The sequence below is a fragment of the Haliotis cracherodii genome, unplaced genomic scaffold (genome assembly GCF_022045235.1).
Source record: "Haliotis cracherodii isolate W230 unplaced genomic scaffold, xgHalCrac1.p SCAF_4, whole genome shotgun sequence".
Lineage (NCBI taxonomy): Eukaryota > Metazoa > Mollusca > Gastropoda > Lepetellida > Haliotidae > Haliotis > Haliotis cracherodii.
This window is the reverse complement of record NW_027266297.1, coordinates 32,264,926-32,366,050: the sequence shown is the minus strand read 5'-3', so window position 1 is coordinate 32,366,050 and position 101,125 is coordinate 32,264,926. Positions and strand designations below refer to the sequence as shown.

Genomic DNA, 101,125 nt, shown 5'->3' with positions numbered 1-101,125 from the left:
TTTCAAAGTCAAAATAAACATTCCCTTAAAAAGTTTTGTTTGTTGTTATGTAAAGTAAACCCATGCTTGCCGTAAAAAGTCGACTAATGGGATCGGGTGGTCATGCTCGCTTACTTGGTTGATGCATGTCATCGTATCCCAATTGTATGTATCGATGCTCATGATGTCAATCACTGGATTGTCTGGTCCAGACACGATTATTTACAGACTTTTGTCATATAGCTGGAATATTGCTGAGTGTGGCGTTAAAAAACAATGAAACAAACAAACATCCATTGCATCCCTTCCGTGCTGATTCTGGGTAAGAATATAAGTCCCCAGCAATTTATGATTGACGCAAGTGACGACTAAATGAATTGGGTGGCCACGCATATCATTGTATACCATCGTATGCTAGTAATATAAATCACTGGATTTTCTGGTCCAGATTCGATTATTTACAGTCCGCCGTCATATACCTGGAATATTGCCGAGTGCGGCGTTAAACAACAAACAAACAAACAATGGTTTGGGTCTTTGCAAAGGCGATCAACCACTGGTACACCTGGCCATGACATTTTAATATTTTGCATTCTAGTGCACATTAGACCATGATGTTGCTGATTACCGCAAATCCGCTAAGCGAAAATATTAACAGTAAACGCACTTCTTTCTCAAGCCCGACCGAGAGGCATAATCAAATATGTAACTTAATCCATGCAAATTGCAAAATACCATGTTGCGGATTCGTTGTTATTTAAAGTAAGCGTGACAATATATTTCAAACACAATTTCGAAAAACAACATGCATTAGTACATTTAATAACACCAACATAACTATTGCTTCACGTGCTGTGACCTCATGTTTGCTGCGTCACAGTGATGGACGCCCAATTTCTCTTACACTATGACGTCATATATATATATATATATATATATATATAAGCTTTTAGTCGGTCTTTCTCGCCCAGTTAATTATTTTGATTCATATTAAGTATCTGAGTATTCTAACATTCCGAAAATGGTATATAAGCGCTTTCTATACTGGCATGGCTTTTGAAGGAGAAAAAAAAGCGTCACCAGTAGTATCTTACATGTGACTGATACATTATCTGTGTAATGTGTTCCTTGTGTGGGATTGGTACATTGTCTTTGTGTAATTAGTTCCTGGTGTGGGATTGGTACATTGTCTCTCTGTGTAATTAGTTCCTTGTGTGGGATTGGTACATTGTCTCTGTGTAATTAGTTCCTTGTGTGGGATTGGTACATTATCTGTGTAATTAGTTCCTGGTGTGGGATTGGTACATTGTCTCTGTGTAATTAGTTCCTAGTGTGGGATTGGTACATTGTCTTTGTGTAATTAGTTCCTGGTGTGGGATTGGTACATTGTCTCTATGTGTAATTAGTTCCTGGTGTGGGATTGGTACATTGTCTCTGTGTAATTAGTTCCTTGTGTGGGATTGGTACATTGTCTCTGTGTAATTAGTTCCTTGTGTGGGATTGGTACATTGTCTCTGTGTAATTAGTTCCTTGTGTGGGATTGGTACATTGTCTCTGTGTAATAAGTTCCTGGTATGGGATTGGTACATTGTCTTTGTGTAATTAGTTCCTTGTATGAGATTAGTACATTGTCTCTCTGTGTAATTAGTTCCTTGTATGAGATTAGTACATTGTCTTTGTATAATTAGTTCCTGGTATGGGATTGGTACATTGTCTCTGTGTAATTAATTCCTAGTGTGTGATTGGTACATTGTCTCTGTGCAACTCGTTCCATGTGTGGGATTGGTACATTGTCTCTGTGTAATAAGTTCCCTGTGTGGGATTGGCACATTGTCTCTGTGTAATTAGTTCCTTGTATGGGATTGGCACATTGTCTCTGTGTAATTAGTTCCTGGTGTGGGATTGGTACATTGTCTCTGTGTAATTAGTTCCTTGTATGGGATTGGTACATTGTCTCTGTGTAATTAGTTCCTTGTGTGGGATTGGTACATTGTCTCTGTGTAATTAGTTCCTTGTATGGGATTGGTACATTGTCTCTGTGTAATTAGTTCCTTGTGTGGGATTGGTACATTGTCTCTGTGTAATTAGTTCCTTGTGTGGGATTGGTATATTGCCTCTGAGTCTTTATGCAATTCTTTCCTTGTATGAGATTGGTACATTGTCTTTTTGTAACTAGTTTCTTGTATGGGATTGATACATTGTCTTTGTGTGTGATTGGTACATTGTCTCTGTGTAATTAGGTCCTTGTGTGTGATTGGTACATTGGTTTTGTGTAATAAGTTCCTTGTATGGGATCGATACGTTGTTTCTATGTAACTAGGTATTACTAATCACCTCTTGCTGTATTGATCTGTATCTTGAGTAAACAGTCAGAATATAGATGTAAATTAAATAACCCGCCTTTATCTTCCTTTCCAATGGACCCGTGAAACTCGGGTGCAGAATAAGTCTTCAACAATCCATGCTTGCCTTGAAAGGTGAATATGCTTGTCGTAAGGGGATTGGGTGACTTGGTTGATTCATGTCATTAATCCCAATTGCGTGGATCGATCTTCTTGATATTAATCACTGGATTATCTGGTCCAGACTCGATTATTTACAGACCGCCGTCATATAGCTGGAATATAGCTGAGTGCGGCGTTAAACAACAAACGATTTCTAGGGCCAATGATGTTTTGTCGAAGCTCATCCACAAATAGCATACACCAACACGAGTTTCGCAATTCTAACGTCATGTTCACACAATAACAAATACTTATAATTTCATGTTATTCGTGGTCCAATATTAAGTACTCGGTAGCTAGACGTTAACGGAAAAGTCACTTCAGTATCACTCATCGTGCAACGTTGATAAGTTGACGTCAGTTGGGGTGAAGGTCAGGGCAAGAGTGCAACAGAGTCTACAGGTATTAATCCGACATATGAAGCGAGCCCTATATCCTGTGAACACAAGGCTAACCTTAAAACCTCGATTTTACCTTCTAAACCGATTAGCATAGAAGCTGTGAAGTCAGGTTATGAAACCGTATCAATTCTGAGAAATGACACTGCATAAATGTATGTGTTTAATCAACTTGTATAATTTTAAAACGTTTATAGTATTCGGCGTGTGTTTTTGTGTCATTAACTATTTTGAAAATGTAGAATTTGAAGGGTATAAAGATCAAATCTTGTATTTTATACACGATATTTTCAAACCGCACATGCCGTTAACAGTTTCTAGCAACGTATGCATACAACACTTTATTAAATTTGTAATTCCTATAAACATAACTCTATTGATAATGTATTTTGGGCTAATTTTCACTCTCCGATGGCCTGATAATAACTGAGAATTTAGTTTTGGGCTTGCTCAATTTTGGGATCCTGTTGTTTTTTTATAGGGTACAATAATTACTGCAATTTCGACTGTTCTCGAGAAACAACTTGAGACATAAATAACTTTTTGCTTGTTGTATGTGCTTTTTAGCGCTCTCACTTGGGATGAATCTCTGAACAGCGATGTTTCGGTTCATCAATCGGTATCATTATCACTTGCTTGCTTGACGATAGTTAACTTTCACTTTTTGTCGAGCAATATTCCAGCAGCTCTAATCTTTAATGTCTACATTTCACAACTTTTGAGGTACAATCGAGCATGTTCCTTCTACCAATATTTTTTTCAAAGACATTCGACTATGATTAAAGGTTGTTTGATCAAGGTTAAAACATTCAAGGCCTCAGTAAAGTTTTCAAAATGTTTTATGGTAGATATGTCGATGACGTTTCCAAATATAAAGTTAGTTGGTTTGTTTGTTTGTTGTTTAACGCCGCCCTCAGCAATATTCCAGCTATATGACGACAGTCTGTTAATAATCGAGTCTGGACCAGGCAATCCAGTGATTAATTTCATGAGCATCGATCCGCGCAATTGGGATCAATAACATGCATCAACCTAGTCAGCGAGCCTGACCACCCGATCCCGTTAGTCGCCTTTTACGACAAGCATAGTCACCTTTTACGGCAAGCATGGGTTGCTGAAGACCTATTCTGTCCAAACATATAGCATCAGTGACAAAAATTATGTCCGATGCAATTCCTTATTTTGACTTGTACCATATGTTCCCGTGTGTTTTTAGGTGATGGGTACTACCAGTCGGGCATGATAAAATCATTCGATAGTGATTCATAAACATGTTCATAATATAGTCGGAATCATAAAATTTACACTGCTTTTAGCTATTTCGTATGAATATTGAAATGATTTTGTCGCATTTATTTCCTTAAGGTATCAGTATCTATTCTGACATCGCACTGTAACAATGAAAACGTTGAAATTCGTCAGAAACTTCTGTCTTCTGGCGTCAATGATTTACATCGCACCTCGAAAATGGTCAGTTAAAATGTGAGTGAGCGATGTTTTCTGCCGCTTTCAACAATAGTCCTGCCATAATATGAGCCACACACGTGTTACCAATATGGGTAATCGAACCCGGGACAATCACTAAGGCCTCAACAACTTAATTAGATTCCCCTTTTAGGACGATTCGTTGTAAAGCGAATGGGAGTGTGTCACAGTTTACTATTGGTATTCGAAGCAAGATATCGTCTGGACGTTTCACTGCATATGAATACAATAATTGATAACACATGTTTTTTTCTCAGACACAGCATTGAAATAAAGTGGCATTCAACTGCCGACCATCCTCGGTGATCCAGTGTAGCTATTTATTAAAAGAGAAGGATGCGGAGAATCACCGATAATGCCTCCAATTCAGTGAGTCATTTTGGTGAGTCATTAAAGATTGGAAGCCAAAACATCCAGTTCAGAACCGTCAGTGTCAAACGGAGATATGATATTTACAATTTCCATGCATCGAATACTTATTTACACTCACATATGTGACAAAGCACAATATTTATCTACAAATTGGAACCAGGTAACATACTATGCAATATTTAGAGGATGTTTTAAGTTTCCCTTTGAAATAACATGTGCAATTTTCTTAAAGCGGCGTAATACGTCACTCATTCAATAAGTGAAGTGACAAAGTTGATATAGTCACGCGATGAGATAAACGTGTTATTTGACAAGGAAAGACAAATGTTCTATTACCTAGTCTTATTGATAACTTCTTTAAGTGACATTATGGGACAAGTCGTGATGAACAAGGGAGATAGTTCTATAAATATACAACATCTTCCGTTATCAAGCAAGTGATGTACAGAAATGTATGTATTGATCTACCAACGTACGCGACACCAATGCATGCACGCCATAGTGACGCACGTCATACCCCATTAGTCAGACACCCCAGTTGTTGACAGTGGAGTAGACGAGGTTGCTTGTCAAAACACATGAGATTCCTGATAGATTTAATCCTCTATATAATTAAGATTAAGTAAATAAAGTCCTTTGACTTTAATGTTAATAATTGATCTACTCAGATAGAATTGGATTATACACTGTTTTATTTTCTACAGGTATTGATTTAACTAATGAACCATTTCATTCTGAAAATGAAATCCCCCATCCATCCCCCAGCCCGGGTTCGGTTAAAACAAGAATTGCAGTTAGATCCGCTTTCTGTCGTAGATCTCTTAAAGCCAAGAGATGTAATAGCGAAGGCCAAACTAACTCTTTTTCTGAAGCTACTCAAACGTATATAAACATAGCAGCCAAAGATAAAAATGAAATCATATCGATGTACGAAAATAGAAATCATATCAATACCAAAAAAAAAAAATATGAATACTAAAACTCGCAAAAGATGAGTACCCTACTCACACACATGAGTCCCAAAGAGGTCAGCCGAAATTGCTAAGTCAACCTTTCTCTCCAGCTAAAATATCCCTACAGATTTTGAGATGGCCGAATCCGTGAATAGAGGCTAAGGAAACCTGCCCAGAAAAGCCTATTTGTTTATTATGTCTTATATTTTCGTGAGGTGTCTGACAAATGGGGTATGATCGGGACTTATCCATTTTACCACTCGGGTAACATGCATTGGACATTGGGAGAAGCCAAAGGTGACATTTGTGATTTTTGGTTTGTGACAAACGGGATGAGACCATGACGCACCCGAGTGATGAACAAATATAATGACGTCAACAAGAAATGTATGGATCAACATGCGCAATGTCGTAAATGGAATGTTTACATCCTGGTCTGATGTCAATCGTGACTTGAACCAAGGATGTTTGCTGTGTACTTTAATGTTTAAATTAATCATCAATGACTTGCTGGATGTTAGGACTGATCCCCAAACTGATTTATATTGATGATACATATTATTTCTGCCTTAGCGTATGATGATGGTATTATTCTACTGTCAGAATCTAAAGATCTAGATGACTTGAACAATATGCTACATATATTGAATAACTGGTGTGAAACTAATGATACTGTTATTAAGTCTCATGTTGTACATTTAAGAAAACCTAGCGTCCCAAGAACCACATAACATTTTTTCGTTGGTAGGTCGGCTTTTAGTATTGCTATTTGTCACAGCTACCTGATTTCATTTTTGACCGAGCATCTTGATTTTAATCAGAATGGGGTGTTTTGCTTGTCGTGGTTTTATCTTTCTTTTTCTTTTTACCTTGGGTGGGGTGGTGTAGCACCGTTTCATCACAATACCTTGGTTTCAAAACACAAACACGAGATGTATTTGAGATTTAGAATATTTTTATCATTTTTTACATAACAAGTAACACAGGGAATAACGCTGTCCATGCCAAACCGAGTGTTGGTAGGTAGCATCTACCATTTTCCCGCTGGACAGTAACACTTGGGATTTTACCCGAGCCCATGGAGCATGGTTAGGCACGTATTTAGCCCTTTTACGTAATCATTTGAACTAAATCTAACAATTTAATCTATCATGTTTCCGGAGACAATCGTAGTATTTATATACGACACTAGATAACAGATTCAAGTTGCATTTGGTGTAGCGACGAGACGAGAAACTGGTGCTTTGAAGCGTAAGAACAACATACGTACTTCTAACCTGCGCAACTTTGTGTCAATTTGAGCTTTATTTGGCTATTTTAGGATTTGTATCAGTGTAATTTTTAACTATAATCTTTCTGTGATGTATATTTTCCGATATATGTAACAAAACAAAAACTGTACGAGTTGATGGTAGTTGGTTTAACACTGTCTAGGTTGTTTTATGTTTTTATATAAGCTGACTGTCGTGGTAGTTTGCCAAAATCTCATTCATACTTGTCCCTGCATTTCAGATTGTCGACCGGGCAAACGTTACAACATGTAAAGGGTGCTTATTATTCTAGAACTGATAGAATACTGTCATCTGTAATATCAGTAAATTCTTTTCACATGCTGTGATAGACTTGTACGTCTTCAAACATGATTCAAAGATTAAATCATGTTTCTTTGTTACGTGGGTGTTTAAAGCTAAGGGACTGGTGTTAAGTGACACATGTGACTAATCTATTGCCTCGATGTCCGTGGTTCTGAAAGAAAATGAATTATGTCATATTGGTTCTCAAGACGCATGAAAAAAACTTGGTATCAGTGACACATCAAATAATGCCATCTGCTTGGATAAAGTTACTATGTTAACTGAGGAAGAAATCTGAAAAAAAACACGCATCACAGAAAGTGGAATTAATACCATGCGGATTCTCAAAATCTTAAAGGATTTTCTTGAATTTCTTCAATCACAAAAAAAAAACCAAGTTAAATTATGTCAAAAGATTTGATTTTTCTGCTTTCCCACATAAACATCCCACGTGGCTAGCAAAAGGTTTTGGTTTGGTTTGTTGTTTTACGCCGCACTCATCAATATTCCAGGTATATGACGGCGGTCTGTAAATAATCAAGTCTGGACCAGACAATCCAGCGATTTACATCATGAAAAGCTTCATTCATGAGACATGCGTTATACGAAGCGTGGTGACCATTGTTATCTTCATGTGACCAGGATAAATGAAAAATGAAAGTAAATGTCATCCAAAGTTTATTGTGAGAACAATATGTGAAATGCTTGACCTCCTAATGGATAACATCCAATTTAAGGATAAGTAAGGCATATAGGCAAAAATTAAGCACCAATTGTGCTCCCCTTCTGGCCGACCTGTTTCCTTTTGTATATAAATCGGAATTTCGGCTCGAGTTGGCAAAATCAAAACAAGGGAATTTGGAGAAGATGTTTAAATTAAGCTTCAAGTTTGTTTGCTTGTCTGTTTGCTGTTTAGCGCCGCACTCAGCAATATTCTAGCAATATGACAGCGGTTTATAAATAATCGAGTCAGGACCAAACAACAATCCAGTAATTGACATTATGAGTATTGATCTACGCAAATGGGATACGCTGACATGCATCAACCTCGTCAGCGAGCCCGACCACTCGATCATTTTATTCGCCTCTCACGACAAGCATGGGTTGTTGAAGGCCAATTATAACCCGGATCTTAACGGGTTAAGCTTTAAGTGTTTCGATGATGGGATATCGTGCAATAATGGTGAAATAGCCACTGATTTACCCAGCTGAAACAGAAAAAAGAGACCTGTAAAACTGGCTCATCTGTTTCATATTTAGATGATCTATGCATAAAGATTTAGAGGGACAAAACTATCCACAAGACAGTATGACAAGGGGGGTGACTTGAACTTTCCCTCCATGTCGAGCAATATGCGAGCAGTCAGCATTTGGTGTCTACATGTCACAGCTAATGAGGTACAATCGAGCATGCTCTTTTTACGAAGAGGGACATATAACGCTGTCAAAGGTTTGTTCAAGGTTACAACATTCAAGGCCTCAGCAAAGCTTTTACAAAGTTTTATGGTAGAAGTCATTTCTAAATTGGGAGCATCAGTGACAAAATGTCCAATGCAATTTTTTCAGGTGAACACTTGATTTGACTTTGTATGTGTTTGCGACGGGTCATAAACGAAGGCTGATAAAACAGTGGGCTGCCGTTATATAGATGAAATATTTATGATTGTGGCGTTAAACAACAAACAAATATAATATAGGCAGAATCGTACATCGGACATTGCTTTTAGAAGAGATGTTTTATGACTGTAGAAAGTTTTTTTGTCGCATTTTTTCAAAAGAAGAGCGAATATGCGTTATTGTTTAAAGCCACATGAGAACGTTTAAAGCTATTTGCGGCCAAGACAAGGTAGTTAAAATACAATGAGAGAATACATGGCCTGACAAAAAGTCCGAAAATGTTTTCATCAGAACAATTTTCATCAATATTACTACTGTTTTAAATGTGTTCAAATCAATGTAACTTTCTTATGCTAACTACGCCGATAGTATTATTTCAACAACTCTGACAGTAAATTTGTTCACACAGCCAACTACCATCAACTCGTACAGTTTTTTTGTTTTGTTAAATATCTCAGAATTTATTCATCACACAAAGGTTATATATTGATAAAAATTCTATAATAGCCCAATAAAGATAAAATTGACACAAAATTTATAAAGTAATTATGTTTTTTACGTTAAAAAGCACCTAGTTTTCGACTCGTCACTATCGCGCCAGGTGACACCCAAAATAAAGTAAGAAATATTGAACTTAGTATTGAGTGTCGTATTTAAATACTGTAACGATTGTGGTCCGTATGCCCTCTGGTGCATGATGTAAGTTAGATTTATTTTAAATGATTATTAATAAGTAAAAGGGCCCAAACCTTGCCTAAACCATGTTCCATGTACTCGGGTGATATCACATTTTTTACTGTCCAGCCAGAAAATGGAAGTTGCTACCTACCAATTTGCGGTTTGGCATTGACAGCGCTTACCCCATGTGAGTATGCAGAAGCATGTGTAACTGTCGTTGGTCAATGCTTCAAAAGAATATTTATACAAAACAACATCAACAACAACAACAGCTTTAAGAGAAAACAATCTCACTGAAGTTTTAATACGTGAGTGAAGTGAATGTTGATTTTCGCAAAGTCAGCAATATTCCACCTACAGCACGATGGGCTGACAATAATGACGTGTTGGCCAAGCAGTTGGTTGATAGCATTCGCAGTGGCTTGTAATGTTGATATACGATAACGATCATCCAGGTCACACATTATATCCACTTGATCTTTATAATATAAAAACCAGGAATGCCAACCGAGGCCTCACTTCATATCCTAGCACTGAGCAATTATCAATGGTTCCCTCTTGTAAGAACCTGCATATACGTCTTTTAACGTACCCTACTTCATACCAAGCCCACACGTTCAAATATGAGACAGACCATTTCATAGTCCGTTGGGGGATGGGTGGGGGTGTAGAAATATTTTTCGGGTTTCGGTCACAAACGGACATACACTTTTCTTTTTCTCTGAAATGTGGATCAAAATCCAAACACACTTTTGTTTTGAATCTCAGGCCAACTCATTTTCCCGAATGATCCCAGGTCCTGGAATATAAATGCTGTGTTCCTTATTACAGCTCTCTTTTGATATAACGAATTCGGATGTAGCGAATAGTCTTTTACAACAAACCATATTCATATTTTCATTAATACGAGCAGTGAGTGATTATTACAACTTCAGAAGATAATAGAGTCTGGTGCAATTGTTGATATCATTTGCAACGCTGATGGGATAGTTGTCGGCACCTCTTTTCCTCAAAAGCACCCACAGTCTCAAAACGACCCCCTCGAACTGTACCTACTCGTAATGTCGACATTATAAAAATCTCACGAGAATTCATTGCCGGGTACAGTTAAGTGCGCAGGGGTAGTTTTGAAACTCTGGACCCCATCAACATTAGCAACGGTCCATGAAGTTGGCACAATAACATAGCCAGGTGATGCTTAGGAACAACACAGGATAAATTTGAGTGAAATTAATTGCTTTGATGAAAACTGGAGTAAAAAATGAATTTTAAACTACATGACTCCTTCCATGTTTGAAATTTTGTATTTTTGTGCAGTAAAAAGCAAATTGATTGATTTTCAAAGATGTCTACAATTCCCATCAACATTTGTGTGTTATGCGAAATGTTTAGGTATATTTCAACTTAAGATATTTTCAATTGAAAATTAAACATAATCAAATCAACTGAGAGGTGTAGCCTATTTTGCTCGTCAGTGCTTTAATCATGTCGGTTGAACTGAGAAAACCAATCACCTTGATTTTTACTGATAAAAGCTTCTTGTATAAGGACATCAGTTAAAGAATTATGTGCTTTGATTAGTAGCTGTATGATGAAACAATATAAAACAAGACATAGCACCATGACAATGAAATACAGAACTGTGTACTATATCAGTGATGTGACTAGATTAACATATGTCGAACAAATAACCATTAAGAAATTATAAAGTAGTATATTAGTATTAGTAGCATGTTTAACCAATACTTAGCTAGGTAGTCACAAGACATTTACTTACACACATGAGATGATATGTATTTACAGTTGATGTAACTATAGCTTTTATTTTTCTTGTTTTAAGCCGATAATGATGTAATCATTTGAATCAGATTGCAAGGTATTGTCTCTGTCAACCAAACGATGCGGTGTATAGATGAACAGCTCTCCATGATTAGGTAACATCTTCATACACGATCATGAGTTATATCATGATGCGTGACAGATGAGGCAACATAATAGGGTGCGACTTGACAATAGCACGTGGAAACATGTTATCACGTGAAGAATCAAAGTCCACATCGAAGCCTATTGCACTCCGACTTTGATTTGGTTTCCGAGTCTTTATACAGAAATAACTCTGCTTAGCCGGAAGGATGACGTCAAATAGTGCTCCTCCAGCAGTGATAATGCGGAGGACAGAGGTTCGCCTTGCAGGACTCCCAGTTGTTACCGCTGTTCTGTCTGACGAGGCATGGCTGAAAAATGGATGGCGCATTTGGGTTTCAATTTTTTAGCGTAGGAGGACACGTGAAAGTGGGATAATTTATGCGAAACAGTTACATATACCGTATTCGACGTAATAAGCGCCCCGCTCTAATAACCGCCCACGGCGATAATTATTAATATATTGGCTTGTGAACAATCCCAATTAGCACCCCTTCCGATTGATCAATGTACACAAGACTTATTTATTCGTGTATAATACGCACTCGTGTGTTATATGCACCCTTAATTATGGGCAATAAATTCTGGAAAAATATATCTGTCGTATATAAACATTTCAGGCTGTCAGCATAAACCACGAAATTTGTCTTTCAACTCTGTTTTTTTCCACCAAAATAAGAGTCCCTATTTCTAATTTTGAGAGCGCCCTGGGCGCTTATTAAGTCGAATACGGTATGTCTGTCTGCTCTTTTGAGGTTTTACTTAATCAGCTTGAAAACGGTTACATAAAGTATTGTAAACATCATCAGGTATAAACGAAGTTGCCGTGGTAAAGTGCCTTCAGCATGTAGTTAACAGTGAGTGAGTAAGTATGCTTTTTCGTCGCCATACGCTATAATACAGCAATATCAAGGGGCGGCTTCACACATTGTATCCATGTGAGGAATGAAACCCACCGTCCTTAATAGTTGAGTTTGTTTGTTTTTTTGTTTAACGCCGCACTCAGCATTATTCCAGTTATATGACAGCGGTCTGTAATGTATCGAATCTGGACCAGACAATCCAGTGATTGACATCATTAGCATCGATCCACGCAATTGAGATACGATGACATGCATCAACCAAGTCAGCGAGCCTGACCACCTGATCCCGTTAGTCGCCTCTTACAACAAGCATAATCGCCTTAATCGCATGGGTTGCTGAAGACTCTGATGGTTCGTACAAAACAACGTGTTTTCGTTGTGATTAATAATGTACGTACTTACCTGAAATTTTACAAGTATCTATTTTCGGTGGTGTACCCAACACCTATTTCTGAATACAATGTTATGTTTTTCCCAAATACAAATGTAATGATAAAAAGATTAGTTGCTTGTCTTTTGTGACCAATATGAGACATACATTATAATATATATTTGTCAAAACATAATATTTTGGCTATAGAGCTCGATTGATGAAAGGTATCAGTTTAAGGTATCATCAGTTGCAAGGTATGCCATTTTAAATGTTTACATTATCACAAAATACAGAACCAAATATGGCTTCAAGTCAAATGAATTAGTAATGGAAACATTAAAAAGACAGACCTTTGCAAAACAAATAACTGTTTTCAAACTGGGTCAACGACTTCAATATGTTCTAATGCTGCTCCCGACATAGTGGTTTGATTAACATAAACATGAAGTTAAGCTTTCTTGTACTTTTGTTAACCTGGGGTTTTTTACCTTCTCTTTGCGAAATAGCAGCGGTTGGTCACGTGATTGTGACGTCAGCAATCAATATTGCCATCATCGTGTCTGTCCTGGTAACCGGAGTCATTAGATGAACTGTGAATGCTTGTTTTGCGAGTGTGTAAGTCGTCTTTACTAAAATCTGAAATAAAGCAGCGACGGAGAGATGTATTAACATATTACACAACCGTTTTGGATGGGAACTGAATTGTCCCTAAACGGGAAGGTTGACTCGGACTCCACTACATCAAAATCAAATAACACGAGGCTCTGTTGGTCAATCTGCACGGCGAGGTGTGTGTCATCGGATCACAGCATCATGGAATAATGTTCATACTATCAGTCACTGGATTGCCTTGTCTTGCCGGACAGGTTGCCGCCGTCTAGGTCGAATATTGGTCCATGGTCACTGGGTTTCACTCTATGTTAATTTTGGATTTTCATTTAACTACAAAGCTACACCTGCGCGGAAAGCGAAAGGTCTGTGGTTCGATCCCTGGCCGAGTAATACCAAAAGCCGTTAACACATGGTATTTGTTGTTATCCCGCCTGGCGTTCGGCATTGATGGGATAAACCAAGGACTGGTCGTCTCGGTGTCAGTATACTGTGTCTGAGTGGGGTATCCATATTAAACTGCGGCAAAGAATCTCAATGGGCTAGCACTATAAAATCGACACTAGTCTGGCTTAGTACACACACACACGCGCGGGGCAATATAAGTACAATGATCTTGAACGCGACGTTAAACCCAATTTCTTCATCTCACTACACCTTTCTTGTGCACGCAAATACCAGAGAGCAATGATAGCAATGATCGTTATTGTCAACTCCGGTTTTATAAAAACTGCATAAGCAGTTCATAATATCCTGAACTCGTTATTACCCGAATGAATCTTGAACCTGATTGTTCGAGGTCACTACCCTGTAGAGATTCCGGGTTAGACTTGGTCCCTGTTGAGATTCCGGGTTAGACCTGGTCCCATAGATCTAGAGGTTCCAGGTTAGACCTTGTCCCCAGTAACGCGTGCGACAAAATGGATAGGGTAGTTAACCTCAGCGACTTGGAGAATTGCGTGTCATCGTACCCGGATGGCGTGGCGTTTTGCTCATTATAACAATCACTGGACCGTTTGGTCCAGACTCCTTGATTATTTACAGTCGTCCGTCGTATAGCTGGAATATTGCTGTGTGCGGCCTTAAATAACAAGATCACCACATAACCACAGACTATTGATAACACTTCAAGTATTTCCTTATTAATCCAACTATACACAAGTTTAAAGCTTTAATGTCTACTGATAAAACGTGTACGTTCGTAACTTGTCAATGTTTATCCAACAGTTTCTCACAAGCACTTGTCACTGATGACTATTATATACAATATGCTTACGGCCATCCATTATTATGAATAAACAATGACGGAATGACTCCCGTAGTAATACATCTACAGTCATTAATATTTGTAGTAACAAGTGCAGTATAATAATTTGAAACATTAAGATCATATCCTTTTACCTTTTACCAATAGCTTACTATTCGGTTAATTTAAACTTCAGTTGGATGTACACTTATACAAAGGTTCGTGCAAAAGTGAGAAGGAGCATCAAGGAACAGACGCATTCACCCACTCGCTCGTACGCAGACACTCATACACACACGCATGCAAGCACGCACTTACATTTATCCATATACATGTTTCATTAACAAAGGGGGACTGTGTCATGTGACATTGATGCAAAGCAGTATATTTTGTCCGATAGAGGGATGCCTTATAGTATATCAACGCTTTGTCGTTGACATGAGGGGCGGTCGGGTAGCCTAGTGGTTAAGCGTTCGCTCGTCACACCGAAGACCCGGGTTCGATTCCAAACATGGGTACAATGTGTGAAGCCCATTTCTGGTGTCCCCCGCCGTGATATTGCTGGAATATTGCTAGAAGCGACATAAAACCATACTCACTCACTCACTCGTTGACATAAGGAAGAGAATTTATGGATGTCAACTTCTTTATTATGAGGAACACAACGTTTGGGAGTATATTCTTAATCCTTCATCAGGTGAATGAGTGAGTATGGTTTTACGCCGCTTTTTGCAATATTCCAGCAATATCACGGCGGGGGACACCAGAAATGGGCTTCAAACAATGTACCCATGTCGGGAATCGAACCCGGGTCTTCAGCGTGAGGAGCAAATGCTTTAACCGCTAGGCTACCCGACCGCCCCTCAGGTGAATGATCATTCATCATCGTCATCATCATCATCATCATCATCATCATCACCATCATCATCATTATCATTCACCTGTTGAAGGAGTAAGCATATACTCCGAAACGTTGTGTTCCTCATAAAAAAGAAGTTCACATCCATAAATTCTATTCCTAATGTGTATCATGTCTAAATGATTTCAAAAAAACTTTGTCGTTGCCGTTTAACACTGGAAGGGTAAGCACTGCACGTCACGGTAGCATGTGAAGAAGACAACACTGAATACATTAGACCTGTTAGGTGCCTAATTAGTCTGTGTTGATTGCTAGGATCTATATATACAACATACACGTAGAGACATGCGTCAGAGGATATACAGCTGTGTTGACAGATGCGTCACTTACCTGTTATATTTGTTATAGTTGCACGGAGCCTTTAAAACCATGGCAACCCAATTAGTTTATATGCAGATGTCATTGGAATAATGTCAACTTCAGTTTCAACAAATATCGAAAATAATATTATTTTCTGACGTAAATGCACAGACGATACATTGCATGAACATTTGATAAAACAACAACAATTTTTAATCTTACATGTGTCATCTACGGATAAAGAATGTGTTTCAGTCATTTGTGATGAACAAACTTTATTCATTTAAGTAACTAACCATTATGTTAAAGTTATTAGTCTTTATTTCTGTTTGTTGTTTCTTACTATGATGGTACTATTGTGTTATATACAATCACACAAACAAAATATCATACATCGATCCGGGAATTGTATGATTATTGTGTAGTTTATTATGGAAATATTTTAATTTTTGAAAATATTATACAGTGCAGTATAATTATCAAATGAAAGTTCAGTCTATTTAAAAGTACCACCGATGAATTTTTTGGGAAGGTGCAGAACACATTGAAATAACAGAAGAATCATTCGTTGTAGTTACATCATGAACATCTGATTCTGCCAGTGTTCTTCATTATGTAATTAATTATATTTTAAGATTATATACATATTTAAAAGGCGAGGGTATAACCCGTCTTCAGGTGTTTAATGACGTCATCATTCTTATTGTGCGTCATCATTCGCTATTGTGTACCCGATTTAACCTATATTATGTTGTTTCTTTGTTGCTGTTGATGATGATGCTCACCTGGTAATGAAGTATAGGCATCACTCCCCGCCTCCACGTCTTGTAAGGTTACTTCAAGGTTACGAATCTGTGCGTCACCATTGGTCAGTATATGTATGTGTTTCTTAGCCGATAGACTGTCGATCTTGTCCTCGTTGGTCATTATACTGTCATCTCGACCAATCAGCCAATATGTGGTCATCTCTCCTTTGCCCTGCGTGGACATCACATCAAAATGTGTTTCGATAATTAATGATACATTATCAATCACAATGAAAACACGTTGTCTTTTACGAACCATAAGCCTGTATGTTGTTATTTGACCTTTGTCCTGCACGGATATTACGGTGGAAAAAAATATTTAAAAATTCGTTTAATCACAGTTTTAATGTGTTCAAGAGAAATGTCCTTCGTTCAACGTGATATTTTGAATTTATTATCAATGGTTAAAGCAATTTACAGATACAGGTAGATATTTATCAAAGACTTTGAACCGTTGAATTGCAAGTGGTTAGTGGCATTCTAGAATAGCATATCCGTACCAACTGCGTCATGACCAAATTTGACATATCACCAAAATCAACTATATATTTTGATACTTTAAACGGTTGTGTCAATATATTTTAAAACAAAAGATCATCTGATAAGGTACTGTATTACAAATATACATACACGTACACAAAGGACACATTAGTTAATGGGGGGCACGGGTGGCCCAGTCGTCTTAGGCGCCGCGATTCGCTGTGCAGAGTTGCGTCCCTTGGGCACGCCAGAAACCTATGATTGTGGGTTCGAATCCCGGTTCGCCCCGATTACGTTTCTAGGTTTGTTAGCACCATACCCGTGCTCGTGGGTTTCACCGAAGTGGTTAACGTCTGAGACCTGCATCACTTCGGGCTTTCCTCCCACATTAAGCTGACACGCCGTGATATAACTGGAATACTGTTAAAAGCAGCGTTAAACCCAACTCACTCACTCACTCACTCATTAGTTAATGAATGTTGCTCTGACGCCTGAATTGCACTTTCAGCAGTAGTTCTGTAGCTTCTCTCTGGCGATATAGACCACAGGAGCAACAGATTTACCAGTTTTTTCTCGAGGGAACATAAGTCCTGTTTGTAACTTATGATTTTGTCTACGACACTGACTTTGTCTTGTTTCCGTTCAGTCTTCTTGTATAATGTTACCATCATGATTTGTTTTATAGTTTTTGGTGTAAAATAGATCAATGTTTTATTAGAGATGAGCATGTTTCTTGATTTGATACTGATACAAAATCGATGGCTCAATACCACACGCAGCCATGTGGTGCTCAGAAGAAAACAGTGTTCAGTTCATCGCATGAAATGATTTAATCATTGGATATCTAGTTTCTTCAACTACTTCATGACTGTTTATCTTCATTGAAAACAGGGCGAAGGGGTAGCCTAGTGGTTAAAGCGTTCACTCGTCACCCCGAAGACCCGGGTTCGATTCCCCACATGGGTACAATGTGTGGAGCTCATTTCCGGTGTCTTCCGCTGTGATATTTCTGGAATATTGCTAAAAGCGGCGTAAAACCATACTCACTCACTCACACACTCACTCATCGTAAACATAAATAATACATTAATGAATCAAATAACTTTAACTATTGGATGAAAGCCGTGTCATTACCCGCCTGCTGTTGGTCTCTTATCACTTTGAGCTTTCCTCCCAGGCAACGCCGCGACAGAGCGAAAAAACTGATCAAACTAAATAAAAGCGAGAAAACCCTATCCATATTCATAACTTATCTCTAGCTAAAAGAAGAGTTCGTTATACGAAGACGAGTATTTAGTTCACGAATCTCTATCAAACAGTGCTGATGTCAGGTGTAATTTAAAAGGTGAGTGTATCCTGCCCCATCTCTTGCACCCGTCATAAACACATGAAAAAACATGTCGATTGTTCACCAAAAAAGCCCGGACTTATGGTATAAGTTTAATTAGTGACTTGCATTGGACAGTCTGTCACTGCTGCATCAACTTTTGGGATAAACTCAACTCATTCACGCTGTCATTATTTCGACATACCTTGATTGGTATTGATCCTCTCGTGGTGCAAATGTACCCGCCAAACTTCTCCAACTCATCATATGTGAAGCTACTTATATGTATCTTGTAAGCTGGAAGAAGAAATTAAGTATCAATATAAAGTAGAGAGTCTCCAAAGACCAACCATATATATAAAACGTCAAAGCCAGTGAGTAACTCGTCTCAAGTCTGCCGAAACAGATCCCATTGTGAAAGGCAAAGTAGCGGTGAACATTATTTGAAAAGATCACTGAAAATTAGTGTTGACACAAAGGACACCAAAGACAGAAAAGAAAGTGCTCGTGAAAGCAAGGGCATGTCCTGACCTACCGGCAGCACACGCTACTCTCGCAATTTCCATAAAACGTAAGTATTTTTTGTTGCCTGACATCGCATTTTTAACTAACTCAACTCAACGTAAATAACTCAAGTTCGGAGCGATATTTATTCGTTAAACTTTGTTCAAAAGAGAAACAAAGGAACCACAATGCCCACCAGATCCCAAGATCCCGTTAAAACCAGGTTAAACTGTTAAGGGTTCACGGGAGGTGACGTTACTTGTGCTAAAATCCACTCGGGCGTTCAAATACTAGTATCGACTTCTGATGTTACTCCTTGAACCATCATGACGTTATCCGTATCCGCTGGGTTTCAAAGTGGTAAACGTGGGCTTTCTTCCAACATTATCCTGACACGCCGCTATAAAACTGAAATTCTGTCCAAGGCGGCGATAAACCCACCTCACTCACTCACCTTCTCCATTGGACTCCATCCGTGAGGCTGTGTTGACTGTGTCCCCAAACAGACAATAACGGGGCATTTTCAGACCCACCACGCCGGTGCAGACAGACCCTAGGAGGGAATAACAATAATTAACGAACACACCACAATCCGGGTTCATGGTTGGTTGCTATAAATATTATCCATTGTCATGTACAAATGTATAAATGCCTAACAGTTAAATAAACCTACTGGTTCATTGTTTGTTTGTTTGTAAGTTTGATTGTCTAACGCTGCACTCGGCAATATTCCAGCTAAATGACGACAGTCTATAAATGATCGTGTCTGGACCAGACAATCCAGTGATTGACATCATGAACATCGATCTACGTAACATGCATCATGACATGCATCAGCATGATCCCATTAGTCGCCTCTTAAGACAAGCATGGGTTGCTGAAGAACAATTATAACCCGTGTGAATTTGTTGGGTTAGCTTAATATTTGGGTTGGGGGTGTTGAGGGTTGTAGGTGCGGGAGGGTTATTGTTGTCTAAAGAGTGTTGTTTGAAATAGAATATATTTCGCAATCAGCGCTTAAGAACACATAATTTTGCAACTGACTGGAAAATCGCGAGTTTGGAGTTTGTCTTGCAATGATGTGGTGCGATAAGGCATAACCCGAGTCTTGTAATGTGGTAATGTTAGTCTATTCATTCGGAATTTTTTCATGCGTCTTTCAACTTATGCTGTCGACTTAATTTACCTACATCGGTCACTCTTTAATCTAATAACATTTATACCTCGCTCTTGTATGCATGCATTGACTCACCCAGATACTGATACGATCATTCTTTCGATGTTAAGTTGTCTATTTCCCATTAATAGTAAAACATCCAGCTTCATCTGCATATTCATCATGTACCTCCTCGTATTATATTTATACAGGCAAAATAGAAAAAAACAACAGAATATAGAATATACTTTAAGAAAGGTTAACAAATTATCTCAGACTAGTATATGATCCAGAAATTGAATCAAAGTGAAGTCTTTCTGGACTAGACTGCAGTATGTACCAGATACCCTCCGCCACTTTGATGAGCGAGCAACTTCCTCTATAACTTCCTCTATAACTTCCTCTATAACTTCCTCTCTAAGTTGTTCCGCTGCAGTTATCAGTCGTTTCAATAACTTACAAAGGTCTTGGGGAGCATGGTGCCACACAAGTCCTTGTAATTTTGTGCTTTTGTAAGTAAGTCAGCTGCCAAACTTAATGTAAAATACTACTTGTTTGTGAAAACTCGGCGCCGCTGTACGTCACGATGAGGTTACAGCAGGCCCATATAAAACTTCTATGTTCGAGTAACGTTTCGATCTTGCTGTCTAATCAGTGTTTATGATATGCTTTGATATTCAATTTCGTGGGTTAAACAGTTAAACCAAATAATTTACTGCAAATTTGAGCGTTATCCCCCGATTTGTTCATTCTGTCGCATGCCGCTTTATCAGATGCATGAAACAAGTATGGCCGACCGGTATCCGGTAAAATGCATTCGTCTTTCTGTCCGCCCGTTTCTTCAGGCTTCGTTATGTACCCCCTGCTATTTGCTGACTCACCTGAATGAAGCCCTACCCTGATCCTGAGAAGCTCATCAGGCTTGTGGGGGATGATGAAGCTACGACTCGCCTCCACAAGGTCGAGCGCCATGTTGGCAATTTCACATGCATGTTTGTCTGTCTTCTTTGGGACTCCTGACACCACCATGTCTGTGTGAGATATAAAATCAAGCCATACTGACAATAGTCCCGCACCGTAACTTTGGAATACGTGCATTTAATTTAATCAAAACAAACACTAGCTATGTGCACCATAAGAAAAACATGTTTGAGAAGAGACTTTTGTTTCTTAAAACATTTTATAGACTATATTTCATAGTCTATGCTGACATTCCGTGAGGATCCAGATAGAATAAATCATCAGCAACCCATACTTGCCGTAAAAGGCGACTGTTTGTCGTAAGAGGCGGCTAACGGGATCGAGTGGTCAGGTTCGCTGACTTGGTTGATGCATGCTATCGTATCCCCCACTCAGCAATATCCCACCTATATGACGGCGGTCTGTAAAATAATCGAGTCTGGACCAGATAATCCAGTGATTGACATCGTGAACATCGATCCACGCAATTGGGATCGATGACGATCCACGCAATTGGGATCGATGACATGTATCAACCAAGTCAGCGAGCCTGACCACCCGATCCAGTGAGTCGCCTCTTACGACAAGCATAGACGCCTTTTACAGCAAGTATGGGTTGCTGAAGACCTATTCTAGCCCGGAATCTTCACGGGTCTGATGTGGTGAAGTCTTTAGTCGTTAACAACATTGGCGAGAACCACGAGCACGGGTGTGATGATAACGTGCACAGAACCATAATCAGAGTGAACAGAAATTCGAAAAGAAAACGATCCTGTTTCTGGTGCATTTAAGGGACAGAGAATAGCGGAACCTTGGACGAATGGGTCACCTAATGCCCCCTAACGTTCATAAAGATAAGTTGTATAGGTCAAGCAATGCTTGGTAGACTATGGTAAATATACGAAAATGGCAGTTGCAAAAAGAGCCCGAGTCTCCGACGTGTCAAGAAAACGACTACTTTACCATGCCAGCCAAGAATCAGAGTAACAGATGAAATTACTTGCGGGTGTCTACGCGTATGATTGTAGGATGACTGGTAACTAATTGTTAAAGTCTGCCTCTAGAATAAACACAAGGATTACCTGTCTTATACGAATAACATTGTCTTCTATTCCACTGAAGCGAATTATTAAGTAGACATAATGTATGGATAACAACTTCTTTATTTACTGTAAAGGCGACGTTTCGGTAGAGATCTGTTTAGGCTTTGACAACGGTATACAGTAAATAAAGAAGATGTTATCCATAAATTGTGTCTACTTTGTCATCCGTCATCGTCTAAGTAATGCCTATCAAACAATTCATTAATGTCCGTATTTAAGGCAAGAATACACTTACATGCATCGCCAATGGTTTCCACCTTGTAGACATCGTGCATATCTATGATGCCGTCGAACGTCGTGTAGAGTTTATTGAGAAGGGCCACCACCTGTATCGGCGTGCTGCTCCCCGACAACGTTGTGAAACCAACAATGTCGCTGAAGAATATTGTACAAGCGTCAAAGCTTTCTGCTGAAATTGGTTTTCCCTGCCTCAGTACATCCGCCACTGCCCTTGGAAGCATACCTATAACATAAATTGAGTGAACAATGTTTAATGTTGCCATCATTAATTGTACAATTGTTTCACAGCAGTCTGTAAGTCATCCCATTGGACCAGCCAAACAAGTGGTTGACAGCGTAAGCAACGATCGAAGACAACTTGTAATATGTCACACATTCAGCAAGGTCACATATAACAACCATTGAAGCCGGCTCTTGTGGCAAACATCGCACATTCTTCCCCGGAAACCACACTGGATAATCATCAGGAAACCCGACCTGAGAAAAGCAGAGACAAAGGACGTAGTTTCCTTCGGGAGCCTACCCACATCATGAATTAATTCTGTTAAATTTGCTAACCAGTTAAGAAATCCAACGAAAGCCCCGGTACATACTCAGTTCCATTACTGTCATGGTTCTAATTCAGTAAAGAAAAATGATATATCATTCAATGAACTAAAGTTCTTGTTTGAAAACATAACTATTGATGCATTCTTTTAATGAATATTCTTGTTAAATAAGTGGCTGTTGTTTCACATTGCAGTCAGCACTATTCAAGTTCTACCACGGGATCCTCAGAGTACTCGAGTATCGGCCAGGCAATCCAGTTTATCCAAAACATCTGACCACTCGTAATACCCGGCTCAAGTGACAAGCAGGAAAACTGGAGGCATAATCTGTCCGGCATACCATCGTGGTGTTATTGACTAGATACACATGAGGAAGAGAATATATTGATGTCAACTTCTTAATTATGAGGAACACAACGTTCAGGAGATTTATAAACCTATTCATTGGGATTGCTATTAAGTAAGAGACTTCTTTCTATAGGCATTAAAACCTATTGTGAGGTTTTACTTTCCAGTCGGGTTAAATCTCATAAACAGGGACGTTGTAATGTCCCTGGGATTTTATATAATATAACTTCCGTTCAGATTGTAACATGTAATGAAGCGTAAAATCAAATGACAAATGTTTTCTTCATAGTCCCGAGGATCGAACTCGCAACAGTCATATCTGTAGCCCAGTGAGTGTACCACGAGGCTACAGAGGTGTTAATAAGCTTCACTGGTCTTTAAAATGTCCTTTTTAAGATCCGTACGCCAGCAACAGATATTTTACGCGCTTTTCCTAAGGTTCATGGAAAGTATGTTCGAAACATAAAAATGTTGATAAATGTTGTTTTATGTTTCTTTTTGTCGGTTTATAAGCATGGAAAAACACTTTCCCTCGGTTTTGGTAGACAGAGCATGCCCTGGGGGTCGGGAAAAACCGCGGGGGCTTCGCCCCCTTGGTTTTTCCCTCTCCCCAGGGCATGCTCTGTCTACCAAAACCTGGTGAGCGTGTTTTCTCCAATACATAATATATGCTTACTCCTTCATCAGGTGAATGAATGCTATGAAGCAGAGAGAAGTGTCCGCTTCCATATTGTCCATTGCTAATCACCTATCAGCGCCATCCATCTGTTGGCTTCCTTTGTTAGCTTATACCCTTTGTTATTTTCCACCTTTGGCTTTCTTATCAATTTTGTTGTCCTTACATGTACATATATATGCTCTCTGCCTCATGGCATTCATTCACCTGATGAAGGAGTAAGCATATACTCCGAAACGTTGTGTCCCTCATAGTAAAGAAGTTGACATCCATATATTCTCTTCCTTGTATGTATCACTTCTAATTGCCTTTCATTGTTGGTTGGTTTGTTGTTTAACGCCACACTCAGCAATATTCCACCTATATGACGGTGATCTGTAAATAATCAAGTCTGGACCAGACAATCCAATGATTGATATCATGAGCATCGATCCATGCAATTGGGATCGATGACATGCATCAACCAAGTCAGCGAGCCTGACCACCCGATCCCGTTAGTCGCTTTTTACGACAAGCATCGTCACCTTTTTGCTGAAGACCCATTCTACCCCGGAATCTTCACGGGTCTAAATGCCTTTCAAAGACCTAGATACACATGATCATGTTCACTTTCAACATAGACTGTCTTTTGTTGCAAAGATGCTTAAAGCATATTTAACACCGAAATAGACGGTTTATAGCACTTTGTATTTTAACTATCCAAGTAAACATGCATTGAAGGAAGAATGTAATTGTTTGAAGCGTGTATAAAATATGCTAGGGACTTTGCCGTTAGTTTCACACCAAACCAGGTAAGAAACAGAAAAGAATCTTACTGTATAAAAGTCGGTCTGTTTTCTGTTTTTCTGCAAAAAGATCTTGTGTTCTCTCTGCTACTGTGGCTTCCAAATGTTTAGAATATTTCTCCATCTAAATTAAAACAATCATTGTAGAAAACATATGGTAACTTATTAAACATCATGAGCTCAATGGCACTGATTATAGATGGTGAACTGAAGTGAATTGGGGTTTAACGTCGCGTCCAAGATTATTGCACTTATATAGTGACGTGTGTGTGTGTGTGTGTGTGTGTGTGTGTGTGTGTGTGTGTGTGTGTGTGTGTGTGTGTGTGTGTGTGTGTGTGTGCTAGCCACTGAGATACCATGCCGCAGTTTAACATGAATACCCCACTCAGACACAGTTTACTGACTCCGAGCCGACCAGTCCATGTTTTAGTCTCTTAATACCGAGCGCGAGACAGGGTAACAACAAGTACCATAACGTCCTTTGGTATGACGAACCCCGAACCTTCCGTTCTCCGGGCGGACGCTCTACAACTCGACCAGGGAGGCGGTCACTGATTATAGAAATTAAGTCACTGTCATCATCGTACCCTCTTACCATATTCATCATCAGGTCGACGGCGCTTAGTTTGTTGGGGTTTATTCTATGTAGTGTCTTTTTTGCGGACTCAAAGGACGGTCGAAAGTCGGGTTTTGGGTGCCAACAATATTCAATTAACTGAAACAAAAAATGATTCAAATATACCTTGCATATCACGAACTAGTGTAATATATATCTACAGAAGTGCGGTTGGCTCTGACGTCACTCAGGATCGAATCCCTAAATTGTGTGAGAAGCCCATTTTTCCTGCATTCGCTGTGAAATTGATAGAATACAGTGTGCAGAGTTGAATGGCACCTTTCACCTTTACAAACTATGCCGGTCCCTAGTGAAGTGTTTACGAAGCAACCATTCACATCTTCAGCAACAGTGATAAACATTTATAAAAGCGTAAAGCAAATATAATCTTATGAACTCTATTCAAGAGAGATAGGTTATAGAATACCTTTCAAACATCATATTGATATTGAAGCCATCATGGACTAACGAGGCATACGCTAAACAATCCTTATAACATACCGGAATATACTGATCATATACTGGAATATAGTGATCCAGTCGATAATACTGCGTGACTTAATCACATAAACGTCTCTATAATTGGAGTATCTACACTATATTACTCAGCAGATGTTTTTTAGGTGTACATAAAGCATCTGATTACTTTATATTTACCTTATCAAAAGAGCAAGACATACAAAAACCTCATCACCACCCTGCGGAAACGCACACACGTACTGTCGGCACCCTCTACACCTTATCCACCCCATACCTTACCTCTGAGTAATCCTGCGGAAAGGCACATACGTACATTCATCCACTCTCTATACCTTATCTCTGGGTAATCCTGTTGAAAGGCACATGCGTACACTAATCCACTCTCTATACCTTACCTCTGTGTAATCCTGCGGAAAGGCACATACGTACATTCATCCACTCTCTATACCTTATCTCTGTGTAATCCTGCGGAATGCACACACATACTGTAATATCTACCCCATACTTTACCTCTGTGTAATCCTGCGGAAAGGCACATACGTACACTCATCCACTCTCTATACCTTATCTCTGTGTAATCCTGTTGAAAGGCACATGCGTACACTAATCCACTCTCTATACCTTACCTCTGTGTAATCCTGCGGAAAGGCACATACGTACATTCATCCACTCTCTATACCTTATCTCTGTGTAATCCTGCGGAATGCACACACATACTGTAATATCTACCCCATACTTTACCTCTGTGTAATCCTGCGGAAAGGCACATACGTACACTCATCCACTCTCTATACCTTACCTCTGTGTAATCCTGCGGAAAGGCACATACGTACACTCAACCACTCTCTACACCTTACCTCTGTGTAATCCTGCGGAATGCACACACATACTGTAATATCCACCCCACACTTTACCTCTGTGTAATCCTGAGGGCAGGGACAAACATTGTCAGGGTCCATCTTTCCCCGTATGTCTGGAAGCGGGGGTTTCCAGTTGGTTGGTACATTGAACGGATCAGCATCCTGAAACGAGGAACATTCAAGCTTGAAGGAAGTACATATACATGGGTTAGTTATGGATGGGTCATGCAACTATAAATCTAGACTGAACCTAATGGCATCACATTTATGAAGATAACGGTGACAGACCTGATAGGGATCATTCCTTGTAGCTATCTCGAGAAGAATGATAGCAAAGGGATAGACGTCTGAGGAATAGGATGGTTTAGCAGTGTGCTGCTTTATTTCGGGGGCAATGTACACCGTGTCCCTCTTCTCTTGGTACTCCCGCTCATCTTGGTCTTCCTTGGTCAGATCCTCCATCCTGTAGGAAGCCAGTCCGTAGTCTGGTGGAAATAATAGACGTCAGTGGCCGTGCATTATACTATAACACTGAAAGTGTGTTTAAAGTGTTCGCTCATAACGCCGATGTTCTGGAATCGATTCCCTACATAGGTCGCTGCGATTAAAATATCACCGATGCATTTTGATTGCAACTCACTCACTCAATCAATCACTCACTCACACGAAGTGTATTTGTGACGATCTACATGTAAAATGAGTATTGTGACGTCAGCATATGTTTCACAATATTTATAAGTTTCACAATCGCCCTGAAATAAATCTCGTAAGTGCTCATTTTAGACTGTGGCCAATATGACTGACCATAGACCTATAACAAGGCCAATATGACTGACCATGGACCTGTAACAAGGCCAATATGACTGACCATAGACCTATAACAAGGCCAATATGACTGACAATAGACCTATAACAAGGCCAGTATGACTGACCATAGACCTAAAACAAGGCCAATATGACTGACCATGGGCCCGTAACAAGGCCAATATGACTGACCATAGACCTATAACAAGGCCAATATGACTGACCATAGACCTATAACAAGGCCAATATGACTGACCATAGACCTATAACAAGGCCAATATGACTGACCATAGACCTATAACAAGGCCAATATGACTGACCATGGACCTATAACAAGGCCAATATGACTGACCATAGACCTATAACAAGGCCAATATGACTGACCATAGACCTATAACAAGGCCAGTATGACTGACCATAGACCTATAACAAGGCCAATATGACTGACCATGGGCCCGTAACAAGGCCAATATGACTGACCATAGACCTATAACAAGGCCAATATGACTGACCATAGACCTATAACAAGGCCAATATGACTGACCATGGACCTATAACAAGGCCAATATGACTGACCATAGACCTATAACAAGGTCAATATGACTGACCATAGAACTATAACAAGCCCAATATGGCTGACCATGGACCTATAACAAGGTCAATATGACTGACCATAGACCTATAACAAGGCCAATATGACTGACCATGGACCTATAACAAGGCCAATATGACTGACCATAGACCTATAACAAGGTCAATATGACTGACCATAGAACTATAACAAGCCCAATATGGCTGACCATGGACCTATAACAAGGCCAATATGACTGACCATAGACCTATAACAAGGCCAATATGACTGACCATAGACCTATAACAAGGCCAGTATGACTGACCATAGACCTATAACAAGGCCAATATGACTGACCATGGGCCCGTAACAAGGCCAATATGACTGACCATAGACCTATAACAAGGCCAATATGACTGACCATAGACCTATAACAAGGCCAATATGACTGACCATGGACCTATAACAAGGCCAATATGACTGACCATAGACCTATAACAAGGTCAATATGACTGACCATAGAACTATAACAAGCCCAATATGGCTGACCATGGACCTATAACAAGGTCAATGTGACTGACCATAGACCTATAACAAGGTCAATATGACTGACCATAGACCTATAACAAGGTCAATATGACTGTCAATGGGCTAAAGCAAGGCAATAAGAAAACACCCGTATATTAACGTAAAAACATACGAGGGGCTTTCAATACGTTTTGCAACTTGGGCATTTGTGTTTACACAAACAATGTTAACTTGTGGCAGGTGTGGCACTAGTCATAACATCAGGTTGACACGTGTCATAACAAGTTCCAGACAACAGTAAGCTAGATGTGATGGCATTATTCACCTGAGGGTGGTTGGTCACAATCATGCATTCTCTCAAACATGAACAACGCGCTGTTCCTTACCAAGGAGGGATGCAAAGCAAACGAAATCCATGGTCGCATGTGTAAAGTGACGGGTAAGGATGTTCCTGACTTTTCCACAGTTTACCGTTGGTCTCTACAGTTTAAAAGGGGTAGGGAGTCCATAGACGCTGACCCAAGGTCAGGCAGGGCTTCAGATTCCACCCAACCAGAAACCATTGCTGCTATAGAGAGAAGAATTTTGTCTGACCGACGAGTGAAAGTATCTGAACTTTCCAAATATCAGTTGGAACTGTTGGAACCATAATCCATGAGCATGTTGGTATGGCCAAGGTATCTGCAAGAGTGGTACCTAGAAACCTCAGAACTCAAGATCGCCATCAGAGAACTGAAAGTTGTCGAGACCTCCTGGATCTCTATACTGCTGATGAAGCCGGATTTCTTTCTCGTCTAGTGACAGGTGATGAAACATGGATTCACCACTGGGACCCAGAAACTAAATTGGAATCCATGCAATGGAAGCACCCCAATTCTTCGCCTCCGAGGAAGTTTCGCACTTTACCATCGGCTGGCAAGGTAATTGCCACCATATTTTGGGATACAAGAGGCATATTACTGATTGATTACATGCAACCAAAAACTACAATCAATGGACAGTATTATGCAAATGGAATGACAGAATTGCGAAAATCTATTCGCCAGAAACGCCGTTGGATGTTAACACGGGGAATTCTACTTTTGCATGACAACGCTCCGGTTCACAAGTCGAGAATTGCACTTTCCGCCATATGTGAATGTGGATTCGAACAGTTAAATCACCCACCCTACAGCCCAGACTTAGCCCCCTGTTCCGGCAAATGAAATCTGCCCTACCTGGAAGACGCTTCCAGGATGACGTGGACATAAAGACTGCCACAGAGGCGTGGTTAGAGGGCCAATCTGCGGATGTCTATAAAATTGGTATTAAAAGCTTGAAGGACAAATGTATTGAGGTGAATGGAGATTATATTGAAAAATAAAAGTGCAAAAGATATTCTGCGACTTGGTCTTAAATTGAAGTTGCAAAACTTATTGAACGCCCCTCGTACGTTCCAACCATATGGCTCAGAAAGCCGGAGGTTCCGGATCTTCGGTATTCTGACTAAACAGCTTAATATATTAGTTATGATTGTCAGATTTCACTTGGACAGAAAGTATTGAATTTCCCTTCATGCGATAGTGTTACCTGTTTGTGATGTTGAATATTGCGTGGCTTATATCAATCAACTGGAATATGTCGCTCTTATTAATCAACTGGATTCTGTCACACTTATTAATCAACTTCTTCTTTCAAGTTATGAATCTGGACGTGGAATACAAGACTTCGAACTTCAAGTATCCTCTCAGGGATAGCATACACAACAATAGGCCTGATATTATACAACGTCACACGCTAATACTGAATACTCAATGAACTGCACTGACACGCACCTGTTATTTTAACAGTCCATCGATCGTCCACCACACAATTGCCCGCCTTCAGACGCCCATGCAGGATCCGGTGACTGTGTAGGTAGCACATGCCTCGAGCAATGTCAGTAGCGAAAGAGAACCTGAAAAAAAATTAATCTATCTTGCAATCTATATGATAGTCATAAACGTCACATTTATATAGATTTCAAGTTTTTAATTCATTGTAAATGTAATTGACCACAACACGGATATATCTCAGTTTAACAGTTCAATGTACTCTTTGTGCCGTAATGTAGTTGGGTGCATTATATTTTCGGCATGTATAACTATGTTAAATTAAGAAATTGTATAGCAAATTGTCAAAGGATATCTTGAAGAGACAGGCATTGAGGGTCTTTTTAAAGTTTTTTTTCTGTTTCTCTGATTGTTCCATAGCAATGAGTCGGTATGTTGAAATGACCTATCGCCATGTTTTGGTACGTGACTTTGGCACCACTAGCAGATGTTAGGTAATTTTAATATTAATTTAGGTACTTTTTGCAACAATAACAAAAGAACAGCCTCCCTCATTACAAACGTTTTGCATAGTTTTTCTTATATCTTATCTTTCGACTTCAAAGACACCTCACCATATCAAGCACGCCAGCCCAAAAAAATTGTATTGCGTACTTCAGGCCACATGGCCCAAAGTTGAAATGATGAAAGATAATGTTGAAAGATAAATGCCCTTCTCCAGGTATCGGGGACACGTGTGGCCCAGTCGTTTGACGCGTCACGGATCGTTAAGCAGAGTTGCGTCCCTTGGGGACGCCAGAAATCCGAATCCCGGTTCGCCCTGATTATATTTCTAGGTTTATCAGCACGTAAATGTCTGAGACCTGCCTCCTTTCGGGCTTTCCTCCAACATTAAGCTGAATAGTCGTGGTAAAACTAGAATACTGTTTAAAGCGTCAAACGCAACTCACTCACTATATTATATGTAATAACGACAAAAAATTCAGGTTATTTTATTAGAGTTTTTACATTAATTATGCAGAACTCATCTAAAACATCTATCTGGTATTTCGGCTGACACCGTCTGTAGGTTTGGGTGATTACCCCAATGGTAATTACAGTGAATGTGTGAGTGTTTTGTTTGTTGTTTAACGCCGCTCTTAGCAATATTAGAGCTGTATGACGGCGGTCTGTAAATAATCGAGTCTGGACCACACAGTCTAGTGTTTGACATCATGAGCATCAATCCACGCAATTGGGATACGATAACATGCATCAGCCATGTCAGCTAGCCTGACCACCCGATCCCATTAGTCGTCTCTTACGACAAGGATAATGGGGCAGGTACCTTCCCTTTTTCGCGAACACCTGGTATCATCACTATTTGATAGTGATTCAAAAACTCATGGTATATTTGCAATAGTACAATGGACTCTGCTTTTAGCACAGATTACTTATGAATATGGAAAGGGTTTGTCGCTTATAGTACATTAAGTAACGTCGGTTGCACTCCAGCCATATTGTGACATGAACATTCAGTGACTTTATAACATATAAAACGTGCCAAAAAAAGATAGTAAAAAATCGGTAACATATCACAGACTTACATTTAAAACATTTTGGCGAAAACTAAAACTGTTGAAGTATTAAACAACGACACTATATAACACTTGGACTATAGATCGCCAGCAACAAAAGTTAGACCCCCAGACTAGTGACTATAGGGACTAACGGTACATCTGGGCCCACTTGCACAAAGCAATCTTAGCACTACGACTATTGTAAGCCTATGTTAAAGTATGGGAGTTACGATCATCTTTACGCTAAGATCGCTTTGTGCAAGTGGGCCCTGTTGTCATTCCGTGTGGATTCAGCATCCCTTAATCACTGGCGACTGTTGGCAAGTGTAACCTCAATTAACATTTACAATATGGTCATGGTGCTAAGGTATGATATAATCTACGTCTTGTAGATATCACATATCATATTTGTGGAGATGATATAACATATCATTTTTGTGGTGTAGATGTAGCATATATATTCGTGATGCCAACATGAGGTGTTATATTTGCGATGTTGATGTATCATATTCATTTTGTGGTTTTGAATAAGGTATTATATTTGTAGTGATATAAAAATAATGTTAGGACGTGGCGTGTTTGGAGTAGTACTGCTTACAATGCACTTTTCCTACAGTGTTATCAAAACAACCTCGTGGTTTAGGGCACACTATGTACTGAAGACGGTGGGCACTGTTGGCGAAGATGTGGAATCCAACACTATTCCTGCAGCTACAGCCCTTGGTGTCTCTTTTTCACAAGTTTTGAGACACAATCGAGCATGTTTGTTTCCAATTTTTTATTTTTTTTAAAGAGAGCATTGTGCCATTCTATGCTATCCGAAATATGTTTTTTGACGGAATACCGGATTAATCTTCAACTCTGGGAACAATAATAAAGTTTTTTTAAACAAATGATTTGAAAGAGCGTCATACACCTCTTGCTCAGAAGTTGTTTGATCAAAGTTACAACATTCAAGACCTCAGTGAAGCTTTCAAAATGTTTATGGTGTTTGACACATCAGTGACAAAACTGATGTTCGATGCAATTCCCTATTTTATCTTGTACCATGTTCCCGTGGTTTATTTCTGGTGGATAATTGACTTGCCTATGCATGTGTTTGTGACGTGTTCCACCGGTGGGGCAGGTTACGCTCACCTGTTCGCGAACACCTTGTATCATCACTATGTTACAGTGATTCATGAACACATGTTCATGATATAGTCGTAATCGTACAATCGACTCTGATTTGGGCAGAGAATCCCTACGAATAAGGAAATGATTTTGTCGCTTGTATTTACAAACACATACTGTATTTTGCAAATTGTGAGTGGCGAGCGGTACCGGGGGAGCAGGATGTGCTTATCATTTTCGCGAACACCTAGTGTCGTCACTGATTCTTAGTGGTCCATTCATGTAATTTTCACCACTATGTTTCTTCGGATAATCGTAAATTCCTATTTATCTTGCGTTGACGTTTAATATTTTTTTGTAATTACAGGGATGTTAATACCAATGATTCGAAAATCCAGAAATGTATGACTCAATTAATCAATTAAATACAATGGGTGTCGTGAATGGTGGCTTTGTCGCTAGCGGGTCATCATACCCATATTATCTGATAACAATCACTGGTTTGATCGTGCTAGATCATTTACTAAATGATTACATTTACTAGCCGTTACATTGCTAGAATACCACGGTGTCGTATAACAAAAAAACATTTATTGCCATCTTGCCTCCCGTGCTTTTATTCTTTCATAAACTCAGCGCAACGATCACTCTGTGACTTAAACAGCAAAGAAAACAATCCTAATTGACATCTCTTGACTCCAGATGGGTCTGCCCACGAAGTTACCGATCGATATCACAGTCATCCACGAGTCAACAACTGCAGGTCATCGATTAAGTTTAATCTGCAAGTTGTTCAATAATTTGACACTGACATGACTTGTTGCGAGCTAGTTTTTCTTGTATTGACAGTGTAATGAACCATCTGACAAATTATTGTCGTTTAGATTACCGTAAAGAATCTTTATACGATCCCAAACTACTCTTGTTTGTCAGTTTCAGTAAAACTGAACCAATTTGGCAAATATACTAAATACAACCGTACATGTGATGGCGCCAATTACACCTTGAAGCAAGCTCTTTGCTCTTTCTTATGTCTATATCCTTTCCTATTTTTTGAATTACCGTCTTTGGAAATGTAATATATAGTCTTAATAATGTCTTCGTCTTTCTTGCTTTGTAACAGAGGCCTATGTAAGGACTTGGATGCAGATGTACCAGATCTTAAATAATACACCTCGACATGGCATAGTATAGTTCGAAGTTGTATCTTTTAACACTATAATTATGTTGTTGTTTACATATACAGACAGACAGACAGACAGACAGACAGACAGACACAGTTACTTCATTTTTCAATATATACATATATAAAATAGAATTCACAGGATAAAAAATGACCCTATCAATAAGAGACAGTTGTATAAGAATATACTGCGATAACAATACATATCGTATACAGGAGACAGAAATAAAATGAATATCAATGCAACGAAGAAAAACTCTAGCTTTGATGCAGGAATTGTAGTCGTTTATCGAAAATAAGTTTGCAGGATTTGGGACATATATTTACAAGTAAAGGGCTTAATAAATAAAACCAGTTTTAACCAAATCATCTGTCTGGTTAATATTAGGTCATACATCATTACATTTCCGCAGCAACACGTGTCCTACATCACCATGTAATGGACAGCACAAGATAACATGATGCTCGTCCCCTACACAGTCAACAAAGCTAAAACATACTCTATCATTAACAGGAAGCTTAAGATAACGCCCAGTTTCATTGTGAATAGGAGCCACCCATGCCACGGCTCCCCCATGGGGTGTTCATATTGCAGTACGAATAAACGTTTCCACATTATCTTCAGATTTGAAGGTGCTATACAGGTGCATCTTGTTTCCATCGTTGCCCCTATTGCTAAGAACCCATTTTACTGCTGTGAAACAGTCGTGTGGATATTTCGTGAAGGTACTATCTCCTACTATGGATAATATATATGTTTTACACTGATATTATTGTCAGGTGCAATAAAATGTTTAATAAAAGACTTCTGTAGTTTGTATGGGTTCTGAAGTTCCAATTTCTTTTGTAATCCCCTGCTTCCCGATTAGCCCAGCTAAAAACACCTTCCATGTCACTTTCTATTGACGTACTGTTAGCTGGAGCTATTGTATGTCACCGCTAACTGCGCTATTTGGTGTATTTTCTCAGTCCCATGCAAACCCTCATTGCTCGGTTTTGAACTGCGTTTGTTGCGGATAGGGTATATTTACCCCCATGTCACCGATCCGTATTGTCTTGTCGACCATACGTATAAGTATTGTACTGCATACCACCAAGTTGTTTGAATTTGGAGATCAGCAGACCAAGGGCTCTACTACGGATGGTACCATACGGTCATATTCCAAGTGTTCCGTTAGGATCATCCCGAGGTAGCTGTAGCTGGTCACAATATCTATAGCCGTGGTTCCACACTAGAAAACACCTTCTTCTACTTGATGGCTTTCGGATAATGGATGATCTTGGACCCTAGCGTTCAAACTGTCCAGCAGCAGGTTCATGTTATCATCTTTGTCGGCGAAAATGACTGTATCGTCCGCTTAAGAATGTATGCTGACACACCTCTTTATGACATGGGATCCCTCGAATGTTCTGTCAAGCTTTTTGCTACAGGATTAATGACGTCTTTTATCACATTTTGGAAAGGTGAGGTGTGGTGAAATGGGGTTTAACGTCACGTCCAAGATTATTGCACTTATGTAGCGACGTGCATGCACGTGTGTGTGGCTGCTTGTACTAGTCCGGACTCATGCCGATTTATAGTGCTAGCACACTGAGATTCCATGCCGCAGTTTTAACATGAATAACCCACTCAGACACAGTATACTGACTCCGAGCCGACCAGTCCTTGTTTTACCCTTAATGCAGAGCGCCAGACATCTTTTAACGTCTTTTGGTATGACGCGGCCGGGGATCGAACCCCGGACCTTCAGCTCTCCGGGCGGACGCTCTACCACTTGACCACGGAGGCGGTCATTTTTTAAAAGTGTATGTAAGAAGGAGTGGTAGTATTCCACCTGCCGGACACGCCGTGTGTGGTGACACGCCAATATCCTACCGCGAATTGATGTTACCACGTATCTTTCTATTTTAAAATGTCTCCATAATACCATTACGGAATCCATCTAAATCAGGGTATTTATCTCAAATTATGATAGTATTAATGGATTACCTTGGACCCATTCACAAACAAACAAAGAGACGACACCACAACATGGTTCCCTTGGTATGCTGCGCTGGCGCTACTCTACCGATTCTTCAGTTGCGAATGAGTGGGATGTAATTATCACAATCGAATGGAAAATCACTGGGAAAAGAAATACTTGCATACAACTGAGTGCTAACATGTACACTAATTAAAAGGATCAATCTATCATATTCCGACAAAAGGACAACCCCTGTGTGGCGCTCCCATGTAACCTAACAATTAGCTATATAATACAATACAATCATTCCGACTCTTTCAATACATCGTGACAATGGCTATCATGATTGCAAATGATGGTGATGCCCCTTGTTGTCCCTCTCATTAGATCTGATTCGTTGTATTTGTACAGTAAATGACAGTGGACTTCATACAGACGCACGTAAATATCATTGTCTAAGTACTGAATAATGCCCTTACCACCGTCATGTATATTGATGCAAAAAAGGTTGTACGTTTCGATGAGCTGTTATGAAAACCCTACAAAGAGTAATGTCCTGAAAGAATCTGGACAAATGTCCTTGGTATGAGCAAAAAACCTCCATAAAGCAGTGGAGTGCAAATAGTAAAACCATCGATCGCTGTTCTGTTCCCAATCTACGGTATGAGCGTAAAATATTGTATCATATTGATTTATCATGATATACCTTGCACTTATCTGAACACGGAGGAAGACCAAATGACCTAATGAACCTTGTATCATCATTATTTGATGATAATAAAATGTATTTATTCTGTTGACTTGGTTGATTTTGTTGTGTGTACAATTTATCATACATATGTCTAGATTAATTTGTCACGGTATAAATCTATCGGGAGGATGGCCCGAACAATTTCGTACATTCACAATATCAAAAAGTGGTGATACCGGGTGCATTTAACTAGTTTGACGAAAAACAAAACTTTTGCTTTTTGGGGGCTTCATATCCCACAAAGGTTCGTGTCTTACTAGCCAAAACAAGTTTCCGTAAACTCTGTTATAGCTATGGGTGATAATACAAACGTAATATATCTAAATGGTTGGGACAACAATGGTAAACAAAAGCAGGCAAATGTTTTTATTGTTAAAAACACGAACCATGATTTACTGTCTGGAAGACGCACACGTTACTGGAGAAATGGAACAAGTAATTCGAGAAGAAGGGGGAAATAAGCACTGCTTCTTCAGTTCGTACGGGGGCATGGGTAGCCCAGTCTTCTAAGGCGCCGCGATTCGCTGTGCAGAGTTGCGTCCCTTGGGCACGCCAGAAACCCATGATTGTGGGTTCGAATCCCGGTTCGCCCCGATTATGTTTCTAGGTTTGTCAGCACCATACCCGTGCTCGTTGGTCTCACCAAAGTGGCTAACTTCTGAGACCTGCATCACTTCGAGCTTTCCTCCCACATTAAGCTGACACGCCGCGATATAACTGGAATAATGTTAACAGCGGCGTTAAACCCAATTCACTCACTCACTTCAGTTCGGACCGAAGTAACTCTTGAGGTGTTGCAATATTTTTACACAACAGATTCAACTGTACCGTCAGTAAAAGATGTTTCAAGCTAATGGTAACCTACTTATACTCTAAAACTGACTATTACTGAATATAAACTTGAAATAGTCACAATATATGGTTAAAATAAGGATAACCACGAATTTGTACGAAAGCTTGATGCAATCCCTTACTAGTGACCAGATAGTTCTATGCGGTGAATGTCATACAAAACCATACTTTTGATACATACCACAACAAAAGCGTTAAAAATCATAACCCAAGAGAACGAATCCTAAAGATGATCTCGACCTCGCTGACCCTTGGAGAGAAAGAAATACCATTTGAAAAAAAAATCACTTGGCCACAACCAAACCCTTTTAACAATCACGTCTTGTTTATTTTCCAGTTTCTCAAAACATGATTCATCAAATGTTACAGCAGAAATTGAAACCAGAATAAATCAAATTTCCCAAATATCAATAACTGGGAAATTTAATGATCCGTTTTTAAGAGATTCTGAATACGTAAATCTTGTGAGAAGTGTTATAAAAGAAACAACAGATCAAATTCGAAACAATATTAAAGAATGTATTGATGATTTACTATTAGCGAGAAACTTCTCTTGGAAACTATCGTTCAAATGATTAGTAGGAAAACCATTCCATATTCATCACATAAAAAGAAAGAACGTGAATAAAACAGAAAAAGATTATACAAAATAACCTCAATAAATTGTCCATCAAGTTACATGAAGAAGACCGAGTAGAAAGCAGAAAAGAAATGCTAATGGAAGTTGATATTACACATGAAGAGGTGCACATAAATGGGAGAGAAACCGAGTAAGAACTTCCAGAAACTTCCTTAATAAACGGATAAGTCGAATAGAATATTATATGTGAAGGATAATTCATAAACAGGATGACTTACTAGAAGAAATTCAAAGATATTATAAATCGCTGTATACCAAACATGAAACTGGTGCAATAACCTTAGATGTGTTATTAGGTAAATACGACTTTCCAACAGTTCAATCTGAAATTACGCAAGAATTGAAAGGTGAGTAAACGAGTTAATGGTAAAGTTTTAATGGCGGTCAAAAAGCTAAAGAATGATAAAAGTCCAGGCCCAGATGGATTAACAGTTGAATACATTCCTTTCTTTCAGTATGATGTTGGAAAGTACATTACTGCATCATTAAACTATGCCAATAGGACAGGCCAACTTTCAATATCTCAAAAACAAGGCTCAATTACTACATCTCCAAGGGTAAAAATCCACAGAGAGAGGAGAGAGAGAGAGTGTGTGAGAGAGAGAGAGAGAGAGAGAGAGAGAGAGAGAGAGAGAGAAGAGAGAGAGAGAGAGAACTGCGAATTTGGTACTCTTCCACAAGGAATTTGGTACAACGATAACATTACAATAGGTAAAAAATGTATTCTGTATAAGGATTGGAAAGGAAAAGGCGTAAATTATGTAAATGGTCTAGTTGACGAAATGAGATATTTTCCTTCGTATATAAACTTTTCAAATTAAAACACACTTTCTAAAATACACGAGAATAGCGAATTCTGTAAATCAATACTGCCGCACAATATGAAAGACATTTTCCAAAAGAAAACGGAATACCCTTTTTGACTTTTTAACGTATTTCACTTACTTAAATCATCAAAGGGGTGTCATCATTACAACTCAACCTTAATCAATTGGAAAGTCTACTAGAAATGAAAATAACAGATAAAGATAAGCTTATCAGCAACACGTAATACCTTTTATATGTGCAAGACCAAATATTGCATCTTCTTCTTTTTTTAAAATAAATTGTTCAAGATGGGATACGTACATTATAAGTTGTAGCAGGATCACTCGGGGTACATGGGGTTTGATGCGTCCCGCGCGAGGTTTAATACCACGAGCCGGAGGCGAGGCGAATGGTATAAAACGTAACGCGGGACGCACAAAACTCCATGTACCCCGTGTGATCCTGCTATAACGAATTTATCTTACCTACATGTTTTAATATGACATTGTCAAATAATTCAAACATTACTACACGACTAAGACACTGCATATGCTAACAAGAACGGCTTGTTGTCAAATTTTGTCAAATTGTCTCTCATTGTTTAGTTCAAAACTGTTTTGTGTAGCTTGTATACATATCACTGTTTACTGTTTTTAGTTTTATATATATATATAAATGTAATGTCCAACAAACAAAATAAAAAAGTTTTAAAACAATTACTGATAGTGATAGTGATTAATACACATGCTCATTATATATACTATTCTGAACTGTACAATCGATTCTGATTTCAGCAGAGATTTCTTATGAATATGGTAAGGGTTTGTCGTTTATATTATTTAAATAATGCAGAATATAAAATATCCATATCCTACCATCTTTGTATACATCACGCCATCATGATATTGTTGTCAACCAAGTAGCTAATTCTGTTAATCGCATCTTTTGTGTATGTATATTAAAAATGTTGGCAATAGACTTTGTCATTTGTAATTGTCACGAATTAACTTCATCGCTTACATATAGATAAAGTGAATGGACGAGTGAGTGTTCTTTTACACCACAGTAGATGCGTTGTTAAAAAAAATGTGAGTACATGAGTGACAGACTTTAATAATACGAGATAAACGAAGTAAATATACAAGTAAGAACAAGTATTTCAAGAAACCATTTCATTGAGTGTTACATCGCATCTCATATATAATTGTTTATAATAGTACGCACGGAGAAATAGGTGTTAGAATAGGTACCTAGTAACCTGTGTTTGTCACAGCCTCATAATATTAACCATTGGTTTGTCCGACCCAGGTTCGATTATTTACATGCCACACTGGTTAGCAGTGATTAGCAGCCCTGTAGGATGAGGTAGTAATGTGACAGCAAGGCCAGAACCTTCAAAATATAATCCTCTGGAGATTGCAACATCAACGTTGATTGTAAATTGATCCGTTAGATGGAATAATGGCATGTGCTTTGGGTAGCTTTTCAGTCGTTCATGTTTTTATTATTCTTGTTATTGGTATTTGGGGCATCGCTGTAGAGTGCCAGGTTCGATGGTCGTGGGTTCGAATCCTCGATTTGCCCATATTATGATTCCTGGGTTGTCGACATCATACCGTAGTCATGGGGTTCAAAAAGTGGAAAAAGTCTAAAACCTGAGCTTTTTTGGGCTTTCCTCCCACATTAGGTTGACATATCGTGATATGATTAAAAATGTTTAAAGCAGCGTTAGATCCAATTTATTGCTATCAATATTGTTAATCTTGTTATTGTTGTTAGTGTCATGATGATTTCTGGGCAAATAGTTCATATACATGGAGACAATGATGTACCTGAATGCCCAGTTGAGCGGCACGTCTTCATTCTGGAGAACGTCATTGAGACTTCCCTTGGGGCAGTACTCACTGAGCAGGCACACGTCAGGCACTTCAACACACCCGCCGACGAACTTACACAAATTAGGGTGGTCCAGCTCTCTGCAACAAACGCAGAAAAAATCAATGGTTGACATGCTATCTATCAGTTTTGAAACTGATTCATATATTTAAAAATCCACTGAATCAGTCATTTTACTCTGGTTTTAAATGTTACAGATGTGCATTGTATCCAAATCACTCAACGTCACTCATTGTAGGGTCACGGTTGACTGGTGGCAGAGCTGCGAACTCCGCTAGTTGTGGATTCGCATTCTAGGTTCTTCCCAAAAAAGATCGTTTTTTGTCTGCTCCTTGCCCATTCTTCTGCGTTTCTCCAAAGCGGTAAAAGTCTAATACCCCCGAGGAGATATTGGATTCCGGATCAAGGTGTAAGTTTGAAGCTGTATTTAATAATCTAACTCTTCGCCGAGTGATAAGTATTTGAGTCCAACGTGACAATTTCAAAACCAAATGGCACACTTTCCTATACCAGATACTCACACCCGTATATGTAGATGATCCGTGTCGTATTTCAACAATGTTGAGGCTATTTTGGTGAATGAAACAATATTTATTGTAATGCAATCGGCCATGCGTTTCATTTCTTGGGGAGTATATTTGATAGCCAGTGACATTTATATGTGTTCGTTTTAATATTCAACTGTATATATGCTGTTGCACATTTGTGTATGCCGCAGGTGCGCGCACAACCTTAACTTTCAATCAGTACTGTATTCCGCATGACGGGTATATGGCCATTTAATTAGTCTATAAACCTCTAGTGATGACAATACTAAAATATATATCATAACTTTTCAATGATTTGACAAATTCAAATTAACTAGATTTCGAAAGCTATGAATATTTACGCAAAAGAAAAGTTAAATGTACTTACTTCCGTGTTATTTAATGCTGTCCATAAACACAACACGTATTTAGCCCCTCTGTTAAACTGAGAAAATGTCTCTATGTACTATGTCATCATTAGGGGAAGGCTGATACACACAACAGCATTTAGCTGTTAGCTGACAGAATTGGGGAATTGTGAATGATTTGCCAGGGCTACCTCCTGAACCAAGCTTAAACCTTTTAACCGCCTTGACGTATTTACATCTCTAGTTTAACGTGTCTTGTAGAGCAGGTTAAAATCTGTTTCGGCAGATAATAGAGACTGATTTTTCTCTGGCGTTATCGTTTCAAATGTAGAGGTCATCACGCGAGTGTGTTTGGCGATTGTAAATAACCTCTTTGTAAAAAAAATTTCATTTTTCAATTCTGTGCACGAAAAATCCCTTCCCATCTCTTTCAAATATTACCCAGAAATTGCAAGTTTCCCTGAAATGTGCACATTAATATATATTATGTTCAAGGGTAAGTGATGTGTCACTCGGACAGTGACAACAGTCAGTATAGTTCCGGCTGAAACCTGTTTATCATAAAGTGGCGAAACTAAATATATGCAAAAACCAATTGACTACACAAGTTCTTTCCACTTGCCTTTCACTGCAATCCATCCGCGTGACTGATGGAGTAAGTGCCCTTTGACAAAGGGAAGCTACTCTTACCATAGCCTTTGAGACGTCAGTTTATTGACAGTCTGTCTGTTCTGTCATTTCGTTAAGAAGTCCAGTCAGTACACACAGCAACAAAACGAAACAAGGTAACTATTCGGACATATTTCAGACAAATCCAACTGTTTTAATTTGGGGGAAAGGTTCCAAGGCACAAAGGTCTACAAGCACAATATGGAAACTGATCCCCCTAGTATAGTGTCCTCGCTAACTTATTTCGCAATTAATATCTCCAAAGATGTCAAAACTTGTAAAATGCCGTAGCTTGTCACAGTTAGACACTGAGTTTCTCCAGAAACATAGAACGGCGACGCCATGTTTGTCTGTAAACAGTGAAAGTAGTCCCTACTTGACCTTTGATATTTGCATCTATATCTTCATATGACCCCAACGGATATCGTTTTTTACCCTTTGGCTTTATCCTGTCGAGAAACCTATCCATTATGTGATAATCATTTTTATATTGTTTTATATTATTGAGCCTTCAGGATGTTTCTAGGTATGATACTAGATTAAGTTTATTCATATTTCCTTGAATTTGAAGCTATTCGCACCTCATTCCAAAGCATGTTTTCTAACCTGCGTAACTTGTTTTTTATATTGATTTCCATTTTGACATACCACTACATGTCTAGACCTAGTATCCACTGTCATGTCCTAAGCTATGTCCTAAGATCTCTGTTGGGGAAAAAGGGGCGGTCGGGTAGCCTTGTGGTTAAAGCGTTCGCTCGTCACGCCGTGATATTGACCGGAATAGCGGCGTAAAAACATACTCCTGTTGGGGAAAACCACGAAATCAATATCCACTTACGCATATTTAGCACTAAGGACAAAACTTAACACAGTAAAGTAGATAGCCATTGTTGAGATTGTTTTGTTTTAAAGGTAATTTTACATAGTCGATGGAGTATGATTACATGCTGTACTTGACTATTTGTTATTATCAGCGATTCGTCGAGGATCTTCAAACTGCCTGTGTGTACATAGCTATTCTGTCTGGAAAATAACGCATGCTTTTAAGAAAATGTTTCGTCCGCTGTATGGATTTGGCTTACTTCCTGCCTACTCATGGTGATTAGCGCATGTCTAAAATAAAATTATTGATAATAGTGATTAAGTAGAATAAATGATTAAAGGGTTCAGGTTTTCGTATCTCGTGGTTATCATGTAACGTTTAAAAGAAAACCAGGTGATCATTCTCCTTCCAGAAAGACATGTAGAAGCCAATACAATGCAACTTCAGACCAAAGCTCATAAAGCGGATGTCTTTACAACAGGGAAATAGACTACTGGGTTAGTCGAAATACCGTGATATTAAATAAAAATATCTAATCATGTGCACTATCTACAACCGTGAATATAAAACATAATTCCATCAATGCACAAAATGAACTTTTAAAAGTCTCTCATCACACACAAAATGGCCATCTGTGAATATCAAATACAAATGTCTAATCATGTACAAAATCGACAAATCGGAATATCAAATAGAAGTAATATGTTTTAATATGCAAAATCTACTACTGTGAATATGAAAGAGACATCTCTATAACATATGATTCTGTGAATATGAAACACAATTATCTTATCATGTACACCATCGACAAATCTGAATACCTAATGCAATAATAATGTTAAATCAAGTTCCAAATCTACAACTGTGAATATCAAAGAGACAGTTCAAATTATGAACAAAATGTAGAACTGTGAATATCGAATAGAGATATGTTTAATCGTGTACAAAGTCGCCTTACGTAAATATCAAAGACACATATCTCTTATATGCAATTGCTTTGCTAATATACAAACGTGAATACCTGGAAAAGGTTTGGTTGCTTTTTAATTATTTATTCTTAAAAAAATCATTGTATTGCGTTGTTTTGTATTGTATTGTATTGTATTGCATACAAAATGTATGGATAACAAATGAGTGTGATCATGTATGAATAACAAATGAGTGTGATCACCTAATCATATAAACAGTAATAAAAAAAACTATGATTTCCTACTGTTCCCATTGTGGCCAGCACAGGTAAACATGCGAGAGTTGATAGTGTCAGTTAGGTCACACTTTGATATGTCATGGTTAAAGAATGTGCGAACCAAGTAACTTGAGTCGATCGAAATAAAGACATATTAAACCCGTTTAGCTCAATATGTTTTATTTCGCACGAGTGAGCTTTTAGCAATATTCCAGCAACATCAAGGGACACCAGAAACTGGCTTCACACATTGTACCCACGTGGTGAATCGAACCCGGGTTTTGGCGTGATGAGCGAACGCTATAACCACTAGGCTACCACACCGCCCCTATTTGGCATGACGTTCGTTAGATCGATCTGTTTAATCGGGAAATGTGTTGATACTGTTTAAGGTGCAGAATGTTAAATACGTTAATGTATCAAAATAACATGAATATACGTTAACACCTGAGAAGGCTTTGTGCTTAGTGGTAAAAGCGTTAGCTCGTTCGATTCTCACGTGGGAAAATGTGGGAACCCCCTGCCGTGATATTGTTGGAATATTGCTGAAAGTGGCGTGAAATCTCACTCACTAATGCCGACAGGGTACCATAGGGCTGTCTCCGGCGAGCACACGGTGTGTATTGTATAGAGTTAAGAATCAACTTTCTATCTCTCCTACCCTAGACGTATTGGCATCATAAATTACACCTTTTAATCTATAGATTGTCTTTTTTTATACACATTGTCTATTTCTATACACAAACTCAATTAAATCTACTGGGCGTGTTGAATGGTGAGGAGGAGGATAATTGATTTAAAATAATTGCTGAAACAAGCACCCCATTCAGGGATATTCTACAACGTGAACATCAATAAAAAAGACCTTGGGTTTGTTTCAGGGAATAATAATTAATGATTAATAATTATATTGCTTTATGAACCCAGTGCAATTCGATAACGTCAACTTGTATGTTATGCAATAGCACCCGGGTTCGATTTCCACATGGGTACAATGTGTGAAGCCCCTGCAGTGATATTGTTAGAATATTGCTTAAAGTGGCGAGATACCTCTGACTCACTGATGCAGACAGGGTAACATACGGCTGTCTCCGGCGAGCACACGGTGAGTATTGTATAGAGTTAAAAAGAGTTATATAGAGTTATCTCTTCTACCCATTGGCATCATAAATTACACCTTTTTATCTATAGATTGTTTTTTCTATACACATTGTCAAATTCTATACATAAACTCAATTAAATCCACTGTGCTGGTTGAATGTTGAGGAGAGATGATAATTGATTTTATGATATAATTGCTTAAACAAGCACCCAATAAAGGGATATTCTACAACATCATCATCAATAACAAAACCTTGGGTTTATTTCAGGGAATAATGATCAATGATTCATAATTATATTGCTTTATAAACCCAGTGTAATTCGACAACGCTGTATGTTATGCAATAGATACGATAATTTAGTGTAGATGTCGATCTACATCCCCGAGTATCAACACACTAAAAGATAAAATCCTTACCTGACTGTCTTTACTTCGACTCGGATGGTTTTCGTGAGAGAAAAGTTGTTCTTCCGTATCTTCCTAACGGCAATCGTTCGTCCATCGCTGAAATGACAATCAATAAAAGTGGGTGTAAGTGTGCGGTAAGAGCCGGAACACATTCTCGTACACACGCTAAGTTTGAGGGACAACCTTCGTCAGTGATGAACCACAAAAGCAGGGAAACAAAATAGAAATCTTACAGATAGGAATACATGAACAAATTCCACTTACGTACGCACGTACTCACTCAAACACGCACCCACGCTAAATTTGATATTTGGGAGTAACACTCCTCTTAGCGTTCCCGGGATCAGTAAGGGCTCAGACACGGTTCATTGACACGGTATTTGGCGCTCCCGTTACCAGGCAAATAAAACGAGGACAGAGGAGTACCGCTCATCAATTTCATTCCCGTATTTATGCATTAACATTAACTGTTTAAAATGTATATATCCATATCAATATTCAGTCCCGGTTAAGAAGTTCCGAGAAGTTAATGTTTAATTAATGCATATAAGTTAAAATGTTAAAAATGTACATATATCAATATATAACCATCAATGTTCGATCATGGTGAAGACGTTAAACCAAGGGCTTTATCTTTAGGTGAGGTGAAATGGAGTTTAACGTCGCGTCCAAGATTATTGCACTTATATAGCGTGTGTGTGTGTGTGTGTGTGTGTGTGTGTGTGTGTGTGTGTGTGTGTGTGTGTGTGTGTGTGTGTGTGTGTGTGTGTGTGTGTGTGTGTGTGTGTGTGTGTGTGTGTGTGTGTGTGTGTGTGTGTTTGTGGCTGCTTGTACTAATCCGGACTCCGATTTATAGTGCTAGCACACTGAGATACCATGCCGCAGTTTAACGTGAATACCCCACTCATACACAGTATACTGACTCCGAGCCGACCAGTCCTTGTTTTAGCCCCTTAATGCCGAGCGCCAGACAGGGTAACAACAAGTACCATCTTTTAACGTCTTTTGGTATGACGCGGCCCGGGATCGGACCCCGAACCTTCCGCTCTCCGGGCGGACGCTCTACCACTAGACCACGGAGGCGGTCCGCTTTATCTTTAACCCACGGAAGAGACGAAGTTGTTGGCTTGTTAGCGTAAAGTAATGAACATACTGATTTAAAGCTCGATCAATAGCATGCACACAAGTAGCATGCACGCATGGAAGCAAACGTGCGTACATACAAATGGAAAGTTTGGAGGTTTTGAAGGTGAGCTACAACTACCTAGTTGAAGACATTGTTCTGTGGTCTAGAGGATAGAGTTTGGAGCGTCTCCCCTGTTCGAAAATTCGATTCCCGGCAGTGTCATACCAAAATACGGTACTTGTTGTTACCCTGCCTAACGCTAGGCATTAAGGGAATAAAAGAAGGTCTGGTATTTCAGTGAGGGCTAGACCGATGAAACCTGCATTAGTCTGGGCTAGTATAAAGGGCAAGTACAGTGGGAAAATGCGATTTTGTTGCGAATATCAATTTCCAAGATATATTAAGTCAGAGAAAACTCCCCGTAATTGAATTCCAAAACAAGACCTTTTGGGGGCGTGAGCTAAAGCTACCGGCGCAACGGTGCAGCGATGGGTGACAATTGTGTTTATTGGCTGATATGTTGCCTGACTTGTGGTGCTTGGCAGCTGAACGGATACGTCAGAAAGCGGTCGATCTAAAAGTCTTGCTATTTTTGTTAATCCTACAAAATTAACATTTCATACATTGCTGAGTGTGTGAAACGACCTTTGATCTTGATATTGGGGATAATTAAAATTCATGTCTGGAAGAGCTTTTTACGACTAACACACCGTTTGGATACCATAAAAAAGTATTTCCTACTTGTCCAGCAGCTGGCCAAGGGATAATTCCAATCGCTTTTGTTTAAGCAATATGCATTTGTACATTCAGCATTCGTCTACTTCAAAACTTGTATCCATAACAATAGGTGATAGACAAGAAGGAAGCCCCATAATAAACCTTCTGGCAAATTTGGCGCTGGCCCGATCGTTGAAATTGCACAACACGTCAAATAACCCGTTTAAACCCCAAAGAAGATTATTCCCCTCCGTGGAGGAACTTTTCGTTTAGGGAACGATTTTGCGTGTCATTTGTATCGGCCGTTTTACGGTATTTGCCTTTTTCAAATTTAATTTGTTCCAACCATTTGTGAATAGGTATACCCTAAAGTATTAAATTCTGCAAAGTTGCTATGTTGACTATACTTGCCCTTTAGGCATGTAAATAGCATGCAGTTCGATAATGCAGACAAGAAATCGCGTTGTATGCTGTAAACGATCAGACGATGTATGATTCGTCTTCGTGTGCAGCTTAGAGGCTAATAGTGTACTCACTAGAGCGCGATGTTTGCAAATACTTGTCTCCGATTGGCTGCCTGAGTCATCCCTTGCGAATTCTCGGTCTGGACACTGATCACACTGCCAAAGTTACCCCGGAGACCACTCTCTGCAAGAGAAATATGACTTGGGTTATGCTACATTGCAATGAACAATAACACTCTTTACTCTTTACTTACATATACCAATAAGAAGACACACGTATTACCGATTGACGATTGCATATTATTCCATTTAACCATTTATTTATTCAGAGGTGATGAAAAGTTATATGGCACTGTTGTTTTATTATCCGATGTTAACTATATGCTGCCTATACCTGTATATCGTATATACGACTCATTCCCACCATGAACACCAGAGAGTCCAATAAGCTTGGACATCGCAGTCATTATTTGAGCGTTTTCGAATACATTAACACAGTACTCCCAATCCGTATATATAACGTTCCAGTGTAGACTAATATCTAGTCTCTGAAATGAACTTCTTTACAGATCAAAATGGATAAATTTAAGTTAAAAAATGTAATGAAAAGGAACCCAGAGACTTTCATCATTTTCAGATACTGCAGTTATCTAGACTTGCCAAATCTAACAGACTTGCATGGGTTGTATTGGATATATTTGTTTCAGGGTGTGTATGACAGACTTTATTCCAGCAGTACAGCTGTTATTTCGAGCTGTATGAGCATGCCCAGGAAATGCAGAGAAACTCCATCAGTTCGGACGGTGCCGTTCACAGTGACGTCTTCCGGATTAACGCATTTCCAGCTTAACGAATAATGAGCAGTTTCTCTTGAATATATTTGAGAGTTTCTCAAAAATGATCCTGTAGACTGTAGGGAGTCTACGAAGTTTTACTGTGGCAGCAAATACTACAACAGGTGTTGAATAATGTGTAATTGTGTACTAACTGGATGATCACATTCTTATAATGCGTGGTACATCTTACTTACCATACCTTACACACATGTTCCTGTGATGAGATGAGGCCATTTCCGTGTCGGTATGTATCTATCCTATCTTTTATCTCGTTTCTAGCATGGCGAGTTCCGGAGCAGTGATAAATAATACAGATTCGGAAATTGTTAATGTTCATGTTGTTATCGAGTAGTTACCTAATCTCGGTGTAGATACAGTGCATGTGTGAGTCAACATCTTCGTACACACACTTTGTCTCATAGCTTGATCGTTTCGTTCAAGGATATCAATGACTTGAAAAGGTGCAATGCGGTGCGTTGCTGTGCGGTGCGTTGCTGTGCGGTGCGGTGCGGTGCGGTGCGGTGCGGTGCGGTGCGGTGCGGTGCGGTGTATATGAAGTATAATATTTCACGTATACCTTCAACAATCTGCTCGTATGATATGATCCAACTTTCATCCCACAGTAGTTTCCTCTGCATGTACTGAAAATACTGAAATGAAAATCAAAATATATTATTAATCTAAACGATACAACTCGTTTGATTTTGATATAGGTCTTATCAACTCTCAATTGTGCCGGCTCCAGTTCTCGATAAATGAGTTTTGAGAATATTGTTCATCAATAGAAGGATTACCGTAAACGATTAAGTAATCGGGATGAAGTAAGCTCAGACATTCTTGCAAATGAAATAAAATGAACGTAAAGAATAAATAAGTTATAGCTTACCCCAACAATACTCAGGATGACGACGAGGATGACTACGGCAATCACAGCAATGATGGCAATCTGCCAGCCTTCTAGAGGACAAACGCCACAATCCTTCGGACATGTTGTACAGTCCTCCCCCTCTTGACCCTCACATCGGGTGTCGCCGCACACTGAAGTACACGATAGACAAACGCATTGAAATCACTTAGCCTCATCTCGCAATCATGTGCTGCTTATACAAAATACCTCGAAGTAAAACACTGGCTAGAGCTAAATGTTTAGATTGAACGCACGCTACGAAGAACCAGTTGTTTTTTTTATCCGAAGGTTGTTATTTACTTGCACAAGTAGCGTTACCACTCCCCATTGTTAGACTTCGGTGCATTATTCAAGAAAGAAACAGCGACCACGAGTCGTCTATTTCATATCTGAGATATTAAAATGATGTACAGCCTCTTTAGGGTGTTCATAAAATATACAAGCCTTAAACATATTTACCCTTATTTAAGAAATGATGACTTCCTGAACACAATCAGACCTCGGACAAGTCTATTTTATGAACAGAGGGGTAATGTTGGTATTTTCCGGATATTCTCACAATTTTCACATCGAGTCCAATTTACGGCGTCATCAAGTTGCAAGCACATGTTCTAAATCTCAAGAAATGACGTCATGATAGAAGAATGTTTTATCGTGAAATAAACCACGCTTCGTTCGCAGATATTTCGGGCTACTGGTAACAGCATGAATTGCTTGACCGAGTATAACATTTGTTTGTACAATTAACTAACATAACTGGACCAGACCATTTTAGTGCCACTGATGCGTCAAATTGGAAATGTCCTTCACATGCTTATGATATCGTCGCAATCGTGCAAGGACTCGCCCGTTAGCAAATATTTCTTATGATTACGGAAAATGCGTTGTTTTTATGTACATAAAAGGTATTTTTCATTGTCAGTTACAAATAATAATATCAATACACAATAAATATTAAGGAAGACAATAATTCTCCTCAATTAGGAGATGAACAATCGTTTACGTTACCTGTAAATTTAACAGCGCTAAATTGAACTACGAACCGAATTTGGTGGAATTTCCTTTTTATGTTTATCATTACTGCTGCTAAGCGCCTTCGAGAGATGTTAAACTACAACTTTGTAATCGAACCAGTTTCTTTGGATTCGTGCTTATCGTTATGGGTCAATCAATGTATCAATGAATTTATATAAGGTATCAAAATAGAGATAACGTGACGTTGAACATGAACAAATATTATCGTTCTTGAAGTGTTTAGAAAAATACGTTAATGAGTAACTACGATGATAATTCAATATCCTTTGATTAATTATTCATCATAAGGCTATTAAGAAATGTCCAAGGTATGTATTTGCAAAATGAAGATCAATGCTGCAACTGAGACCTGAAAAGTGTTTAGAAAATAGTAAAATGCATTGTGATTGCCACGCCTAACTTCATTCTACTCTTTAACGTTTAACTGTTTGTCGATTTACTTCCACAAGTACATGTATAATAGACGAGCGATTACAATACTGTGATGCAAGTAGGTACAAAATACCTCAGATATATTGATGTCGTAAATGATTTACAAAAATAACATCCTTGCTATTAATGAAAATCAAGTATGGGTCATTTGTATTAAAAAGTTACGAAATTGATGACGACCAAGGTCTTTCTTGAAAACCGTTGTTTGCAATGTAATTGGAATAGATTGAGGAATGTATAAGAGTTATTAGTACGAAGCATTTGCGTTTTCTTGCATACCAGGCATGGCTTAAGACACGGCTATATTTCCGCACAAGTGTTCCCTGGGACAAACTAAGTAAGTTAAAGTATATGACCGTTAACTGATGGTGATACCTGTTCTTGGTAGGACTTTGAGTGTTTGTTCCACAGCAACATGCATTTTGGCCACTTTAAAATGTGCGATGACCGATGTGTCTCCCTGTGAATATAAACCTTCAACCGTGGTCGTCCAGTTCCCGACATCCACGGGGCCGACCATGACGACGCTGTGTGTGAAGATGTCCCCTGAAGCAGGAATCCAAGGACCACAGAGGCCATTGCTGACGATGTCCTTTCGGTCAAGAGGGCAGGAGTGGACATTAACGTGGTGGATGCAGCAGTTTTCAGTGTTGGCAGCGGATGGCTCTGGACATACTGCCGTCTTGCACCACGTCTCGGCGTCACTGGCATTGCTGAAGGTGAAACAGAAGGATGTCGTTGACGTGAAGTGAGTGAGTGAGTATGGTTTTACGTCCCTTTTAGCATTATACCAGCAATATCCCGGCGGGGAACATTGGCTTCAAGCATTGTACCCATGTGGGGAATCGAACCCGGGTCTTCGGCGTGACGAGCCAATGCTTTAACCACTAGGCTACCCAAACGCACTCGTTGACGTGACGTAGCAAGAGTAAGAGAGTGCACAGTTTCGTTATAAAGAATTATCTGAATTCATTTGAAATATAAATATCAACGCCAGAGATCTATTATCTGCTGAAATAGATTCCATAGGACGTAAAAGGCAAAATAGTGGTAAACATTATTCGGGACTGATTATTCTCTGGCTTTGATGTTTTATATGTGGATGTAAGTGCTCAATGATGAAGAGAACGAAAGAATTGCGAACAGCAATTCTAAAATGATGTGAAAAAGTTACAATCTAACGTGGCATTGTGAGTCGGTCATTTATTATATTTTGGCATGTAAACTAATTATACTGATAATAAGTTGAAAAAATCCAAGTAGACTTTACTGCTCGGTTCTTTCTTTGTTGCATTCTTTTGTGTCATTCTTCGTAATTCGTTCGTCGTCAATGAGCTCGTTTTACGAGGGGATATTAATTTCCTCAGATTACCTAAGCCAGAGGTCTGGCTTGAGTGAAAGGGATTCCTTTTGCTGTCTCATAGTGGTAAGGCCACATAAATACGATTTTAGACAAACACAGACCCGTCATTTCTAAATATTGAATACAGGTGCATTTTAATTAAACTCCCACAAAACCTTTTTTGAGACGGTACATTATGTATTAACAGAATTCAAAAGATTGGTATTATCCGCCAAATGTGTAACATCAAATAAACCAGGAAACATTTTCTATTGTTTAAAGGTTACGGACTTTGAATTTACAAACAGCCCTAGGCTTTCGTCCCTAGAAAACTAGACAATATGGCCATTAAGCTCACCTGAACCCGGAGCCGTTAGCCTGGTCAAATATGTTGTTTGTAACTGCCCAGGGGTAAAATGACGAAGCAATCAGTAGCTCGTACGTAACATTAAAAGGTTCCTGCGCTTTTATCTTGGCTGGCGGGGGAATAATCCATCTTATGTTTACACCTGAAACATACAAACAAACCATTTATATAACACTCATAACAAAGATTTCCGTTTTCGGAAAATAATTAACTAAAGTATGAAGCAATGATTTATCAAGGCACAAAACACTTTCCCGGGGGAAGCCCCGTGAGCGAGTGTGTTTTGTGTTTTGCATTTTGTTTTAAGCCGCTTTTAGCAATATTCCAGCAATATCACGACCGGGGATACCCGAAGAGGACACACAGAGCGAAAAACTTAACCACTTTTTAAACTAAGACATTCAACAAGAAACCGTTTGTCGGTGACCATACATCTGCAAATATGAAAACAATTGTTTATCAAACCTTGATATCTGGTTCTTTAGTTTGAACTACCAACGACGAAAAAGTAACTGTGTTGCTCTACTTCTACATAGACAAGCAACGCAGGCCAAGGTTCCGTTTGATACAACATGTCACATCCACGTACGTTGATGTCCGTTGTTTGAGTATTGGACTTTAAACATATAACGCTTGTGAAATGGCTATGGCAATATGCTTAATATACCCTGTACTTCCATGTTAGCTTATCTTATGATGGTCATTTATATAAATTATTTAATTCGTGAGATGTTAAGTGGCAATTGCATCAGGCCATCCATGTAAGTATGGAGGACACGTTTCTGTATAACTTTTTCTATGCATATTCATCGGAGTTTCTTTTCGGATTGGGGGGCACGGCTGGCCCAGTTGCGTCCCTTGGACACGCCAAAAACCTATGATTGTGGGTTCGAATCTAGGTTCGCCCTGATTATTTTTCTAGGTTTGTCAGCACCATACCCGTGCTCGTGGTTCGTTTCACCGAAGTGGTAAACGTCTGAGACCTGCATCACTTTGGGCTTTCCTCCCATATTAAGCTGACACGCCGTGATGTAACTGGAATACTGTTAAAAGCGGCTTTTAATCCAACTCACTCACTCACCCTTTTCGGATTGGCAAAATCAAAACGCATGAAATTTGCCAGGATGTTGATCCGATATCTTTCAATAATTATCAAATAGCCCGTCCAATGATTTCCTCACCTGAACAAGAAATTAAAGAGGCCAGTGAAACCACCTCATCTATCCAAAAAACTATTCATATAACTAATGCTAAAAAGTCTTTTGATCAGGGCTCTGGTGTTAACGTTTTACATATACATTATTCAAGGTCTCAGTAAAGTTTCCAAAACGTTTTATGGCAGGGATGTTGAGGACAATTCAGGTTTGTTTAGGTGAACGCTTGTCTTGTCTTTGCATGTATTTGCGACGTGTGTCACGGTGGGGCGGGATACGCTTACCTTTCCGCGAACACCTGTATAGTCGGAATCGTACAATGGACTCTGCTTTTAGCAGCGGTTTCGTATGATTATGGCTTTTAATTATACTAACAGAACGTGAACATATGCTCATTTATTTATTTGAATACAAATTATTGTGCATCAGATGAAAATATAAAGATATTCTGTGTTGTAATACGGTGATGTCACAATATTTTTATGATTATATGATAATTCTTTCCATAATTTATTTTTACTTCTGATTATCACATCCAGACTGGTTAATAAAACACAAGTGTTATTTGTTTATTGTAAAAGAGCATCAAACGTCTTGTCCATTGGTTACTTGAGTGTATTAAGAACAATGCAATTATTTCTATATCAGTGACTGTCCATAGTGTTTTAATTTCTTTTGAACATGACTCCTCAGATAAAATGATAAAGATATTCGGGCCAAAGATAATATGTACATCGCACAAAGAACCTAATATAATCTTTGATTATTGCATTTATGTGAAACTATTTACTTTTATTTCTATACTGAGACATGTTCATCACCACGATTAAAATTGTGTCACAACGTATATTCCAGATATAACAATTTGCAACCAAGCAACACCCCGGCTTAATGACTCTTGGGTACATATAAACACACTTTAGGTCAAATACTAGTATTCACGAGGTATATACATGTCGAAATGGCGCTGTTGTCAATGGTACAATCTGGTCATAGCAGAATCAAATCACGATTAATGCCATATAACTTGTAGATCTGCGTCAACTGTATGCCAGAGGACGCAGCATTGTTCTCGCAGTTTCATAATCAGCCTCTGTTGGCTAGTTCTTCGTTGACACAATGTTCAACCGCTGCACAATTGGCTTTAAATCACAGTCATTATAATTATCCCCCAGAACACCATGGTAATAACCAGCGATCAATAACATGAAATAGCCCAAGCTTTCTCTGCAGCATATATGTATATGGCAAGGCAATACAGCGTTGATTGTAATCACTTCATATTTTTACGAATCCTGCAAAATCGCATCTTTTGTGTATGTATATTAGACATGCTTATCGACATGCTGTTATTGGTTTTAATTATAAATAATTGTAATTATATAAGTCACTGTACTATATATAAAGTCAAAGGGGCAATTGGTTTGATTGGAGTCGAGTTTCCTTTTGTAACATCATACAAGGATGTGTGGCTGTATTGTCCGGTGATGTCTGTTGCGTGGAAACATGTGGATGCTGTGTGCAGGTGACCGCACAGATAATGTACACCCGGGTTCTTTTGCTAAGAATGAACATAGCCGATAATCATAATAAGTCATCTACTTTAATCGAAATAATGCATCCGTGTTCTTTGGCCCTGGTAACTTGTAATAGTTGCGTGGAAACACAGATACACACGTACCAAGTGAGCTCACACGATGCATGAAAAAACGACTTCTTAATATTCCTTTGTTGCTTATCGAGCTTTTCAAGCCATGTGAGTGTAATACTATGTTGGCAATCTTTGTACGACTCTCTCATCTGTCAGTCAATAGGATGTTTTCTCACTGCTAAATGGATTGATCTACCACAAAGCCTTATGTTTTAACACAAATGCAGATTGTTTACAAAACAATACAGATACAATATAATACAAAATGATTGCTTCGTGATCTTTCTGAAGGAAATAATACAAATGAAGTGATAATGGTGGAAAACATTTAATTCTGCTAGATATTTCAGCAGTAACAGATACTTTCAAATACATGTCAGAATTGAGAAAAACAATTAATCCAGGAAGTTCTGTAGTAAAAGATTCAGCCATAATTTTCTGGAGAAATTTTTAAGACATTTGCATTTTTAAGCCCAATTTAGGTAAATGGTCATGAATACATATTGGGACATAAACCAGATCAATGCATCTCATCCAGACCATTCCAATGTATTCTTGTTGCTAGATCTCTTCTGTATTTGCATATGTTCATTGTATTTAACGGTACCGTCATTTAACATGGAAACATGTTTAGGTTATTCAGGATTATAATGGTTGCAGTAGAAGAACAGGTCTTCTAAAGTTTTTTCAGCTTTACATATTGTTCATCCTGAATCCAAATTGGTTTATTCAATTCGAGTAATCAAACAAGAAGAATACCATAGAACATTTTAGCTCTGTAAATAAACAAAAGCTGAAAAGTGCCATGCCATGCCAACAATGAAAGGAACAATAAATCGAAACTATCTTCACAAACAAACGATACTAATGGCATCAAGCGTTCCTGTCGGTGGTGAGTCAGGTCAAGGTCACCTTTTACGTAAATACTATTGCACGAATGGCTCCCTGTCATTAAAGGCAAAACAATAAATGGTATCCAGTAAAATGAAAATGACGACTCTTGGTAATGGGATTGGCAATTGCAAATATTATTCAGAAATACTCAGCCATAAACATTGTCTTTCATCATTACTCTGCCCTATTCTCCATGCTGTCCACAGCCACATCATGGACAATTATCTGAAATAGAAGACCCTAAGTACTCCAGTGTTATTATTCAAACCAACTGGTTCCATCATTTTTCATTAAATGTGCATTGATTATGTTTCTATTGTGTGAGTCATTTAACCTTAAACACGTCGGTAGTGGCACGACTATACGTACACAGTATAACCCAAGTCAATAATGTATTTATGCAGCTAACACTCGTTCAATACAGGAATTAATCTCAATATTTAGTTTGCTTTCAGGGGATATATGTCATTGATAATGTACACAAAGGAGAGAACATTGCTCTTTCAAACACATATTTTTTATAAAAAACTGTCAAAATAAAAGATATTGGAGACTGATTATTCTCTTGCGTTGATGCTGATCCCCTGATCATTAGTGTACCGTACACAGCGTCATTATTATTTGATGATCATTTGATGTTCAATTGTATTCTACTCGGTAACCTGTTACTAACACACACCAGCGTGTGTCAAGGGCAATGGCGATATCTTTCAAACCTTCATCTTATACACAGTAATATGATCAATAGTCAATAATGATCAATCCGTGGCCCTGAACATTTAATTGATCGTGTTGTGTTGCTTCCAACTTTGTATTGGGTCTGACAAAGCTTTCATACAAATGACGGCATTTGTGGACAAATTGCAATTGTGTCGTCTGCTACGCGTATCATATGAGAGCAGACGACAATTGATGAGGATAGGTCACAACGAGGTCAAATGGTCGTAATATATAATTATATATATATGCGTCGATACTTGATTTTCTCATACGACTCAAAATGGCACGTGATTGCCATGTTGATAGCATATAAGCTAGCATGTTAGTAGAACATTGTAAACCTCGGAAATAACTGCATGGACATATGAATTTGATGTTTAATTAAATTGAATATAGTTGTAAAGGCAGTTGTAAAGTATTTAGTGGTTGACTCTACTACTGCTACTAATACTACTAATACTACTAATACTCCTACTACCCGCCGGGATGGTGGGGCAGCCTAGTGGTTAAAGCATTCACGTGTCAAATTGCCTATAGGGTACGATGTGTGAAGCCTTTGTGGTGTCTCTCCGCTTATATATTGCTGGAATATTGTTAAAAACGGCGTAAGACCTCACTCACTCGCTACTACCACCCCTGTGGCATCTGGGTAAAAATATAGGTTCCTAGTAAACTATGCTGGTCTAAGTAAACTAAGAGTCGACAACATACATTGGGTGGTCTGGCTAGGTGGCTTGGTTGACTGCCTGTCATTGTATCTCATGAGATAATTGTCTGGATCGATGTTCATGATGACAATCACGCAATTATTTACAGACCGCCTTCATATAGCTACAATATTGTTCAACGACAAAAAAAGGCTAACTACACGTGCCCCTATACTTCGGCGTGCATCACGAGCAGTATAATTCAGATTAGCATACGTATGATTGGTTGGTTGGTTGGTTTGTTCTTTTACGCCGCACTCAGCAATATTCCAGCTATATGACGGCGGTCTGTAAATAATCGAGTTTGGACCAGACAATCCAATGATTGATACCATGAGCATCGATCCACGCACTTGGGATCGACGACATGCATCAACCAAGTCAGCGAGCCTGACCACCCGATCCCGTTAGTCGCCTTTTATGACAAGCATAGTCGCCTTTTACGGCACGCATGGGTTGCTGAAGACATATTCTACCCCAGATCTTCACGGGTAGCATACGTATGACCCTTTACTGCGTAGACTTGTTCCTAATAATAATTAATATGCTGATATCGCGAAGTCTGATAAAGCTAAACAAATATTGTGTTTTGTGGGCGAGTGAGTGGTTTTACCGCCGCTTTGAGCAGTTTTCCATGTTGTATAACAGCGTGTCAGCTTAATGTGACAGAAAAGCCCGAAAAGATGCAGACCTTTACCGCTTTAATGAAACCATTGACTACAGTATATGGTGCTGACAGCGCCGCAGCATTACGGTGGCATCTCCATTTGACGCGATGGGGTCGCCTAGGACAACCCGGGCTACTCCTTGCGTATATGCATGTCCAGCAGCTCCAAGGCGTAGGAGGCTCTGGGTACGGCAGTGGCTAGTCGTCGACAGAAGGTTGCAGTATGGTCACCATCATCGGCTCATGTCTGAGCTGTGGTATGAAGACCCTGCCAGTTACTTCAATTTCTCAATACGAACGTTTTGGGCACGCCGTGGACGCGCAGTAACAACTCCTTGCACGCCGTGAGCACTCTGTGAGAGCACAGTCGAGAATTCCGTGGTAACGCGGTAGCATGCCATGGGCGCTCCGTAGAAACGCCTCAGCCACCGTAAGGATGCCGTGACATCGCCATCTTGTGAAAAATTTAAATAAAAGGGCAACGTTATTCAGAATATCCTGCGATCCCACGGCGCCCTGAGAAATTTCACAACGCCGTGCCAACTCCATAGAAACGTGGTAGTGTGTGACAGAGGTTAAATTAATGTTGGTGGCAACAGAACATTGCACCATCCAAACCAGTCTGTCTGCATGATTAGTGTCAGCAGTGCCATTATTGGGAAATATGTTTAACCAATATCAGTATAGATAGGACAAATGATTGCAAAGTGAATTTCATGTTCTATCTCAGATACATTACATAGGAAACGAAACGTTTGTTTTTTCCCCCCATGTTCTCCGTAAATTCTTGTTCACCAATCTTTATCAAAGTAAGCATACGCCTATGATCCTTAGATATGTAATACGTAATGCCCCAATACCAACGATACCTTAAGCATATAGCAGTATTCCAATTTTGGATAACTTGACACCTCAGAAACCATTATACCATGTCTGTGTGTAACGATCTCTGATTGTAAGCTGATTCGATTTACTTTCCGACCTGGCAATGCATCCTGTCAGGTATTCCCAGTAATAGCATTGCGTCAATTTAAGTGTCAAAAGTAAAAACTAAAGGACGTGACAGGACCAAGGCCGTAGTTAACTTTTTTTGACGCGGGGGGACAGCAAATAAGATTATTCATTTCTTATTCAAGTTCACTTTCACAAGGAAAATGTTTTTCTATAAAAAAATCCACGTGAAAATGAATGTTCCTGGGGCCAGCGTCCTTATGAGTTCTAAAAATTCACTGTCAGTATATTCCGTGTAATAGAATGTCTTTGTCCCGATATTGACTAGTATTTGTTCCTCAACCTGCATCCATATTCGGTGCTGTAGTGAACTTCCCTGTGCTTTCATGTAACTGGGAAACATGTTAACGTTATTCAGGATAACAACCGTTGCAACAATTCAGGTAATCCATAGTTTGTTTATTAATACACATTGTTTATCCTGAATCAAATAAAGTTTATTGAATTCGGGTAATCAAGCAAGTAGAATGCAATATTTTGCTTTGAGATTAATGATAACAATAAAAAAACTGTGAAAGGAACAGTACTTTTTTTAAACAAAACCATCATATTAAAGATTTTCTGACGGGTTGAATCATAGTTCACACCCATAGCACAATAACACATACGTGGCCCGCACCCCACACAATCATATATTACATTATATTCAATATGTACAACATATAATACTAACTATGCATGCACAAATTATATATACATACAAGGATACATTCACATGCAAATATCACAAACAAAGCATCTAGTGGTACATAGGAATCTTGTGGTTTCAGATTTATTTACACAACGATGCGTGAAAGAATAATTACAATGGTTAAGTGGTAGTTTCTAACATATTTAATCTTACGGATTATTTAATGTAAGTATGCACTGATGGAAAATGCTAAAATTTCGTTCATAATATAGATGACATTCACAATAAATAATGGGGACGGGTGTGCCAGTCGTCTAAGGCGCCGCGATTTGCTGTTCAGAGTTGCGTCCCTTGGGAAAACCAGAAACCTATGATTGTGGGTTCGAATCTGGGTTCCCCCTGACTGTGTTTCTAGGTTTGTCAGCACCATACCCGTGCTCGTGGGTTTCACCCAAGTGGTAAACGTCTGAGACCTGTATCACTTCGTGCTTTCCTCCCACATTAAGCTGACACGCCGTGATATAACTGGAATACTGCTAAAAGCGGCGTTATCCCACCTCAATCACTCACTCACTCAGTAAATATGAAGCGACCGAAACCATTTCCATAATAAGAAATCTCATTTGTACGATCCGGACTACATCATAAGCATGTGTCAAAGAATCGCTACCAAAAAATGATATTCCCAGGTGTTCACACAAAGGTGAGCGTATCCGGGCACCACCGCCGTCGCAAACACACGCAAAGGCTCGTCAATTGTTCACATGAAAAAATACGGGAACACAGGGAAATGTGTTTGAGTCAGGTTTTCTGTCTTCATTTAAAGTTGCAGAAAACAAATGTCTGACATTATTACAGTTATTGTGTTCAAGAAATTATGAAAAGTGTTTTCAAAAGGAGTTTTGACTTTCTATATGATCTCACCAGATATGCATTTAAATTGCTAAAAAATATACTCTAGTCTATGTGACATATTAATATTTCTATTTTTGCGTAGTTATAAACGTCTTTTATATAACATGAATGGTTATCTTTGCTTTAAACATTGCGTTGGACGTTTGGCTCCATCATACTCCAATTACTTACCTGGTATTTAGATTACTGAAGGTTGGTAGTTCTAGCAATCGGAAAAAGTTACATGCAAATTATATCTGGCAGTATTAGATACATTTGTAGGAAGCAGTTTCATTGGCGGACCAACATTGTTTGTTATCTCATAAAGTGTTTGCAGTTTTCCATTCGTCCGCCTTAATGACAAGGGTCCAATCCAGTTTCAGAATACAGACTTCCAACTGATGTAAATTTTGTTAAGCCAGGCTTTTTCTTGTTGTATTAGCTCAAGCCTATTTGCATCATATTCAGAGGCTTATTCCAATAAGTCTAAAGATTCTTAAAATAACATTCTGCCTAGATTGTAGCTTCCTTATAAATAACCCAGGTATGAAGTCCTTGAAATATTACTATCGATGTATATTTACCAGTTGGTGTCTTACGAGATGGTAACGCCCATCTGTCTGTGTGACGGTACATTTGAAATGGGGTTGTTAAGATTATGAGATGGTATAGTATAAACGTCAATAATGCTTGGTACACATTTGTTTGCTCATGCAGGTCTTAAATCATATGTGTTTTTCTATGTCAGTAACATTTGGAGGTGACATTCCCAGTTTGTGTCTGTAGCGAATACTGAGTAACATTTGTTTATCTATTTTGTCATTAAAGTATTCCTATACTAAGAACCGAAATGGTCCTAGAACTTAACCTTGCGAAACGCCAGTGTGTATGTATTTTATTTATTTGAGAAAGCTCCATTCACAAATACTTCAACTGTACGACTTCTAAATACTTTACCTCAGAAGGAAATTATCCATATATCACACTGTTTCAGTGGAAACGGGGGACCAAATGCCTTGGGAATGTCACAAAATATTATATTGATTGATTCTGTAGATACCTTATCTCTTATCTCATAGCTCGGACACTATGTCAATACATTGGCAAGCTCTGAATGATATCGTTCTAGTGATAACAAAAGTGTTATTTGTCGCCCGTTTTGAATTGTTAGTGACATTATATGAGCTGCTATCCACTGCGATGGAAATTCTTTGAGCTTTAAAGACAACGGTGCTTATGTACACATATTGTTTAAAGAAGGCAACCATTAAACCATTAATGCGATCTGCCCCATTCATAGGTAAAGCGGCCTTAACAGACCGAAAATGGATAAACTCTTGAAGCTGCAAGCTTTTAAGGTTGCCTCGGTATCGTCTACCTTTGCAATAGATACAGGGTCAGGATTTTGACTATTTTGCATTGCTATGATAATTATACACACTTATTTGACAACTGCTTAAATGACTAAAATCACGGGTTTCACCTCAGCCACATATGGCTACAGACATGAGGCTAATTAGGAGATAAACATGCTGTGTTTTCAATGTAGAGCTAGGTTACCTGTAAATTTAACCGCGCTAAATTGAATTTGGAACCGAACTCTTTGATGCCAACAAATATATTGAGTGAAGCGGCATGGGTTGAGTCCCGTGTTCTGAGTTGGTTGTCGATGTGAATTACGGATTCACCGACAACAGTCTTTAAACATAATATGGCGCTGTATATGCTCAGGCAGTATGTTTACACCGTAGTACATTACTCGAACACGTGACAGGCATTGCCAGCATATAAGCACGGCAACTTGGAAAGCTAACATGAGGTAGGCACCCCTAAAGATAACTAAGCAAGCTTTGCGAAGCTTTCGTTCTACACCGAACGTCACCATTATGACGTCATATTGCTCACTGTGACGCAAACGATATGACGTCACAGTCGTATATAGAAAAGTGCCAAATTCCAAGCTCTTTGTTGTCCCTAAAACTTGAAATACATTCTCTTTGTTGATTTCTATGGCGTTTTCTGCACTGACCAATCGGAATCGAGTAATTTCCAAATGCATCGTAGAATTCCTTCTTATTTTAAATTTATACATATCGTATATTTACCGCGAGATCTATCGGTGATGTACACTCACTTTCTCAAGACTGATAATATCAGCTATCAGATACCGCTTTGACGACACAATTCATCAAATAAACCAATGACGTCGGTATCAACAACGATGAAATGACGTAATTGATTGATGGATTATCCCACATATTTCCGTGAGCTACAAGCGGTACGGTTACGAGGATTTATCGACAAATTCTTTAAATCAACATTGTGTCGTGGAATACAACTGAAATAGAATGCATGTGTATGTAAATGATAAATAAGATATCTCATGAATGAAGAAGTTAAATGTTTTCTTTCGTGGCTGCACCCCAATGCAAATATTAACTTTTCTCTTTCACAAAATGAAAAACACTTATTATTGCTTGAACGCTTATTTTTCATGTACCAGAACACACGAAGTGATAGACTGCTTTAGGCAACGTTCGTCAAACTGCATACATTTCTATCGAAAACAGCAAAGGTGCAGTTACGGCTTTTGTCAAGTGTATCGATACTTTGGTCAATGTGTTGTGAGAAATCAATGACAATGCAAACTGGTATTCTTAAGAATTGACCTTCACTTTGTGTGAGTTCATTGGAGTATGAACCTGCATAGAGTGAGGGCCAAACTGTATGAACGTCGGAGCTTGCTTCAGAAACATCTTAAGCAAAACATGTGTTCATATAATATCCCCATTAGATGAGAAAGGTCTGTAATGAACTACCTCAGTAAGTCAGTCACAATGACAGCGCTTCGTAATACATAAATTACATCAAGTACCAGACGTCAAAATGGCCGACACGATAAACGTGACGGGAGGATTTCCGAAGTTGTTAATGAACCTGTGGCGGTTACATGTGTTAGTCATAATTGATCAACTGACCGATTATTGAAAGGTGATTAAAGATGCGTCAAAGACACCAAGGTAAATTCGAAGATTGCTGGAGACGGTCACTGTCAGCCTAGACACAGATCGAGTCGATACTGACGATAGTTTGGATGTGCATTTTTTCGTTTGTTCATTAGGATGAGCTGTAGCCAGGAAATTCGTGAACAATCATGCAGTCAAGCTCTCTTACGTTTCTCAATGTATACTGAAATACTGAGACCAAGATTAAAGGTTCTAAATGATCAGATATAATGCTAATGTATGTTTTCGTGCTAGGGAATTCCCAGGGGTTTCCCCAGGAATGTGGAAGTAGTCCGACAGTGTTTACGTCATTTCAAGAACACGGTCTCGTGAAAAACGTATGAACGTCAAATTGTGTCGTTCATTCACTTATGAACGTCAACTTCGCGGTCATGTGACTGACCTCTCGCCCAATGGAAAAGCCGTATATCGTGTAAACGTCAAATTAAATAATTATTTATATATAAACATCTTTTGCTTCACATTTACATTATTAATCAAGACTAAGCGATTGTGTTATACTGAATCGTTGACGAAATGCAAAGACGTTTATCTAAGTCACACTAATCATTGTTGAACCTGTTTGCGCCAGTACACGGTACACGGTGATTAAATATACTACTCTTCACTTCGACAAAAAAATAATTGAATTTGTACACAAAAAATACAGAATGAAAATCGTTTCCAACTTTGAGAAATTCAACATGCTTTTATTATACCCTCTAAATACACTTACATGGGGAAATCCACAACATGTCTTTTTTATAATAATATCTGGGGGCTAGGGTGGCCCAGTCATCGAAGGCGCCGCGATTCGCTGTGCAGAGTTGCGTCCCTTGGGCACGCCAGAAACCTATGATTGTGGGTTCGAATCCCGGTTCGCCCCGATTATGTTTCTAGGTTTGTCAGCACCATACCCGTGCACGTGGGTTTCACCGAAGTGGTAAACGTCTGAGACCTGCATCACTTCGGGCTTCCTGTTTTGTCATCCGATCCCAACCTGACTACCACATGAGCTATCGCTTGGGTAAGATTAAGTGATATGTCCGAGGAGATATCTCCGCAAAGTGATTGCATCACAATGCTTTGCAGATCAATGTGATAATCATAATCAAATGACATCATTAATCTCTCCGTCACTGAAGCTGGTTATAGTCGTACCTTTTCACTGAAGATACTGGCTAATTACAAACTGAAAACGTTTGAACAATTATTTTGGGTGATAGATAGAATATCAATCTCGTGACCTTTGGCATTATACATATTTGTACTAATCGATAAAAGGTTTTAAATTCCCGGCAATCCTTCGACAGAAATGCCCTATGCATTGTTGTTATTAAGGTAAACCTCGTGCACAACACTGGAAACTGTCAATATGTCACGTAATATAATTCGATTATGTTCTTTCAAGAGGAAACCATTAAGCTGTTTTGGCTTAAAACCTTACGCGAACAAATTCCAAGATGTATGTACATATTCCGACGTCCTCGGTTAGGTTCAGTTTGTAGAGCTGTCAACAGGATTTGAGATTATTGACTGGCGGTTAATGTAGGTGTGGATACAGAAAACTCACAGATGACTCACTTGAAGTGTGTTTTTCAAGTGAGTGAGTGAGTGAGTTGGGTTTAACGCCGCTTTTAACATTATTCCAGTTATATCACGGCGTGTCAGCTTGATGTTGGAGGAAAGCCCAAAGTGATGCAGGTCTCAGACGTTTACCACTTGGGTGAAACCCACGAGCACGGGTATGGTGCTGACAAACCTAGAAACATAATCGGGGTGAACCGGGATTCGAACCCACAATCATAGGTTTCTGGCATGTCCAGGGGACGCAACTCTGCACAGCGAATCGCGCCGCCTTAGACGACTGGGGAACCCGTGCCCCCGTTTTTCCAGTGATTTGCGTGGGTTTTTGTCAATTTTATATAGTTGGAATGTTACTGAGGTGAAGGTTTTAACACTTTTGCACGTTTGTGCCATTATGACTCACTGGGCAGTGATTAGAGGCGGAAGATCCTATCAGATTTCCAGACGCAATGGTGTTTTATAAATATGTGTCTTCGCAATGTTCCTGTGTTTATTCGTTACAGAGTGCAATGTATGTTTAAGTTAACGCTAGACACACATAAGCTCATTTACTGACGCGTCACGACTTCCGTGCTTCCATCTCGAGTCATCAACATAGAGGTTGTTCGGTAAGTTGTGATATCAAAGCCTGAAGCAGTTGGGATATTGTTCGACAATATTGTTCCAACTATTGGAAAGTTGAAGTCAATGCCGCCCGCTATATCATGTTTAGAAAGTTTTGATGCAAGTAAGGAGAGGTGAAATAGGGTTTAACGTGGAGTATTGCACTTATATAGCGACGTGCATGCACGTGTGTGTATGTGTGTGGCTGCCTGTACTAGTCCGGACTGATGTCGATTTATAGTCCTAGCCCACTGAGATACCATGCCACATTTTAACATGAATACCCACCCAGACACAGCATACTGACTCCGAGCCGACCAGTGCTTGTTTTAGCCCGTTATTGCCGAGCACCAGACAGGGTAACAACAAGTACCATCTTTTAACGTATTTTGGTATGACGCGGCCGGGGATCGAACGCCGGACCTTCCGCTCTCCGGGCGGATGCTCTACCTCTAGACCACGGAAGCGGTCTGATGCAAATACTTTTGTTTCTCTTAGTATACAGACAACGAGTATGTTGACTTGCCACAGCCAAACGTACAAATAGTTTGAGTAGTATAGGTAATGATGGTTCTGGACCACTTCCACTGAAGACGGATTCATATACCTATACCACCACTACAGGGGGAATTTTTTTATGCCAAAATGATTATGCGATTTAACGATAGTCATGAGATTCATCTATATTGGCCCTAGCTCACCACTACCTGGAGTCTATGATATAAATTTTTATAGGTAATGATGGTTCTGGACCACTTCCACTGGAGCTGGATTCATATACCTATACTGCTACTACAGGGGGGATTTTTTATGTGTAAATGACTATGCGATTCAACGATAGTCATTAGTTGTATTAAACGAAACATCAATATTAATTAATAATGAATAAAATTGACTATAGCCCACGAGGATATTGGAAAGGTGTAGGAGCAATAAAAAAACTAGCCACCACGGCTAAGGTATCTAAAGATGTAGCCAAGGATTGGTTAAAGAAACAAGCGTTGTGGCAAATATATTTACCGGCACCGCGTTATATACCGAGGAAGAAGTTTGATATTTCTACGACGAATGAAGTTCATCAGGCTGACCTCTTGTTTCTTCCCCACGATAAGGTAAAACGCAAAACGTATAAATACGCTTTAACAGTAGTGGATGTGGCAAGTCGATACAAAGAGGCAGAGCCATTAACCTCGAAAGATTCAACAGAAATAGCTAATGCACTGAGCCACATATATAAACGTGGACCTCTAAAATGGCCTAAGCTATTTCAAGTAGATCCCGGGCGCGAGTTTATGGGATCGGTAACTAAACTGTTAACAAAGCGAAATGTCGAAATTGTCCGTGGTGAAAGAGAGGCCCACCGCAGTCAAGCTATCGTCGAAAGATTTAACAGGACACTAGCGGAACGTTTGTTTGGCTATCAGTATGGGATCGAAATGAAATCCGAGCGATTGAGATCAACCGAATGGGTGACACGATTATCAGCCGTTGTATCAGCGCTGAATAATGAAGTAACGAGATTAATAGGGAAGAAACCATCCGATGCGATTAAAATGAAATCCGTGACTTCCGAATCTTCAGCACCGAGGAGAGGCAAAGAACAAAAACTTCCGGATAGAGTAAGGGTAAGATATCTATACCAGCCCGGTGAACTCGAAGGAGGCCTACGTCGTGCAACCGATCCCATATGGTCCCTTAAGACGTATAACATTAGTCGATTGGTTACGAAAGAAGGAGAGCCTATTCTTTATTATCTTCAAGATGGACCGGGTAGGGCATTTGTACGAGAAGAGTTGTTCATAGTTCCCGACGGTACGGTATTACCACCATAACCATAAGCATAGGTAGTTACACCATCATTATCAATCCATCTCTTTGTATCTAAGGGGGATAATGATGTCTTGTTCATTCTTAATCCATATATCCTATGATCGTAACTTCTTAAAGAGTTCATCTCGTGTTTGAACGTTCTACCATTGAATAATGATTCTTTATACTGTTCATGTTTGATATGCTTTTTTACAACATACTTCTTAACACCCTTGGCTTTTCTTATCTCCCCATTATCGGACTTCTTTATAGAATACATCTTAGGTCTTAATCCTACATACTCCGCTATAGGAGTCCCAGCACATTCATCCTTCATCTTACCTAACACCTTTTTATTTACTACGCTGTGCAGTGGATTATCTTTTGGGTAATCGCTCGTATCGTACATATCTATTTTTTCTGCCTTATCTTTATACACATCCTCGGTTTGTATTTCCATCAACAAAGAATCGTGTCGGTATATAACACCTCGCATCACACCTCGTATTGCTTCTTAAGTTCGTTGTAATAAAAGTCATACATTAAGTGTTTTGACAAGTCGAGAATACTCATACCGACGTACACCGGTCTGTTGAATTTTATATTACTCTTCTGCATATGCAACGCGGCTAAGTCGTTATCGAATATCTTGCTTCTGTTAAAAGCCGGACTGGCTATAAGTTTCCTGAGTCTTTCTTCCTCATTAGATCTGACTAATTTAACATCAACACGCTTCCTTAGATTCTCCATAGTTTTACCGAATACCGAGTTATTCATGAGCTTATACAGATTCTTTTCGAAATCGCTGGTGGCTATCTTTCTTAAATCTGTGTTCAGCCTTATATAGGGCTCCATCCAAGGGCTTTGATCGAACTTAAGAACTGTATTTTCTTTAGTTTCATACCTAACGATAGATATAACTGGAGATTTCTGTAGTGAACTATATATTTTGTCTTATCCATCAAATTTGGTATGAGTTTTTCTACGTTAGCTAACCTATTATTACCCATCAAGGAGCGTTGATATTCCGACATCCAGTCATTATTAACCATTAATCTTTCGGGAGCTAGCGGATAACTGTTATGGTCTTTATGTAAGGAACTCGGATATTCCAAGTCAACTTCTAGTATGTACCCTTTATTCTCATCATTATTATTGATATCATTGACCCATTCAAAACCACCCGTGGGTAAAGGTTGACTCATAGCCCATCCGTACAAATTGTTAGCGTCGAGATATAATATATGCGTGTCGGGTTTACTCGGATCGTATCCTACCACTAATTTATTATTAGCCTTAGAATACCTTTTCGCTGCCATCGATATACCACCTCTTAATCCTTTCTCAATAAACAAGTGCATATCGTAATCTGTGAGTAGTTTTAGTTCTACGCCGGTCTTCTTCAACAATGCATCCCACGATAGTCCGGGACTGGAATAGTACCATGCCGGGTCCAAGCCGTATTGTTTCAAACACGTCTTTCTAAATATCTCGAATATATCGGCGAGTAACAGTACATCGGTTTTTAAGTACAGATCGTGATATTCACCTAAATTCTTACAACCTAATTTATCCCAGACCGTCAGAGCGTGTTCATAATCAGCATCTGTTATTATAGATTCTGTTAAGTTACTATAGAATGATTCGAGGGGTGGTAATTCAGTTTCTTCGAATCTAGACCAATCATCCATATATTCGTAAGGATATACATCTTTTCTCAGCAGCAAATGACGAGTTATCTTATCTGTATATTGATTTGTTATAGCGAAGTCATCGGGATTGTTCGCTTTAGGTAAATTGTCCAGGGAAGATAACAGAAACTGTACGGAGTCTATGAATCTAAGCCCATTACTTTGCTTTATTCTAGATTTCCCATCCTTGTCCCCATAATGTATAGGTTTAGTCAACGAGAACGATATGTATTTTTCCATATTATTAGGAATGCACGTTAAACCGCCGTCGGTCTTTGAGATAGCTTGCATAATGAGATGTGAATCGTATCCTCTAAGGTTATGAAATACAACGGGGATGGGTATTGTTTGAGCATTCATTTTTAGTTTCAAGTTACACTCGTTATGAGCGGCTCCCCGATAATTACCCGTGACGTGACAATGATCTCTTACGGAATCCCCATCCAGAGGTTTATTACAAACGTGACAACTCGTTGACTTCTTGTGGGCCCTCCAATCATCTATCGTCATACGCATGGGTTTCTTACACGATAATTCTTCCCTGATTATTCTCTCTTCATTTTGTAAATATTCTAGGAACTTTCCCGCTGCATCGGGACCTCTGTAAATCACGGGAGTGTTTGTTTTCCCATCATACCTTACAACTATATATCCAAACCCACAAGGAATATGTTCTTGAGTTTTGTATGTAAAACTACTCTCTTGATTATTGCGTTCGGTATTTTCTATGGGCTTGATAAGCGCTTCGAAGTCGGCGTAAATTACGTACGGTACTGGCATTTGATTACAATAATGTTCAAATTTTAATATATTTTTCCCCTCTTTAGGCATATCGATCCTGATAGCGGTCTGTCCAACACCTCTACAGTCTTCTTTATGCGCTTCTAATAGATCTTGTCTGCTGTACCCATGCAGGCATCTTTCGCAGAAATATTTCTTTCTAGCATGTTTTGTTTGATCGTATAATAGCCTGTTTAAACTCTTTATCCACGTATAATGATATTTTCCATCTTTTTCGATCAGAAATGAATTGATTCTGGGAATATGTTCCGGAGCGGAGCTTATCCTGTGTACAACAATTCCTTTAGAATGTCCGAAAACATTTATAGCTAAATTATTTTGCTTTTCCACCTTATCAATTTGTGATATTGGTGTAGGTTCGTCTATACCATCGAAGTTGAGTCCATCGTTTTGGGGATAGCTAGAAGGTCTATCCGGATGCTTGTCTATGGGGAACAATGCAGATCTTATCATCATTCTTAAACAATCATCGGATTTATTTTTTACGTTAATTATGGCTTTTTTCTTCTTATAATAGGGGGGTAAATCTTTATAAGATCCACCTTTGAAGGGCATATAATTTGCTATATCTAAATATAAACTATCGATTCTATCCACACCCCAACCCGAACCTCTATTAGTCCAGCGTTCTAAAGTTTCCTGTATCCTCTGAATTGATGTATCTAATGATGCGTTTATAGTATCGGATTCGGTTATAACTTCTTGATTGCTACGGAAATATGGTTCGGTATATTCGGTACTATCGTCTGCGTTACTTTTACTCAATGTCATTTTAATCGTCAGCTGGTATTTTATACTTTGTAAATCATCTAACTCCTCGTTAATTTTACTCGATATGATGGGCTTAATATCGTTAACATCCATGTTGGAATTAATATCCATCTTCCAACCTCTTAGATATTTACCAACGCCGGCGGATGTGGGTACAAATATTAATTCTTGTTGTTGTTGATTATCATCATTATTATGTTGAATATCATCAACATCATTATTATTATCTAGTAAAGCGATCAATTCAGCTCTTCTCATTCGAGAATAACCTCTCAGCCCACTGTTTCTCGCTCGAACTCTGAGTTCTCTAACAGTCTGGGGTGGTTCCAAACCGAGTAAGGTAATCAATTCAGCTTTTCTCATTCGAGAATATCCACGTAGACCACGTTGCTTTGCCATAGCTTTTAACTCTCTGACAAAAACCATTGTGGTTGAATGGTATATGCAAAATGGTTCATTTGTCTAATTGGTTGTTTTCATATATCTAAATACGTATCCTCCCCAACCTATTCCTCTCATTGATGTAATCTCTCTTCCTAGCATAAATAATCTGATTCCTGACCCTATCAGCACCGTGTTTCTTACATAAACAATAATGACCTTTGACCCCTATCCCGCATTCAGAACACTTATAGTTTATGTGTCCACGCTTGATGTAATAATTGTGTATACCGCAGTAAACATCAACACAGCGGCGGTTACATAGAGTCGTCTTCCCCATGAGTGTAAACTTGCAGTTATTCATGGTATATACATCTATCATATCATTTGTCTAAATGCAAATCACATCTACACTAGTGTATAGCTGAAAATCAATACTGCGGATAACCCCATAATAACAAATGCGACCTCTCGGTCTTTCTGAGCCTCTGACGGTGTATAAAACTGACTCATTGTTGGTCTAGGTATTGGGTCGAGTTTTTTCCCATAAACGAGGTAGTATTCGTGCATGGCGGATTCGACATCCTTAAACGTTTGAATTGAATGTCCTTCCTTAATCAGTTTTTCATGAATAAAGTCTAATCTCTTCATTCTCTGCTGCGTATATTGTAACTGAGCTGCTTGGTATTGTTCTAATGCTTCGTTATGTCGTTTACGCTCCTCTTCAACTTCTTTAGCGTTTGATTCCCTCATACTGGAAAATAAATAATTACTCCCCGAAAAAGCTAGAGCATTAACAACAGCTCCACCGACCATCATCGCAATTGATGCCATATGAATATAAATATTCAAATGTTTAATTACTTCATTATGTCTTCCGGGATAAGTCCTTGTTTGATGAGCATATCCTTCGTTGCCATTGCTAATCCAATATCCAGAACCATCATACCTATATCAAATCCATTAAAATCTAGCTTGGGAGGTGTGGCTTTAGTAATCATTTTAGCCATATGGGCATAGCCAATGGCCAAGCCGGTGACCACCGCTGAATGATACGTCGCGTTTACCAACATTTTACCGTCTGTAACTGGAGTAGTCATGCTTCTTATAGCATTATATGAGGACTAACCTCTAATTGAACTTGTTGTTGCGGCGGGGGTGACGTTTTCTCTTCTCCGGTCTTATAAAAGAACCATACAGCCGCTATACCAGCAACTCCTACTAGTGCCCATGTTTTAATCGGATTTGAATTATTTATTAATTTTGCTTTGCGCGCCAGCCCTCCCTTCCTTCCTGCGGCTATTTTTTGGGGGTTCTTAGTAACTCTGGGTTTTAGTATTTTCTCATTCACTGGTGGTTCCTCATTTACTTGTGGTTCTGTTTCCGCAATCTGTTGTTGCGTTTCCGCAATATGTTGTGGTTGCGCAATCTGTTGTGGTGTCACCTGTTGTGTCTCCATTATTATTAAGTGGGCACGTATGTTTAAATTGACAATACCTAGCCGTTATTAAAGCTGTGGTGAACGGAGCTAAGAACATTCCGAATCTATGATAAAACTCACAGCTAACTGAGCTTATAGCGTGTTCGATGAATGGGTCTTTCTCTAGAGATTCGCATAAATACATGCGATGTTCTGCCGGGATTGGGAGAAACGTACTAGCAACGACTGTGTATAGTTGTAATATAGACGACCCTATAGTTTTAGTCATGGTAGCTCCCAGTCTAGACTCGTAACGCGCGTACAGTTTTTTAATCTCTTCGTCGGTCATGTTATCAATTTTTTCGATGGTATAATTTTCTCCCAAATATTGGGAACATTTTCCACCGGCTACCAAAGCCGCGAGTCTTTCTCTATGTTTATCTGCATGTTGATGTGTATCTACATTTTGATCAGATTCTTTGAGCATTTGTTCGATGAGTTCGTCGCATTCCATAATGTAATACCTAAGGAGATATTTAAGTCTAACATAATATAATATGACGTATCCAATACATCCCGTAATAATGAACTGTTGCGAAAGAATGATGATTTCGAACCACATTTTATGTAATATTAACCGTTAATGTTCAATTTGCTATATTTTGCTACATTTTACTATATTTGCTATAATTTGCTATAATTTTGCTACATTTTTGCTACATTTTGCTAAGCAATTGCATAAGCAGCTGGTTGATCGGTTTTTAATACGAGTTTACAGTGCTTCGTTGCTGCTAACACTTTTCTGACTTTGTCACGTTCACCCTTGGTATAAATGACGTCATTTTCGCGTAAACATTCCTCGAATGAATCTCGGTCTTTGCAATGAAACAGCGCTACCCATTTGGTCTGCTCTCTGAGATCTTTCAGTACAGAGTTGTATTTTTGAGTAAGTACCCAAACGCTATGTTGAGTATGCCGTCCGGAGAATGCTAAATACGAAAGCATATCTTTCTTTTTTGTTAATTCTTTACTCGCGCTGCAGTCGTCTATTACGAAAAGGGTTGATTCTCCTTTGTATTTTTCGTGACATACTCGGAGACAGTCTTGTAAACGATCGCCCGGATCGACTCTGTGTACCCCGTCGTCATTCATTACCCAATCTCTCGATAAGTATGTTTTATTAACGCTTATAGTCGGGCACAGAATAATAATATGATCGAAAACGTCCCGATAATGACTTTCTAAAATATCTAGAATAAAGGCTGTTTTTCCGCAGCCCGTTTGCCCGCATATGATAGCGCAGTGCGGATCTTTAGGTAAAAGATTATCAATAGATTGCTTGCACGAATCTCCCATTTTGTATATTAAGTTGCGCATCCATAATCACGTACAAATATATGTTTAATTTACCATCGGTTTCGAAGAGCTTCGTTATCTGTATGGTGACACCCTCGCTAGCATTTTCTATTCTCCTCCCACTGCCGTGTAATTGGTCATTGTCCGTTGTTCGCATGTCGAGCCATAGCGCGTACTTCGAGGTGAGGTATTCACCCATCGATACACTCCCGAGAGACAGATCTTTCACGACCGCGTTAACTTCCGGAGAGCGTTTTATAGAAGGAAGTTCTTTAATCTCATCCCACTGGTGATGCGATAGCATTCCTTGGCTATATAGTTGATTAGGAACGCCCTCGATAGTCAATTCTACTTTCGTAATCTTGGGATTGTAGAACTTCTCGGTATTTCTTTTAAACGCATCGGAGGGGTCCTCGAACAACATTAAAATACCCTTCAAAGACCTCGTGGGGACGTTTAGATTGATATTCCACAACGTACCTTTTTTGTCCCTCGTGATCTTTCGATGTCGCAGCACGCGATCGTACAAAATGGCTAAACTTCCCGAATTTGTCTGGCTAATTCGGGATCCGTTATCATATCGTACTCGAGCGAGATATTGTCAATGGAATAGCTAGCATCTACATTAGCGGATCTGATTACTCTACCGTAGTCGTTAAAAGTGAGTTCGTATTCTAACCTATCGCCTAGGGATGCTTGATAAAATGGCATGTGGGAATCTAGTAATTCAAAGTCTAGGGGAATATAGAATCGGTTACCTAATGCGTCGGCAACGGCCTGATCTTTTACGATGGTACCATCACCACTAGAAGCATCTACGCGCAGTCTCAATGTGTTCTTATTACAAATTCCTTGGTACTGTAAGTTTTCCCGCTCTTTATCCGTTCTCCAGAGATCCATGTAACAATAGTATACATCGCTATCGTCGATACTCAAAACCTCATTACCGCTAATTTTAATAGCGATTTTCTTAACGATAGCACGACCTAAGTTCTGAACCGGCTCCCTGTTAAAGTCGGTAGAATTCAAAACAATCGTAAATGCTAGTCGGACAGTTCCCGGAACTAACACATCGTGTGCCCCGAGATTAGGAAAGCGAACCAGAAGCGTTTGATTCTGATCGATGGTACTAGGGTTATTAGTTATAGTAACAGACTGACGAATTGCCTTGACCCCTAATGGATCTCGAAGTCTACGTTGTGGGTTTAACTTGCGTCCGTATTGCGAAGACATTGTTATATTGAAAACATGTACCCTATGTTTAATATAAAAATGACTGATTTTGAACATAATGACTTTGATCTAGATAACATAACTGATACTAGTACCATCGAAGAGGGTACTGATGAAACCAGCTTTATGATCCCAACCATAAATGATGAACTTTTGAAACCAGCCGTTGATGATTATTACGATGCATTAAAAGATGATAAAAATTATGTTATCCCAATAGGTCGTGAATATTCAATGTTTATGCTAGATAGTAAAGGAATATTGCGACTGCGTGGCGCTCCGGATATTGATCTTATGCATTCTCGTACTCGTAAGCCCCTAGCCTTGTCTACGATAGCCGCTAAAAAAGGCATCGGCTTTGTTCGTGATGAATTAGGTTTTGTAGACTACCGAAGACTACTAAGGCTCTTCAGACTATGAGGAAAGATCTCGTTAATACAGATGATTTGGAAGCAGCCTCGATGGTGGCCTCGGACGGACTCGGAGAAATCTTGGATACCTATTACGATAATTCCACGTTACAGGTACCACATTCAGAGTTCAGTATTAGGGAATTACGAGGTCTTGACAAGGCAATGCAAACTATGCGGGGAGAACTCATCAATAATATAGCCAAGCTATCCGAAATCGACAAACATATAGCTCAAGAGAAAACAAAACTCGAACAGGCGGGTGATGAATTCAGTAGACGTCGCGTTGCTGAAAGATTGCATAACCTAGAAGAGGAAAGATTGGCCCGCCTCGAAGCAGCTTCCAGTAATAGAAAGGCACTTCGTTCGCAAATCAGTCGTATTCGAGAAACTATCGATCAAGTCCTCAACAATGACACTACACTGGCCGATAAAATTAAAACATTGTTCAGAGAACAGGGAATAACAATTGCTAGTATTTTAACCGCGTTGGGATTTATTATATCGACTTTGACTCTCTCGTTAACAGGTGGTGGAGGCGGATTACCGCCTAACGATAAAAACGGTATAAGAGAGTGGATAAAAAAGCATTTAAAAGCATTAAGTTCAGCACTGGGAAAGCTAGCTGAGAAAGCCGCGGCCGCACTTCCCGGTATAATAGGGAGTGTTGTTTCCTGGCTATTGAATTTATTAGCTAAGACCACCACTTGGCTTAGTCAAAACTTGTGGGGGTTGATCGTAGCAATTGCATGGTTGTTGTACGTATTCGCTAAAGACTATTTAACCACCAAATCATGAGTAAACCAACCGAGACTCCACCCACTACAAGCGCTGTTTTTTCATCGATATGTTGCTGATTTTTAGGCGCAATATGCGGTGAGACTTGTGCATAAGTAGATGTTTGCGCGATAGTTGGTGTTTGTGGCTTGACTATTCCCTTTTCACCCGTGATCGTTTGCGTTATTAATTCGACGTTCATATCTGAATTTATACCTGGTTTTTGTTGATCGGTAGCGATAACAATTTTATTATTATAACCTATCACTTGACCGATCTTAAGTTCCATATTACTCGGAGACATGTATAGTCCCGGTGCATAAACAAAGTCCACTTTGGATTGAGCGTACTGTAATGCATCTTGAAAACGCTTTATAGACGATGGTATGTCAACTGGCGAATTAATGGCGTCCTCCACGTTTGCGACAAACTGTTTTTGCGCATCGAGCGCCGTCCCAGAACCGATAATGGACGTTCGTGTTTGCGATTGTGCACCGAGAATTGCCCATACATAAGTTCTTATCGATTCATTAACTCTTACAAATCCTGGGTTAGTAAAATTATTTTCCGTTTTATCATTAAGAAATTCATTCCAAGCGTTTGCGGTATCATTCATTTGTATAAATATTGTAACAATGTAAATTAAACCACTCTTAAAACTCATAATATCCCCTCTCCAATCGTTACTATAAAGTTCCCAGCCATGATACCAATGACCGACTTTATACCGATAATCATACATTCTTGAGTAAAGTTTGCTGGCCTGCCGCAACTTATAAAAATTAAGACCAGGTTTATGAAGTTTTCTATATACATAATTGCTTTCTTCTTTGACAGATTTATTTTCCTCTGTGTAAGGAACACCCAGACCATGGTTTGCTCCTTTAATACGCCAATCTTTACTCGTAGAAACATTAAATTCCTGACAAATACGCTCATACGCGGACCTATCATAATTATTATTTGTGGAATTCCACGCTCGATCATGCGGTAATGGAGCACTAATTTCTTTAAGTATACGTCTAATCTGATAGTACACGTGAAATGACATAACAGACTTGTTCAGTTCAAATCCTGGAGCGTAAAGAGATACGCCACATCCCGTTGTGGCACACCATATGGCAAAGTTTAACTGATTCTGCCAAAATTGCATCGGATTGTGAAACCAATCGTGCACCATTTTATCGCTAGTTGCCGTGACTCTGTATTTTTCAAAGATATCGGGGAATTTAACTAAAAATTCAGCACCAGAGGCAGTTACTATAATTGATTGATTAGTAATGTAAGTTGATTTCATATTTAAGTTATGATATAGTATCATTGTATATTTAATATGTATGTTACACTCCCGGGAATAACAAATGGCCAGTCTATTGAACTGCTTCATACAATCGATAACTCGGATGGACAACTCGAAGTAGCTCTATGCGATGTAACGTATTACCCGCGGTGGACCAATATAAATGCTACGAGAGGAAATAATGAGATAATAATAACACATGAAAGAGATAGAATTATTACTATACCTGATGGGTATTACAGCGTAAGCTCACTCAATGATGAATTTTTTAAGCCTTATGGAGCTAGTCTCACACAAAATGAGGCGACTGGGAGACTGAAATTATCCCCTGGAATAATGGGTGTAATTCCTTACAGGAACTTAAGAATTACAATTGGATTTGCAACCAATTATACTATAATAGTCGATTCATCAAATGAGGGAAATACATTACCCGATTTAGTTCCCTATAAAGAGCTGTGCATCCATCTTGATCAAATCAGTACAACGGATAATATTCAACAAGAAAGTCCTTCAACTTTGCTCAGAAGTGTTCCGGTCAAAGATGGAAAATACAATAGCGGTAGAACGGAATCTTTCTCGTCATTACAATATAAAAAATTAAAGCGGGGTATTATTTCAGACCTCAAAATTTCTGTATTAGATGTAAAACACCAACCTGTACATATAGGATACTTAAGTGTAACACTCCATATTATAAATAATGGTTGATTCCATATTTAAGTTATGATATAGTATCATTGTATAATTTGATATGTATGTTACACTCCTGGGAATAACAAATAGTCAGTCTATTTAACTGCTTCGTACTATCGATAACTCGGATGGACAACTCGAAGTAGCTCTATGCGATGTAACGTATTACCCGCTGTGGACCAATATAAATGCTACGAGAGGTTATAATAATGAGACAGAAATAAATGGTCAAAAATACATTATACCTGATGGGTATTACAGCGTATGCTCACTCAATGATGAATTTTTCAAGCCTAATGGAATTAGTCTAACGCAAAATGAGTCAAATGGGTTACTGATTTTAAACGCTGGAAAAAAGGATGTAAAGCTTTATAGTAACTTAGCATACACACTTGGACGGGGAGGAGAAATAACAGTAATCAAGACAACAGATCAGGGACTCAATTTACCCCTATAAAGGTTCCCTATAAAGAGCTGTGCATCCATCTTGATCAAATAAGCACAACGGATAATATTCAACAAGAAAGTCCTTCAACTCTACTCAGAAGTGTTCCAGTGAAAGATGAAAAATACAATAGCGGTAGAACGGAATCTTTTTCAACATTACAATATAAAAAATTAAAGCGGGGAATTATTTCAGACCTTAAAATTTCTATATTAGATGTAAAACACCAACCTGTACATATAGGATACTTAAGTGTAACACTCCATATTATAAATAATGGTTGATGCATCAGGCCCTGGAAGGATAAGACAATGTAATACAATTGCGCTTTCCGATCTCGGAGACACGGAAGGATTCGGTAAACCCGGTACCAATGGTAAGTTATACGCTTTACACTTACACGATAATGTATACAAGCGGAAAGAAGTTACATTCACTGGTAATCTAGAAGATTTAAGCGATGTCGACGTTAGTAGACTCCTTAAAACCACTCCGTACAATATTATTTACAACAGTGAGAATAAATGGACTATGGTCGAGGCAAACATCAAGTGGCTACTGAATATCGTCATTACCCCACCTTATGCGATGATGGGTAAGGGACATAATTTAACTAAGATAATAAATAGTGGCATCGTACTCGCGGCCTATATCCCATCAAAACGAAAAAGTGTGTTAGTCACTCCCCTGCCAGAAAAACCAGGTCATATGTTATATAGTCGTCCGGCAATCCAAAATGTTAGTTTAAATTTGGTTACAGAATTCGATAATATTAAAGATAACTTGAGTGCAATACCTAATATTTCTACGCTTATTATTGAAGTCTTGTTCGGAGATGCACCGGTAGATGCCTTCGAAATATTACCAGGTCTATCGATTAAATGGCTCAAGAAACACGAGCGTCAACGTTGCAGTATTATTCATGTCGGTGCATCACCCGTTACATCCCTCGAGGGGGTTCAAATTATTAAAAGTGGTAGTATTTCTCTTTCTAAGATATTCTTGCCGTATAATATACATTTGATAAGGTTGATGTATACCATCAAAACATTTAAGCAAGACCAATTAAAGACTATTATATATTCGTAATATACACTATGAGTTTATATCCAGCGCTCGATGAAATGATGGAAACTGTTGATGGATTTCGATTACATCAAATAAGCGACATAAAACATCGAATAGAAAAGGATAGGGAGTTGAGACTTGGATTGTATAAAAAGTATCGCAGAGCCGTGAATGCTGACACCGCTCTTGTAGTAGCTGGCATGGGACTCGGTGTATCCGGTGTCGGTTTACTATCAACTATAATCGCCGCGCCTATCGTGCTCGGCATGGAAATAACCGCCGGAGTCTCGGGACTGGCAGGAATAGCGATAAAATTCATTTCTCGTAGGTTGCAAAAGAAAGCATTAAAACACGATAGTATTCGGATACTCGCCGAAGCAAAGTTGAACAGCATTGAGGATCATATTTCGACAGCAATGGCCGATTGTAAGATATCCGAGGAGGAGTTTCGTTTAGTGCTGTCGGAACTCACCAAATACAATGAAATGAAGCAGGAGATTCGATCAAAATCTCATAAGACCAATGGTATTAGCGAAGACGAGAAAAAAAAGTTCATAGAACAAGGGAGGCAACAAGCGCGTCAATTATTCCGTGCCAAAACCAAAGAACTGGTTGGAGATTAAAAATAAATTGCTTACTATCGTGTGATTACATTTAGACAAATGCTTACATAAATATATAATAATGGAAAAAACTATTAAATGGAGAGAATTACCACAAGGTTTTTATTATATCAGTGATGTCAAACCAACCAAATACGGTAATCAATTGTTTCTTATCAATTTACAAAAAGAGTGTAGTTATATAGTCTGGTCTCCTAGTAAAATGAAGGAAGAACTTAATAAAAATGTTGAATATCGCTTTATCGATAAAAATAATGAAGAATATTTTTATTACCATTTAGACTCATCTAAAGCAATGATTGGACCCAGGTATTGGTGAGCTGGAGTCAATCTCATGACTATCGTTGAATCGCATAGTCATTTACACATAAAAAATGCTACCTGTAGTAGCAGTATAGGTATATGAATCTGGCTCCAGTGGAAGTGGTCCAGAACCATCATTACCTATAAAAATTTATATCATTGGCTCCAAGTGGTGGTGAGCTAGAGTCAATTTAGCTGAATCTCATGACTATCGTTGAATCGCATAATCATTTACACATAAAAAATGCTACCTGTAGTAGCAGTATAGGTATATAAATCAGGCTCCAGTGGAAGTGGTCCAGAACCATCATTACCTATACTACTGTTTGGGTTAACATGCATGTGAGCGTTACCTACCTACACACACACACACACACACACACACACACACACACACACACACACACACACACACACCTGCACTGTGCTGCTAATACAACGTGCATTCCACCAGGCAGATGATGAAGAGCAATGCATATTTCATTCAAAGATTATTTGCTGAAACCAAGGTGAGCTGGGTCTCGTTGCACATAACAACCTTAGTGCCACGACTGACGTCAGTCTATGTTAAGGTATGGGAGTTACGATCATCTTAGCGCTAAGATCCCTTGTACAAGGCCTATGGCACTCTGGCATATAGCCATAGAAGACACGGTACACTACTGTTTTACTCGTGTATGTTAATAGGAGTTCTTCACATATTAGTGTTAGGGCGATGCGTTTGCACAATAGCATACTTTGTGTACTGTTTTTATTAACACCCGTATTGATATATCTCAACGCATTGGTGTGCATTTGTTTGTTGGATTGGAAGATAAGATCATGTCCATAACAACATAACGAAAGGTGGTAGTGTCAATTTAGTGAATACTGTTTCACGCCGTGGCCAACAATATGATGACGGTCTGTAAATAGAATCTGGGCAAGACATGCAGATTGCGTGTATGGCGTCTGGGCATGATGGCACATATTAAGCTAGCCAGGTCACATTGTATCAAGTCGGTCCATCTCATCGGTTCTCACAAACATGGGTTGCTGGGAATTAACTCTGCCTCGGCATCCTCATCTAAAGGGTTAAGGACCACTCTGAAGAACAGGGCTTGTTTCCCAACTTTGTAACAATCGGGCAGGTCCATTATAATTCTTTTCCCTCGTGGTATATATAGCGAAGTAGCGTCTATAGCGACGGAAATAAAAACGACAACACCCTTTCCATAAACATAAGAAATATATGCAGAAAGCAGAGTCCATTGTACGATTCCGATTATATCATGAGCATGTGTTTGTGAATCACTATCAAATAGCGTTGAAACCAGGTGTTCGCGAAACATCTTCAAATACATGACTTTTGCAGATGAACTATAATGCACCACCATATCTGTAATGAATTGAGCCGCCTTATGACACACTGGACATCCATCTTATCACATCCTATTTCCTCCGAGCCTTGCTGACACACGATCTGATCTATATCCCAGCATGGTCTGATAGTTTAGTCAATAAAATATTTTGTAGTAAGCTGTAAAGCGGATGAATACCTCATCTTGCTACACGATGCAGAAGTATCTTTGTTTAATCTGCAGATGTCAATAACATGATTTGTCGCTGGAGAATACAATTAGCTCACCTGGGCATGAAGCGAAGGGTGTAGGATTGTTAGCGCTGGCTGCAATTGGCCAGCAGTGGTAGTCTGTGTTTGTCAGGTCATGCCAACAGCGCACATGACTTGATAGTATCTGAAATACAAAATTAAAGCATGACGTTAGTGAAAGCCATATCAGTGTCAGTGCATGCCACACATTTATTATGGTTCAAACCAACGTTCTTACATTTTGAGGGATGGTCGGGTAGCCTAGTGGTTAAAGCGTTCGCTCGTCACGACGAAGACCCGGGTTCGATTCCCGACATGGGTACAATGTATGAAGCCCATCTCTGGTGTCCCCCGCCGAGATATTGCTGGAATATTGCTAAAAGCGGCGTAATATCTCACTCAATCACTCTAACCTCTAAACAATAGAGCACATTTGGAATTCTTGCTGAGACTCAATTCAAATACGATATGCTATATTAGGTAGTACTATGCATGCTGATAATGTTTATCCCCTCTTTTTGTGCATGCATATTATGCGTGAACTAGTAAATTTGTGTTAAGCATATTATGCCTTTATGCTCTGGATGAACAGGATATCCAACTGAACTCGTTTGGTGCACATGTACATCTGATGTCAGGATTTCAGATATAATAATTTCTTGTGACATATGCCTAAGGCGTTGACGTTTTAATTACTCATAGGAACAATGCTATGAAGAAATTTATGTTGACTCTTTGAGAAATGCTATTTTCTTAATGCTGATTGGCTAATTCGCGCCTTAGGTAGTACTACCGTATAATCGTTTTGACTGTTCGCGAAGAAGACCTTCTCAACGTGACGTCATTTCCGTGCAATATCACACATATTTTTGTAATTTGTGACGTCACATTAGATATGTCGTTATACTTTATAAACAAAAAGGTCAACGGTAATATAGTGGGTAACCGGCGCATAACTTTCGAATGGACCATATTTACACAGTATGTTCAATCACAGAAACAAAATTAAACAAAACTACAATTGTGTCAACAGAAGTTTGCTGTGGCATAAACGTCACGATGTTGGTGTCAATGGAACATCGAAACATGTTCGAATGTTAAATGTAGTGCCCTAGGAAATGGTAGGTTAACATCCAAATGTGATGTTAACCGTGGCCTGAAGCAAGGATGTTTATTGTCTCCTGCATTGTTTCATTCTTTCAATAAAGACTTTCTGGCTTTTTTAAAATTGGCTTTGATATTGATGATAATAATTTAAACATCTTCGCGTATGGTGATGATATGGTTTTATTTGCAGAATGTGAAGATGATTTTAACAAATGGCTACAAATGTTGAATAATATGTGTGAAACTTATGACAAGACTCAAGTTGTACATTTTAGAAATCCCATTGTCCCAAGATCCACCGAACAGTTTGGTGCCAGTGCTGGCCAACTGAGATATCATGCCGCAATTTAACACGGATAGCCCATTCACAGACTCCGAGCCTACCAGTCCTATACTTCTATCCCCTAAAGCCGGCGACAGACAGGAAAACAACAAGTACCATTTTCCAACGCCGTTTGGTGGGACGCGACCGGGTATCGAACCACCGACCTTAGGCTGCATACGGAGGCGGTTACGCAGTTAATAATATCAGATAGGAAACAAAACAGAAAAGGATGAGCATTCCGCCACCTGTACCTTGGTGACTGACCATTTGGTATTCTGGGTGGAAGGGGTCTCGGATTTTGTATTGAGACTAGATATTTTTCAGCTGCAACTGCAAAACTTCTTGAACTGAGAACTCATGTCTCAAAATTGAACACTGTGCTTGGGAGCTGAGATGTCTCTTCACGATAAACACACAGCAAACAATTCAGGAGAGTGGAAGACGAATTACTAATAACTGAATATTTCTTTATTCGTTATTCAGTAAATTATACGCGATTAATTAATAATGACGCTGTGGATCGTTGTTCACAATATTTATCCCTTGATTGTCCTGTCCAGTGAGGGAGTGAGTATGGTTTGACGCCGCTTTTGGCAATATACCAGCAATATCACGGTCATATCCATGATCAGTTGACCTGTTGACGGTATCTGAGGTATATTAGATTTCTGTTGTTTTGTTGACTCAAATTTTGCATTATTTAATTATCAGACAAATTCCTTTCAATTGATAAGACGCAGATAACACAATTATGAATAGTGATGCATTGCTAAGTGATTGCAGATTGCACAGATGTCAGAAATAGACCTAATTATCTATTAATCACATCTGATCATATTAATATACCTTAAGGGTTGATTAACGATAAGAGTTATATGCAAACACCATTGCTAATGAACTCATCATAGTATCCATTGATTATATATATTAAACCTAACGATCTTGTGGAATATGCAATTGGAATGTTAAATACCTTTCTAGATTAATCAGATCAGAATATATCCTTCGATATTATCCTTTAGCAATTGTTACCAGTGATGGTAGAAGAGAATGAAGCGCATGTTGATGCACATTGTGATGGTTGTAGAAATTCCTGCACATTGTCCTCGTGTATGGATTAATGTAGATTTTAAACTCGTAAATGTTAAAATGAATGTTACTGCGTATCGTAGTAATCAATTAAATGTCGAATATATGCAAGACATATGCATTGTATTATGTCGTTTTGCAGTGGTTATTAATATCACCATTTTTTATTCATTTCAAATTGGTTTGATTATCTGAAGATTCTACGTGCGAATGTTCTTTTGTTTCGATCGAATAAATATTAAACGTATCTTCACTGTCCGTTGTACTGAATCTACCATCATTGTGAAACATAAATACGGATCTGATGACATCTGACCAGAAGTGATGGTAATTAAGCTTGAGCCCAAATATTCATAGAACCTTGAGTTTACACACGTTTTGGTGATCTAATCTCCTTTTTTTCATCTGTAGAACTTCACTGATTCAAAATATCATTTCTGTGTGTCATGAATAAAGACTGAACTTACAGTAACAAGGTATTTAATTAATTATGTTGTACTTTGTGCTGGTTGCGAGCACCTCTCACCACAAACAGAAATTTTAATGAGAAATGATCAACATATGCATTATCATCATGTTCAACATGACAAATGATTTAAAGTTTGATTAAGGGCCATTGATTAAAGTTAAGGTTTCAGCCATAATACATTCTTCATAATACATTTCCCCACATGTACCTTTTCTCCATATTGAATATATAATACTTTATATTGCAGTTTTATTACATTTTGACAAACTATAATAATTTGAAAATTATAATCCATTATCATTAGTGAAGTCACCAGCTGAAACTTGTCACAGATAAACACGGACTCTGGATATCTTTGTGATACAGACTGAACTGGTCGTGTGACAGAGAATGTTAAATTTAGAAAGGAGTTTCTATAGCTTTGGGTTATACAGTTGATTGTTTGTGAATCAATAGTAATAGTTATCTTTTATGATAGAAGGAACCAGCTATATGAAGGCATTACTGAAATTACGAAGTAACTATAATGCATTAGGCATTCAGGAACTTAGGAAAGGCTTAAGTGCTGCATGTAGTAAGTGTTTTCTGTGTATTGAGTGCTCTGTTTAGAAGAGGAAGAATATGGACTCTTGCTCTGTCCCAAATAGGATGACATACACTACATATTGTTTTCGCTAATATCCCAATTGCCATGACGTAAGATCCATGTGTTTATGAAAAATAAGAAAACAATATAAATGTTTGCCAAATGTGTGTATAAATTCTTCAAGACCTATGGAAATATGGAACACTAAGTTATAACCAGCGCATATGTTTACACTTATTTATATTTATATAAGTAAATGCAGTTGATTCGTGGGTCTCTTGATCTAGAGAACAATGAAAGAATTGCATTGTCATGTTCACACGTGAGGCCTTTTAAAGATCCTTAGGACCTAGGTGCTTGTACAAAATGTATTTGCTGACTATGTACATTTGCAAATAACCATATGATTAAAGCATCTTTTGTTTCTTGCCCATTTAATTAGTTCCGCTATTTATGTCACAGTTGAGTGGAAATGAAGCAATATAATGATTGAGTGAGTTAAAAGTTATTGTCACATCGGTAATATTTCAGCCATATCCTGGCTTGAAGCATAAAAGCCACCAATATACATTATTGCTTCCCGAAACGAAACCCGTTTAGAAGGCAATGAATGATCAATTAACTTGGAGTTTGAGTTTTTCTACAATATTTGCTCGCAAATATTCACGTCTGTAGTGTTTATTACGAAACTTAAAGGTAGGCGCCATAATGAAAGCACACTATAGGTTACTGTTACAGCTTATAAATAGCCAATAATGCCGATAAGATTCAAATAACATAATTTTCTGTTTCATCGCGCGTACCATTAATATAGTATTGTATGCTGTTCAGATTATATTAGTGGGTTTCCGTGGGTAAGTGCTTGGTCTGTATCTTATTTCAAACAATGGCCTAGGTATTATGTACTGTGTGTGGAGTGTGGTTGGCTTACGATGTCACACATGGTCTGCTTTATATGATCTGACACTGTTTTCATTACAGATTGAAAAGATTACAGTTCCGCGGTGCAATTACCTTGAACTCATTATTCTCGCTTGAAACTACAACTATGGTTACAAACACGAAGCGGATGATTGTGCATTAAGTAGTAGTTGATAAATGTCATCTATTAGTTGTGTTGACAATGTGGTGATGCGTTGAGTGAATGAGTGAGTTATTTTTACGCACATTTTCGCAATATTTCTGTAGCATCACTGGGACACCAAGAATAGGCTTCACCTACATGACCCATGTGGGGACTTGATTCCTCCACCCCGCAAATGACTTTAAGGTTCCAAACTGTTTATGAAGTTTGATTTCCAAAAGCCCTATCGATATTGATGCAAAAACAAAACTATCATTATGATAGTATTCAGTTAATGACTCAAATCAGTTGATACAGTTAAATATCTCACAAAAATGGTCTTGACAAAATTGATCAAAATCATAACATGTTTTTCGTGCCTCTCCCAGAGCAAATTCTACTTACTATATAGTAAATATTTAAAATATATAAATATTTTCTTTCTTGCTTTGTTGCAGAACAAAGAAAAGAGAACGTATCTATTTTGAAGGAAAATGTGCCCCTGTCGAAGGTTGTTTAATGGGAGAGATATGTCATTGCTGTATACCACATAAACATAGTTTAAAACCTATACGCTCTCATTCCTTTTATAACATACCAGTGACAGTGGGCGTTGCACGAAATTGGAGAGCTAGTTATGAAAGTCCCTGGATTGCTTTAAGTTGACTTAGGCAAGTTGGCTGCAGTACCTAGCCGATATCACGGTGTACTTTGTGCACGGTGTGCATTGGAGGTCTTACCACTGACCGCCTCCGTGGTCTAGTGGTAGAGCGTCCGCCCCGAGAGCGGAAGGTCCGGGGTTTGAACCCCGGCCGCGTCACATCAAAAGACGTGAATACATGGTACTTGTTGTTACTCTGCCTGGCGCTCGGCATTTAGGGGCTAAAACAAGGTCTGGTCGGCTCGGATTCAGTATACAGTGTCTGAGTGAGGTATTCATCTTAAACTGTGGCATAGCATCTCAGTGAGCTAGAACTATAAAATCGGCATTAGTCTCGATCAATACAAGCAGTCAAACACACACACACGTGCATGCACGCTGTTATATAAATGCAATAATCTTGAACGTGAAACTAAACCCCATTTCACCACCTCACCGCCCCATTGATTGTTCTTTTATACTTGGACAAGGAGTGTCAGAGTGACAAAACACTCTCCACTAGACTGTATGACAAGAGGGATGACTTCAACTTTCCAATAGTCAACTTTCCCTTCATGTCGAGCAATATTCCAGCAGCTCCAGCCGTTGGTGTTTACATTTCATAACTTTTGTGATACAATCGAGCATGCTCCTTCCAACAAGATTCCTCAGACCGTCAGAAGTTCTTTGATCAAGGTTCATTCAAAGCCAAAGTAAAGCTTTCAAAACGTTTTATGGTTGACATGTGGACGACATTTACAGATTTGACGCATCAGTGATAAAATTATGTAATGCCCTATGTTGACTTGTACCATATGTTCCCGTGTCTTTTCAGGTGAACATTTGACTTTGCATGTGTTTGAAACGGGTGCCACCGGTGGGGCAGGATACGCTCAACGGTATCATGACTATTTAATGGCGGTTCATAAACACATGCTCATGATATAATCGGAATCGTACAATAGACTCTGTTTTATACATAGATTTCTATTGGATATGGAAAGGGTTTGTCGCTTTAATTATACGATTCTTATATAATGGTTGAAAGCTAAACAATGTCACGGTTTCTGATGTTAAAACCATTAACATGAATCAAATATTGCATTTAAAAGAGCTTAATGTTTGCAATCCCGTTTAATCGGATTTATATTGTTCATAGTAAACATACTTACATTGAGCATGCCGTATTGACTGATCTTCTTGAAGCTTAAGGGCATCTTGCACAACTGGGGAGTTAGTAAAGGTATTCAGATCAAGAGGGATTTAGTCTTAAGCGATCCAAGGATAATGTAATTATCGTTATAACTTTGCTTTCCACTTCTTGTAAGGATTAAAGCATCCACAAATTAAGTATTACTGGCATGCACGTACATGTACTTGTGGAGCTACCGATGTATGACCTGTGTCCTCAAGGTCAGTCAGCCGCGGTAGTGATGTGAAATTGGGCAAACGTCGCGTTTAAGATTATTTCCACCATAAAACGACGTGCATGTACGTGTGTCTGTGGCTGCATGTTCTAGTCCATACTTATACAGTAACTGTTTTAGCGCTAGCCCATTGAGATACCATGTCGCAGTTTAACATGGATACCCTTTTAATGCACATAGTACTGACTCTGAGTCGATCAGTCCTTGTTTTATTCCCTTTATACCGAGCGCCAGGCAAGGTAACGACGAGTATGATCTTTTGACGTCTTTTGGTATGTCGCGATCAAAAGATCGGACCACAGACCTTCCACTCTCCTGACATGACACTCTATCCACTGGACAACAGAGGCGGTCCTCTTGTATACATGAACTGCTCGTAACAGATAGTGTATATTGGACAAATATCATGACTCAGTTACCATCACAATTATGACGTCCACTAAAACATGTCAAATCTATATTGTATGTCAGACCCTATATCGTCCCGTGAGGATCCCGGGTTAGAATTGGTCCCCAACGCCTCCGGCTAGTCAGATTCGCTGACTAGGTTGATGCACTGTTGCACTAATTCTATTCCACAACGCCTCCTACAGTCACCCCTCATGCACATACATAGCAAAACAGTTTAACTTACCAAATTTGGAGATCAGAATTCTAAAAGGGAATACGTCTTGATTTTAAACCATTCCCCGACATGACATGATTGTATATATTATAACAATACTTCAACATGGGGAAATCATCCTACACTATCATTCAATGGACGCTCGATTACATGTACGACTTCGTTACATACTCTTGTATTGTGAACAACAAAAGTAAACTAATGGCGCTGTGTTTTTACCGTCCGTTATGATCCCTATCGCACAATCTATCGGGAGTAACCTGTCAGGAATATCCATATCCATCACTTACTGGTCTACATGTATGAATAAAAAAAAGAATAATTAAATCAACGCACTTAAAAGAATATCAAATATTCTGTCAATCAGTTTTTTTGGCCACAATCATTCCAGCGTTCATTGTGGAAACAGTAAAGTATATTCGTCACGGGAGCAAGATATATTATTTTATGATTTCAACCTGGTACAAGCAACTACTTACCAGACACGTCACAAATGTATATATCCGTGTGGCTGCCATTCGTTGATCTGAGTTCTGGAAAGGTATTCGTAAACGGTTCACATTATAATTAGACCAAGGATTAAGACGACTGAGTTAATCTGTTAATATCCATACATCATGCATCAACCGTGACGTTTACTCTCTCCGCTGGCGGTGGTCAACATCAGACTTCCCAAACATTCCAATCCTTCGGGGAAACATCACTCCGCTCTTTGATTGACCTGCGACCGTGTGCACCCAGCGCCAGCACTGGTATGTCGCGTTCCAGGTAGGTAAGCCTCACCCGAGAGAGGAAGGCTGATCAAGGGCATTGATCGCCCGAGATGGCATGATCTAGGTGTCTGTTCCGGGTGTACTAGACTGCCAGGAATTGTGATTGAGAGGCAGCCTTCCCGCTGAATCTGACTGAACCTCAATAATATATATTACAGACGTGAAAATGTGTAGATGTATGCATGTGATAGGAATGGAGTTAAACTGCATGTCTACAGCATAGACATTGCGACACCCGACTTGACTACCTCATGTCTTCAACGAGTTATGATTGAAACAAATTACCTGTTTTAGGGATTGTATAATTGTGTGGGAGTGAATGAATATGGTTTTACGCCGCGTTTAACAATATTCCAGCAAAATCACGAGGGGAAATCGGAAATGGGATTCACACAATGCACCCATGTGAGGAATCGAACATCGGCCTTCGACGTGACGAGCGAACGCTTTAACCACTAGGCTACCCTACCGCCCAATGCTTAATTGAACCATTAATAAACGGAACAAGGCAACAATGTGCTATAGAATCAAAACTCAACTGTGCATGCCTCCATCTTCGTATGAGAGAATAATCATTACAATATTACACCAGAACTAGACAGCCATCACGTTCAAAAGATGACTATTGAGTGAAATAAACGGCTATCATGTGTAAATATACTCTCAGACACAAACTAGGAAATCCTGAAATATTAATATTAAGACCGGTCGTCCACCCCAACACCCAAATGGTTTCGTTCACCCCAACACCCCAACACCTCCGAACTCTTGCACGTGGACGATGCAATTCCTCCGTGCACGTGCAGGTGGTCATTCTTGATTTTGATACTTCAGTGAAAGGTCGTCTAATCGCCATGAGCCATAAGTGTTGTTGATTTACATTGTCCACAGAAACACGTACGTTTTCGCTCGCTTCGATGCCAGGCAGCATAATCCTGGCTCGATAAATGAAAAAACACCTTTAAGAAATCGACACAAACATACAATCAAATCACTGTTCACTTGCGAAAGGCAACCAGACGCCAATGGCGTTTAGTGCGTACCAACTGGGAGAATCGCCGATGGCCTCGTGAAATATTTTCAGATGAGGCCAGATTAACTCTGAACTTTCTTGACAGGCGTGGACGTGTCTGGAGGCGTCCTAAAGAACGTCAACGTAAAGCAACATGACAGATTTGGGGAAGGGTCTGTAATGATATGGGGCGGGATCACTTTAACTGCCAGAACGCCACTACATATTGTCCATGGAAGGGTCACTAGGCATTACTACCGAGACAACAAACTGTCGCCAATAGTTGTGACGTTTGTGCGCGTTTTGTCTTTCAAGGCGACAACGGGCATGCCCACCTGCAGGTATCGCAATCTCAAACGTTAATTGTCTTCACTACCCCTGTCGTCCTTCTATGTTGTTTGCACCCTTATAATACACCACCAACATGTTCTGTTGATTACATTTAGTATCACTCATTACCTCTTTGTGTTTCTGTAATCGTCACTTTTATATCACGTCAATATAGAATGCAGTTCTTCAACAACACATGCATCAATGCTACGTCAGAGGTTCAGATGTCCGATGCTATTCCCTTTTTTAACATGTGCCATATGTTCCCATGTTTTTAGGCGAACAATTGACTTGTCTTTGCATGTGTTTGTGGCGGGTGCCACCGGTTGGACAGGATACGCTCACCTTTTCACGAACAGCTGGTATCATTACTATTTGATAGTGATTCATAAACACATGCTCATTGAACTGTACAATCGACGCTGCTTTATGCAGAGATTTATATTGGATATGGAAATGGTTTTGTCGCTTTAAATATTTAATCAAATAATGCGTCAGTAGTTCAGCTAACAACCACCTTCCATAAATGATACGTTAAAGATACAGTTAAACTAACCATTATAATCTCGGTAAAATGATAATGTTTTACATGTAGGTAGTATAACAAGAGAGTAATTACGGTAGAATGATTCTTAAGTATCGATCAATCAGTGATAGCGATCTCCCCAGAGATTTTACTTGCTCCAACACAAACAGTAGGTTATAACACAAACAGTAAGGGATAACACAAGGTGATGACTTGCATATGTGCTTGCATGGCAACCCACACTTTGTACTCTGATAAACACTCTTCAAAAAAAGAAACGCACAAGTAGTATGTAGTTCATTGAACCTGACTACACAAACAATCCGGTATTTAAATTGGATATATGTTATTGGAAAATGTTGGTGGCCTGATATTCGACAAACGGTGCGCCAAAACGAAGCCTTTGCCGATTTGCAATGTCTTAAACGGCACTGTTTTCACACGTGTTCAAAAATGTCATGGAGGAAAACAGTAGAGCAAAGGGCACGTGCAAGTTATGGCATTCGTAACTCGTAGTAGTGGCTATAAAAAGGCAAGCATAAGTAAAAAAATTGTCATTCAATTGTCAACATTTTTCAAGTTCGAAAATGCCGACACACAGCGCTGCCGATCGGAACATCGCCACGGGACGTATCCAAAGAGGGGAATCACAGTCTTCTGTTGCACGCCACTTCAACGTCCATCCCAGCACCATTTGCCGCCTTTGTGACCTATTCACACAGTTCAATTCCACTGCAGACCGTCCGAGAACCGGCCGACCAAGAGTTACCGCCCCTTCACATCGCAATGCCACAGTTACGGAGACTGCAGAACGCATCCCTAGTTTAAGGAGGATATCGGACCAGACTGTCAGGAACCATCTTCGCGAAGCTGGAAACCGACCCAAAAGACCAGTTATCGTCCCTATTTTGCAACATATCCATCGACAGCGACGCTTGCGTTGGTGCCATACCTTACAGCCTTGGAATTTGAGAAACTGGAGACGAGTATGGTTTAGCGATGAATCATGATTGCGTCTTCACCGGCGAGATGGGAGATTGACTTGGTTGTGGTTCAGGGAAATTTGAAAGGAAATCGCTGCATGAATCAAATTCTTCAACCTCACCTTCTTCTAATCATTGGCCACCAGAGGGAACTGTTTCAACAGGACAACGCTCCACCGCACACAGCTCGTGTCACGGAAGACTATCTTCAGAATGCCAACATCAAGGACTTGCCCTGGCCGTCGAGATCTCCAGATCTCAACCCAATCGAACACCTCTGCGACGGACTCGATCGACGTGTACGTCAAAGTCAGATCATACCGCAGACACTCCCACAACTGGCCAACGCGTTACAAGCAGAATGGCGCAGAATTCCGCAGGACAGAATTCGTACACTTATCCAGTCAGTGCCGAGGAGATGCAGAGCCGTGATTGCTGTCCGGGGTGGTCACACGAGATAGCGCAACCTTGTGGCCTTATGTGACATGACTATAAACAGTTTTCAATGTCTTTGTACAACGACAACCTGCGACTATCGAGCTCCAAAATTGCATATTTGTATCTATGAAATTAGATTAAATATATCGACTTTATTAGGTACAATAAATTTACTAAAATTTCAACCTGTGAGTTTCTGTTTTTGAAGAGTGGTATGTACACATGCATTGTTTGTCGATGGCACAATGTCCACAGAGCGTTCACCTAACCACATGGAAACAGTTATCACGTATACAGGATGGGTAACATATTATACAATAGTTGAATATGAAACCGTTTCTACAGTATAGCAAAATGGATTTTTTTTGTCGCAGTTCTCTCAAAACGTTCTCTGGTATGGAGGACATGATAGCTCTCTCAGAAAGTAGGATGACACCATTCTCTCCAGTATGTAGCAGAAAAAGTTCTTTGGGAAAATAGAATGGAACGGTTTTCTGTAAAAATACGACGGTATAAAGAAACGCTTCTCTCAAAAAGGGACGAAACAGATTTCTCTTAAAGTTCGACGAAACAGTTCTCTGGAATTTACGATAGATGGTTCCCTCGTCGTATTGTAGGACAAATCAGTTATCTTATGTAGTGGCCATGGGCGGAAACCTCCATCGGTTTGATTTCATCGTGATGGTGTCCTGCGTTTCGTTCACTTCGACTGTGTGAGACTATATCGTATTGTTGTTATTCGGTTAGTTTACGAGCACTCAGCACATGCACGAACCTATTACAGAGCACACAACCTTACAAATGATGGACTATACAAAGTGAATCCGTATGCAATTATATTTTCCCTTGGGATAAGACCATAAGGGTGGAGAGAAACAAATTAATTTGTTGACGCAAATGCTGAATACTGTGGCCTTGTGGTGGTTTTCCGTTGACAAACACAGCGCCTGCAATTCCTTAAGGGATTGCTAACGTTTGTTTTGGCAATTGTTCTCTAGGCAATTCTAGCAATGCCTGTGTTGTACGGTGTTCTATTTATAAACACCAGACACACAATGTCACATTGCGAGTTGTTTGGGCTGCATTGTTTGAACGTGGAACTCGTCCTCGGTAAAACGCCTCACACAAAGAGATGAAACTTTTATGGATTATTATTGTTGGAAACGAGGTTTCACGGCTACATCGTGTCCCGTCATAAGGTTATGATTATGGACAGGTTGTTTGTGGCTTATTTAGATACTCGGAATGGAGTTTCCTTGATATCGTTCTCTTTCCTTGACTGCAGGTTCCAATGCGGGTAGCATATTCCTTTTGTTGTATTCTGAAGTGCCCAGTGGTCTAATCACACAACTGGTTTGTTTGTTGTTTAACACCGCACTCGGCGAAATTCCAACTATATATGTGACGGCGGTCTGTAAATAACCGACTCTGGACCAGACAATCCAGCGAATGACAATTGCGTTGTGATACTTAATTGGGATACGATGACATGCAAGTCAGCGAGCCTGATCACCAAATCTCATTAGTCGCCTCTTACCACAAGCCTGTGTTTCTGATGATCAATTCCAACCCAGATCATCTCGGGTATAAACGACTGGTAATCCTATTTGTCATTAACTGCATGGACACCGTCATTCAACCAACAAAACCTCATTGTACTCATTGACGGATTACCCGCGGTGATAATCAGTCCGGTTGCAATACTTCAAGAAGTTGTAGGAGGTGCTTTGGAGAAATATAAGAGATTTCCTTGTAGCCACGAATTCTACCGTAAAACTTATATTCTAAATTGAGTACAATCATGTTTTAAGAAAGGGGTAGATGCACATGTATAGGGTCGTATCTATATTGTCCTACAGATACTTGCTATAGATGTGTACTTCTGTGGTGCTTCATGTAGTGAGCGTTTATTTGTTTGTTGTTTAACGCCGCACTCAGCAATATTCCAGCTATATGACGACGGTCTGTAAATAATCGAGTCTGGATCAAACAATCCAGTGATTAATATCATGATCATCGATCCACACAATTGGGGTCGATGACATGCATCAACCTAGTCAGCGAGTCTGACCACCCGATCCCGTTAGTCGCCTCGTACAACAAGCATAGTCGCCTTTTACGGCAAGCATGTGTTGCTGAAGACGGGTCCACGGAGTGAGCGAGTTTTCGCGAACACCTGATGTCATCACTGAGTTTCATATTCATATACTTTTCACCGCTTTTTGGCAATAAAGTCAAGTTCGGCAGATAATCGAGACTGATTGGCATTTTATATTTACGTGTCAACAGTGTCAATATTCCAGCTGAAGATGCGGCTAATTAGAAACAGTGGTGACGTTTGTGTCTCGCAGTTTCTGGCATAGGCTTACGGAGCAAAGATCCTTTGCGAAGTAATATCACTAAACAATTCTAACAGTGTCACTCTCATTACCTTCATGAAATAGCAAAACTGACAAGGAAATAGGGATGATCTGTAAGGTCTTCTCATATAATATGGGGTTCAATTCCCCGCATGGGTATAGTGTGTAAAGTCCATTTCTGTTATCCCACGCCGTGATTTTGCTGGAATATTGTTAAAAGCGGCGTAAACTCACTCACTGAGATATTGGTGACTGCTTATTCCTAATTGCTCCTCAGAACCGCAAACCACAAAAACATATTTTCATTTGGCTGTATTTGCAGTTGTCTCCCTTAACTACAATGTCCGGTTCGAAACCCATATTCGTCCAGGTCATGATCCATATTCTGTTCTCGTGTGTTTTACCCAAGTGAGCCGGTTATGAAGGCAAAATAAACAAAGCAAAAGATAGAATACATTTGACCAAAACATTATAAAGTGTTATCAAAATGTTACTAGGCTGAAAACAGTCGCCGAAACACTTCAAGCTTTAGGACCAAAACACAACTATATATGACACCCGTATCAAATACATCAACGTCGAACAACCATTTCTTTTTTGTGTCATTTTTAGCCACTTTCAAACATGGGTGTATACTTTCCTCCAGCAGTTCATATCTACTCCAGTAATATTCTAGTATCATCGAGACAAAGACCATGTGTACAACACTGAGACCTGTTACCTTGATTGTGTGAGGGAAATCACAAACCTATTTATCTATATCCCTCCACTGAACCCTGACTGCATTACTGCCAACGTTAATGGTCTACATAATGATCTTATCTATTGACTGGACGTGCTTATTATTCGGCGACATCGACAGTGATATACTCACACGCAAAAGAAACGCAAGTCGAGTATGCAGTATACATGGTATTTATTTTCAACAGTAAAGACAAGAAATACTAATAGGGCAAGATTGACAAAAATGTGACTGAAGACAGTTTAATGGATTAAAAGGCAGATGACATAATTGGTTTTTTTCAAATGTTAAGGGCGTACACAGTTTCGGGTCAATACTCAAAGTGTCAGTCAATGCCTGGTGTGACCACCATTAGCATTGATCACTGCCACACATCTCCTGTACATTGAGTGGATCAGACGATTTGTGAAGGCCCTAGGGATCCTCCTGCACACATCCAGAGCAGCTGTGTGAAGTTCATTGGCAGTTGTAGGAACTGGGCGCACATTGTCCAGACGCCTTTGAACCTCATCCCACAAGTGTTCGATGGAGTTCAGATCAGGGCTGAGGGCTTGCCATGGTAGAACACGGATGTTGTGTTGTTGCAGAAAGGCCATGGTAGCTCGGGCAACATGGGGAAGAGCGTTGTCTTGCTGGAAAATGTGTTGTTGATGTTGTGCAAAAAAATGAACGACGTGGGGTCTGATCACTTTGTTGATACACCGCTAAGCAGTGACGCCGTGTCCCCGACCTTGACCAACATTCAGAAAGCACATGGATCCAAGTCTCGCATTAAGTCCAATCCCTGCCCATATCATGACGCTAGGTCCACCCCATGGATCCCTTTCCACAACGTTTCTGTCAGCGAAACGATCACCTCGACGCCGCCAAATTCTGACTCTTCCGTCTGCATGGGAGACACAAAAGCGACCTTCATCAGAGAAGATGACACGCCTCCACTCACGATGACGCCAATTGTGATGACCCTGTGCCCACTGAAGTCGTGCTTGTCAATGCTGTGGTTGGAGAACAGGACGATGTGCTGGTCGGCGACATCTGAGGTTGTTGGAGCGGAGACGTCGGATCACAGTGTCCCGGCTAATGTGTCGATTATGTGTTCCTATGGTCTGTCGAGCACTTTCACTTGCAGTTAGGAACGGATGTCGCTGGTGTTGACGGGTAATCTGCCGATCTTGTCGAGATGTTGTGACCCTAGGACGACCGCTCCGAGGAAGGTCATCTGTGGTCTGTGTAGCATTGTATCGATGCAGGAGACGGTAAATTGTGGTTATGTTGAAATGTTGAAACGTTGAAATGACGGGCAACATCTTGGACAGACCTTCCAGCTTCCAAACGCCCGATAGCCTGGTTTCTCTGAATTTGAGTTAGGCGTGGCATTGTTGACCAAGGAGTGGTAGGTCCAAGAATCGGCCACAGTTTTATACCCACTACAGTTCGTGACAGTTCGTGCATTTTCGATTTAGCGAGAAATGGGTGCATGATACCCACAAATTCATTGAAATGGTGCGTTTTGACGATTCGATTTTTTTTTGTTGCGTTTTTGCTCGGGGCTTCCAAAATGCAACCAAAAATATTGATAACACCATCAGGCTTCACTACATGCTAAAACTCGTATCAATTTATGGTTCCGTGTTTCTTACCTATTTGCTTAAAACCACTTGCGTTTCTTTTATGTGTGAGTATATATTAATACTATAGATTTCACAATTCAGAATCGTAGTGATGTGTCTTCAAACAAAGACAAAGACCATCGAGGGTTACGGCTGCTTTGAACATTATTGCAGTTGAATCACGGTAAATCGTCCCGTGGCTAAGATCACTGTGGCACCAGACCAAATGCGTCAGATAGTTTTAATATCGGACTTCAAAGACCTTAAAACATGAATGGACAATATTATTATGAACTGTTTCTATTGGAAATTGTTCAAGTATTTAAGTACAAAATTAACGGCTCTGTAAAACGTGTTTGCAAGCGCATGGAGGAACTTGATATTTAATGGAAGCTGCCCTGTGTGTTGGAGAAAAGTGATGCCTTTCGTCCACCTTTACTACTTGAGAGAAGGGGGCAAGGGTGGCCCAGTCGTCTAAGGCGCCGCGATTCGCTGTGCAGAGTTGCGTCCCTTGGGCACGACGGAAACCTATGATTGTGGGTTCGTATCCTGGTTCGACCCGATTGTGTTTCTAGGTTTGTCAGCACCATACCCGTGCTCGTGGGTTTCACCGAAGTGGTAAACGTCTAAGACCTGCATCACTTCGGGCTTTCCTCCCACATTAAGCTGACATGCCTTGATATAACTGGAATACTGTTAAAAGCGGCGTTAAACCCAACTCACTCACTTGAGAGAAACACAAACAGAAAATACACGGGCACGGTTCTGACAGATCAAGGCTTATTACCAGGACACCGCCCTTCTGTTGTGACAGTATGCCCGTGAACACATTTTTTGTGGTTATTGCTTCTTATTTGTATCAACATTTTTCATTTCATTTTTTTATAATTAAATTTTTGTTGTGTTTATTGTAATTCCTGGATTCTGATTAGCTGAATTGCTCACGTATTTTTGCATTGATTACCCCATGAATGTAAACAATTAAGCCACGCTCTCCGAAGTGGACTACTCTTTTTTACTATGGAATGTCGGGAAATCCCGATACCGACCGAAGGCCGAGAAGGAATTAAACAGCAATCGTGCAGACTCGATCGCCTGCTTTTTTCCACTCATCTGGGTTCAACAAATTTCTTCTCTTCGGGTTTCAATTCTAACACGCTAATTTCCAACTGCGTCTTCCCGTTCTCAGGGAACTAATGTTTGAATCTGGCGGAAACTGACTATGTCATTTAAAACAGCCGCCTTCCCGGGGACATATTTTTGACGGTTCGTTACAACCTGTCAGTTGCAGTTCTTCTCGTCTCCAATCCCTTTAAAATCAGATCTTACTTTTCGCTCCCGCAAAACAAAG

General features: G+C 39.3%; 1 protein-coding gene across 1 annotated transcript; it reads right to left on the bottom strand.

Moving 5' to 3' along the window:
* Positions 1 to 11,743: 11,743 nt before the first annotated feature.
* LOC139480046 (atrial natriuretic peptide receptor 1-like) lies at positions 11,744 to 91,518 on the bottom strand. The gene is made up of 21 exons (XM_071263027.1): positions 91,480 to 91,518; positions 83,706 to 83,814; positions 53,462 to 53,612; positions 52,137 to 52,474; positions 50,274 to 50,425; positions 49,965 to 50,037; positions 48,624 to 48,735; positions 46,254 to 46,340; positions 41,098 to 41,241; positions 30,400 to 30,521; positions 26,971 to 27,167; positions 26,737 to 26,844; positions 25,322 to 25,441; positions 24,757 to 24,850; positions 22,365 to 22,592; positions 20,948 to 21,097; positions 19,365 to 19,463; positions 18,612 to 18,703; positions 16,579 to 16,771; positions 13,208 to 13,355; positions 11,744 to 11,794 (listed from the first exon to the last, which is right to left on the bottom strand). The coding sequence occupies exons 1-20, from the start codon at positions 91,516 to 91,518 to the stop codon at positions 13,252 to 13,254; spliced, it is 2,712 nt and encodes a 903-aa protein (XP_071119128.1). The 3' UTR covers positions 11,744 to 11,794; positions 13,208 to 13,251.
* Between the last annotated feature and the right edge of the window lie 9,607 nt (positions 91,519 to 101,125).

Bases quoted from the DNA above. Each gene is read 5' to 3' on its own strand.
- LOC139480046 (XM_071263027.1), bottom strand. From the start codon at position 91,518: ATGGCAGCCACACGGATATATACATTTGTGACGTGTCTG. The intron at 22,593-24,756 runs GTAAGATTCTTT...TTTATGTTATAG, and splicing joins AACAGACCGACTTTTATACA to GTATGCTTCCAAGGGCAGTG. The intron at 19,464-20,947 runs GTGAGTCAGCAA...ATTCCCTCCTAG, and splicing joins CAGGGTAGGGCTTCATTCAG to GGTCTGTCTGCACCGGCGTG.